Source organism: Phocoena sinus, chromosome 11 (assembly GCF_008692025.1).
Source record: "Phocoena sinus isolate mPhoSin1 chromosome 11, mPhoSin1.pri, whole genome shotgun sequence".
Classification (NCBI taxonomy): Eukaryota; Metazoa; Chordata; class Mammalia; order Artiodactyla; family Phocoenidae; genus Phocoena; species Phocoena sinus.
Genome location: NC_045773.1, coordinates 38,453,229 through 38,575,124, shown reverse-complemented (window position 1 = coordinate 38,575,124; position 121,896 = coordinate 38,453,229). Strand labels below are relative to the sequence as shown.

The window sequence follows — 121,896 nt, the reverse complement described above, 5'->3', positions numbered from 1 at the left end:
GGACCTGCAAAAACAAACCCAAAACAACTAAGAAAATGGTAATAGGAACATACATATTGATAATTACCTTAAACGTGAATGGATTAAATGCTCCAACCAAAAGACACAGGCTTCCTGAATGGATACAAAAACAAGACCCATATATATGCTGTCTGCAAGAGACCCACTTCAGACCTAGGGACAGATACAGACTGAAAGTGAGGGGATAGAAAAAGATATTCCATGCAAATGGAAATCAAAAGAGAGCTGGAGTAGCAGTACTCATATCAGATAAAATAGACTATAAAATAAAGAGTGTTTCGGGCTTTATAATTTCGGTGAAATTATGAAGATCAGAGCAGAAATAAATGAAATAGGAACAAAGAAAACAATAGCAAAGATCAATAAAACTAAAAGCTGGTTGTTTGAGAAGATAAACAAAATTGATAAACCTTTAGCCAGACTCATCAAGAAAAAGAGGGAGAGGACTCAAATCAATAAAATTAAAAATGAAAAAAGAGGGGCTTCCGTGGTGGCACAGTGGTTGAGAGTCCGCCTGCTGATGCAGGGGACACGGGTTCGTGACCCAGTCTGGGAAGATCTCACATGCCGCGGAGTGGCTGGGCCCGTGAGCCATGGCCGCTGAGCCTGCGCATCTGGAGCCTGTGCTCCGCAACGGGAGAGGCCGCAACAGTGAGAGGCCCACGTACCACAAAAAAAAAAAAAAAAAAAAGCAAAAATGAAAAAGGAGAAGTCACAACTGACACTACAGAAATACAAAGCATCCTAAGAGACTACTACAAGCACCTCTATGCCAATAAAATGGACAACCTGGAAGAAATGGACAAATTCTTAGAAAGGTATAACCTTCCAAGACTGAACCAGGAAGAAATAGAAAATATGAACAGACAAATCACAAGTAATGAAATTGAAACTGTGATTAAAAATCTTCCAACAGACAAAAGTCCAGGACCAGATGGCTTCACAGGTGAATTCTATCAAACATTTAAAGAGCCAACACCCATCCTTCTCAAACTCTTCCCAAAAATTGCAGAGGAAGGAACACTCCCAAACTCATTCTACAAGGCCACCATCACCCTGATACCCAAACCAGACAAAGCTACTACAAAAAAAGAAAATTATAGACCAACATCACTGATGAATATAGATGCAAAAATCCTCAACAAAATACTAGCAAACAGAATCCAACAACACATTAAAAGGATCATACACCATGATCAAGTGGGATTTATCCCAGGGATGCAAGCGTTCTTCAATATATGCAAATCAATCAATGTGATACACCATATTAACAAACTGAAGGAGAAAAACCATATGATCATTCAATAGATGCAGAAAAACCTTTTGACAAAATTCAACACCCATTTATGATAAAAACTCTCCAGAAAGTGGGCATAGAGGGAATGTACCTCAACATAATAAAGGCCGTATACGACAGACCCACAGCAAACATCATTCTCAATGGTGAAAAACTGAAAGCATTTCCTCAAGATCAGGAACAAGACAAGGATGTCCACTCACACCACTATTATTCAACATAGTTTTGGAAGTCCTAGCCATGGCAATCAGAGAAGAAAAAGAAATAAAAGGAATACAAATTGGAAAAGAAGAAGTAAAACTGTCACTGTTTGCAGATGACATGATACTATACATAGAGAATCCTAAAGATGCCACCAGAAAACTGATCGGTGAATCAGCTGATCAACGAATTTGGTAAAGTTGCAGGATACAAAATTAATGCACAGGGATCTCTTGCATTCCTATACACTAACAATGAAAGATCAGAAAGAGAAATTAAGGAAACAATCCCATTCACCACTGCAACAAAAAGAATAAAATACCTAGGAATAAACCTACCTAAGGAGGTAAAATCCTGTACTCAGAAAACTATAAGACACTGATGAAAGAAATCAAAGATGACACAAACAGATGGGGAGATATACCATGTTCTTGGATTGGAAGAATCAATGTTGTGAAAATGACTATACTACTCAAAGCAATCTACAGATTCAATGCAATCCCTATCAAATTACCAGTGGCATTTTTTACAGAACTAGAACAAAAAAATCTTAAAATTTGTATGAGACACAAAAGACCCTGAATAGCCAAAGCAGTCTTGAGGGAAAAAAACGGAGCTGGAGGAATCAGACTCCCTGACTTCAGACTACACTACAAACCTACTCAAGTAATCAAGACAATGTGGTACTGGCACAAAAACAGAAATATAGATCAATGGAACAGGATAGAAAGCCCAGACATAAACCGATGCACCTATGGTCAACTAATCTATGACAAAGGAGGCAAGGGTATACAATGGAGAAAAGACAATCACTTTAATAAGTGATGCTGGGCAAACTGGACAGCTACACGTAAAAGAATGAAATTAGAACACTCCCTAACACCATACACAAAAATAAACTCAAAATGAATTAGAGACATAAATATAAGACTGGACACTATAAAACTCTTAGAGGAAAACATAGGAAGAACACTCTTTGACATAAATCACAGCAAGATCTTTTTTGATCCACCTCCTAGAGTAATGGAAATACAAACAAAAATAAACAAATGGGACCTAATGAAACTTCAAAGCTTTTGGAAAGCAAAGGAAACCACAAACAAGACGAAAAGACAACCCTCAGAATGGGAGAAAATACTTGCAAACGAATCAATGGACAAAGGATTAATCTCCAAAATGTATAAACAGCTCATGCAGCTCAATATTAAAAAAAACAAACAACCCAATCAAAATATGGGCAGAAGACCTAAATAGACATTTCTCCAAAGAAGACATACAGATGGCCAAGAAGCACATGAAAAGCTGCTCAACATCACTAATTATTAGAGAAATGCAAATCAAAACTACAATGAGGTATCAGCTCACACCAGTTAGAATGGGCATCATCAGAAAATCTACAAACAACAAATGCTGGAGAGGGTGTGGAGAAAAGGGAACCCTCTTGCACTGTTGGTGGGAATGTAAATTGATTCAGCCACTATGGAGAACAGTATGGAGGTTCCTTAAAAAACTCGAAATAGAATTACCATATGACCCAGCAATCCCACTACTGGGCATATACCCAGAGAAAACCATAATTCAAAAAGACACATGCACCCCAATGTTCATTGCAGCACCATTTACAATAGCCAGGTCATGGAAGCAACCTAAATGCCCATCGACAGATGAATGGATAAAGATGACGTGATACATACATACAATGGAATACTACTCAGCCATAAAAAGAAATGAATTTGGGTCATTTGTAGAGACATGGATGGATCTAGAGACTCTCATACGGAGTGAAGTAAGTCAGAAAGAGAAAAACAAATATCGTATATTAACACATATATGGGGAACCTAGAAAAATGGTACAGATGAACCAGTTTGCGGGGCAGAAATGGAGACACAGAGGTAAAGAACAAGCATATGGACACCAAGGGGGGAAAGTGGTGGGGTGGGGGTGGGGGGATGGGATGAATTGGGAAATTGGAATTGATATATATACACTAATATGTATAAAGTAGATAACTAATAAGAACCTGCTGTATAAAAAAATAAATAAAATTCAAAAATTCAAAAAATATATAAGTGAAAATAAAAATAAAAGCATTGCTTACTTAATGACTTCTCTTTTGGAAAAAAAAAAAAAATACCATCCACTCACTTTGCCTCCCAGATCCAAAGCTTCAGTCCTGATCTCTCTCCCAGGCAGCAGAGTCACACACCCAGTGGCTGACCCCGCATCTCCTCTTGGATGCCTAACAGGCATCTTAAGGGTCACATGTCCACAAATGATAATTTGATTTTCGTCTCCAAGCCCACTCTTCTCCAGTCTTGCTTGGATTGATTCATGGCCATTCCATCCAATCAGTTGTTCAGGCCAGAAATCTAGGAGTCATGCTTCATGCTTCTCTTTCTCTTCCCATGCTCATGCATCAGCAAGGCTTGATTTTTAACTCCAAAACATTCCCCCAAGGGACCCCTTTCTTTGCAGCCCAGGTGATGCTCAAAAGCCCCCATTGCTCCCCATCACACCAAGAACAAAACCCCTTATTCCTTTCTAAGACTGCTAGGAGCCTGGTTTTGCTGACCTCTTCACTCCCCCAACTACCACCATCAGAGATATCTAGGTCTTCTTTATGTTATGTCCTGTCTAGCTCCTGTCCTCTCAGGGCCTGTAACTGGCTGATCCCACCACCTAGAATGCCCCTCTTCTTGATCTCCCCTTGATGGCTCATCCAGCTCCCATACAGAATGCCACCTCCTCTGAGAGTCCCCTCTCCCAACCTGGCCCGTCGCCCTCATTCCCTGGTATTTTTCTGTCTACAGACTTGTCCAGTTTGTCTCCAGTTAGTCTGTGTCCTTGAACCTAGCCTCCGACTATGGAGCGGGCTCAGGTAAGGTGGGTCAGAGAGCCCCGCCGTAACCCCCTATACTCAGCCCGCCTGTGGTCTGGGGCAGAGGAGATGGGAGTGTCGCCGCGGGAATCGCAGCTAACCAGGCGCTGCCCACTAGAGGGCAGCCCTGCTTAGCTAGGCCGAGACGAGGGGCAGATAGGGCGGGGTCTGGGCCTTGGCCGAGGCTCCTCCCCGGTGCTGCAAAGAGGTTCGGCGTTCCCGGAGTCCTCTGAGGGGCCGGACCCCTCCCATGACTTCCAGGGACTGTCAAGGCCGGCTACAGGAGCGGATCCAGTGGGTCGAACCGCGAGTGGGCCACATCAGTGCCGAATCCGACGATTGGGGGCGCTCTGCCCGCTCAAGGGCGCAGCCAGGGAACCCGCGCGGGAGGGACCACAACTCTATCCTGGGAAAAATGGGGAAGCTGAGGCTACCGCAAGGCAGCGACTTCTCCTGGGTAATGCAACGAACCCGGAGTCAGCTCAACGGCCCGGGTAGTCAGGGGCCGGACGCGGCCCAGCTTCCAGCTATAGTCCTGCCCCTCCCCCCAGAGATGCTGTGGAGTTGGTAGTGGGTGTCCGGCTCACCCACCCGGCAGAGTCCGGGGGGCGGGGCCACATCAGCCCCGCCCCAGCCCCACTGGCTGCGGCGCTAGGGGCGGGGCCGGGGCTGCCAGATGTTGGGGCGGCAGCGACGGCGGGAGCTAGGGAGAGGGAGGAGCCGCGGAGCCAGGCGGAGGGTAAGGGCGCCGCTGGACGGCCCGCGGGGCCCTCTCCGCATCCCTCTGGCTGGAGTTCGAAGAGGAACTGGCAGGCCTGGCGGGGGCTCCGGAACGGGCATGCACAGTGCTCGGCTTGACAGTTTCCTGGGCCAGCTCCGCTGGGAACTGGTGAGGCTTGGGAGCGGGTGTGGCTTGTGAGGACGTGTGTGGGGTGCTCGGCTGCCTTCCTGCCCGAACGGCACTCGGGTGGGGGGCTCTCCCGAGTGCCCATCCAAGACAGGATGGGGGCGGGGCGACGCAGATGGCCCAGATGGCCCGCGTCGGGTTTCGGACGGTTGGAAGCTGTGCTGGGCATCAAGTAACAGCCGCCCAGCTGGCCGTGCTGCCGGCGCGGCGGAGGAAGTTGGTGGAGGAAACTTCTTGTGGGGCGGAGCAGGGGGCTGTGAGGGACTAAAGAGGTGTGGCGCTGCTATGGATGCCCCCTATTCCAGGCTGGCCTGTACCTCTGTCCTCTATACCCCACCTGGCAGGTGCTCTATTCTTCTCTGAAAGACGCTAAGGGCTTTGGGGAGCTGAATCCCTCAAGAGTCACAGGATGCCCCCCCCAGCCCTGAGCAGGACTTATTTCCCAATGCAGGCCCGCAACCCTGCCTCCCGCCCTGGTGGCGGGTACCGACTTGCCCGGCGCTGCGTGCTGCAGCCTGCCGGACTGCCACCAGGTCGGCCGATGGGAGCCACACGAGCTTCGTGTGCCAGCGCCCCATGCCGGCCCTGTGCCCACTAGAGGCTTTGCTGCCTAGGCCTGCAGGCCAATCCAGCCCTCCTGGGCCTTCTGTTTTGGAATTGGCCTGACCAGGCAGACAGGGGTGACAAGCACTGCTCCTTCGACTTCTGCCCTCTCTTCTTCCACAGCTGTGTGGCCGGGACACAGACTCACCCCCAATGCCTGGCCCCCTTCCAGAACCCCCCAAACCTGGCCCAGGCATGCGGCTCAAGCACCGGCTCAGGGCCTCAGATGCCTTGGAAGAGGACTCAGCCTGTGGTGTGGAGGAAGAGGAGGAAGAAGCTGTGGTGACAGGAGACAGGGGTGCAGCCTTGGGAGGCCCCAGGGAGCATGCCCTAGACTGGGACTCTGGCTTCTCAGAGGTGTCAGGCAGCACATGGAGAGAGGAAGAGCTGCCTGTACTCCAGCATCCAGCACCCTCAGCATGGCCCCCCCGTAGACAGCGCCTCTCGGCCAGTGGCATCCCCCTGCCTGGCAGAGCTCCTGCGGCCAGTGTGCCACCTGCCCACCGACCACGGCCCAAGTCCACCCCAGACGCCTGCCTGGAGCACTGGCAGGGGCTGGAAGCTGAGGACTGGACAGCAGCCCTACTTAGCAGAGGTCGTAGTCGCCAGCCCCTGGTGCTGGGAGACAACTGTTTTGCTGACTTGGTGCACAACTGGATGGAACTGCCCGAGGCAGCAGGTGAGGGGGACAGTGGGGGTGGGCCCCGTGCCCGTGCTCGGCCCCCCCAGTTCCTGCTTGGCCTCTCTGAGCAGCTGCGGCGCCAGCTGGCCAGGGCACGCCGGGCAGCAGTGGCAGGAAAGCGACTGTCATGCCCACCTCGCCCGGAACCCGAACTGCCTGCAGATGTCTCACGCTTTGCAGCCCTCATGAGTTGCCGCAGTCGCCAGCCCATCATCTGCAATGATGTTGTCAGCTACCTCTGACCCTGCCCTCCAGCCTGGGACAATAAAGGCCTTTCTCTGCACTGTCCTGGTTCCATACCCCTGAGGCTCCAGGAGGCAGCCTCAGTCCTGCAAGGCACAACTCAGGCAGGCGAATCTAAAGAGCCTTTTCCCTCCCTGCAGGGGTCCCTGTCATGTCCATGTCACACCCCATGTGTCTGCCCCGTGTTCCATCATCCATCCTGTCCACTTACACCTTCCTTCAACAAGCATTTATTAAGCGCCTACTGTGGGCTTGGGATGCATGGCTCAACAGAACTGGGTGATGGGGCTGCTGCCTTGTCACAGCTTGTAGTGCAAGGGTGGGAAGGTAACGTCCTCCTTCTCACCCTCATAGCTGAGCTCCAATACCAGCACCCGCTGCTCAGGCTTAGGCACCTGGCGTGTCACCTCCAGCACCAGATCCGTCACCCTGGTGGCATGGGGGGGAGAGGGGTGGGGAGATTGGGTAGGTGAGCAGTGGCAGGCAGAGAGTGTCCTGGCATGGACTATAGGGTGTTGGCGGGCCATAAGGAGCCCAAGCCAGCAGCAGGAGCAGCCCAAGACAGGAAACATCTGAAACTATTTTAGGAGCGGCTGGCGGGGTGGGCAGGAGGCAGGAAGCTGTGAGTCCTCTGGGAGTGGGCCGTGAAAGGGGAGCTGAGCAGGGCGTGAGCTGGTGGGGCTGGCCAAGCAGGCAGCTCCTAGAGGCCCCTCCTCAGGCTCTTGGCCCTCACCCCGCCCCCAGCCCATTTGCTGGCTCCATTTGGCAAAAGAAAACTTCAGGAAGGTGTGAGGGGCCCAAATGGGATTGGGAAGAGGAAAGGCTGCTTGTCCCCCACCTCCATCCTCCAGGGACAGAATGAGGTTAAAGCCAGGTGTGGGCTCACCTGCGGGACAGGTGCTGGTCCTGCTTTTCAGGAGACCATCCTGCTGAGTAGAGTAGGGCCTTCCCGTGCAGCAGCATCCTCACCCTCAGCCCATTTAGTTTCTAGAGAGAGACAGGTTAGGTGCCAGCTGGGCCAGGCTGGGCCAGGCCTGGGGGAAGGGCAGGAATGGGGCACACCTGGACATGGGCCAGCAGTGACTCCAGGGTCCTCTCGGGCTGCCCAGCAGGCACTTCCAGGCGGTCCCAACAGGTCCACTTCCAGTGATGGAACTGGGGGGTGGTAGTGGGGAGGAGTGAGAAGCTTCTTACACACACACCCTCCCCCTACCTCAGTTACCAATAGCTTATGGCCCCTTTCCTAGGGGAGGAGCTGGACTAGAGGCAGGAAGGAGAAGCCAGGGGGTGGGGGTGGAAGGTGGGATCTGGGCCCAGAATCTCAACACCCTCCCCGCCCATGCTGGGGCCAGCACAGGAAATGGGGCTACGGGGCCCCCACAGAGGGAAACAGGCGATCCATCACACCGTCGTGTGTGTGTGTGTGTGTGTGTGTGTGTGTGTGTGTGTGTGTGTGTGTGTTGTTGGGGGGAGCAATGCTTCCTGAGGAAGCTGGAGCAGGGCTGCTGCAGTCTCTGATAAAACTGCTTGTTCCTCAAATGCAAGGCTGGATGCTGAGGGTGGGGTAAATCCTGTCCCCTAATCCTTTACCACCAGGGCCTTGGACTACTCATGGGCACATGGCAAGAGGCACAGTGACTCTAGCAGGAACACAGTCCACAGAGGACTCCTCTTCCTGTCCCTTTGTTCCTTCCTTATTTCTGGAGTCTTGGGGTTCTGGTACCCAGAGCTGAGGGCATAAGGGTGGCAGGCAGCCAGGCACCAAGACAGGAGGAGTTCTGCCAGCTCCCCAGAAAACACAGTGGGGTCAAGCTGAGACGAGGCCAGAGGTGAGATGGGGGACCCTTCCCCTCCCCCTCCTCCACGGACAAAGGCAGCTTGTGTTCTAGCTAGAGGAGGGGCCCCTCACAAAGGGGCTCTGTGTGCTGTGCCCTGAAGGACCCCAGGGCTGCTCAGCAAAAGCCCAGTGCTGGCCCATGACCTCTCCCCTCTCCCCTGGTGAGGGAATTCTCTCTGTACCCTCTCCTCTGCCCTAAGGAAATGCCAACTATTGCAGAGCCTGGGCACACAGCCAGGGGCATTCATAGCCCTACACTTGAAGGAACACACATGTACACAAGCCCACATGTGTACTCACATGCACACACACGCAAGCCCACATTGTGAAAGAGCCCTGCAGTCCCATCTGGCACACAGATGTGCAAGCATGCTCCCTCCATGCCCACACACCACAGGGCCAAGGATGCCCAGACCTGTGTGCACTCACACCTGTGACATGAATGCACACATCCCCACAGGGCTGCACACCCCACACCCATGGTGGTGAGCTCAGTGCCCTTTAACTCAGGTTGAGGGGGAGGGCCAGGATCCCCATGCTTTGCAGGCTGATATTAGGCTCTGTTTGGGGCTAGGGCCCTAGTCCCCCCTCCCCCTCAGGGGCATTTCTGGGAAGGAGGGAACTGTGGGGGATGTCTGGCTCCACTAATGAGTTAAAGCTGCAGCTCCCCCAGACCCTGACTGTTGGGGGGTGGGGGTGGCTGACGGCTGCTTCCTGTGTCTGACAGGTCCCAGCCTGGCTTTGCAGCAGGGAGGCGACTGGAGGGAGTCTTGATGACTCCCCCAGAGTCTGGGTCCTGATGAGAGCCTGAAGCTAAAGTAGGGCCTGTTTGGGTAGGTGCAGGGAAAACTCAGGTCTGGTATGGGTGGGGTGTCAAGGGCTCACCTTCTGGATGGCTGGGGCGTGAGGTACCCAGCGGCTAAAGTAGTTTTCAGCCAGGTTCAGGTAGCTGTGGCGAAAGGCACTGCGGGGCCGTGGGCTGCCCACCACCTTATACAGCTCCAGGCCCACCAGGCCAGCCACAGCTGCCGTAGTAGTGGCAATGGCTGGGGTAATCCGGCCCACAATTCGCTTGGTCTGCCAAGGACAGGAGATTTGGTCTGGGCCCAAGGCATAAGGCTAGGGTTTGACCCCCACCTCCAGGCCTGAGCCCCACGGGGCAGGGTACCTTGCTGCGGTCGGCTGGTGGGATCCCATAATTCTGAGCTCGCAGGCTCGCCGCTGCCGCCACAAAATCCACATGGAAATCATTGTCCTGTGAGGCCCAAGGCACAGTAGTATTAGCATTGTCCCAGTGCCCCTCACCTCGGCCGAGCCTGTGCCACTGCACAGCTCTTCACACAATTCAGTGGGGTGGATGCTCACATCTCCCCACTTAACAGATAAGGAGGCTGAGGCTCGGGGAAGCTGAGCTGCTTCTGGGGTCCTTCTGGGAGGAAAACTCAGGCCAAGGGGCTTCAAAGCTACCTTCTTAGCTCTTGACCTTCCCCAACAACCTCTCTAGCCCGGCCCTTCACCCCCGCTTGGGCTCCCACCTTCTCAAATGTCAAGGGTTCCAGGGGAGGGCCCACAGTCCAGATTTCCAGGGCTTCATGCAGTTGCTTCGACTGCTCAGGGCCTGTCAGGGGAAGTGGGTGTTGGGGCAGTCCTTAGTCCCCATGTCCTGCGCTCCTCTGGAGCCTGCTGCCTATCCTTGGTCCCTGCCAAGTCTATCACTTACCACTTTCAAGGAGACCCCTTGATGGATGGTGCAGTCTCCTGTCCAGCAGCCCCAGCCCTCACTTGTGTGTGTGTGTGTGTGTGTGTGTGTGTGTGTGTGTGGGTGTGTGTGGGTGTGCACCCATGCACACCTATGTGACTCTGTTCTCATCTGGGGGCCACAGATAGTTGCTCCCTAGGGCCCAGTGGTTTGTGCTTTTTTGTTTGTTTTTTGTTTTTGTTTTCTTTGGCTGAGAGTCTGCCAAAGGAATGGGGGTGGGGGAGTGGGGTGGGGGTGGGGTAGGCAGCAGGGAGAGGACCTACTGAGGGGCCAGAGGATGAACCCAAGGCTACAGAGAAGCAAGGTCAGAGGGCCTGAGAGGTATTGAGTTGGCTTCAGGGCCCCCAGACCCTGTCTTCTTTCTGCAGCACAGGCTGAGGAGGGTCAGGCCTTTGGGTGACAGCACGGGGGGCCAGGGTCAGGGACCTCACCAAACTCAGCATAAGCCGAAGCCAGCTCCAGGTCACTAGCAAAAATGGGGGCTAAGTCCTGGGGGTCAGGCAATGGCAGCAACTTCAGCAGTTGCCTGAGCGCAGTCTGGTCCCGTGAGCCAGGCAGCCCATGCATCTGGGCATACAGGTTGGCAGCCGCCAGCACGTAGAGGAGATGCGTGTCCTGCAATGAGACCAAGAGCATGGGTGGCTGCATGGGCTTGAGCGAGCTTGTGTGGGTGCATGGGGCGGGGGTCACCGCCCATTTGTGGATCTGTTTGAATGCCTGCTTCTGCCTCCCATTTGGACACCCACATGGGCACAAACATGGCTCTCTCCCTCTCAGCATCTGTGCATCTCTACAAAATATAGAGGTGCCCACCTCCGTTCTGAGGGGCCATATTCCCATCTCAGGGCCACCAAGGGACTCCACTCACTTGGCTGGCGTCAAACTCCAAGGGCCGGGGACACTGTTTGGGACCCGACCAGAAAAGAGTTCCATTCTCTAGCACCTAGGGAAATGGAGGCTGCTGGGCTCAGTCGGGTCACCCTGAGCCCTCAGCCTCCTGACCCCTAGCCACCCACTTTGTCGGGTGGGAAGCGGCTCAGCAGCTGTGTGATGCCATAATGGAAGCAGAGTTGCCACTGGCCAAGGGCCCAAAGCACGCAGTCTTGCCAGGTCTGTGGACGCTCTCTCAGGACACCCAGCACCACCTGCTGCACGGTCAGCACCTGTGACTCATCCAAGTGTGCCAGAGACGTGAGTGCCCTGCGGACAGAGGAGAAAGTCTGAGGCTAAGCCCTAAGCCTCTTGGTGTTAGGGAGCCTGGACTCCCATTCACCCTTGTTGGCGGTCTTACTGTTGGTGGCAGTTGACGGTCTCGGCAGACAGATGGAAAAGTCCTTCAAACTCATCCCGGGCCCACTGTGAGGGGAGGGAGGAACCATGAGGTGCCGGTTGGCAAAGGGGTCTGCAGCTGAGGACTGAGCCAGGTGGGTAGGAGTCTCTGGGGTTCTTCTCACCTGCAAGGTGTGCTCGGTTGTGCTGGGGAAGTGCCGCACGGTGCAGACAGGGTAGGAGGCATCCTCAGAAGCTGCAGCGGAGGCGGGGGCTCTGTAGTCCTCAGTCACGTGTGGTATGAACACACAAGCACTGCCCAAGGTGCCCTTTGTGCCCGCCTCCAGTAGTGGCTTCAGATAGTGGGTACAGCGAGCAGCCACATAGCGCCCTGGCGAGGGGGGCAGAGGGTCAGAAGTGGGGCTGGCACAGCCTCAGACAAAGGGTGAGTTCTAGGCTTGAGCACTCACGGGCCTGGAAACTGTCCAGGGCAGCAGCCACGCCATCCACACTGGAGAAGAAGTTGTCCCCATAGATGTGCTCTGTAGTAAGATCCAGCTGGTAGGTGAGCGGGGTCACCTTCAAGTCTGAGTTCAGGCGGTGAGCGGCCTCTGCAGCCACCTCCGCCTTTGGCCTCTGAGAAGAAAGCAGGAAGACGTTGGGTGGGGGAAGGGGCGCATTGTGGGAGGACAGTCCAGGACACGGGTGTGGGGACAGGTCAGCACTCACACCAACGTCCTGGGGCCTGAAGAGAAACTGGCGACTGAGGTTGGAGCGCTCCACATGGTCCATGTCAGCAACAGTCACGCCCCCGCTGCCGCCAGCACCCAGGCCCACTAGGGCAAAGCCTTTGAGCAGCTCACAGCCGATAGCGCCAGCACCCACCTGCCAGCAGGAGCAACCTTAGCCAGAGGGCCAGGACTTGCCCTTCCACATACTCCCAACCTCACGACATAGCTCACCAGGAGGTAGTGCTGGTGGCTCAGCTTCTCCTGAAAACCGGCCCCAAACACTGCAATTTGCCCGTCATAGCGGCAGTCTCTCTAGGGGACACAGACAGGGGTCAGTGATGGCCACTGGCCTGTGCTGCATCTCCCTCCTGCACCCAGTTTTCCAGGTCAGGATCTCGGGACCGTTCTTCCTCTTTCCCCCCAGTCCTGAGTTTGGATAAGGCTTGCACCCCTACCCCAGGTTCTCACCGGTGCATAGTCCTCAGGATTGGGAAAGGGCTCCTCATCTTCTGGAAGGCAATCAAGGGCATCAAAGTACAGCCACTGGTCCAGGGGCATAAACTTCTTGGAGACTGCCTAGAAGTCAGCACTTCAGTCTGGGGACTCTTCCCACCTCCTAATCCCCTCAGATCCTGGCTGAGGGCTGCACCCAGGTTGGTGAGGCCCCCAGGGTCACTATCTGGTGTTGGGCACCCTGTGGCACCCACACCGACCTCTGCACCCCTCCCAGCCCTGCCCTGCCTCTACCTGTACCCACCTTCAGCACTTCCTGAGCAGCCACTGCACCCAGCACAGCTGCCATGGGACTCAAGCCACCAGCACTGCTCAGGGCAACTGTCCGCACCAGAGCCTTATCCAGCTGCTCTTCCAAAGGCTCTCCTTCTGTCCCCTTCAGTGATTCCAGGGCCTGGGCTAGGTCCACCACCATCTCTGCATCAACCTATCGGGTAGAACTCCGTTGGTAAAGCAGCCCCAGCTTGAGCTCCACTCCCCATTTGAAACCTTCAGGCAGCCATCCACCCTGTTCCACAGAACAGGAAGCAGAAGCCTGAGTGGGAGGGTCCCACTAGCGGATGCCCGGTGCCAGACAATGGCCCTGGAGGCTTCCCCAACCTGGAGGCACCTTCCAGGCCAGATCTTAGGGGTTAGGAGTAGCATGGGTCCCCAGGCTTTGTGCTTGGCCCTTTCATGGACCCAGCCTCTGGTCTATAGATACTGTGTATCATCTCCTTTATATGAGTGGGAAACTGCTTCTGGATTCAGTCTTGGATCTGTAAGACAGTCATTGTCACCTCCTGGTAGGTGAGGCCCTGTTAAGACAGAGGCTGGAGGGAGGGGCATCAGGGACACTCACAGGATCCCAGGGCTTAGGAGGGCGGCCATGGAGCTGCTGAAACTTGTGCAGTGCATGGAAGGCCTGATGCAGGCAGTGGGCACGGTGAACTTCCTGGGGACTCTGGGCCACAATACAGGGCTGAAACAGGGCTGTGTCCAGGGGCTCCTGCAGGGGGCACTCGGTTCACATTCATGTCCAGAACACTGTGGGTCCCTCGAGGTGCCCAAGCTCCCCAACCTCAGATGCACTTGAACTCACATGGCTCACAGTCTTGGGTCTCTTGACCTCAGTGACAGCCCCACCACGCAAATAATGAGAGAAAGTTGTTGTGTCCCCAATCTCCAAGGTCCCATCTCCTGGGGGAGATTGAGCCTGGTCAGTATACCCTCTGAACCTGAGTAGTTCCCCACACCCCATCCTGTCTTGCATCTACATTCTTGATGTTGCTCCACCCTGAGGAAGGGGGAGGGAGAACTTATCTCCAAGGACCAGGCTGTGTCCACCCCCAGTGGGGACCCGGGCACTGAGCCTGGAGTTGGAGTGGGGTTGACTTAACTCTGCACGTGGAGAGGCCGAGGAGCACAGCCGTTGAGCTCCACCATGCCCTCAATGCCTGAGAAAGTCACCAAATCCCCATTGTTGAAGCGGTGGGCATCAGCCTCTTCTCTCAGAGCGAGAATGCCAGGGGAGCCCTGGATAAGAGGTGGCTTGCTCAGGGCTGCCTGTCCCTGCTTTCCACAGGCTCTGGCAGCCCCTCCTTAGTAGGTGAGCACCCCCCACATTAGCACCCACCTGGGAGATGTGCTGGATGGCAGCCACCAAGGGTTCTGCCTCTGTAGGGTCCTGCACAGTGAAGTCCTCACCAAAGTCACAGAACAACTGCCTGTGGTGGGGTGGGAGGGGTCACTGAGATGGCTCAGTGGTTAACTGCCACAGTTGTGGTGAAGGGTGACGTACACTAGGGCAAGCCCAGAGGAATCGGGAAAAGAATGCTGGGAGAGGCTTGAAGGATTTACTGGATCAAGTCTGGAGGCTGGGGTAGAGGAAGCACACAAGTGGGACTGGGGACTGTATAATCAAGAGGGGATGCTGGGACAGGCCTGAGGTTGGGTGGAGGGGATCTGGAGCAAGCCTGGAGCTGGGGACAGCACTGGGACCAGTTGCTGCCTGTGATGTGGTAGGCTAGGTAAGCCATCTCACCCCACGAGGCCTCGGGTGTCAGCCACCAAAAAGCAGACTCCGTGTTTATGGCAGATGGTGCCCACCTTCAGCTGCTCCTGTAGCTCCGAGGCAGTCAGCACCACCACCTGGGTGGACCTCATGATCAGCAGGGCCAGAACCACTTCAAGCCCACCCTGCTGCTAAAGGCTGGAGGCGGACACTGGGCTGGCCTGGAGAGTAGGGCTGGGAGGGCACCTGAAAGTCCAGCAGCAGGTCCTCGGTGATGTCACCTGTGTGGATGCACACCTGAACAGCTCGATTGAGCTTAGCCAGAAGTTCTTGAGATGCCTCAGCCCTGCTCCTTCCCAAGTCCTGCTCTGAGAGGAAAAACTAAAGAGACCCAGTCTGGCTTTAGCAAGGAGTTTTCTCTTGGGCCCTCTCCCCAAGGGCTATAGTCTGGAAACCCATAGCCCCCCAGGACCCTCACCTGGGCAGACAGGTCAGACCAACAGGTAGGGTGGGGATCATGAAGAGTGAGGCTGCCCACGCCCATCAGGACCAGGTTTTTGGCCACCTCAGCCCCCACGCCCTGCAGGCCTGACAGTAGCACCTTGGCTTCCTGAATCCTCTGCATGGCTGGCAAGCCCAGCACATACCTGTGGGTGGGAAGTAAGAGGGCAGGCGATTGGAGATCAGAAGTCAGAAGGCCACCCCGCTCTCCTCCCCACCTCGGGCCTCACAGCTGCCGCGAGTACAGCTCTTCATCCAGCGACTTGGAGGTCTCCAAGACATCCATCCTGAGGCCTGGGGCCGGAAAACAGGCTGCAGCGCTTACAGATAGGGTCTCTGCGTGGCAGGTAGTGCCAGCAGGAGCCAGTGCAAATAGGCACTAAGGCTAAGGAGTGAAGCACACTGCTGGTCACAGCTTTCTTCCTGGCTCCTCTGTCATTTCGGGGGAAAGCAAAAGTGAAAGTGAAACTAGACTGAGCAGGCTCCTGGTCCTGCCTCCAGCCTGTCCAGCACAGCCTAGCCTGGCAAAGAAGAGTTCTGGCAGCCCTAGGGCACTGGCAAGGTAGGACAGAATTCCTGGATCTGTTCCCCCTCTGGGAGAGCAGGTATTTCTCTTGAGGGAGGGGGCAGGGCCATAGGAGGGATCCATGCGGTCTCCTGTAGCTCCCTAGATGTCCTGAACCTCAGGCCCCTATCCCCCTCAGGGCCCCTGCCTAGATGGGCTTCCTGCCCACAGAGTACCTGTGGGAACTCCCTTGTCCTGAGGACTCGCCTGGTCTCCTAACCACACACAGAGACTTAGAGACCCTAGAGGGCAGAGCCAGTCCCATCCCAGAGGCTGTGAGAGCTTATGGATTATGTTGTCCCACATCCAGGGTTTAAACTACAGACTTGGGGTGGAGCCTAACATCTTTGAGAGCGCCTGTGTGCCCCTGAGCCATCTCCTCAGGGATCAGGGATTCCCCTCTGCCCACAGCTGCCTGGTCAGGACAGTCGGCAGCTCTAGGCGGCCTGTCAGGATCTCTCACTGATGAGTGCCAGGACTCAAAGAGGGTTCTCAGTCTCTGAGTGCCAGCCCTGAGAGTGGAAGGCATGGGGCAGCCATGATCACGTGTCCTTATTTGTCATTTAAACTTATTTTGAAATAATTATAGACTCCGAGGAAGCTGCAAAAATAGAAAGGAGAGATCCTGTGTACCCTTCACCCACAGATGTCCCCTTCTGCCTTCTTAGGAACTGGGGGCCAGTTCTTTAGAGGATGGACCACAGCTCCCCACAAAAGTCCACAATAGCTAAACCAGGTGCTATCATAAATTCTTTTTTTAAAATTGAGGTAAAAAAGAAAATTGAGGTAAAACCCATACAACATTAAAATAACCATTTTAAAGTACACAATGTAGTGGCATTTAGTGTATTAACTATGTTGTGCAACCACAATCTCTCTCTAGTTTCAAGACTTCATCACCCACTGAAAAACACCACAACCATGTTAAATAATTGCTACCCATCCCACATCCCACATCTCACCCCCTGGCAAACACTTATATGCTTTCTGTCGCTAGGCATTTGCCCATTCTGGATATTTTATATAAAAGGAATCATACAAAATGTGACCTTTGGTATCTGTTTTCCTTCACTTAATCTTTTTGAGGTTAATCCAAATTGTAGCATGTATCGGTACATCATTCCTTTTTATGGCTGAATAATATTCCATCAGAGGCATGTATCACAATTTGTTATCCAGGCACGGGTTGACATTTGAGTTGTTTATACCTTTTGGATATTATGAATTGTGCTACTACGATTGTTCTTGAACAAGTATTTGAGTACTTGTTTTCAATTCTTTTGGGTATATGTCTAGAAGTAGAATTGCTGGGTCACATGGTAATTCTATGTTTAATTTTTTGACAGACCAAAAAGCTATTTTCCACAAGCAATGTACAGAAGTGATCTCCACATCATGGCCAAACTGGTTTTCCTTTTTTTTTTTTTTCAAATTATATCCATCCTAGAGGGTGTAAAGTAGTAGGTAATTGTGTTTGTTTGTTTTTTTCATTCAGTGAACATTTATTGGCTGTGTTATACTTACTAGGTACAGAAACCAGGGCCAGATTCTGAAGTAAGTGGTATCTTCAAATAGATACCAAAAGGCATTTGATGAAATTCAACATCCATTCCTGATTTTTTTTAACTCTTATTAAAATAGAAGTAGATAGGGGGCTTCCCTGGTGGCGCAGTGGTTGAGAGTCCGCCTGCCGATGCAGGGGACACGGGTTCGTGCCCCAGTCCGGGAAGATCCCACATGCCGCGGAGCGGCTGGGCCCGTGAGCCATGGCTGCTGAGCCTGCGCGTCCGGAGCCTGTGCTCTGCAACGGGAGAGGCCACAACAGTGAGAGGCCCCGCGTATCGCAAAAAAAAAAAAAAAAAAAAAAAAAAATAGAAGTAGATAGATTTTTTTAAATTGTGGTTTTAACCATTTTTAAATGTACAATTCGGTGGCATTAAGTACATTCACAATATTGTGTAACCATCACCACTATTTCCAGAACTTTTTCTTTATCCCAAAGAGAAATACTGTATCCATTGAACAGTAACTCTTCAACAATCTTAGATCCCCTGTTTCCCTGGAGCTTCTATTCTATTTTGTCTCTATGACTTTGCCTATTCTAGGTACCTAATGTAGGTGGAATTATAAAGTATTTGCCCTTTTGTGTCTCATTTATTTCACTTAGCATACCTTTTCAACATTCATCTAGGTTGTAGCATGTATCAGAATTTCGGTCCTTTTTCTTATTGTGATAAAATATGCATAAAATGAAATTTACCATTTTAACATCTTTAAATGTACGGTTCAGTAGCATTAAAAGACATTCACATTGTTGTGCCACCATCACCACCATTCATCTCCAGAACTTCATCCTCCTAAACTGAAACTCTCAACCCATTAAATAATAACTTCCCATTCCTTCCTTCCCCACCCGTGGCAACAGCCATTCTACTTTCTGTCTCTATGAATTTGACTACTCTAGGTATCTCATATAAATGGAATTATACAGTATTTGTCCTCTGTGCCTGGATTATTTCACTTAGCTTAATGTCTTCAAGGTTCATCTATGTTATAGCATGTTTCAGAATTTTTTAAAAGGCTGAGTAATATTCCACTGTATGTATAGACCCAGAGTCTTGTAGTTTTCCCTCACAGAGATCTTGTACATATTTTGTTAGATTTATACCTAAATATTTGTTTTCTTTTTTCTTCTTCTTTTTTGGTGCTGAAGTAAATGGTATTGGGTTTTTAATTTTAGTTGTTGGGACTTTCCTGGTGGTCCAGTGGCTAAGACTCCATGTTCCCAATGCAAGGGGCCCAGTTTCAATCCCTGGTCAGGGAACTACATCCCACGTGCCACAACTAAGAGTTTGCATGCCACAACGAAGATCCCATGTGTTGCAACTAAGACCTGATGCAGCCAAATAAACATTTTAAAAAAATTTAAAATAATTTGAATTGTTCATTACTGATCTATAAGAAAGCTATTAGCCAGCCACTGCACCCTTAACTTGATGCTACACTTCCCCTCACTAACTGTCCCCATCTCAAGGCAGCACCAGAGGGGTCCAACTCCCATAACCAAGAGCGTCACTTCCTCCCCAAGAAGCCCAAGGCTCCTCCACACCTGCTGGAGAGCAGCTGGGCACTCTCAGCCTGAAGCATTCTCCCCTGTGCCAGGTCCATGCTGGGATCTGCAGAAACAGGTGAACTCCCATCCAGTAGTGAGAGAGGAAAGTTTAGGGGTCCTCATCCAAGCTAGAAGTTCAAAGGGAAGTCTTCTGGGAGAAAGTGCTTTTGAAGCTAAGATGCAGAGGCTAGCAATTTGTCTGACAGAGTTGAAAGGTGAAGAGGGGGGTGTCACTGGTCATTTGTTGTGCTTGCTGTGAGTTCCCTGTGTGTCTAAACCCTAGTTCACCCATTTGCTTTCCTGCTTATGGCCTTTGCACTGTGCCCAGGTTAGAGACTGTGGACAAAGCTGAGGTGATGTCACTCTTGCTACAGTCTCCCTGTGCCCTATGAGAGGGCAAATGCCTAAGGGTGAAGCTGCTGGGTCTGGGTCTAGGTGAAGGTCCCGCTTTAGAAAATCATGCCAGACAGTTCTCCAAAGTGAGGGCAAATTTACACTCCCAGAGTCAGGAAGAAAAGACTCTATCTTTTTTATTTCACAAAGAAATCTGGCCCCCCTCCTCTCCCTACCACCATCCCCCATTCCCCGCCCTGCTTGGTCCAGGCCAACAGCAAGTCAGAGACAGGCAGAAGCTTGGGCAGGCTGAGGCTGCCTGAGAAGCCTCAAGCACTTTGGTCCTTACAGTCAACAAAAAACCCTGGTCTGGAGGACCAGGAGCAGAAGCAGCCCAGCCACATCCGATCATGGCTATAAATGGGAGCCTGGAATAAGGAGCAAACCCTGCTGGCAGGAACAGTGAGCTGATCACATCAGCTCTCACAGGGAGACCCAGTATGATGGGGGGTGGGGCAGGGTGTGTGCGCAGGAAAAGCACAGTTTCTGGGCCTCACCTTCACCCCCATCTTCTTGTTTATCCTTGTCCTCAGGGCTGGTCCTAGAAGAGGGGCCACGCCCCGCAAACCATCTGCCGAGCCAGTCCGCAGTCCTCGGCCTATAAGTCAGAGGCATGTATCTGGCCACTGATCAGACTCACTGTTCTCACTACCACAGGAAGGTGTCCAGCTTGGCCTGGGAGGGAGGGAGCACTGTCCTGGCCCCCAGTCTCTGCTTAGCCCTGGCCTTGGGCTTGGATTTAACGGGCAGTGAGCGGATCATAGTCGTGTCAGTCTGAAGGAAATGTCAAGGAAGAGGCCTAAAGAGGGGACTAGAATGGAATGCAGGGCAGGAAAGGCTCAGACTTGGTGGTGGGCAGCCCTGCTATACTGAGTAAGGTCTGGCTCTGCACACCTGGGGCTGCAGCCACTGGTGGGCTGGGGTCTGGGGGTACAGGTGAGGGATGCTGTGGGTGCCACAGCTCAGCTCAGCCCAATGCTACAGAACAAGGATACAGGCTGGATGAATTTTGTCCGGCCTCCAAGTCCATCGAAGCCAGTCCTTACCTAAAGCAGAAGGAAGAGGTGAGTGGGCCAGGCTAATGGGCTAGGGGGCTGGCCACCCAGCCCCACCCCCAAGGAGGCTGGCACTTGCCACTTTTAGGAAACCACACTCACTGCATCTGTGCTGCGACAGGGCTCTGCCCTGGTCCTCTTGGTCTGTTTCTGGCCCAGGACAGCATTCCGGATGAAGACAGGGAAGGCACCAGCCAGCTCCTCATCAGGCTCTCCCAGACAGCGCTGGCCACCCAGCAAGAGCTGGGACTCCTGCAGAGGAGACCCCAGAGCCAGGCTTGATAAGCCGGATGGCAGCAAACAAGGAGGGTAGGAGGTGCGTTGGAATAGGATCAGGATCTCTGATGCTTCATCAGGAGGAAGGACAGTGAGTAGGGTTCCCAGGGTGGCTCCAAAGTGCTTCAGTCCTCCAGGGGTGAGAGGACTCTGGCAAGACCCTGACCTCTCAGAAAACCAGATTCATACTCAGTCCCGGCCAGAGTTGGAGGGTGATTGCCTAAGCTTCTTCTGGGAAGCCTTACCTGCTTGGGGCCTTTGGGCATCTTCTTGAGAACGTCCTGAACGGGAGAACTGCAAGAGCAAAACGTGAAGACAAGAGGCAGGTGAGCAAGACATAAGGGGTAGGTGAGGGACTTCCCTGTTGGCAGAGTGGTTAAGCCTGCCAATACAGGGGACACGGGTTCGAGCCCTGGTGTGGAAAGATCCCACATGCTGCGGAGGAACTAAGCCTGTGCGCCACAACTACTGAGCCTGTGCTCTAGAGCCCGTGAGCCACAACTACTGAGGCCCACATGCCTAGAGCCTGTGCTCTGCAACAAGAGAAGCCACCACAAGGAGAAGCCCGCGCACCGCAAGGAAGAGTAGCCCCCGCTCGCCGCAACTAGAGAAAGACCCCCATGCAGCAAAGACGCAACGCAGCCATAAACAAACAAGCAAACAAATAAATATATTTTTTAAAGTGGGGGGCAGGCAAACCAGGCTCAGCACATTCCCCTTGGGGAGCCACCGCGTGGCATGGCTGCTGGCATGGCTGCGTGCTGGGCAAGGCACCTCAGTAATCCCCACCCCAAGAGCAGGTCTGTGAACAGCTGGATATCCACAGCCACCAGAGTGGTGGAGGCAGGGGAGGTTGGGCCATATTCTAATCTTGTGGCTTCTACTCAGGGACAAACCAATTCCACTCACCATTCTGGATTTTAATGGGCTCTCAGTCACCTCACCACATCCTGGGCTGTATGTGGGGCTGGAGAGCCCAACAAATTCACTACCCTCAGAAGGAAGGCCACTCATGCCCTGAAAATGAGCTCAGGCCTAGCCCCATCTGCCCAGAGAGGGGTCACCACCTCCAGAGGACCCTCAGTAAGTTAGAGAGCCCGTAAAGTACTCTCAGAACACAGGGTTAGGCCATCTCTCTAGATAAATCTGTGCAGGTAGGGTCTGGGGCAGAACAGATCATGGCCCCAGGCCCTAGTCTGCCACTCCTAGTTCCAGAGCTGGACCCAGTGTTTCCATCCAACTCCTGGGGACCCTAGCAGGTGGATACCCTCTTCTCATATCTTCCCAGAAGAGTGGGAGAATGGTGACCTAAGGCTGACCCTGTGGATTCTCAAAGCCATAAGGACAGGGGCAGGATCAGGGCCTGCAAATATTGAACCCCTCTGCTCCTGCCCCCATAGCCTGTGGTGATGCCACATGATGACCATGGGAAGAATCTCCTCTTGCTCCACTTGCAAGTCTGGTTCTGGGGAGGCTGGGCTCCCTCACCCCCCTCACAGGCACTGAAGATGATAGAAATGTCTCTAAAAGGTATGGTAGCCTGCAGGCCCCAGGTGCCCACTTTCAAGCTTTATAGCTAAAGAGGCAACAAGAGGAAGCCAGAGTACCGAGCAGGCACTGATAGGCCCCCTGACTGTAGCCCACATGCTCTAGGTTTGTTTCTCACTGCTACCAGGCCTGGCCCTATACAGCACTGGTGCCTCTGCCCCTGAGTCTGAGGAGGGGTGGAAAATCCAGCTGGCTTTCCCTTTTGTCCTCTCCCTGGCCTCCTCTACCTCCACTGCCTAACATCTCAATTTCTTTCTCTCATGTCCAAAGTCTTTGATTGAGAAAAAACTTGCTCAGCCTGACTCCCTTACCTGAGCAGCGTACACCTACATGGATGTACAGGAGTAGCTCTTGTCTCCATGATGAACTAGTGGCTTGCCTGGCCAAGGAGACAGCCTCCCTACTCCCAGTCCCACTGTACCAATAGTGCAGGTCCCACCCATACCACTGCAGCTCCTCATAGCTTTTCATGCCTGCCCCTGTGGGCTACCTCCTTAAGTGGTAGGGCTCTGGTTCCATGGTCTGATATGGTCCTGCCTCAAGCATGAGCCTGTGGGGCACACAATGGAAGAGGAAGTTCAGAGTCCCTGACTTAAGACTCCAGCGAGCCCATTCAAGGTACTGGGAGCACCCTGCCTCCCAACAGCATCAGCCCAGACCTGCCCCTGCTGGGACCCCCATGTTCTCTCTAATTCACATCCCCAACTTTGCTTGAAGGGTGATTGTGAAGATTAATGAGACAAGCAACAGAAGGGCTTTGTACAGATTAAGTACTCAGGAGAGGGCAGAAATGTAGCTGTGCTTGCCATGGCCAAGCCCAGGTGACCCTCACTGCCCTGTCAGCCACTCAGAGCTATTAGGGTAGGACCTGCAGAGATCTCTTAGCCATCCTCCCTCCAGGCTGTGGAAGGGCCAGGGGCTACCACTTACTGTGCCTTCTCTGGGAAGAGCCTCTTGGCATGGCCATGCTGGGTGCTGGAGGGCTGGGCTGGGGGAGTATCCACATTAAAGGTGGCATTGAGGTCAATATCATCGCCGAAGGCTGGCCGGTGAAGCTTCAGGTTCAGCATCTCCACAGGAGCTGGGCTATAGGCAGAGATGGCCTGGTTAATTAAGACCACAGTGGCAGCCCAGAAGGACAAAAGCCCCTCAAGCATCAGAGATGGCTCAGCTCCAGGGGCCTGGAGCCCACACCTGGTTTAGAGCCATCCTGCAAGGAAGCCCAAATCTCTACAGAAAAAACCACTTGGCTTAGTCCTTCACACAGTGGAAGTCTGGAAGACATGAAAGGAAGCAAGCAAAAACTCACACAAAACCCAAATGTACAACTAAAAGGTCTTTTGTTCACGTAGCCTCATTTCTCAGAATGCAAGGCAAGGATCCTATCAGAGAGGTGACCACAGACTGAAGTAAAGGGATGTCCCTTCCAGTGCTACTTATTATGACAAATGGCACAATCTTAGAAACTGTCAAAATGACTCCCCTAGGGGGCTGGTACTTTCATAGCTTGAATATGATATACACATTAAAGTAGTGTTTCTAGAGAGTAAACTTAATAACACGGGAAAGTGCTCACATGTTAAATTTAAAAAGCAATACAAAACTCTATAGTCAACAAAAGAAAAAACAGAAAAATTAGACTTCGCAGAAATTTTAAATTTCGCGCATCAAAAGATACTATCAATAGAGTAAAAGGGCAATCCACAGAATGGGAGAAAATATTTGCAAATCATATATCTATTAACAGATTAAAATCCAGAATATATAGAGAACTTCTAGAACCCAACAACAAAAAAGCAAATAACCCAATCGAAAATGGGCAAAGGACTTGAACAGACATTCCTCCTAAGATGATTTATAAATGGCCAATAAAGGGGAGTTCTCTGATGGCCTAATGTTTAGGATTCTGGGCTTTCACTTTTGTGGCCCGGGTTTAATCCCTGGTCTGGGAACTGAGATCCCCACAAGCCTCAGCATGGCCAAAAGAAACCACCCCCCACAAAAAACGGCCAATGAAGACATGAAAAGACCCCCAATACCACTAATCATTAGGGAAATGCAAATCAAAACTACAATGAGACACCCCTCACACTCATTAGGATGGCTACCATAAAAAAAAAAACAGAAAATAACAACTATTGGTGAGAATGTTCTTAAATTGGAACGCTGTGCACTATTGGTGGGAATGTAAAGTGATTAAATCACTGTGGAAAACAGAAAGACAGTTCCTCAAACAATTAAAACTAGAATTATCAAGTGATATAGCCATTCCATTTCCAGGTGTATGTGCAAAAGAACTGGAAACAGGATCTCAAAGAGATATTTGTATATCCGTGTTCACAGTAGCATTATCCACAATAGCCAAAAGGTGGAAGCAACCCAAGAGTCCATCTACAAAAGAATGCATGAGCAAAATGTGGTATATACATACAATGGAATATTATTCAGTTTCAACAAAGAAATTCTACAACATGAATGAACACTGAGGACATTATGCCAACTGAAAGAAGCCAGTCACAAAAAGACTGTATGATTCTACTTACATGAGGTATTTGGAGTAGTCAAGACCATAGAGACAGAAAGGAGAATGGTGGTTGCCAGGGGCTGAGGGGGAGGGGGAGGAAATGGGGAGTTACTGTTTAATGAGTATAGCATTTTTTTACAAGACAAAAATTCGGGGGATAGATGTTGGTGATGGTTGCACAACCTTATGAACATCTTTAATACCACTGAACTGTACACTTAAAAATGCTGGTAAGGGACTTCCCCAGTGGTCCAGGGGTAAAGAATCCGCCTTCCAATGCAGGGGACGCGGGTTCGATCCCTGGTCGGGGAATTAAGATCTCACATGCCGCGGGGCAACTAAGCCCATGCGCCACAACTACTGAGCCTGCGTGCCTCAACTAGAGAGAGAAAACCCGCACGCCACAACTAGAGAGAAGCCCGCGCGCCACAGTGAAAGATTCCACATGCCACAAAGAAGATCCCGCATGCCGCAACTAAACCGGATGCAGCCAAAAAAAAAAAAAAAAGTTGGCAAATTTTATGTTATGTATATTTTACCACAATAAAATTGGGGGAAAAAACCCAAAGAAAACTCTATGTATAGTACAATCACATGACTTGTGCACACACATCCCCCACTCTACCACATACAGAAAAAGGACTTGAAGGGATTTTCCACTGGTCAATGGTGACTACCTCTGGGATAAGTCCATATTTTCCAAATTCTCAACAATGAATGTGTTTTTACTTTTTTTTAATGGGGGAAGGGTATAATTCTATTAGAAAATTTAAGCCAACAGGATTTTTTCTAGCCCATCCAGACCTGGCGGGGCTCCCCAGCTCCTGTGATCAGAGAACTCCAGGGAGTGGCAGGGGAAGCCCCAAGACCACTCTTTCCCTCAGGAGCCTTTCAGAGCTGCCCACAGTCCTACTGTCACTACTCAGGGACAGAGGGATGAGCTGTGCCGTATTAGTCTCTGGCCAGGAGCCAGATGGGGTGTGCAAATCAGAGGAAAGGAACTACCTGCACTGACTTGGGTAGGTAAGCAATCTGGGAAGCTTGGACTCTCTTTCTTTCCCTGACCAGACCCCTGGAAGCTCTACCCTTTCCTTGCCTGTAGGTGGAAGCAAAGGCTGCATAGACCCACCTCAGACCAACTTCACGCATTGCTTTGCTTCCCACTCTGGGAACCACAGCATAAAGCAGCAGTCAGGACCACTCATGCCAATCTTTTTTTTTTAAATAATTTTATTTTATTTATTTATTTTTATTTTTGGCTGCATTGGGTCTTCGTTGTTGCTCGTGGGCTTTCTTTAGTTGTGGTGAGCAGAGGCTACTCTTCATTGCGGTGCTCGGGCTTCTCACTGCGGTGGCTTCTCTTGTGGAACACAGGCTCTAGGCGCGTGGGCTTCAGTAGTTGTGGCTCAGGGGCTCTAGAGCATAGGCTCAATAGTTGTGGCATGCGAGCTTTAGTAGTTGTGGCTCGCAGGCTCTAGAGTGCAGGCTCAGTAGTTGTGGCGCACGGCTTAGCTGCTCCGCGGCATGTGGGATCTTCCTAGACCAGGGCTTGAACCCGTGTCCCCTGCATTGGCAGGAGGATTCTTAACCACTGTGCCACCAGGGAAGCCCCATGCCAATCTTCTGTAAGATCTGTTACTCTGCCACTTTTTACCAACCTCAGCAAGTCCAGGTCCAGGTTAAGAGAGGTGCACTCAGGAGGCAGGCAGGGTCTGGCTATGAGAGCCATTTTGCCCTCCAGGTGGCTCAGGGTAGGACTTCCTGCTGCCATTGCCTCAGACCCTGCCCAGTGGTGTTCATGGCATGTGCCCAGTCTTGGCTCAAGCCAAGCCAGTCTTTTTCACTCACACCTCCTGGCCATCCCCAACACTAAATTCAAGACTCAGGAGGTTCTCTCAGTGCCTCCCTCACTCCCCCACACCATCTGGCTCATATGAACACATTTCTTGTTCCCTCAGACACTTCCTGGTAAATCCCTCTTCTTTTATAAGCTCGAACCCTGTTTTTCTTCCTGCCAATGGTCTTTCTTTCCTTCCCACCTTCTGTCTGTCTGACAAGGTGGAAGAGTCTAGAGCTTAGTGGCCATATACACCCCCCAACTGGTTGAGGGCCTGGCTTTAGGTCCTCCTGGGTGATACCATCATCTTTGGGATAGTCACCCATGGCCAACATACAGGGCTTCATGCCAGAGGACTCAGGAATTGGGGCAAGACACCCCTCTTTCCAAAACTCAACCAAGGCCCTGGGCAGACCTATTACCTGTGTGGCACGGGAGTTAGTCAGTGTGTCCTCCATGAACTCATGGCAACCGGCAGGCCTACCCTAAGCAAAGGCCTCCCCAACTCCCTTCAGCTTGGAGGTCAGGGGCTCTTGGGGTCCATGAGAGAGGTCTTCCAAACACCTCCTCTGTGGTTGGGGGTGATAGCTACCTCCTGAGGTCTCCCTAAAATGACAGGAGTGAAGGATAACCCTACTGCAACAAATGGAATGGGCAGCCATCATCAGTACCCATAGATTTCCACAAAAATCTGGGAGAGAGCATGGCCAGGGGATAGGAGACTTACACAATAGCCAGAACCCACCAGGAGAGGGCTACGGATGCAAGGGAGGAGCGGGGAAGACCTGGATTTACAGATGCATTAAACAAGCCTGAAAATGGGGGTACTGATGGAAGGTGCGATCTTGGTGCCACCCCTCCCTACATCAGGGAGTGAGCACCAGGAAGTGAGCCTGCTACCTGGGGCCAAGAATGAGAAGGGCCTTTCCTAAAGTCACCTGCAAACCATCCACGGGATCTTACGGCAGCCAGTACTGGACCTGACAGCAAATCCCTCTGCACCTAGGTTCAACATGATACCAGATGACTGTACATTCCCCCAATCCCTGCCCATAAAGGTTGGGTTCCCAGGACACCTTTCTGTTACTCCTCCTCAGAGGGCCACAGGCAGCCAAGGACCCCCAAGCATGAGAGGGAAGTCCAAGAGAAAGGCCATGATGTGCAAACACTGGCCCTGACAGAAATGAAAATGCTAGACCATAAAACAAGGGATAGCATATTTTGCCAAGGACGTATTCAGCGAGCAAGAAAGAATGTGTGCAAATTTAAAATGCGATTGCTGATTCAGCCTTAAAAAGGAAGGAAATTGGGACTTCCCTGGTGGCGCAGTGGATAAGACTCCAAGCTCCCAATGCAGGGGGCCCAGGTTCGATCCCTGGTCTGGGAACTAGATCCTACATGCGTGCTGCAACTAAGAGTTCGCATGCCACAACGATGGAGCTCACCTGCCGCAACTAAGAGTTCGCATGCCACAATGATGGAGCTCACCTGCCGCAACTAAGGAGCCCACGTGCTGCAACTAAGGAGCATGCAAGCTGCAACTAAGGGGCCTGCCTGCTGCAACTAAGACCCAGTGCAATCAACTAACCAACCAAACAAATAAATAAAAAGAAAGTAAGCAAAAGCAGGAATGGAAAGTCCCTGGGCACCTAGAGGAAGCCTCTGTGCTTGTGCTCCCCCTTACTGTAGACGCCAGACACAGATGACAAGTGCATGGAAACACCAAGGCCCATGGAATAGAAAGTGGAGGGAGCACGATGGGGAGCTTGCAGACAGCAGCCTTGAGTGATATCCTAAAAAAAAGGATTTTTACTTTCTGCCTTGACTCAGGTTGGGTTCTAAAGGTCTATCTACATGAGATGGTCACTGAGACTAACAGCTCCCTGAGGGTGGGTACTATACCTGCCAAGCTCCTGACAGAGCCTTCATGTTACCTGGGGCTTCCAAGGTGGCTGGGCCGATGGACTCTGAGTGTAGAGTAGGTAGGAGAGACCAGAAACAGAGCTCAGTTTGTCAAAATCAGCCACAGGCTGGACCTCACAGAGTCATGTGCCCATCACACTCCCACAGCCCTCAGACCTAAACTGGGGCAGGCAGGCAGCCCTGGCTCTGTAAAGAGACACTGGAAGGGGCTTCCCTTGTGGCACAGTGGTCAAGAATCTGCCTGCCAATGCAGGGGACACGGGTTCAAGCCCTGGTCCAGAAAGATCCCACATGCTGCAGAGCAACTAAGCCCGTGCACCACAACTACTGAGCCCACGTGCCACAACTACTGAAGCCAGCACGCCTGGAGCCCATGCTCCACAACAAGAGAGGCCACCGCAACGAGAAGCCAGCGTACCACAACAAGGAGTAGCCCCCGCTCACCGCAACTAGAGAAAGCCCGTGTGCAGCAACGAACACCCAACGCATCCAAAAATAAATAAATTAAATAATTAAAAAAAAAAAAAAGAAACACTGGAGGACCTGAGGTATGAAAGGAAAGAGAAAGATTGAGGAATGAAAGGTAGGAGAATGAGAGGAAACTGGCTTGCATGCATTCACTGCCCCCCTCAGATGCTGACCGGGTACTATGGTGTGGGGGAAGGAGCGTGTGTGTGAGAAAGCTGATGGTGGGGACACAGATCAGGAGGCAGCTCCCGGTCTACTCACAGCCGGGTGTGTACACAGGGGGTAGACCAGGCTCCAGAAAGCCTCTAGAGCACCTCTGTGGACCCTAGCAGCTGACAGCATCTGAATAAGAAGTGCTACCTGTGCAGAGGACGGTGAGCTTATTTCTGTTGAGGAGACTAGGGAAGGCTCCGCAGGGCAGCTGACACTTCAGTGTGGAGAAGAGCAGAAACACAGGAGGACATAGGAGCAGGAAGGCAAGGGGTGTTCTGCTGCATTGGGCAGTGTGATTTGGCTGAAGCCTGAATATCCACCGCAGCCCACAAGGCCAGCTCCATGAGGGCCTGAGGCCAGTGCCGAGGGTCCTGGGAGATGTTTGGCAAGGGAGTGGCATGATGCCCTGGGGCTGCTATACAGGACAGGGGGGAGGAGTGGGGTGATGGGTCACAAGTCTCACACGGAGGTGGGAGCAAGGAAAAGGGTCAGGAAGGCACCACAGAAGTTAGATGGGCAGGCTCTAGCAACTGAGCGGATGTGGGGAAGAGGGAGCATAATGAGTTTCCAACGTTGAAACGTGGCTCAAAGGGACTTCCCTGATGGTCTAGTGGGTAAGATGCCACACTCCCAATGCAGGGGGCCCGGGTTCGATCCCTGGTCGGGGAACTAGATCCCACAGGCATGCTGCAACTAAGAAGTCCACACACTGCAACTAACAGCCCACATGCTGCAACTAAGAAGACTGCATGCCACAAGTAAAGATCCCTCACGCTGCAACTAAGACCCTGCTCAGCCTAAATAAATAAATAGTTAAATAAAAAAAAAGTGGCTCAAATAAAAGTGGCTGGGGGGCTTCCCTGGTGGTACAGTGGTTAAGAATCCGCCTACCAATGCAGGGGACACGGGTTCGAGCCCTGGTCCGGGAAGATCCCACATGCCGCGGAGCAACTCAGCCTGTGCGCCACAACTACTGAGCCTGTGCTCTAGAGCCCGTGAGCCACAACTACTGAGCCTGCGTGCCATAACTACTGAAGCCCACGTGCCTAGAGACCATGGTCTGCAACAATAGAAGCCACCACAATGAGAGGCCCATGCACTGCAACAAAGACCCAACACAGCCAAAAAAAAAAAAGTGGCTGGGGACTATGCTGGTGGTCCAGTGGTTAAGGATCTGCGCTACCAATGCAGGGGGCATGGGTTCAATCCCTGATTGGGGAACTAAGATCCTGCATGCCGCGTGGCTCGGGGAAAAAAAAAAAAGTGGCTGGGCTGCTGGGTTGTGTTTTCTGTCTGGACCATCAGGAGGGCTGCTAGGCAGGAGATTGCCCTGAGGACCCTCTCAGCCCATTGGCTTCTGTGGAACACTGGGGAGGAGGACACCCATCCCTCTGCCTCTGGCTCCCTCTGCTGGCAGCTTTAATGTGCATATTCCTGGAACCAGAAGAGAGTTACAGTATTTCCGTGGTTGTTTCAGAACCTGGGGCAGACGGATACATTAGGTGAGTCATTCCATAAACAGGATGCCCTGAGCTGGTGCTCCTGCCCTTTCTCTGACCAGCCCTAGGTACTTTCTGGCCTCCCCTGGCCTCTCCTTGTCAGAGCCCAGAATCTACCTCAAAGCTGCTTTCCAGCTAAATCTTGGCTATCTCCCAGGGCAGGGGGTCCACAGCCTTCAGGCCCACATGGGCCACCCACTCCCACAAAGCCAGGAAGAGTGAGGACACCCTTACCAGGGAGCTCCTCCAGCCTATAGCCCTTGCACCACCCCAGAGGGTCAACAAACCTCTCTAAAACCAGGCGGTTGACAGCCTCACTGTCCACTGGTGGCAGGTTCAGGGTTTCCTGCAGCATCATTAGCTTTTTTCTCAGGCTCTTGGGGAAGGAAAGAGAAGAGAGTGAAAGAGCCGCTGAGGCACCAAGTCCAGAGGGACTGCCAAGGACTGAGCACCACACACGAAAGGCAAGCCCACTGGGAACAGAACAAGGCCTGAAACCCAAATATCAGGCTCAGGAGGCCAGGACCACCCAACCTCAGAACCCCTCTCTGGTGGAGCCCCTACTCTGGTGGTCTCAAGGATGTAGGCACAGGACAGACTGTGAGGAAGACCCAGGTGCTCTCTGTCCTCTGCTGAGGAGGCCCCGGCTCCAGACCAAGGGCCAAGGCACATGTCCTGACCCACCCTGACCCAGGAGGATGCAGGGATCCCAGAGCCACCACCACTGACTGGTGCAAGGTTTCGCGGGCAGAACTGGCCAGCCCTGTTCTTGGAGGGCACATAAGCCACCCCTCGTTCCCGCCTGGCCAGAGATGTCCCTCACTGCGATTTCCTTGTCAGCACTCTGTAAGTCCTTCTGGGCCGACCTCAGCTCCAACTTGGCCTGGTCCAGTTCAGAGTAGACTGTCTGCAACTACAAGAAAGTGTAAGGAGAAAAGGATGAACCAAGGGGTGCCCATGTGCCCTGCCTGCACCTGCTGCTACACCAGCTCATGGTAGCCCAGGGTCCAGAAGAGCTGGGAACATGGGAGGGAGACCCTAGCTCCATGGGGCTGGACCTTAGTCCGGCAATGTCCATCTGGAGCTGCCCAGGAGCAAGGGCTACTTCCTACACACTTGCCCATGGATGCACCATGCCCAGAAATAAAAACTGCTGTGCTGACTGAATCAGGTTCCAAGATGCCTTCTACCGGGTGTCCCCTGGTGGCCTAGTGGTTAGGATTCCAGGCTTTCACTGCCATGGCCCAGGTTCAGACTCTGGCTGGGGAACTGAGATCCCATAAGCCGAGCGGCATGGCCAAAAAACACAAACAAACAAAATAAAACAAAACAAAAAATACCCCCAAACAAGAGGCCTCATACTCTGGGCCTGGAACAAAAAACAGGCCCCTGAAGCTGTCACATTTGGGACCTGTGTGCTCCAGCCAGCTGAGAGGTACCCAGAAGAACAGAGAGGAACAGAAGTGTGCAGAGGCTGGGGGAATACCTGCCTGATCTGCCACCCTAACTGGACAAGCCACGTAGCCAGAGTCAATGCCCAGTAAGGATCAGAAACCAGCCTCTGTGAGCCATCCAACAGCCCCATGGCCTTGCTTAGGAGACACACATGAGCATGACAAAAGGACAGCCACCTCTCCCCTCACTGTCAGCTCCCCACTGAATTACCTTGCTTCTGGAAGAAAACAAATCCTTCTTCAGTTTGTCGGCTAGCTCCCCTGAGGCCTTCCGTGCCTCTTTTAGATTCTCGTACTCTCTACAAAGGGGCCATGGAAAGGCATGTCAGCACCAGACACCTGCTGGTCAGACTGAGCCACAGCACCAACCAAACACAAAGCCCAGCCCAAGCCCTCAGCCCTTCTGATTCCTACTCTGACACCTGAGCCCAGAGGGGACCAGGTGGTGCAGTGGAGGGTCTGGCACCCAATGCAAGGAGAGCTGGTGAGTCTCTGTTCCCTGCCTGCCTGCAGGCACTGGTGATTTGAGAGCGTGTGCAGGAAGCCCCGGCCCCACTACGAGGCCCCCTACACCACCTGACCCCTACACGAGGCATCTGGGATCCTCCATGCCTGTCAGCCAAGTGGTCCCTTTTCTCCCACCTCACACCCATTGTAGTAAACATCTGAGCTGAGTTTCTGATGCAAGCCAGGCAGGATCAGTAACAGTGCTAATAGGAAACAGGCTCCAGATATCATGATGGGGCTCATGGCTCAGAAAGCTGTGCCAACGTCTTTAGAAATAACACTTATAATTCACAGTCAATTCTCTCAATAATCCTGTGAGGCAAGGTATTATTATCTCCATTCAGGAAGCTGAGGATCAGAGAGGTTAAGAAATTGGCTCCTGGCCACATGGTGAAAGGGGTGAGGGTTCAAACTGAGGCAGCATGGCTCCAGAGCCTGCCCCTTAACTCCACCTGCTGTGCTTTACATGAGATGGGCAACAGACGGAGAGGCATGGCTGGGGTGCCATGGCTTAGCTCCTGGGCTTGGATAGAGAGGCCAGAGTACACACTTCTTGAGGGACACGCAGTACACAGCCAACTGTTCCACCGCTGACTGTCCCACACCCATGTCACGGATCATCTCCTCCACCTCGGGCCGCTGACTCTGGAGTAGGAGCTCAATTCTGAAAAACACCCAGCCCACGGCATTTAAAATCTGGAGGCTGATGGGTAGATACCCAGTGCAGCTCTGCTTCCCTTTGCTGCCGTTGCTATGGTGACAGCCTGAGCTGCTAGGATGCTTCAGCAGGCAGGTCTGTCCAAAGAAAGGCCCCACAGCAGAGCTAAGCACAGCTGCAGCGATGCTGCTGAGGAAGAAGGGGTGTTGACAGAGAGCCTCAGGTCAGGGATCCCCAGAGAGAGGTTCTTGGAACAGAACCCCTGCCAGGTCATTTGGCCACAGGCAACAGGGACAGGGAGGAGTGTGGCAAGAGCCCCCATAGAAAGTAGAGGAGCCCATAGAGGTTGAGTAAGACCTGTGCCCATACTCAGCTAGCCTGAGCCCCCCATGGCCTATGGAGAGTTGAGCTACAGAGGTGAGCCAGCCCCTGCTGAAGTCCTGAGAGCTGTGCCCCAGAGGGCCCTAGGTGCAAGGGCACAGGGCAGGCCCCAGATCCAAGCTCACCGCTCCATGGTCTTCATCTTGTTCCGGAGCCGGCGGGCCTCCTCCCGTGCTTGTTTGGTCTCATCCTGCTGCTGTTCCAAGTACTTCATCTGCTTCTGAAGAGCAAACGTACCCCTACATATCTGTTGCTTGGAGGCTCCCAGGGGCCAAGGCTAAAGTCACTGGGAGAACACTACCCTAGAACTGTATGCCTTTGAAAATGCTGATAAGCGTATGCTCCAACCCCCAGGAGGTAAGGCTCCTGGGCCCCACGCTGGCTTGTGCTTTTTCTGCTAAGAGGCCCTAGGCCAGCTGCTTCCTCACCTCCCTGTTTGCTTCCTCCTGAGATACATCTTACCATAGGCACAGCCCACTCCCAGGATCTATAGGCCTGCTGGGGACTGCCAGGGTCCTGTGGCCTGCTGTGTAGGAAGCTGAAGAAGCCTGGAGCACAAATCCAGGCTGCGCTATCCACCATCTAGACCTATGGACAGTTGCTGGGGTAGGAGAGCTGAGCCAGAGGCAGCTGGCCAGGCTGCCCTCAGTACCTGGCCACTTCATCTCTGACCTGGGACTGCCAGCAGACTCCTGCTCTACAGCCAGGTGCTAGTTCACTCCTTCCTTCCCACTGGCCAGGCCACGTGATCCAGGCCAGCCACGAAGCAGAGACAGAAACAATGAACACCCTGGGGCCCTATCTGTTCACAAGGATGGCTCCCTTTCCCTTTCAAACGACATCCAGCAAGGACTGCTCCTTCCTACGAGGCCAGAATATCAATTGTGGATTCAAGTCAATCACCTCATGCCCCTCGGAAAGCAAGAGGCTCACCAACCCAGGCTGATACAATATTCATTTGGGTCTAGAGCCACTTTCTCTGCAGGCTTTGATCTGCCCGGTCAGCTCAGCACAGCCGACTTCAAAGGCCCCCCGCTCCTCCCTGGGATGCTGTTTGATCTGGCTCCAGAGAGCAGCCCAGCAAAGGACTAGAGTGCTAATGGAAGGTTCTTCAGGCTGGCTTTGTCAGTGGAGTACAAACCACTTTTGGAAACACGGCCCAGCCTCACTGAGGTCTTGGCTGAGCAGCCCCTCCATGAAGCACTGGGCAGGCCTCACCTCTCGAAACTACCTAGTACAAAATCCATAAGTGCTGGCAATACGACCTTTTTCTCATGGGCTGGATGGGTACAGCATGGGAAGCCTGGGGAAGATGGGATTTGCCTCCATTTTACAATTGCACAAACCAAGGTATTGACCAAGGCAGAACCAAAAGACAAGCCCAGAGTGATGAGTCCAGGACTAAAACTATATCTCCCCAGCAATCTGTGTCCACAAGGCCTGGGGACCCACCTTGAGGGTGGAGCACAGCATCTCAGCCTTGTCTAAGGCCTCCTGCAGGGATTCAACAGTGGCGTTGCGTTCTTCCAGCGTGTCCCGCAGAGTGTCAATGATAAGCTGGCCGTCTCGTTTTTCCTTCTCTGGAGCAAGGGTGGGGGATAGAGGGAGAGGAGAGGCCCATCCACACTGCAGTATGAGAACATGGGCCCTTGGGCTCCAGCACACCACCCCAGAGCCAGGTGAGGAACAAGTCTCAGGCCAGAAAGTTGGGTGGCCCGCTTCTCTCTCTGGCAGACACCAAACCAGGTACACCCAGCCAGAGTCTCTTCCTTCAGGGGATGAGACCCTCTTTCTGATGCTTGGAACTACCTGAGTAAAGATTTCACTGCTCTGTGCTCCTGTGGGTCTAGTTAATTCATCATCCCAGAACTCAAACAAGTTCCTGCCAAATTTGGCAGTGGAACCCTCGCCTACAAATACTTTGTTCTATCAGATAGCCCCCTCCCAGCCCGGGTCCTAGGCAAGCAGCCTCAGACAAAGAGAAGAGGCTCACCTGATCTAGGTGGACAGCTTCGGTCACCTCCCTTTCCTTTCCTTTTCTGCCAATCACAAGAGCTGATAGGACTCTTGGACATATGAAGCAGGGAGAGCCCCTGGCTCTGCCAGAAGGTTGGAGGCCTTCCTCCCAGGGCCTCTCCCTCCACTACCCAAGTCAGGGGCTTCCCAGGGCCCCTTGGGAACTCACCTTTCTGGGAAAGCAGAGCTCTGGTATTATCCAGTTCATTCTGCAAGGCAATACCCACAATAAGCAGCAAGAAGGCATCAGAGCTGGCCTCCACTCAGCCTCCCATAAGGCTTGTGGGGAGCCCCAGGAGGGGACAAGGAGGCCTATGGGCCCAGGGCAGCATGAACCCTGCACACCTCAAGGCCAAGCTAAGTCAACAATGGAGAGAGAAACCTTGCTTTATCTCTGTGTGCCTTTTTAAAAAGTAGGTAAAATGGACGAAAATAATCTCAGGTACAAGACCCTAGGACAGGAAAAGAGGCATAAAACGGGCAAAAGAAGTGGAGCTGCGCCTGTGCAGTCAGTCTCATGGCAGAGGCTTCCATCGCTTCCTTGGGCCTGTGCTGGCCTTGACCCTTTCTGGCATTAGCTGCACTCACTGGGGACACAGAATTGGGATGTCCAAGCACCTTGGGCCACCACTGCTTCCCTCCACCCTGGGTCCTGCCTGCTTCATGGTCTTCCCCTCTCCAAGCTCCAAGCTGGCTCTGTGCACCATGAATCTTCCAGCCCCAGAATCCAACAGGTAGGTGAACCAGGACAACTTTGCACCCCTGGATGAAACCTCACCTGCGCTAGGCTCTAACCAGACTGTTGTGAGGGTCAAATGGGCCTCTCAAAGTGCGTGCATATGTTCCGAAGCCACTGCCACAGAACCACTGAGAGGCTGAAGCAGAACTGAGCCCAGCTCCCATTCAGGAGTCCCATGTACTCAACACCCCTGTGGACAAGAGACATGCCTACTCCATAAGCAGGAAAACCAGGTTCGGCAGACCTGAAAGGCTTGGCCTAGGGTTCATGGTGGTAGCTAGATGCAATCCAGAAAAATCCTCCTCCAGATTACCCTTCCCAGGTCAACGCAAGACTCAGAATATCGGGCTTCCCTGGTGGCGCAGTGGCTAAGAATCTGCCTGTCAATGCAGGGGACACAGGTTCGAGCCCTGGTCCGGGATGATTCCACATGCTGTGGAGCAACTAAGCCCTTTGCGCCACGACTACTGAGCCTGCGCTCTAGAGCCCGCAAGCCACAACTACTGATGCCCATGCGCCTAGAGCCTGTGCTCCGCAACAAGAGAAGCCACCGCAATGAGAAGCCCGTGCACCGCAACGAAGAGTAGCCCCCGCTCAATGCAACTAGAGAAAAGCCCTCACGCAGCAACAAAGACCCAACGCAGCCAAAAATAAAAAATAAATAAAATAAAATAAGTTTAGAAAAAAAAAAAGGCTCAGAATATCACATGTGACCAATACTAAGGCCTAGCCCCAGTGCGTGGATAAGTCCCTGTTGTCAAACTCTCTACCCAGGACTCTGGGGCAGGAGCTGTTGGTGGCCAAGCTGGTCAAATAGGCCGGACATCTGGGGTGGAAGCGGTGGGTAGAGAAGGGCACACACGGGCTACCTGAGGATGGCTGCCAGCCCAAAGCTACCGCTAGTCCCCTGGCTCCTTCCACACCCAAGCAGGGTACCTTCCAAGCCCTTGCTCCAAACTACTCAAGATTTTGCCTCCCTGTCTCCTAGATCTGGCTCAGAAGGCCAGAAAGAAATGAAGCTGCCTTTGTTGCCTTTATCACAGGGAGGACACGGCTTAAAACTGGGAGCAGTTACCATGACGATGAACATGTTAGCTTTAGGCATAAAAGTTCCACGTTCTTGAAGCAGTGAGGTTCCAAGGACATCACAGCACCCTGGAACCAGGGCCAAATGAATCCTGATCTGACAGATGCCCAGCAAATTAACCCTCAGAGTCCAGGTTCACTTGCAAACCCCAATCCCACTTATTTGAGAGGTTTCTGCCAAACCAATCCCTTTGTACACAAAGAAAGCTAAACTTTACACTTGGAGGGGAAGCAGTATAAGTGTAGGAGGGAATCCACCCATCCTCTCCTGCAGTGTGGGTTTCTATCCTGGCTGCATATCTTGATTCCAGGGGCTCTGCCCTCCATTCCTGCTCTGAGAAAGACTCAGGCACCTGGATATATACCAAGTTCCCCAGGCAGTTTTGAAGCACAGGCAGGTTTGTGAACAGTAGGTTCACACATATTCCCTGGCTGAAGACTGAAAAGATGGTTGTAGACCCTTTGCGAGGGGGGGGAACTTCAGGAGAGGCACTCTGAACTATGGTCAGAATTGCTCTGAAATCCCCAGGGGAGGGCTCACAGTCAAGTGGCTCTCCTCCCCGCTAACAGCGTATTTCTCCAATGACTGTAGCATCATCACTTGTCCTCTGCTCTCTCAGCCTCTGCCTTGAAATCGCTACCAAGTCTTCCCTCCAGAACTCCATCTCCATACTCGAGGTGCTCTCCCTGGGTAGGAGCAGAAAGTGAACTCTCAGAGGGCTTGGGGTTCAGTAGAATGAGATAAATTCTGGGTACCTTTAAGAATTCTGCATCTAAGACACTCTCCTCTTCCTGGGCAAGGTCAAAGAAGAGCTTATTGATAATGGTTCTTTTACCGACCTGAATGAAAGAACAAGATACAGTATGACTGCACAGCTGGGTCATGGGCAAGGATAAGGGTGTACATTTAGCCTAACCCATCTCAGGCCTAACCTTTCACAGCACATCCCTTGGAGTGAGAGGACCTCTGTAACCCTGTACGTGGCCCAAGCTGGTGCCACTAGCTTGGCGGTTACTGAAGTCATGTCACTGCAGACCCATGTGGTAACTGCTCAAAAGAAACCCCAACTCTAGGTGCTGGGCATTGCAGGGGAAAGGCAGGGAAGGAGACCAAATCTACCCAGGTGAAGATTGGCCCAGGCAATGAGTCCATCCGCCTGCTATCTCTGGACACAAGCAGGCCTCCCGAGCCGCTCAAAAGCACAAGTGAGGCTCGACCAGCCTCAAACCACGAGGGTCCAAATAGGTCAAAGACATTGCTTAGCCTCAGAGTTCTTTCCTCATTCCTGCTCCCTGGCAAGGAGCTGTCTTTAGCTGAGGTGTTTTCATCCTACCACCCTCACCTGGATTCGGCACTGCGGGCAGGTCCGACTTGGTGCCGTCTCGAACCACTGAATTAGGCTGGAATGAGAAACAGAAAAACAGACTTGTGAGCCATGGCTTGGAGCGAGACATACAGACCAGGTAGCCACCCCGACCAGAAGAGCGCCTGTCCTGCTCCTCCTCGACCCAATGCCTGCCTACCCAGGAGGGCAGCACCACAGGCCATGACGGTATATCCCACAAGGCCTGACTGGTACAAGCACTCCAACCAACTGGCCCTTTTTTGGGCCCTGTTGGCTTAGATTTCCCTACCCCTGAGCTGCCATTTTGTCAACTTTCTAGGCTTGGAGCAGGGCATGGGGGAGCAACAGTCAAAGCCAGACTCCCTCAGAGATGGGGGTTGTAATAATACCCCCATGTAAGCTAGGGCTCCAAAGGGGTACACTTTCAAAGTAAGGATAAACTAGAGGTAAAAGCAAGTAGCAGTAAAAGCAAAACACAGCCCAGCTATGCACCATCTGCTTTAAATTTTAATTAAAATAGTCTCCTGCTAGGGAATTCCCTGGCAGTCCAGGGGTTAGGACTCCGTGCTTTTGCCAAGGGCCCAGGTTCAATCCCTGGTGGGGGAACTAAGATCCCACAAGCTGTGCAGCGTAGTCAAAAAAAACCAAAAACAAAACGTAGTCTCCTACTGGTAAACAATCCCACCCCCAGGAACCAGGGAGAAACAGAATCTTTTCAGGAAGATGATACCATAATCCTAGGCCTCAATTTTTTTCTATAAATAATTTTTCAAATACATATAATACAAAGCTAACAATGCACAATGGAATACTACACAGCAATGAGAACAAATGAGTCTACAACTAAGAACAAATTATGGATGAATTACATAAATATAACATTGAGGAAGAGAAGCCAGATACAAAAAAGGTATATTGTGTATAACTCCATTTACGTAAAGTAAAAAAGTAGGCAAAACATCTATGTTGCTGGAAGTCAAGACAGTGGCTATCCTTATGTGTGGCGGAAAGGCGGGCAGGTGGGAGTAACTGAAAGAGTGCACCGACCTGGGTCGTTGGACTCTTTAAATCAATAGAAACTGAGGCCAGAGGAGAAATTCAGGCAAGGCTTTATTGGGACTTTTGCTGCACCTGAGGGAGCAAAAACAAGCAACAGGTGCCCTTGCTTGCTCACTGTGGGTGGGGGGGGGCGGAGCTGGTTCCTTAAATGGGGTGAGTGTAGGGGGTGGGTCGGCAGATTGAGCCACAGGGGTGGCTTAGGTAGTCTGCCCACCCCTTTGGTGGTGCTATGTGCAGGGGTCATGCACAGTACCCTGCTTTTGCTCCAGGCACTTCAGAAGCGACAGCTGGGTTTTGGCCTCTTTGTATTTTTTGTTTGTAATTTGCCCCAGCTGCTGCACACATGTAGTTATTTTTAGTCCCCTATAGTTTCTCTGTATTCTGTTGCTTGAGGAGAGGTTTGTCTAGGTGCAAGTGCAAGCACTCTGGCAGTGTCCCAGGTCCCAGCCTGTCTCAGGAGGAGGTTTCTGGAGTGCTGATGTCTAGTTTCTTGTTCTGAATTCTGGTTGCAAGGGCGTGTTCAGTTTGTGAAAATTCTGCAAGCTACACACTTATTATATTTGTACTTTTAAAGGTTTTATTTATTTATTTTATTGATTTATTTTTGGCTGTGTTGTGTCTTTGTTGCTATGCGTGGGCTTCTCATTGCGGTGGCTCCTCTTGTTGAAGAGCATGGGCTCTAGACGCCCGGGCTTCAGGAGTTGTGGCTCACGGGCTCTGGAGCGCAGGCTCAGTAGTTGTGGCGCACAGGCTTAGGTGCTCCGCGGCATGTGGGATCTTCCTGGACCAGGGCTCGAACCCGTGTCCCCTGAATTGGCAGGCGGATTCTTAACCACTGTGCCACCAGGGAAGCCCCTATATTTGTACTTTTTTTTTCTTTTTTTCTTTTTTTTTTGCTGTACGCAGGCCTCTCACCGCTGTGGCCTCTCCCGTTGCAGAGCACAGGCTCCGGACGCGCAGGCCCAGTGGCCATGGCTCACGGGCCCAGCCACTCCGTGGCATGTGGGATCTTCCCGGACCGGGGCACGAACCCGTGTCCCCTGCATCGGCAGGCGGACTCTCAACCACTGCGCCACCAGGGAAGCCCTATATTTGTAATTTTATGTAACATTTCTTTTTTTTTAAATTTATTTATTTATTTATTTTTGGCTGCATTGGGTCTTTGTTGCTGCACATGGGCTTTCTCTAGTTGCAGCGAGCGGGGGCTACTCTTCTTTGCAGTGTGCGGGCTTCTCATTGTGGTGGCTTCTCTTGTTGCGGAGCACGGGCTCTAGACGCATGTGGGCTTCAGTAGTTGTGGCACGTGGGCTCAGTAGTTGTGGCTTATGGGCTCCAGAGTGCAGTTTCAGTAGTTGTGGTGCACAGGCTTAGTGGCTGCGGCACGGCACGTGGGATCTTCCCTGACCAGGGATGGAACCCATGTCCCCTGCATTGGCAGGCGGATTCTTAACCACTGCACCACCAGGGAAGTCCCTGTAATGTATTTCAATATTTTTTTTTTTTAAGTAAATAGTTATACATGGAAAAAAGCACTACATAGTGCAAACCAGAACATATCCACAAAGACTTAAGATATTCGGATTTTCACAGACCATAATAAACACATTATGCTGAATAAATAAAAATTAAGATTGAAAATATCAGCAGAGGGCTTCCCTGGTGGTGCAGTGGATGAGAATCCGCCTGCCAATGCAGGGGACACGGGTTCGATCCCTGGTCCGGGAACATCCCACATGCCGCGGAGCAACTAAGCTCGTGCACCACAACCACTGAGCCTGTGCTCTAGAGCCCGCGAGCCACAACTACTGAGGCCCGTGTGCCTAGAACCAGTGCTCCACAACAAGAGAAGCCACTGCAATGAGAAGCCCGCGCACTGCAACAAAGAGTAGCCCCCTGCTCGCCACAACTAGAGATAGCCCACACGCATCAACGAAGACCCAGCGCAGCCATAAATAAATAAAAACTTTTTTAAAATTAAAGAAAAAAAGAGGGCTTCCCTGGTGGTGCAGTGGTTGAGAGTCCGCCTGCCAATGCAGGGGACACGGGTTCGTGCCCCGGTCCGGGAAGATCCGACATGCCGCGGAGCGTTTGGGCCTGTAAGCCATGGCCGCTGAGCCTGCACATCCGGAGCCTGTGCTCCATAACGGGAGAGGCCACGACAGTGAGAAGCTCGTGTACCGCAAAAAAAAAAAAAAAAAAAAAAAAAAAATTAAAGAAAGAAAATATCAGCAGAGAATTCGAAAATAAAAGGTGACATATCAGAATTTAATAAGGACCGGGGCTTCCCTGGTGGCGCAGTGGTTGAGAGTCCGCCTGCCGATGCAGGGGACACGGGTTCGTGACCCGGTCTGGGAAGATTCCACATGCCGCGGAGCGACTGGGTCCGTGAGCCATGGCCGCTGAGCCTGCGCGTCTGGAGCCTGTTGCTCCGCAACGGGAGAGACCACAACAGTGAGAGGCCCGCATACCGCAAAAAAAAAAAAAAAAAAAAAAAAAAAAAGAATTTAATAAGGACCAAACAGAAATTCTAAAACTGAAAAAAATGGCCAAAATTAAGAATTCAATGGATGAGTTTCATAGCAGTTTAGACACAGTTGAAGAACTGGTATATTGATAGATAGGTCAGAGGAAACACCGAGAATTAGAAAGATGGAAAATATATGAGAAATGATAAGAGATATAAAAGATACTGTGATAAGGTATAGCATACATATAACTAGGAATTCCAGAAAGAAAGTGTTAGGTAGAATAATGTCCTCCCCTCAAGAAGTGTACGTCCTAATTTCTGAAACCTGTGAATATGTTCCCTTATATGACAAGAGTAATTTTGCAGATGTGATTAAGTTAAGGAGATGGAGAGATTATCCAGGTGTGTCCCATGTAACCACAAGGGTCCCTGTAAGTGCAACAGGAGTATTGGAGTCATACAGAGAGAGCTGAAGATGTAACACTGCTGACTTTGAAGATGGAGAAATGGGCCATGAGCCAAAGAAGGCACAGCCCCACTTCCATCTTGATTTTAACCAAGCAAGACTCATTTTGGACTTCTGACCTCCAGAATTATAAAATAATAAATCTGTGTTTCCTTAAGCCACTAAGTTATTGTAATTTGTTATAGCAGAAATGAAAAACTAACATAGAAAGAAAAGAGATAATGGAATAGAGGCAATACATGAAGAGATAATGGCTGATAATTTCCCAGAACTGATTAAAGAAATTGTTCCACAAGTTAAAGAAACCTATGATTCTCAGGCAGAATAAAAATAGTAACAAAAAGAGAATTGAGGTAACTACATTATTGTCAGACAAAATAGACTTTAAGTCAAAAATGTTTACAAGAGACAAAGAACGACTTTACATATGGATAAAAGGTTCAATCCAACAAGACATAACAATTATAAACATATATGCACCTAACAAAATATATATGAAATATATACATGGAAGAAAATTGTACAGAATTGAAGGGAGAAACAAAAAGTTCTCCAATAAAAGTTGGAGGTGTTGGGACTTCCCTGGTGGCTCAATGGTTAAGAATCCGCCTTCCAGTGCAGGGGACAAGGGTTCAATCCCTGGTCCGGGAAGATCCCACATGCTGCGGAGCAACTAAGCCCGTGTGCCACAACTACTGAGCCTGCACTCTAGAGCCCACAAGCCACAACTACTGAAGCCCGTACACCGCACCGCAAAGAAGAGTAGCCCCCCGCTCATCACAACTAGAGAAAGCCCGAATGCAGCAACGAAGACCCAATGCAGCCAAAAACATAAAGTTAAAAAAAAATTATTTCAAAAGTTGGACATGTCAGTACCCCACAATTTCAATAATGGATAGAACAATCATACAGATAATTAATATGGAAATAGAGGACTTGAACAACTCTTTAAACCAAACAGACCTAACAGACATATACTCCCCCCAACAACAGCAGAACACACATTTTTCTCAAGTGCACATGGAACATTCTCTAGGAAGGTCATATGTTGGGCCACAAAACAAGTCTTAAATTTTAAAAGGCTGAAATCACACGAAGTATCTTTTCTGATCAAAATAGAATGAAACTAAAAATCAATAACAGAAGAAAAATGAACAAATGTGTGGAAATTAAACAACACACTCTTAGACAACCAATGGGTCAAAGAAGAAATCACAAGAGAAATTAGAAAATACCATGAGATTAATGAAAATGAAAACATACCAAAACTGTGTAATACAGCAAAAGCAGTGCTAAGAGGGAATCTGATAGCTTTAAACACACAGAATAAAAGAGAAGACACCCATTAGGATGGCTATTATGGGAAAAAAACAAAACAGAAAATAAGTTTTGGCAAGGATGTGGAGGAACTGCAACCCTTGTGCATTGTTGCTGGGGATGTAAAATGGTGCAGCTGATGTGGAAAACAGTAAGGCAGCTTCCCAAAAAATTAAATATAGAATTACTGTATGATCCAGCTATTCCACCTCTGGGGATAACCCAAAAGAAATGAAAGCAGGAACGTGAACAGATACTTGTACACCAATGTTCATAGTAACATTACTCACAGTAGCTGAAACATGGAAACAACCCAATGTCTATTAACAGATAAAGGGATAAACAAAATGAGGTATTTTCATACAATGAATACTACTTAGTCATAAAAATGAAATTCTGAAACATGCTACAACATGGATGAACCTTGAAAACGTTACGCTTAGTGAAATAAGCCAGACTCGAAAGAACCAAATGTGCAATTCCACTTATATGAGGTAGCTAGAATAGAAAAATTCAAGGAGACAAAGTAAAATAGAGGTTTCCATGGGCTGTGGGAAGGGGAGAATGGAAAGTTATTGTTTAATGGATACAGTGCTCTGTTTGGAATGATGGAAATGTTTTGGAAATAGATAGTGGTGATGCTTACACAACGTTGTGAATGTACTTAATGCCACTGAATTGTACACTTAAAAATGGTTAAAGGGCTTCCCTGGTGGCGCCAGTGGTTGAGAGTCCGCCTGCCGATGCAGGGGACGCGGGTTCGTGCCCCGGTCCGGGAGGATCCCACATGCCGCGAAGCGGCTGGGCTCGTGAGCCATGGCCGCTGAGCCTGCGCGTCCGGAGCCTGTGCTCCGCGGCGGGAGAGGCCACAGTAGTAAGAGGCCCGCGTACCGAAAAAAAAAAAAAAAAAAAGGTTAAAATGCAAGGCATCTTTGAGCTCACTGAGTAAACACCCTTCTGATAAATTTTAAAATTTTATGAAGAAGTTATCATTGAAATTAAATGGTGGCAGACATGTCCAAGGAATATTACAGGAATTTGATCCCTTTATGAATCTTGTGATAGGTTAATGTGTGGAGATGGCAACTACTGGGCAACAGAACAATACTGAAATGGTGGTAATATGAAGAAATAGTAGCATGTTAAAAGTTTTGGAACAAGTATAAACAATGGCTGTGTTCACCAAAGAAATCAATTGTTTCCACGTGTTCCCTTTCCAAAGGGCCTGTTTTACGATGATATAAAAATCAGGTTGTGTACATTTTCATACTAAACTTTTTTTTAAGTAAACTTTTGCAAAAGTTTTTAAAAGGTTAAAATGTTATATATTTTTTACTATAATAAAATAGTGTATAGTAAAAAAAATGGGAAAATGGTTAATTTTATGTTACACATATTTCACCACAATTAAAAAAGGAGCTCGGAGTCAGCCTGTTCACAGCTGCTAGAGGAATCTCCCCACTAGCTGCACACTCAACAGAACGGCTTGATTAGAAAGCACCTCCTTACCCTTCGATGTTAACTTGGGTTTGCTGAGGTCAGTGAATACACTGAAGTGTCTGACCAACGAGATGACTCTGGACAGAATCATTCCAAACCATCAAACCAACCACAAGAAATCGGGTAGCCAGTAGTCTACTAGGTCTCGAAGAAACAAAAGGGCTCGCTAATGTGGTGAAAGTTCATTTCTGCCCGGGGTGCTAATTTTGAAATCACATCTCTTTGCAAGTCGATCAAAGAAACCCCTACTCTGTCTTCATTAAACCAATCCTGTACCCCCGACCTCAGCTCAGCTGTCACCTCCTCCGGGAAGCCTGCCCAGGTCAGGAACTCTCGTGGGGCTCCGTCTAACGCCGTCCTCATCACCAGTCTGGGCTCCGGGGTCGGGTCGCCCGGAGGCCCGACACCCCACAGTCCTGTAGCCGTACGGGGGCGAGCGCCCAGCTCCAACAGAGCAGTCACTCACCACTGCAAGTGGAAGGTGTGGCCGCAGTGAATGGCGGCCACGTCGCGGGAGTGATCGAAGAAGTCGGAGCAAATGGTACACAGAGCACGGATAGGCATGATGACTGGTCTCAAGTGGCCAAGGTAGCCAAGGAAAACGCGACGGGTTCAGCTTCTTGGCCGTGCCTCCGCGTCTCAGCTTGCTTCAAATTTGGCTCCCCAGCGCAACTTCCGGGAGCGGATCGGAAGTGGCAACAAGGAACGTGAAAGCGCGGACTGAAGGTTGGGTCCGGATTGGACGAACCCTCAGGGGCGGGGCTTAAGGGCCACCGGCCGTAAAGAATCCTGGGGCCGAGCGCGGGCCTGAAACTGTTAGCGGTAATTCTCAGGCGGCTGGCGGGAAGACAGCCGGTACCGCAGGAGCGCAGCGTTGGATTGGCACGAAGAGCAGCTGCGCCGCCGGCCGAGCCCCTTTCTGGGGCAAGACTGGTCCCAAGCCAGAGCTGGTGCCAGGTGCGCTGGGCACGGGCTTCTCAGCCTTGTTCTCTCGGCGTAGCCTCCTCTGCACTTCGGGGGAGTCGAGAAGACCGCGGCCATAGGGGAATGGGACGACGGTCCCGATGGAGAGCGGGTCCCCTGGCCTCTGGACAGTGCTCGACCATATGGTGGAAGCCCATAGTTCCCAGACCAAAAGAACGCTCCACCCTCTCAGCCTTCCGCTCTGAGTGGTCCTAGAAAGATGGACACAGGTCCAGACACCTCAAGCTCACCCTGGCTCTATACAAGCAAAGCTTGATGATCCCTAAGTTTAGAGGTGGCAGGGTCAGTATCCTGACTTTAGTTCCTAGCTCTCAGGAGGATCAAGTTTTTCCTCGGGACTGCAGTAGGGTTGGAATTTTGGAGGCCCAGATGCTTCATAGATGAGTGGCTAACAAACCTTTTTCTTATTCCCACATCAGAGAAGTTATCTTTGGGGTCCTCTCTGAGAAAGAGCAGCATACCTGGTGAGTTCACCTGGGCTGATCTGGGCTGGAACAAGTATTCCTAGTTTTCATGATTAATTATTTTTAGCAGTGTTACTCCCGTCTCCCCAGAAAAAAACCTTGTACAGAGCACCCCATAATATAAAGCTGATCTGTTCCACCTGAAGTAGACCCACAGTAAAGTCCTTGGGGCCTATGTGGAAAGCAAAGGTGTTGTTTACAGGAAAGAGGAAGCAACACAAAGGGCAGGCTAGAATCTTTGTGTAATGCCCACCCTGCATCCACTCCCCAACCCAGGGAAGCCCAAAGGTCTCTCCCTATGGTGGATGGCACTTGGTGGGTTCCAGGTCTACGCCTAAGTTAAGATAAGGGCTCCTTGTTCAACAGGACTTGTCAGAACATAGACCAGAGGTTATTCCTCGGCACACGCCCAGCACAGTACCCACCACCCACATGGATTTCTGGAGTCCAGAGGACCTTGCCACACCATCAAGGAACACCCTGTGGCAGGGATGAACTGTACTCTCAGCCCAAGCAATCCGCATGGCACTGAGCACAGACCACTCACTACCTGTGAACCTAACTCCCGGCCTCTCCCCTCCCCATTGCCTTCCAGGGGCCCTTCCCCAGTAATATAGAGGAAGCAAAGGCGAGAGGGTGGCCAGAGGCTTTGGCAGAGTGACATTTATTTGCCAGGTTCAGCAGGTACACAGCCCACCGACCTTCATACACCAGAGCAGACCCACAGGCATGCAGGGAGAAGGGCAGGACTACCCCCAAGTGCCAAGCGAGGGCCAGGACCAGTGCAGCTGCCTGCCCAGGCTGTAGTGGGGTCTGACAAAGGGCACCTGCCAGGAGCCTCCGTTAGGAAACTGGGGAGCTTTGTTCCACTCCCTCATTCCAGCAAAAGCAACTCAGCATGGCTCAGAGGCACCTGGGCCTCTCTCCAAGCCTTGATAGAAGGGAAAGTGGGTCATAGACATAGAGGGGGTTCCTCTCTATTTTGTTGTTGAATTGAGAGAGCAGAAAATCTGCCCCTGTGAAGGGCAAACCCCGAATCAGACTATGGGACACTGCCATACAGCAGGCCCCCAGGTATGGAGAGGACTGTGGACTGAGCCTGAGGGAGCCCATGTGGGAAGAGCCAGGGGCAGCACTCCTTGTTTGGCCCAGGGTAAGGACCCAGCTAGGCTGATACACTAGGTGCTGGGCCTGCACTCTGCCCTCCCAGATCTCATTGCCACATCCTCATTGCTCCTCCTTCCCCTTAGAGGCTCAGGCAGTTCAGGGCACAGGGCAACCCACTGCAGGACCCAGGAGGGCAGGAAATAGAACAAGAATCTTGGTAGAGACTTCCCAGGGACAAAGATGGAGGCTTCTAGCCTCCAACTCATTCTCTTTCACTTCTGAGGACCCCCATGGCTACCAAGCAGTGCCCCCAGCCATGTGACCAGTCTTGTCTTAAAGCATACTGCCTGAGATTATAGCATTCTCTATACCAACCTGTTTCCACTCCTAGAGCAGCCCACACACCACAGGCACATACCTTCATGTGCAGGAGCCTAAGACCGCTGACAGGGCCTCGCTGGAGGACCAGCTCTCAGGGCAAGGCCACCCAATTTAGGGCCTGGGAGAGGATGGGACCTGCAGGGCCTGCCTGGGGGAATTGTGAGGCAAAAAGGGAAGGGGGAGGGGTGCAGGGACCTCCTGAGTATCCCTAGAGCAGCATCCCACAAGAAACAGAAACTGATGAAGCTAGCAAGACAGAAAAGCCACAAGGAATCCATGCAGGGGCTGGGGCTGGTCCTGCCTCTGGCCTGCCCACCACTCACACACATACACACAGGAGACGAAACTGCTCTCCTGTGGCCCCCAGACATGCCCCATGCTGGGAGGCAGGGGCAGGGGAGAGCGAGGGCATCATGCCAGTGACTCTCTGTACAGTGAGAAGCCCCTCATCCACTCTCCCACCCTCCTGCCCATCCCCCGCCCCCCCCACAGCCTGCCCACTCAGCTGGTCTCCTCCCTCCGAGACTCCTGGGCAGAGCCAGCAGCCTCTTCCCCTTTACTAGAGGGTGGAGCCTGGCCTGTTGCGCCCCCTGGGGCTGTGCTGTCCGGCTGGGCCAAAGCCGGCTCAGGGGTGGCAGCAGCCTTGGTGGCCAGTGTGGCACTGCTTTGGGTAGTGGGCATGGTGCTCTCTTCCACGGCTGGTGTGGCTCTCCCATCAGTGGCTGGAGTAACACTTCTGTCAGTGGCTGGGGTGACACTCCCATCAGTGGCTGGGGTGATGCTCCCATCAGTGGCTGGGGTGATGCTCCCATCAGTGGCTGGAGTGGCACTGCCATCTGTGGCTGGGGTGGCACTACGGTCTACAGGGGCTACATTATCACTCTTCGTAACACCACCCGCTGTGGCTGGGGTGGCACTGCCCCCAAGGGCTGGGGCAGCTCCACTTGCAGCTGTGGCCCCGCCTGCAGCCCCAGAGGTGGCAGTGTCTGTGGCTGGGGCAGACTGGGCTGCAGCCGTGCTGGACTGCTCCGGTGCCCTGAGCCGTTTCATGAGGGTGGTCACTCGGACAGCCTTCTGAAAGAAGGACAGTGGAGAGAGGCTCAGAGCGAGGCTTACAGAAGCTGGATCCATTCCTTTGCGAAGGCCAAACCCAGACCATTCCATCGTGCCCTGGCTGCCTCTGACCAACCTAGGGCCGGGGACCCAGCTGCTCAGCACACCTGCCTAAGGTAGTAGCAGTGGCTACAGCTACAGCTGACGGTTGAAGAAAAGCCTGTGTGTGGCTGCAGGGGTGTGATGCAGGCAAGAAACTGTGGTGCCAGAAGGAGCACTTGGGATCAAGCCAGGAAAGGGAGCCATCCAAGCCTTACCTTCCACTTAGCCCTGGCAAAGTTCTTTTCAATCTGGGCACAGACACCATCCTTGATGTTCTTATCAGAAGCAGCATTGCCAGAAATCCTGGAAAGGGTGCAAGTGCGTCTGGATCTGAGGGGGTATGGCCTTCATGGAGACTGTGCCCAGCCCTTTCCTTGTAAGACCCAAGGATTACCAGGCAGACCCTCTGGGTTGGCCTGAGCTCTGGGTGCCCCCTGAACCCCAATTTGAGGCCTCAAGGATAGAGGCTGCTAGGTGTGAGGAGGACAGAGGCCAAGGGACCCCTGGCCTCTCCTCCCATCCTCCCTGGGCCCTGCTCACCACTCATGGGAAATGGCCTCTTCTGCAGTGATCCGCTGGTCTTGCTCCACCTCCATCAGCCTTGTGACCAGGTCTTTGGCTGGGGACAAAGCCAGGGAGAGGCTAGGCTTGGGCACCCCATTTCACTGTCTAGAGGTGATGAATGGGCTCGGGGATAGGATCAGAGTCCAACAGAGAAGGCTGAGAGCAGTCCCCCATGCCAACCCTTCACTCTGCCCTCATGCTGGGCACCTCCTCACCCGCCTGCGAAATGTCATCCCAGTATGGAGAGTCAAACTCATAGTCGCCAGCCAGGATCTTGCGAAAGAGGTTCTTGTCGTGGTTCTCATAGTCATCTTCCTCCACCTCCTCATAGAAAGGTGGATTCCCTGAAAGCCTGCACAGGGGCCCAAGGACAGGGTCACTCAGGAAGGCCATGGACACAGACCCCCACCCCACCTGGCTGCCAGGCTGTTTGCCGGCTTATCCACTCACAGGATGTACATGATGACTCCAATGGCCCAGCAGTCCACAGGGCGTCCATACCGCTGCCGGCCTACCACCTCTGGGGCTGCAAACAGTGTCCACCTGCTGGTCAATATCAGGCCTGGCCAGGCCTTGTACCACTCACACCCATTTGCTGGGATAGGGACTTCCTTCCCCCCCCCCCGACCCCACCCAGAGCCACTCCTTGAAGGCTGTGTCCCACCCTGCCCCGCCCCACTCCCTGCTTGCCCAGGTACTCGGGGGTCCCACAGGGCTCCTTGATGAGGCCATTCTCTAGCTTAGCCAGATGAAAGTCGCTGATGACAATCTTTGAGTTCTTCAACCGGTTGTAGTAAACCAGGTTCTCCAGCTGCTCCAGCCAGGAATGTCATGTGGGTGGGCAGAGGAAGAGACCATGGAACCCTCAGAGGCTGGACCACGGCCCTGAGGTGCTGCCCACCCCAGCCCCAGGCCGGCTGCCAGCTGACCCTTTGACCTGATTGCTGGCCTCACCTTGAGGTTCCTGTGCACAATCTTGAGTGAGTGCAGGTAGGCCACCGCCTCCAGGACCTGCCGCACCACGTTGCTCGTGTCTCGCTCCGAGTAGTAGCCCTGGTCCAGGATCCAGTCAAACACCTCCCTCCCCGTGGCCCTGAGGGACACCAGCCCCTGAGCCCGGCGTGGGCAGGATCGGGGGTGGGGCAGGAGCACGTGGGCAGGCTGCCTACACCAGGCAGCTGGCTGGGCAAGGCACAGGGACCTGGGACCCCAAGGGTCCAGAAGGGGGGCCTTCCCTGGCTGCAGAGAGCAGGGCAGGTAAAGACCTGGGGGACTGAGGAATCCTGGAACCCCAGACCCACACTCACAGCTCCAGGAAGATAAAGTACTCCTTGCGGGTCACAAACACATCCACCAGTTGCAGGATGTTGGGATGCTTCACCCTGGCAACAGAGAGAAGAGCCAATAGATAGGGCTGGGTGAACCCCTAAGAGAGGCTCTGGTTGCCACTGTGAGCCACAGCAGACTAACTGGCCAGAGGCTGGTACTGCTTGAGACCTCCGGACCTCGAAGCCCTTCCCGGCTACCTCCCCTACCCCACCCCACCCCTGGGCCTCATACTCACATCTTGAGGATGCCTATCTCGTTCTTGGCTGCCTTCCGCACCTTGCGGCCATCCCGCTTCTGGAATTTCTTGCAGGTGTGCAGCTTGCCTGTTGTCTTGTCCTTGGCCCGGAAGATCTCACAGAACTCCTCACTGCAGCCAGCAGGCACTCCACTCAGCCCTGGCTTCAGCGTGGGCTGTACTCCGCTCCCCTTTCCCCAGCACTTGCCCACCCACCCTTGCCCAACAGACCCAGCACTCACGTCTTGATGACCTGTCCCAAATCATATCTGTCAGTCACCTCCGATGGCTGGTTATAGTTCTTCTTGTCACCCAGAGTCACACACCCAAACGGCATTGCCGGGCTCTGAGCTGTGGGCAGGATGCGGTCTGGTTCAGTTGTACCACAGCCCACTTCTCCCCACAATGTAAAGGTTGCGTTTGGGATACCCCAACCTGTCTCACACCAAGTCAGAGGCAGAGTCTATACCAGGAAGGGCTAGAGGGTGATCAGGCTCAGATCCAGTGCCTGCTTTTCTGGCTGTACCTCCAACCACTCAGCTTGGCTGCCCGAACTACAACAAGCCCCTGCGCTTATGAAAAATATAGTAAACTGACATATCTGTGAATCACTTTGCATTATATACAATCTAAAGAAGATTTATCAAATGATTTATTTAAATTTCAGTAATTCCACAGATGAAAGGGGCTGTATCTACCCACCCATCAGAGAATCATCTCCACAAGTCTGAAGATGCCAGTGTTGGCAAAGATGTGGAGAACACGAGCACTGCTGGTGGAGGGCGAGTCTCCCCTTTGCTAAACAGTTTGGTAAAACTACTGAAGTCGAACATATCCTGTGCACCAACAATTGCACTGCTAACTATGTACATTTGTGCAGCAGGACACTGGTACAAGAGTGCTCATGGCTGCAATATTCAGAATTGCCCCAAACTGGAAACAGCCCACATATCCAGCAAGAGCAAGATGTACTGTGGTAGAGTCAGTCACACAATGGAATATTGTTACAAAACAATGGAAATGAGGAGTTACAGCTCTACGCAAGCACATGGTCAATCTCACCAATACAGTGTTGAGTGAAAAAAATACCAAATACATATAGTGTGATTCTACTGATACAGAGTTCAAAACAGGCAGAACTAACCTATACTGTTTAAGGATACAGACATACTGGTAAAATTATAAAGAAACACTAAGAAATAAACACCATGAGTCTTTCTAAGAGAAACAAAGAGGTTGTGATTGGGGGCGGGGGGATTCTGGAGGACCTATTTCTGAACCTGAGAACCACCTGAGTCGTGGTTTAACAGGTGTTCAACTTTATAATAATTTGTAAAAATGTATATACACATATTGGGCACATTCCTAGATCTTATATTTCACAATAAAAAATGTTAATAAAAATTATGGCTATCCATACTGAAGAATACTTGATAGCTATTAAAAAGCATAAAATAGATCAAAATGTGCTACTGTAGGACAGTCTCTGAAAAAAAGCAGGGGACAGAATGGTGGGTAAAGCGTGCTACACTGGGAAAAATTTTTTAAAGTTTATATACCTGTGTACACTCACAGAATCTTTTCTGGGCGAAAATAAGAGTTCTCTTTGGGGGAAAGAATTGGGTGTCAGAGGGGCAGATTTATACCTATTGTTTATTAATTTTCTGTTAGGATTTGTACTGTGATTACTTTTACTGATTTAATAAATACTGCAGGACTTCCCTGGTGGCGCAGTGGATAAGACTCCACGCCTCCAGTGCAGGCGGCCAGGGTTTGATCCCTGGTCAGGGAACTAGATCCCACATGCATGCCGCAACGAAGAGTTCGCATGCCACAACTAAGGAGCCCGCCTGCTGCAACAAAGACCCGATGCAAATAAATAAATAAATAAATAAATAAATATTGCTTGGGGATTCCTCAGAGGGAGAACCCCCATCTGGGTGGAGAAATGAGGAAAGGCTTTGAGGAAGAAGCAGCATTAGGGCTGGGCCTTAGAGGGAAAGGATTTGCCAGGAGGCATGAAGGGGTAATGGTCCAGAAAAGCAAGACAAGCCTGCCTAGTGCCTCACTGCCAGGGCCCACAGGAGACCTGGACCATCAGGTCCAGGGGAGAGGCCCCTGGCCAGGTGTGGCTATTCCAGGCACAAGGATGACCACACGCAGCTGACTCCAGTAGGTTCCAGGCACTCTGGCACGCGGAGCATGGCACCCCCCGGGTCTGCAACCCTGCCAGCCCAATCCTCACCTGCGGTGCTGAGTGAACTGGCTCCAGCACCCACAGGAAAAGGCACTCACGGCCCTTGCTCAGAGGTAAACTTCAGGAGGGGAATTGGTGACAGTGTCTGGACCTTTCCAGACCTGACCCGGAGTCAGCCTCCTTAATGCCTGGTTGGTGTGACACTGGGATGATAATACACTTCACACTGAGGCTGCATTGAAACTGCTCTGCCTCTGCTGACTGGGCAGTCTCCCTCCACCCCGATTAGCACTTGCTATGCTAAGGGGCTTGGCTGGGGCCTTGGCTACCTAGATGCCCCCCTACCTGAAGTGACTCATAGCCACAGGGTAGTGAAGGAGGGAGGAAGCCACCACCAGAGGAAGCAGCTTGGTCAGAGGGACTCTGCCAGCCAGGGTCAAAGGCCAGGACCCACACAAGCCCCGTGGTCAGCGCTGGCTGCTGCTTGTTTCCTCCCGGGCGGAGGCTACCCACTTCCTAGGGCACCCAGTCCTGAAAGTTCTCCCTCAAATTTGCCCTCCGCTTTAGGGAACAAATTCCATCCAGGTTCTTTGGACTCAGGGAACACAAACGCATTTCATCAGTGTGATTCAAGCTAGGGCTTAAGCCATCTTGTGAGGCACTGCAGAGGCAAACAAGAGAAGCTTTGAAGATCGTCCCTGACTGCGCATCTTTGCCGCCATGGTCACAGCCCTGCTCCTGCATCTGCCGGGAAGGAGCCTGTGGCTAGAATCCCACTCTCACAGCTGAGAGCAGAGGCATGGCCACCCACCACTGCCAGCCACCCATCTCTATGCCCAAACAATCCGGGGGAGGGGGCTTGCATCTGTCCCCTCATTGGTCTTATGTGCAGCGATTCCCTTCCCAGGCTGCAATCCAAGGGCCCTGTACTGGGTGGGAGGGTTGTACCTCAGCCTACAGGTCCCCCAGGAGGGCTGGGAGGGACCTGTGTCCCAGCTCTGCTGCTCTGCTTACACCATTCCCTCTGGCAGGAATGCCCTTCCCCCAAAGCCTCCCATCAGTATCCTATTTGTCACGGCAGAGTTATTTTTAACATTAAAAAAATCAGCAACTACCTAAACAACCAACAACAGGTGACTCGCCAGCTCAACTGTGTCCATCCAATGGCAGGAATTGTGGGCACTGGCAAGGGCACTGCCCATCCTGGCCTCTCTGTGGAGCAGCCTCCACATGAGCTAGGTGCTGAGACCAGGGCTAAATCTCTTCTTTCATTGTGGTTTCTGACATTATAAGGCTATTTGTGCCACAGATTGGCTGCAACGATCCTGAAGCTCCAGGCTCAAAACCACCCTTCGCTGAGGTAACTTCCACAAACTCCACCTCCACCCACCCCACACCAAGAGCTCCCTGCTCAGCCGCATGGCGTGGGAGGTTTTGTACGTGCCTGTCCCTGATTTTGGCCGTGCACAGGCACTCGTACCCGCAGGGACCCAGGGCTGGTCACGGGGGTCTGTCTCCACCACGGAAATCCAGACCTCTGCTCAGTCACATCAGCCTGGAGCCATGTCCTGAAGCCTCATGGCAGGGGCAGGGACAGATCTGTCTCCTCCCTCCCACAGCGGCCCTGATCTCAGCCAGTCACTGCCTCTCCTCACCAACCTAACTGCACTCACTTGCCTTCACCCCCAACCTGGCCCCAGGGCAAAGAGTGGAGAAAAGGGGGCCCTGCTTCAGATTAGCATCTTGGTCTCCTCCACCCCCACCCACTCTACCATCTGCTACCCACTGCTGCTGCCTAGGAGGCTGCCGGTGTGCTTACCAAGCCCCTGGCACCTGCTTGCAACAAGGGGGCCCTGGCCCCAAAGCAGGGAGGAGAAACTGAGGGACGGCTTCAAGAACAGTAGAAGGCCAGGCAGAAAGAGGGCGTGCATTCCTAACCCCCATGGCCTGGACAGCCCAGACTCAACAGCCAACAATAGAGGGCTTCCCCCGCAATGACAAGGGACCTGGGCTCGGCCCTAAGTCCACACTGGGACATGGGAGGGCACAGAGGCCCCATAGCTGCCGTTTCCCGAAAGACGTGGTTCCTTCCATTCTCTGCAGAGAAACTGACTGGTGTGCACAGGGGGCGGTCCAAAGGGAGCTTGGGGGAAGTGCAGAGCCTGGGGGAGCCTCTAAGGGAGCCTGAGGGCCAAGCATTCCCTAGCTACTGCCTGCTCCTCAGGTCTGGCCCCTCAGGCAATGCTGATGGAGCCTCTGCCTTGGTAATAAAGGGTCCCCTAGGGACCCTACTGTAGCCTAAGACAAGTCTGGCCCAGGGGAGGCCCGAATAGGACAGAGGCCAGCTCCAGAGGCCCAGGGGTCCCACAGAGAGTCCTGGCCCCTCCTCTACTGGGGTCAGCCTGATTCAAGCCCCACATTTCGTAGCCATAAACAGGAGTTACCTGCCACCCTGGTCCTCTGCCATGTGGGGCTTCAGACCTTGCAGTAAACCTAGGGAGGCCAGGGGGGGCCGGAGGAGGCCTCCAGCTGCCTCCCAACAACTGTGGGCAACACCTCCCAATTTAGTGGCAGCTGTGAACACCAGCCTGCAGGCAACCCCTCCCCTTCCCTGCTCTCCTCTCTCACGGACTGGAGCTGGGTTTCCTGCTGTAATAGACATGCCTAGGCCCAAGCTCTGCCCAGCCTGCCGCAGAGACCTCACCCACAGGATGCAGGACCAGCAGAAATAGAGACCTCACTCTCAGGTCTGTGTCAGGAGGCAGAGTCAAGTTTCTCACCCACTATCCAACTGCTTTAGGTAACTGGGCAGGGGGCTGCCCTGGCTGGGCCTCAGGCTCTAGCTAAATCATGGTCCGTAGTTCCTGCTGCTGACTCTCTCCCATCTAATGAGGGCGCAGGCAGAGGGCGGGGGTGCTCTCCAGTTTCAGGGGTGGGCATAGGATCAGGTGCTGCCTCCAGAAAGTTCAGCCTTCAATAAGCAGGCAGAGCCGAGAGCCAGCTGGCCCCTTCCAGGCACCCGGGGTCCCAGTCTTTGAGCCCCTGAAGGAAAATTCACTGGGGGCCCTGCTTCCCTGTGAGCGGAGGAGGGGAAATTCAGGGAAGGCCCCAGAGTAAAGGGTTGCTATGGTGATGGAAGTTTTTTAAAAAGGAGAGGGGAGGGGAGGGGAGAGGAGAGGTGTTATTCAAATTCTCCAAGAATTCCCTGAGACTTTGGCCTGATTCCTTCCCCATGGGTTCTGTGACCCTGGTCCCCATCAAGGAAGGGGAGGTGGGGAACTGAGAGACTTTAGAAAAGAGAGGGGCAGGGACACAGAGAGACAAAGGCAGAACCTGTGATGGAAGGGGAGTAAAGAATTGACACAGTAAAAAGGATGCAGGCACAAGGACACAGGAGGGAAGGTGGGCAGGGGGTTTCAAAGGGGCCTGTGGATGCCCAGCAGAGCCCTAAGGCCTCCATGACCATGTGCTCTGCACACCTGGACCAGGAGCTGCCCCTGATGCCTGGACCTCTGAGACTGACCCCTCTTGTATTCCCCTAGACATGCACTGAACTTGGTGTGGGACAGCCGTAGCTCTGGGAAAGAGGCCAGCTGTTGCGGTCCCCTCAGAACAGTTCCTCAGCCTCTCTCCCTGTCATCACAGCAGCTTAGGTGAGGAAGGTCCAACATGTCGAAGGCACAGGCTTGGGGGATGGAAATGAAGCTTGGAGACCTGGCTGCTTCCCTTTACAGCCCCTCCTCTCAGCTGACCCAGCTCTGCCTAGACTCCCCAGCCACCCCCACCCCCATCTGCTGTCCTCTAGAGGCCTTGGGTCCCCAGGGCCTCTCTTGCAGCTCAGCCTAATTCCCTGCCACCACCGTCCCCTTCCCTGATAGTGGATCCTGTCTGAGGGCCAGAAACAGCACCCCAAGCAACCTAGAAACAGGATAACAACTGCACAGCATCCCTCCACTATGCCTCAGTTTCCCTGGATGGATATCACTGACTCTGTAGTCTTCTCCCAGGGCAAGGACTGCCCACCTGCCAGGACAAGGGCTGGAGAGGAGGGCCAAAAGCTGATATGGGAAAGGCAGTCTATGGCACCTGGGGGCCCACACCAAATGCTGTAAAAGAAAGGGAGAGAGACCTCTTCTCCACCACAGGGCCCAGCGCCTGACACCGAGGGGAGTAGAGTCACCAATTGCCCAGCTGAGGAAACTGGGGCCCAGCAGGTGCCTAAAGCTGGCAGGAATCAACTGGGAGTTGGGGGGGGGGCAGGAAGGGCACCAGGTCTCCACGCGTGGTCCTGGGCGGGGGTGGGGGGGTGTTGCTCAAAGCCTGGGCCTTGGAGGAGGGTGGCAGGACAGGCGCTGGACTGCTGCAGACTGAGCTTTTGGTGAGGGACAGAGAGCCCTGCTCCCTGGGAGGGAACCTGGTGAAGCAGGCTCTGCCTAGCGGTGCGGACAAAAGCAGTTTGGCAGAGCTATGGGGGGCTGGGAGAGCCTAGGGTCTCTACCAGACACTACAGGCTGGGGAAAGCAGAAACTCACTCGCTCATTGTTCACCCTGCCAGCCGGGGGCCCTGCTCCCCACCGTGCTGCCACCCTGACCCCCTTCCCCAGTGCTGCTGACTCGCCCCCGCTGGCACAGCAACACACATGCGGGAGGCACACGTGTGAGCACCCAGCCCCGCACCTCCCAGCAGAAACATGTGCGTCCCCCAGCCCCACCGCGCAGCGCTGGGTCGGTGTCCTGGACCCCCGGCGGGCCCTCGAGTTCAGGCTTGGAAGATGGATCTTGGCTAGGGGGCTGCTGGTCCCCAAGGGCTTGAGCCTCCTCCCCCACCCCGCGGCAGCCCCGCCCAGCCCCCTTCAGGTTGTCGCCCATAAAGAACTCTCGTTGTCATGGAAATTAGTGACTGCTTAGCGGGAGGGAGGGGGCCCGGGGGCAGTTGGGAGGGGCCGGAGGCAGCTCTGCGAGTCCAGAGGTACAGCTGAGCCCTCGGCCCCTACCCCCACGGGGCACCACGAATGTTGGAGGGTTAATGTTCCCACAATTAGGAGCCCAGCGAGACGGAGGTGGGATGGGGGACAAGGAGGGGAGATTAGCCTGGACTTGAGTCTCAGAGGCTTCCCTTGGGACCCCCGACCCGTCTGAGGCGATGGGGAACTTTAGCCCAACCCCTCACGCCGAGCCCTGGATCTGCAGAGCTCGCGTGCTCTGCCCCCGCCGGGACCCCAAGCCCTTGCAGCGCCCCGGCGCACTCGGCTACCCGAACCTCGAGCCAGAGACTCAATCCCCTAAGACCCCACAACGTACGTTCCCGGGGCGCCACCCCCTCCCGGGTCACCCCGCACCTGCAGCGCTGGTCGGTCACAGGGAGGAAGCGATCGCGGGTTCAGTGGGGCGCCGAGGGCTCCGGGGGCGGCGGGCAGAATCCGCTCCGGGCACGCGGGGCAGACGCGGCGCCAGCTGCAGCCACTTCGGCTCGCGAACCTCCAGCATCTCCCGCCGCTCGCCGCCTCGGATTCGCACCCCGGGCCGGGGGCGGGCTGGGGGCGGGGCCTCCCTCAGCCGGCTCCGCCCCGACCCTGGAGGAGCCTGAGCCCGGAATCTCACTCGAAGGAGGGCTGAGGATGGGTTGGCAGCAGAGAAGGTGAGCACTGGCCTTCCCGGCCCCGGCCAGGCTTTCAAAGGCTCCCTTAGGCCCTTGGACTGACCGGGCAACAAGGACCGGAGGGGCCTTCCTATACCCATTGTAGAGGGTGCGGAGTAGAAGGTGTGGGGAAAGCCTGAGTCCTGGAGCTGCACAGGAATGTCTTGGCAGGTAGTAGTCCCCAGGGGACTGGCGTTCTGCCCAGCTCCCAAAACCTGACCCAAAGAGCGGAACTCACTTAGAACCAAGTGGGCAGTTGCTAGGGCAAGCTGTGCTACAGACAGGCCTCCCCTAGCTAGTAAACACACCGGGGTGTGTGTGTGCAAGTGAGGGCTCCAGACCTTGGTGGCAGAGTCTTCTACCCATCCTCCCCTCCCCTCCTGCAAGGTCCCATCCAGGGTGGCTGGCTCAGCCTGCCCCCTCCTGTGTGGCACTGAATTTCTCAAGCTCTAAAAGTTACCTATGACATGGCATAGACTCTGCTTTCTTGACAGTTTAATCACCCTCGAACCCTTCCTGAACAGCATCACTACTGGTGGCCTGGGCTGGGATATGGGGATACAGGTGAACTACAGCACCATGGTGCCCCACCAGACATGGCCCCTGACTGGAGGAGGCTGAGAACTGCCAGGAAGAGCCTCTGAAGGAAGTCCTTGGCCATGTCTCTGTCCCTTGTCACAGAGGCACATGGACCAAATGCTTGCTCCGCCCCACCACAAGCCTTGAGGCCAGTATCTGAAGGCCAGACTTACGCTTCTCTGTGCCTGAAACTGGGCTCCACCCAACCAGAACCCTCTCAGTGAGCCTTCTGACCCCATCCTGGGTGGGGTCATCTCCAAACCCCTGGCCGTGTTGAGTGAGTCTCTCCTGGATGGTTCCCCACAGCTGCTGACAGGAGTGACTGCCCAAGTGAGGAAGTTGGAGCTCATGCTGGGGCTGGAAGTCTAGCCTGGGAAATGACTGCTCGAACAGGACCCCTCAATATCTTTCTCCAGAGGGGGTGTCGAGGAGCCCTTCACATCCTTCCCTGGTTTGGTCATTGCTTCCAGGCCAGGTGGGTGTCACCTCTGGGGTCCCTGGGCTCTGGGTGGTCTCATTCATGGCACCAACTCCACCACTGGGTAGGAATCTCCTGGCAAGCTGGGCATCTGCAGGGCAGAGCTCTGAGTCTCATCTCAGTATGCTAAGTTCATGTCTGCAGAATTAATGAATGGCCTGGCACTCAGTCTTTCCTGCTGTCTGCCCACTGTCATTGAAACAATGGTTCCCTGTGTTGTATGGTGCATCTGATCCTTGGCTTGCTGACCCCACACGTGGTACACACATTTTCTGCCTTTCCTGAAGATCATGGCTATCCAGGCACAGAAAAGCTGGGCCAAGGAGAAGCTGGAATGTGGGGGATTTAGAGGCAGGGGAAGAGGTGGCTCGCTAGAGCCCTGCCTGCTGCTGGCAGTGCTCCACGTCTTCTTGGTCCCGTGCACACTCCATGTGCCTGTGGGTGAGCACGTGGCAGGGTGTATGTGCACACATGTGATTATGTCTGTGTGTGTGTGCTCTTATGCCAAAGGAGATGGCAACAGCACAGTGTGTGCAGCGGTGCCCGGGGCACATGTGTTTGCATTCTGTGTGCACCCAGGCATGCTTGCTTGCATGTGCACATGGACGCTGTAGCTAGCTAGTCCCTAGAGCCACTGGTCCTCTTCCTACCTGGCACAGGCCTCAGGATCGTGGGGGCGGACTTACAGTGTGAAAGCTGGACATGGGAAGAGGGTGGACCATGGACCATGCCCAGGGGTGGGTGGGGGCTGTGATGACCTTATATCATTGGCCATTTATAGTCTCTCCACGAAGGGCAGCCCCTCACTCTCAGGTGTGTGTGGAGATAGCCAGGTCTTTGCCCTTTGTGGAGAGACCTAAGACGAGAACCCAGGGTTGGGACAGGGGCATGGCTTGTCCCTCAGCTCCCAGCCAGAGGGGCACCAGCAGGGTAGGGCTTCAGTGTCTTTTTTTTTAAAGAATTTATTTATTTATTTTGGCTGCGTTGGGTCTTCATTGCTGCAGGTGGGCTTTCTCTAGTTGCAGCGAGCAGGGGCTACTCTTTGTTGCGGTGCATGTGCTTCTTGTTGCGGTGGCTTCTCTTGTTGCAGAGCACGGACTCTAGAGCGCAGGCTCAGTAGTTGTGGCACATGGGCTTATTGGCTCCGCGGCATGTGGGATCTTCCCAGACCAGGTATCGAATCCATGTCCCCTGCATTGGCAGGCGGATTTTAACCACTGCACCACCAGGGAAGTCCTGGCTTCAGTGTCTTGGCTTCAACCTCCAGTTGCCCTCCAGGCAGGAAGTAGCAACACCAGGTGAATTCTTCTTCTCAGCTCTTCCAGGCCATGGAAGACATGGACCTTTATTCCTACCCCCACTATTCAGAGCCAGACAAGGTCAGGGGCCGTGGCTTCTAGCCACTCCCCTGGCCAGAGGGACAGCGGGAGGCCCTTTAAAACAGAGTGGAGTTTGGGACAAGAGCAGGGCAGTTGGCACTGGCATTGCCCCATAGCCTCTATGAAGATCTCCTGACGAGGCCTTTACCCTGGCCACCCTGTGGGCAGAGGCTGCCCATTTTGGGAGGCACAGGAGGCGAAGGGAGCCCAAAGTTGACAGGTCTGGCTCCCACCAAAACTAGATAGTCAGAGAGGCAGGATAAGGTGTGAGTCTCCATGTCCTCAGAGACTACAAAGCAGGCCAGAGCCTCATCCCCCAGCTCAGGATGTATCTCCCACCCAGGATTCAGGATTTATCAGCCCCCCACCCTGATTTCCTGCCCCAGGGAACCAAAGGCCAGCACTCCTATACCTTCATATTCTGACTGGCTGACAGAAACACCTGCCAAACCAGCATAGAGCTCCAGCCGCCAAGGTTCTGACTTTAGGAGGTATCTGCATTATCGGGCCAGCTCCCCCAGGAAGCCCAGACTCTGACAGGGACCCTCCTTGGGGGTAACAAGTGCTCCAGGGCCCCAGCCATCTGTAGAATTGTTTGGCTGTTGTCAATGTTGCTGGCCTCAGCGCCCCGTAGAGGGCCCAACATGGGGGAAGGCAAGCAGTCTTTTCCTCTGGAGCTAGGGGAGGGGGCTGCCCGCCCCCATGACTCACTCCAGGCTGTGTGGGTTATTACATTATGTTTGAAATTGCCATGGCAACGAGCTGGCAATCAAGGGTAATTGAGCTTGTCGCCAGGGCAACAGGGCAAAACCCACAGCCGCCACTCTCTGTGGTTGCCCTTGGGGTGCAATAAAGGTCAGGCTAGACCAGGGCCAATGTCAGCTGTGGGGCTGTGAGGCTCTCTGGAAAGGATAGGATTGCCAAGGCCCATGGAATTCCAGTGTGTAGAGGCAGGGTATGCCTTGGCAGTGCCAAGGGCCCCATCCCTGACCACATGCCTGGATCCCTGCCCTTCCCTCCACCACCCTGTGCCTAAAATATGCCACAGTGGTCAAAAGAAGCAGAACCAGAAAGAACTTTTATGTGCTCACAGATGGTACTTATAGATGGCCCATGGGCCCTCCTCCTCGTACTCACAGTGGCTGAGCTACAGGCTCTGGAAGGAGTCCCGGGACGCCATGATGGAGCCTCCAAGCCAAGCAGCAGCAGCACGGTGCAGAGAGCCCAGCACAGTGGCACCGGGGCCCAGCTCCTGTCTCAGGCACTCAGGAAAGCCACTCAACAGGGTGCCGCCACCGTCCAGCACCACACTGGCCAGCAGCTGTTCCTGCTGCTTGGCCTCCAGCCGGCTGATACTTAGGATGGCTAGTTGTGGAAGGCCTGGCTGATTGAGGCCTAGCATACTGGGCTGGAAGAGGGCCTCGGGGCAGCAGAAGCGCTCAGAGCCCAGTGTGATAACCTGCTTGTCTGGAAGCAAAAAGTCCACCCGGGCCAGGGCCTGGGCACGGGCCATCTCAGCTGTCATGTCCATGGGCGCATAGCAGCAGGCCTCTTCAATCTGGTTGACCAGCCATGCCTTGAACAGTGACTGGCCACCTGCCGGCAACAGCTGAGCCAGGTATTCAGTGAGGTCAGCACCCGCCACATCCAGCCGGTAGGTGTCAAGTGGGGCCAGATCCCCGGTGATGATGGGTGCCACAGAGGAGGTGCCATGGCCACTGCCCAGCACCAGCCCAGTGGTCCGCCCATAAGCATAGAGTGCCAGCAGGGCCTGATGCACTGTCTGCATGGCTGGCACATGGAAATGCTCAAAGAGTATTTCAGCCACCTTTTCTCGGTTGGTGCATGGTGAGGTGGGTGAGTCTGCCACAAGCACAGCCAGCTCCTTGGGCTGCACACCCAGCCTGCAATAGAACAGGTGCTGCCACAGCACCTCCAGTGCATCCCAGTCAGAGACCACTCCTCGATTCAGCACCGAGTAGGAACCCTCTCGGTTCTCAGGCACTGCGTACCTGGGCTGGCCGTGGACTGGATGCTGGAGCAGCTGGATGCATGAGGGCAGCACACTGAGGACGTGGTCCTCTCCAGCCAGTTCACATTTGGTGAAGCCTGTGCCTGTGTCGATCACCACAGACGCCATGTCCTGGTAGGGGTCCCGTGAATGGCGGCAGAGCACTGGGGACCGTACTGGCAGAACATCCATGGTGGGCACCAGCTCATAGCAGGCCCCTCGGAGAAGGCCAAGCTGCACGACCACTGGCGAGTGTGTAATGTCCTCAGCTGTCAGCTTGAACCAGGGACCGTGGGCCTCAGTGCCCACCGTGGCCGTGGGCAAGACCTCGCAGCCAGGACCAGGTGTGGTGAATGTGAGCAGGGAAGGCTGCTCCTCCCGCTCCCTGGGGCAGCTGCCAGCTTGCCAGGATGAGAGCCGATGTGAGCTGAAGCTTTGACCAGCACTGCCACCAACATTTTCTCTGTTTACATAGACACAGGTCTCCTCAGGGGCCGGGGTCACCCGAAGTACCCCCACATGGGTAGGCGGGCCCAATGGCTCACCTTCCTGGCACAGGGTGGAGGCCTGACCAGGGTCCCTAGTGGTGGGGGGACATCTTGAGAGAGTGGGCTTTTTGGAGATGGGGGGTTCTTGGGAAAAGGGAGGCTGCCTAGTGAGAGAAAGCTGCCTGGCAATAGGGGCTCCAGTGAGGGGGCCCGACCAGGAAGTGGGGGCTGCTTGGTGGAGGGGGCCTGCTCAGCTAGGGGTGGCTATCCAGAAAGGTGGGTCTGTCTGGGAAGGGGACGCTGCTCTGCAGAGGGAGGCTGACCGGCCGAAGGGGGCTGCCGGGAAAGGGGATGCTGCTCAGCTAGTGGGGGCTGACCACAGAGTGGGGCGTGCCCAGCACCTTTGACCTGAGGGCTGTCAGGGTGAGCAATAACGACCTCTTTCTGATTGTGGTTGCCTATATCCTCCTGGAGCAGGGGTCTGGGCACCTGCTGGTTTTTGGCTGGTGGTACAGGCTCTGGGGTCTGCTCTGAGTTCATCCACTGCAGTTTCTTGGCCTGGACCATAGAGGTGTCCTGCATCCCGGAGGCATCCTGCATCCAGATGGTGTGACTAGTTTTGGTTTTTTCAGTGTCAGGTTTGGACCAGCCAGGATCATGGGCATGGCTCAGTATCCTCTCTCCAAATTGGAGGGGCATTCCCAGTGGAACATGCCCAGTGAGCATCCCCATCCTGATGGGTGTCTCAGTACCAGGGGAGCCTTGTGACTCCAGGTTGAGCCTGGCCTCTTTGGGAACCAGGGACACCTCTTGGTAGCTTCCAGATGAAAGGCTGGAGGGCACAGGGCTGGACACCATGGGTGTGGTGGACCAGAAGCTGGAGCCATCACTGTCAGGGGAAAAGATAGGCATGGCCAATGGCCGGGTGGACAGCGTATTTTCAGAGGCATAGATGGATGGGTGGCTGGGCATGAGGCCCACCAGCACTGCCCTTGAGCCCATGGGGTCATGGCACAGCAGCCCCATCCTGGTGTTGCCCATGGCCATATCAAACACCAGCACACGGTCTTCCACAGCATCCCGGAGCTGGCAGGTAGGGGCACTGGAGGGGGGTATCTGCATGGCTTCCCTGGGGGGCTGTACTGTGGGGGAGTTGTGGCAGGTTACTTGGTAGGCAGACGGCGCCACATTGGAGCAGGTGTTGCTGCAAGCACTGAGGGGCTGCTGACCTGGCTGAGAGCTGCAGATCTCCTGGTTACCCCGCTTGGACTTGGGGGTTTCTGGGGGCCCTGAGCCCGGTTTGGGACTGCCTGGCCTGGAGGTACAGACCATGGGTTTCTCCACTTGGTTCTCAGGCTGCCTTGGTAACACCGGCCTTTGGGCAACCTCGAGCTCCTGGGCCTGGTCTGGGGACTCTTTTGGAGTGCGTGCTGGGGTGGCAGGCTCATCCTGAGAATGGAAATTCACTTTGTCCTGGCAGGATGTGACCCCTTTGGGAGACTCCAACTGGATAGACCATTGGTTGCCACATTTCCTGGGCAAGAGGTCTTGGGACAGGCCCTTGGTGATGGCATTGGTATCCATCAGGTGGTCAAGGTTGCAGGTGTAAGATTCAACTGCTGCTGACACTGAGATTGTATCCAGAGCTGGAGTATTTGCCTGAGTTGGAGCTGGAGTTGGAGGAGCCTGAGCCGAACATGGGCACTGGTCCTGGCCCTGAGCTTGGGCCGGAGCCAGAAGAGGAACTTGAGCTGCAGCTGAGCCATCCTCCCCTGAAAGAAAATACGGTAGCCACCGGCTCTTCCTAATGCCCAATGGGGCTATCTGTTTGGGGCTGCAGGGGCCTTTGCCTCAGCCTACTAGGACTTTAGCTGGAGCCTGCCCTCCCCCGCCATCTGCACCTGAAGCCGGGAACAGCAGAGTCCGAGCTGGGTCACGTCACTGGTGCCGTCACCGTGCCTGCACACCGGTAGGGCCAGGGTCCTGTTCTCTGTGACGAGATGTGTTTGGGCTCCCACGATAGAGCCTGGAAACGAGCTAGTGGAGGAGAGTCTCAGGGAATCCTCAGAGGCCAGTTCACAGCCACATTGGGAGCTAACCTCAGCAGGGTCCCAGAGTTGCTGGTGACTGGGCTCGTGGGTATGGGCCTGGGAGGCTGAGCCATAGGACCCATCAAGGATGGCCTCGGTGGACAGTGACAACCCCTGCCTCAAGTATACAGATCCTGAGCTTACCCATGGTCCCTGGGACCCTCTAGGGCCACCGCCCAGCTGCTGGCTGCCAGCTGAGGGGTGGCCCTGGGAGCCCGATGGATCAGGGGCCCCCACTTTCTTGGTGACTTCCATAGTCCTGCTCCATGCTCTAGGTGCCCTGCCCCCACTTCATTGCCATGTGTGGCAACCCCACACATCACAGCCCCCAGTGACCTGGGGGAGGGTGAGAGAGTGTAGGAAACCAGGGCCCCCACCCCCCTGAGGAATGGGGGCCTGCCCAGGGAATCTTGAGAGGTAGAAAGGCCAAGGGACCCCAGTGAATTCTGCCAACCCTAGACTGGCCTCCTCTCTCCTTGCCAGCCAGGTGGCCACTCTGCCCAGGCCAGCCCTAGAGGGAGAGCAGTGCTCCTAGAGGCGAGAGCGTGTATAAGGCCAAGGGAAAAAGGTAGGCAGGGGAGATACTGAGGAAGCCCCTGGGTTCCCAGTTTACCTCAGATGCCAGACTTGGCTCTTTCTCCCCATTTCCCACGTGGCAACTTGAGACTTAAGCCCTGACCCAGGGATGCAGTTCCAAGCGTGTGACCCGAGGCCCCTGTGGGGGGCAAAGCCCCTTCACCACTCAGTCCGGAGAGGCAGAAGTGGGTGAGGGGCCAAGGCTCAGGCTCTAACTGCCCTCCCCCATGTTCCCCAGCTCCCGCTCCAGGGACATCAGCTCCTTGGCAGTCTCTCTGCTCCAGATGGCTTTCCCCTGCCTGTGCCTCACAGAGCCCCCTCCCCAGAATCACATGTCCTTGAGGCCCAGGACCAGTATCCCACAGAGGTGGGGATGGGGACGACACGGGTGGGAGTGGGGCCTCTGCTCAGAACCTTCAAGTCAGAATGTTCTAGCTCTTGTCATATTGTGTCAACTTCACCTTGGCCAGAAGGGGGGCAAGAACACTGGGCATAGGGCTAGGCCACAAGTGGAAATTACAGGATGGGGCACAGTGGGGACACAGTGGTTAGGGGGCTGTCCACACAGTGGGCACAGGGCTGGCTACACAGTGCGGGTATGGTGGGTGCAGAACTGGGTACACATTGGGCACAACTGCATACGCAGTGAGGACAAGTTGGACAAAGGACTGGACTTGGGCAGCACACAGAAAAGAAAGCTATTAGACGAAGTGGGCAGTCTTACCCTCCATTTTGTAGATGGGCAGAGGGTCAGGGAGGAGTGGGACCTGCCTGGACAACCAGCCGAGGCCCAGATGTGCCCTGCAGCCACAGAGGACAGGCCTAGTTTGGGGAACTGACCAGTGCTACAGGCCTGAGTCTGGAGGTTCTGACTGGGGCGGGGTCAGACCTTCCTCCTTCCCCCAGCTATGAGCTCTGGGCCTCCTTCCTCTGTCCTCCAGGGCTATCCTTTCAGGCCTCAGTCTTTCTACGCAGGAAACAGGTTTGTGGAGAACGAAGCTGTAGTCTCGTCCTCTGAAGCGGTGTGTTTTCACAGAAGCTAAAAATAGTGCTTACGGTTGGCCGTGGGGTGTGAAGCGATGTGACCAGGGACCAAGGCTAGCTCTGTGCTTCGTCTGCACCTTCCTGACTCGGCACTGGGCAAAGCCTGACTCAGCCATGTCTCAGGCCCCCAGACCCCCTCCCCCTTCCCCAGATGCTGCCTTCAGTTAAGAGTGGGGATAGATGTGGCTGGACACTGCTGCTCACCACACACTATGGCCCAGGAAGGTGACAGAGCCCAAGGGTCTGTGGTCTGCACATGTGTGCTTTCACACACACATACTTGCTGAACACTGTTAACTTCATTAATCTCTGGCCCCAAGCAAACTGTTTTTTGTTTTGTTTTTCCCCATGACAGAGATGCTAGTAGCAGCCTCCTGTGTTTGTGGGAGGGCTGGAGAAGCATGGTAGGAGGCCCTGAAAGTCCCTGCCTGTCCGACCACTGAGCCATCCCCCCACTCCTGCGAAAGTGAGGCATAATTCTCCCTTTCAGGGCTGGAGTCCTCATGAACAACTGATCTGAGAAGGGTGTGCCCCACTAAGGAAAGACCAAAGAAGGCAGCCCGGAGAGAGGAGAAAGCTTTTCCCACCTGGGAAGCAAACACCCCTTATAGCAATAAGAACAGTGACTGCTATTGACTGGGCCCTTCCTCTGTGCCAGGCAGTGCTGAGCACTGTAACCCAGCCTCACAGCAATTCAACAAGAGCCGGGTGCTGTCACCCTTATTTTATAAATGATGAAATCAAGGCACAGGGAAGAGAGAGAATTCACAGAGGTTGCAGCTAGTGAGTTGTAGAGCCAGAATCCGAAGCCAGGCCACCAGGCTCTGGACCCACACTTCAGGAAACTACAATGCCATCACAGGTGTCATGCACAGGGCCACGTTGGCATGGACCCTGCTGGAGAGGAGCCAACATGCCTCCCTTCCGAGTGCTGCAGCCCCAAGCCCCCACCCAAGCTGTAACCCACATGGCCCTGTTCCTCCTCCCAATAGCTTAGCAGGTGGCTCAGGCATGGGAGGGGGCATTTTCCTGGGGGGCACTAAGCCAGTGCCTCCCAGGAAGCTGTCAGTACTGAGTAGGGGCTAGTTACATACCCTGTGGGACCTGGCTGAGTCTCTTGTACTCAGAATTCTTGGCTGGCTGAAGCCCCTCTGCTTTATCCAGCTGAGGGGAGGGGCACCAGGCAGTTAGAGAGGATCCCAGGCTGGGCCCCTTCTACCCAGCCCCCTCCTGCACCCACCCCTCATCCCCCCCATCCCCTCCTCCCTCATCAGGCAGGGACATTGCCCCTGTACCCCTCCCCCAAACATGTTTTTAAATAGTCTCTCACCAGGAAGAAGGGCATCCAATTCTATTTCTGATTCTGGAAAGTGAGGAGGGCCAACATGTTACCATGGCAACCTAGAGAGCCCCTCCCCCAGGCTGAGCCCATTCCCCAGGCTGAGGGCTGTCTGGGATGCAGGGGCCAGGAAGCAACAGGAAGGAGCTCAGTCTGAGGGCGAGGCCATACAGAGGCTCCTCTATGAGGGCGGGTTCCAGCACTGCCTCCCTTCACACTTCACCTGACCCGCTCCCGGCAGGCTTGGGGGAAGGCCCCAAACCCTGTGGAGAGGGTCAGACTTCAGAAGATGGGGACAGTCACCTCACTCTGAGAAACCCTCCTTCCCAGTGGATCAGGCTGGAATCCTCCTACCTAGGAGACCTTGAGGGTGGTGGGCAAGAAGGGCATCAAGAGGAGAGGCACAGAAGGCCCCATTCTACCTCATGACCAGCCAAGTCTCCCAGACTTGCTTCTCCAACACAGACATATTTTGGGCTCTGTTGTGCTCTCAGGTGTCAGCTCTGTCAAGTCCCTGGCCCTGCACTCTTCCAGTCTACCTGCCTTCCCCTCCCTGTACTCTGGGAAGACTCGACATCTCCAAAAATCTAGGATCAAAAGGAGCCTTAGGGACTTCCCTGGTGGCGCAGTGGTTAAGGAATCCGCCTGCCAATGCAGGGGATATGGGTTCGAGCCCTGGTCCAGGAAGGTCCCACGTGCTGCAGAGCAACTAAGCCCGTGCACCACAACTACTGAGCCTGCACTCTAGAGCCCGCGAGCCACAACTACTGAAGCCTGCGCGCCTAGAGCCTGTGCTCCGCAACAAAGAGTAGCCCCCGCCCGTCGCAACTAGAGAAAGCCCACGTGCAGCAACGAAGACCCAATGCAGCCAAAAATAAATAAATAAATAATTAATTAAAAAGGAGCCTTAAAGGGCTCCCAGTGCAGCTAACCACTTGATAATGGAGTGAAAAGCAATGCCTGTTTCCCCAGAGGTTCATCTCTGCCTACTGTCCAAGGGCTCAGACACCAGCCCTCTGTCCCAGAGGCTGCACGTGGGTAGCACTTAGGTCTGTGGAGGGAGGGCACTGCAGGTAGGAGCACAACCCAAGCAGAGGCAGGCTTCTGAAGAGACCCACAAGGACCTTGTGATCAACACTCTCTGTCCTGATGGGAAACCAAAGCCCCCCCAGGAGGAAGGCTGTACCCTCTGTCTGTCTCTCAGCTCTATACCCAGCACTCTGTCTGTGTTTTCCTCTCCACCCTGTGAACTCTAACTTCCTGCTTCCCTGGAAGTCTCTCCTGTTCAGGGTGCACCCATTCCATGGAGGCAGCACCATGTTTGAAGGAGCTGGCAGCTTCTCCCTGCCCCGCTGCTTCACCCCAAAGAAAGGCAGTCGCGGTGCAGAAAACCCCGGTCCTAGAGGAAACTATGGCAGGGTGAGGGGTGATAATCCACTCCTCATCTGGGATGTGAAATGCAGAACCTGAGAGTGCAGGAGGACATGGCTTTTGAGCTTTAAGGCACAGGGAAATTTAAATAACAGATGTTTAAACAACCTTCCCTGCAAGCCATGGTGCAGTGACCCCTCTGCTGTGATGTGTTACAGCTTAAAAATAGCCCACAATGAACTGCTCTGAGCTCCAATTGACTCAAGCTTACGTAACTCTGCGTGAAAGATGGCCAGCCGCACCAGCCAGGAGGGAGGACAACAGCACTGGCACCCCCCTGACTGCTGTCCACAGCTGGCTTAGGGGCTGCAGCCAGCTCCTCACCCTCCCTGGGAGCAGCCTCCCATCCAGGAGCCAGCAGCGGGGAGTGGGGGGAGGAGGCAGGACTTCATGCCCGGCAAGAAAAGACCTCCAACCACACCTGTGAAGGGGATGTAAGGAAAGCTGCCCTCCCTCAGGGTCCCTGAGGAACCCGGGCCCAGTGGAGGGTGGGGGTGACTTTACGAACAGATGGCTGGGGCTTCCCTGGTGGCACAGTGGTTGAGAGTCCGCCTGCAGATACAGGGGACACGGGTTCGTGCCCCAGTTCGGGAGGATTCCCACATGCCATGGAGTGGCTGGGTCCATGAGCCATGGCCGCTGAGCCTGCGCGTCCAGAGCCTGTGCTCCGCAACGGGAGAGGCCACAACAGTGAGAGGCCCGCGTACCGCAAAAAAAAAAGAACAGATGGCTGGACTTCCCTCTTCCTTGGTGGTGCAGTGGTTAAGAATCCGCCTGCCAATGCATGGGACACGGGTTCTATCCCTGGTCCGGGAAGATCCCACATGCTACGGAGCAACTAAGTCCGTGCGCCACAACTACTAAGCCTGAACTCTAGGGCCCTCATGCCGCAACTGCTGAGCCCGTGTGCTGCAACTACTGAAGCCCGTACACCTAGAGCCCGTGCTCCGCAACAATAGAAGCCACTGTGACGAGAAGCACGCGCACGCGCACCACAATGAAGAGTAGCCCTCCCTCGCCGCAACTAGAGAAAGCCCACGCGCTTTACCCAACGCAGCCAAATATAAATAAATTAAATAAATAAATTAAAAAAAAAAAAAAAAGGAACAGACGGTTGGGTCAGAGAGACCAGGGCAGGAGCCCACGTAGGCAAAGTGACTGGGGCAGCCCAAACAATTCCTTTCACCCTTTGAAGAGGGGCCTCCCCAGCTTGGAGAGACATGTCAGCAGGACCGATGCCTGGCTGAAGCTGTCACTACGGTGGAGCCCAGGGGTGGAGCTGACTCTTTGGGGGTCTCTAAGTTTCCATGGTCCAGGCCGCATGGAGCCGGTCAGGGGTGTGGACTTGTAGCATGAGAGAGGGAGCTCTGGCTTCAAAGCTGATCAAATCCTGTGATCTTGGCCACCAGCTGCTGCTTTTGAGTCCCCTGCCTTCCCTGATGCATTCCCAGATCCCAACTGCCCAGTCCAAGACTGACCACAAGTGTGCAAGTGGCTAAACCAACAAGAAAGGCAACAGACTGGAGAGAAGGCAAGGATGCCCCTGGCTCTCACGCTCCCTCTGCCTCTGCCCATGCTGAGCCCCAGGGATTCAGCAACTTCCCTCAGCTCCTACCACCTGAGCTCAGAATAGGAACCATCATGGGCCTGGCCCTCAAGCTCCCACAGAGCAACAGTGAAACAGGCGAGGGCCAAATACAAGGGCCCTCCTGCCACCTGCCCAGCAAAGGCTGGCTCTCAGGACCACTAGTGCGTCTGCTTCCCTTCCAAGGTTCGGGCTGCAGGATGCGTGGAGCAGAAATTGTGGGGGAATGGGTAGCTGTGGAGGGACAGGAGCTGGTCCTGGGCTCTCTTGGCATCTAGGCTTATTGGGTTAAAAAATCAACTGGAACAAACCCCAAAAGAATGGAGGGAGAGACTGAGGCTCAACTGGCCCCCCTGTGCCGGATGGGGAATGCTGGGGGTGGTTCATCAAGTCATCCCCGCTCCTCCAGGCCGGAGTAGCTCCACCTCCAAGCTGGTTGGACCCTCACACGGGCAGAACAGAGGCTCTGAGTGAAGAGATGCTTGGTTCCTGGGGTCTTCATGGAGGAGAGTTCTCCAGCCCAGCATGGAGTAAACGGTGTTTTTCATCAGGGCCTGGCAGATATTGGATCAGTGCTCAACTACCAATTCCTGGGGCTGCTTCTCTCTGGGCAGAGGCAATAAGTGTGAGAGGTGCATCCCAGGCTTTCCTGAGTCTCAGACACTCCCAGCAGTGCCCACGTCCCCCAACCCCACCCGGCACTGGAGGGTCCTGCTCTCTCCTACAGGTGCAGCGAGTTAGTTCATGAAATGGCACCAGAGGTGGACCTGGGATCTCATGGGCTGCACCAAGGGAGTGACGGATGAAGCCACTGTCCCAGAAAGTTCTCAGGATTTGAAATGGGGCTGTGTCTAGAGCCTTCAGGTGTGACCCCCTAGAGAGCCTTTGGATCCCTGAGGAAATTCTCTGATAGGCTGGGGCTTTGGCATAAGGGGAATCTCAGACCGGACTCATGGTTCCCTATCAAAGCAGGTCGGTCTACCCCATGCTTGCCCTCCAGGTGCCAGACAACAGCGACACCAGTGGGCAATCAGGAGGATGTGAGTCATCTGCTGCTTCCTCAGCCCCAGCTTCCATCCTGGCCTTCCTCCAGCCTTTATTGGCACCTGCTGGGCCCCAGCCCCACTGGAGATGAGGAGAGGAACTGACACCCGCTCTCCACAGCTCATGATGGCAATGCTGGACTCCCAAAGCCCTGGGAGAAACCCGTGCTTACGCCATCCCACCCTAGTGGCAGGCCCAGGCCCACCAGGGCCACCAGCAACCTTCTCCTTGAACCAACCATTATTCAGGCCTCCCCCAAGGCAAAGGCAGTCCAGCCTTCATTAGCCCTGGAAACCACTCAGAAAACTCCTGGTCCCCCAGCCCACCACAGGACCTAGAACCTATCCTCCCTTCCTCTCCTTCCTGGCGGCCCAGTCAGGAATTGGAACCCTGAAGTAGTTCCAGCTCCCGACACTCCAGATGGACTTAGGACTATCAAGTGGCTCTGAGAAAAGAGTTCAGAGCTTGGGGGCTGCAGCATCAGGGAGAGGGGGTGCAGCTGTGGCAAGCACCTGCTTAACTGTGTCCCCTCCCTGGAGAATCCTGGCCCTGGAGGCCCTTGGCCCAGAAACAGGCCCAAAGCCCCACATTCTGGCTACACAGGAAACCTGACATCCCCTGAGCTTCTTCCATCTCTATTCTCCAGGACTCCTCTCCTTGCTAAGCTTCCCTCCCATCCAGAGACCCCCTTCTCTCTGAGTCCCTCTCTTATGAACAGAGAAGCCCATGGTCCATAAGCTGCAGAGGCCCAGTGGGGAAGGAGCCTCAGTTCAGCTTCAGTGAAGCCTCTGAGCCTTCTTCTCACTCCCCACCCAGCTCCAAGCCCCGGGTGACCCTTAGATCCCCAAGATGAGGTTAGGGCACAAGGACTACTAGTTGGAGGGATGGAGACAGTCCTTTCCAACTGGTACGGGGACCACAGCTGTGGGAGTGCTCCAGGACATTCCACTCACCTCTCTCCCAGCCTCAGGGATGACACAATGGGGGAGAGAGAGCCCAAGGGTCCCTGGCAGAGCATGCAAGGCTACAACCTCCTCTGTGCCTGCACTCACTGGCATCAGAGGTGTAGGGGTAAACAGGCAGATGGAGTCCATCTCTTCCCCTCTCCAGCTCATAGGGCCCTGATCTTCAGACCCTTGCACTTGAGCGTGAGAGTCTCCTTTTAAGCTTTACCCCTGTCCTCAGAGTCCTTTGGGTCCCCATATTTGGGCCTCCCTCTGGCCTGAGGTGACAGAGTAGGCAACAGATGGGTAGAAAACAGCTAGGCAGCTCCAGTCCCAAGGAGACCCCCACTCTGCTTACCAGGGAGCTCTTGCCTAAACCCAGGGTTCCATGCATGGCAGGGCAAAGAGCTGGGGACTCAAAGGGAAGGGAGCCTACGCCCTTTAGCGTGAGCCAGGGTCTCCCAACTAATGAGATAGAGGCCATGGGGGACCCGAGCAAGAGAGAGGAACCAGGACTTCCCTGGTAGCACAGTGGTTAAGACTCCATGCTCCCAATGCAGCGGGCCCGGGTTCGATCCCTGGTCAGGGAACTAGATCCCATGTGCATGCCACAACTAAGAGTTTGCATGCCACAACTAATGAGCCTGCGTGCCGCAACTAAGGAGCCTGCCTGCTGCAACTAAGACCCGGCACAACCAAACAAATAAATAAATAAATATTTTTTTAAAAAAGAGAGAGAGAGGGCTTCCCTGGTGGCGCAGTGGTTGGGGGTCTGCCTGCCGATGCAGGGGACGCGGGTTCGTGCCCCGGTCCGGGAGGGTCCCGCGTGCCGTGGAGCGGCTGGGCCCGTGAGCCGTGGCCGCTGGGCCTGCGCGTCTGGAGCCTGTGCTCCGCAACGGGAGAGGCCGCAGCGGTGGGAGGCCCGCGTACCGCAAAAAAAAAAAAAAAAAAGAGAGAGAGAGAGGAACCGCCATAGTGCATGTCCCGGGCTCAGTCACCCTGATACTCCAGTTATCCACATGAGCAGAGGCCAGCGACCCCCTCAGCATTGAGGGCACGGGGGAGGGATAGTACAAGGAGGAAGCTGTTCTCCTTCTCTGGTGGAGCCTGCCCCTCTAGTGGGTATTGTACAGTGGCCTTGACGAGTATAAATAGCCTAAGCAGTCTGCACCTTGAAGCTGGTGCCTTGAAAGTGTGGAGCTGAGTCCTTGCTGCTGGCTCATCTCTTTCAAGGCTGCAAGAGCAATGCTGGCAGGATTGGGGGGAAGGGGAGCAAGTCTCCATGACTTATCAGTGGCGGGGGGGTGTCGGGGGGAGTTGGGGGAAGGCCGCAGGTAGAGCAGGGAGCCCTGGAGTGGGGTTAGGGCCTGGGGAATGGGGCAGGCAGACTGGGCAATAGGAGAAGCCAACCTGGCTGCTGCTTATCTGGGTATTCAACCCACCCCTCTCGGTTCCATCCAAAAGCCCCCAGGACCCTGTAACCTGGATTTGGGCCTGGCCTCCCCTTCCTGTTCTCTGGAGCCTTCTTGCTGACTCAACCCCTTTCCAGCCTCAGGGTATTTGCATGTGCTGTTCACTCTGCCAAAAACTCTCTTCCCCCCCACCCCCACCCCCCCCCCCCACCCCCCCCGACCGCTTCTGGCACAGTTCCCACCTGACAAAGTCTCAGCAAAAATGCCACCTCCTGGGGTGGTTTCCCTTACCTCTCTATTCATCTATCTAAGGCTGTCCTCCATTCCCTCAAAGCCGCCTGTCTTTTTCTTCCATAGCACTTACCACAATTTGTAATTAAATATTTATTTGTTCATTTACTGATCTAAGGGCCAGTGGTCACCACTGAGTCCCCTGTGCCCAGCAGCCAGTTACACAGCAGACACTCCATAAACACTCACTGCATCAAGGATCCTGTCACTGGCCCCCAATGGGGAGTGAGAGACCAATGTGCCTTGTAGCCCTCCTGTGCCCCTGAAGGTTAAGGGGCAGGGACAGGGCAGAGGCCAGCCCAGAGGCAGCTTGGGGTTAACTCCCACCGCTATGCAGGTTCAACCCCCCAATGCCTGCCTGGGGCTGAGGTCACGTGGACTTTGGTGGCTCTGAGAGGGGCCGGGCCACCTATACTCCTGTGCACTGGTGGGGATGGTGACTATTCCGAGGGCATTTCTGCCTTGTCCGGGGCACCAGGGCCCACGTTCACGTAGGCCACAGGCAGCTGCACGTAGTGGTCCCCTTGCAACGCGGCCACCAAGCGTTCCACGTCCCCTGCCAGTGCTCCAAAGGTGGGTCGTGCTGCAGGGTCTGCAGCCCAGCAGTGCTGCATTACTGCGTACCTAGCAGGTAGAGGAAAACATGAGGGGCACCGTGCACCCCTACCCAGAGATTCTGTGTTATCCACCTGCTGTTAGCCCCCTGGCAGGCCACATGGGATGGAGAGCGGGTGACAGGGCCCGGTGCCTTGCATCAGCCAATTAGGGGCAGCTCTTCTCGACTGCCTTCCCACCCTGGCAGAGGTCAAATTGCCTCAGGGCTGAGAGGCTGGATTCCTGTGTCCTGTGACCTGGGTTATGTGATCTTGAGCAAGTTCCTTAACCTGTGTGTGCCTCTGGAGTCTTCTCTGATCACAGAGCTATTGGGGCATAAAGTGAGAGGATTCCTGTGAAGTTCTTAGCTTAGGGCCCGGCTCACAAGCTATCATGGTTATCATCACGTCTTCCAGGAAGGAAGCCCAGGTCCAGTGAAATGGGGATTAAAAGCCCTGAGATGTGTGGGGCAGCTCATGGCACCATGGATTCCAAGCAGAGTTTCTCTAGGTTTGTCTGTTGGGTCCTAACACATGACCCTTTATCTTGGAAATGTCATCCCTGCCTTAAATGATACTAAAAGTGACCTACACACAATAATCTCATATAATTCTCAGACCTCTGAGGGTGGTACTGTTATCATTCCAACTTTGCAGATGAGGAAACTGAAGCCCAGAGAGAAGGGACTTCCCCTGGTATGGAGGATGCTATGGTATGCCACCCAGTTTCCCCCCTTCATTCTCCCTGTGACTTCTGATGGCTCTTGGCTGAGGCCCCCTCTAGGAACTGGCCTAGGCAGAAAAGAAATGCCTCCTCCAAGCTCACACTCCTTCCTCAGGGACATCTGTAAGCAGGGACTAATGGATGTCTGGAGCAAAGACCTGGGCCCCTTGGTCTCAATTTCAGAAAACTCTGAAGGGCCATCCCAATTCCAGAGGTCCCCAGGGGATGGACTGCAGCCTTTGCTGCATCTGCATCACAGCCCAGCTTCTCCCCCTACCTAGTCCTGCTTCCCTCACCCCTAACCTACCAATAAACCCCCTGCATGTAAACCTCCATCTCAGAGTCTGTTTCAGGGAGCCTGACCTGGAGGCAGATAGGCAGTGAAGTTAATTTCCCTTACTTTGAACCGGGTTCATTAGTGAAATCAATAATAAAAAGCAAAATCAAGGCAGGCAGGGCTGTGAGGAAGGGTGACTCATACCCTTCTGGAGCACAAGCTGAGTGAGACAGTAATCATCAACCACCTTTACCTATGACCTGGCTTTTCCTGTTCTAACCTCAAAGACCTCAGCACAGCTAAGGCATGCATGCTGCTTATGAAGCTGAACCACGTGACAGGCACTGATGAAACACAGCTGCTGCCATGCCTCTGGGAACAGGGAATCTGAAACTATATCCAATGAAGAAAACATTCTGATCTGGAGACGTGGAGGGGGCTAGTGTGAGAGCTAATGGAACCTTTCCTTGAGGTTAAGTAAGTAGAATAAATGGAAAACAGCCCCTCTTGGCGTGGTGAGGGGAGAAGAGTGCTGGGAAATCAAATCACTGGCCTCAACCCAGACTCTGAGTTGGGAATGGTGTTACCATGGCAACCATGATATCCCTCCAGCACCAAGCCTCGAACGGTGGTGGAACCACAGATGAGGAAACTGAGGTCCAGAGAGGGTCCCTTTCTAGGTCAACCAGAGAATCAGAGAGCCAGGCAAGAACTCTGTCTCTGGCCCCCTCCTCCCCTCCTTGTCTCTGGGGCCCAGCTCCCTCCCCATCGCCATTTCCACATACTCACAGAGAATCAGGGCAGTACTCAGGCTGGGGCAGGCGCCGACCCTGGGCCAGGAAATGCATGAGGTCAAAAGGGTCGATGTGGGGGTACGGTGGGGCACCCCGTGTCAGCAGTTCCCATAAGAGGACACCAAACGACCACTGTGGGAGGGGACAGGTGAAGGGACTCAGCTCTCGCCCTGGGGGGGACAGGTGGGCCCCCCCCAGGTCCTCTACCTCCCAGAGCCCTCTAGCTGGAAATGAGGGGCTCAACCCCCCCAGTCAGAGCCCATTCCTCAATACCTCAAAAGCATTTCCCTCTGTCCCCGCCCACCACCAGAGCCGTCCAGAGCTGGGGCTGGGCAGGGCCTGGATTGTCTGTGAGAAGCCAATGAGTTCCCAGCCTCCTCTTGCCCTGACACCTGCCCAGAGGTGGGCGAATGGGCTGTGGGGCTGCCCAGCGTGGGGATTCCCCGGGCTCATCACCATCCGGAGATCAATGGGCAAGGCCAAGTGTTCTCTGAGGCCGTGTGGACTCTGGGGCAGGTGGGGCCTAACCACGTCGGACTTGGTGGTGAATCTGTAGGTCTGCAGGCTCTCTAGTGCCATCCATTTGACAGGTAGGCGAGCATGGCGGCGCTGTTGGACACTGTAGTACTCCTTGTCCAGGACATCGCGGGCCAGACCAAAGTCAGCCACCTTGACTGTGAATGACTCATCCAGCCTGGGAGGGGAGAATCACACTCAGGACGGGCCCCCACCAGGCCCTGAACCCACCTGTTTCAGGCCCTTACAAGGTTTCTGAGCCACAGTGTCCGACTCAAGCCTGCATTGGACAGACAGGAAAACTGAAGCCCAGAGAGGGAAGGACATGCCCAGGGCTGCACAGCAAGGACTGGAGCATGGGCCTTCCCTGAGGCACCTTTAGCTGCACGTCCTGATGCTCTGCCCCTTAGCTTCACCCCAACTTCACTCTGGCTGCTCACATGCAGTTCCGAGCAGCCAGGTCCCGGTGCACAAACTTCTGCTCTGCCAGGTATGCCATGCCACGGGCCACCTGCAGGCCGAAGCTGATGAGGTCCTTCACTGTGGGGTTCTGGGGGCACAGGTGGGTCAGTAGGTGAGGACGGAGCAGCTCCATCCCCAGCTGTTGCCCAAGCCCCCCAATCCAGGGCCAGCTGAGCACTGACCCGCTGGGGTGAGCGGATGAATTGGAGCAGGTCTCCGTGGTGCATATAGGGCAGCAGCACGCGGGGCAGCCCTTCAGGCGGCAGCACGATACCAATAAGAGCCATCACATTTGGGTGGTGCAGACTGCGCATGAGCAGCCCCTCACGCAGGAAGGCCTCCACCTCCTGCACCTCCGTGATGCCTGCAGAGAGGCTGGAGTCAGGCCCAGGGCAGGGAGGCCCTTTACAAGGGTCAGATGGGGAAACAGAGAAGAAAGGTCTCCTGCTCAAGGTCACTCAGCGCAGTGGTAGCACAGCAGGGACGAGTATCCTCCCAGCCTCTGCTCCACTTACGACTCAGCGACTTGATGGCACAGTGGATTTGATTCTGGGCCTCATCTGTGTATTCTCCATGGTAAACAACTCCAAAGTGACCTGATGAGGGAGAGACAGTGAGAGGGGGCCCAGTGCCCAGGGCTCACACCACACCCTCCCACTGGCAACCAGACCTCAGAGCCCCAACTGGCCAACCTGACATTAAAGACAAGCAGCAGCTTCATGATGGCAGAGCCTGCAGCCCTCCCACACCCACTTAATCTGCACCAGAACTCACGGAAGACAGAATTCCTATTTCACAGATGAGCAAATGGAGGCTCAGAGTCCTGCCCAACTATCCCTTGAGCCCCAACCCCACCTGGCCTGGCCCCCATACCTTTGCCAATGACTCGGTCAGTGTGGGTGACTACCCGCTCGTGGGGAATCAGTACATCCTTGACCTCGGCCAGGAGTGCAGAGTTCAGGTCCCCAAGCTGGATGGACTCTTTCCGCAGCAGTGGGACATGGGACCCATCCCCGTTGCCTGAGAAGGATGCTCTGTGGACCTGAGTGGTGGAATCCCGGCCATCAATGGCAGGGGCTGCTGAGGAAGAGAGGGAATGAGGGGCTGGTGGACCAGAGAGTATGGTCCCAGCTTCTAGCACCTCCACCATCTCACCAAGGCCATTTCTATAGTCAGAGCTTGAGCGGAGCAGAGGCAGAGGCATGGCTCCAGTGGTCCGGTCCAGGGATGCCAAGTCATCCAGGTTCGGAGAAAGGACTGTGGAAAAATGGCTCCTGGTAGCCAGCCACTCCAAGCTCCTAGAGGCTGACCCCTACCCAGAAGGTGTGGGCAGACCCCTAAGGCCTGGGCAGAGAGAGGATATAGGGACTTGGAGATGTCAGAGTTTGGGGGTGGGGTTGGGTCAGGATGGGAGTGAAGAGCTCACCTAGCTGTTTTCTCTGGTGGTAACTGAAGACCAGTATGGTGGCCAGTACAGCCACAAGCAGGAGCAGGGCCAGTAGGACACCGAGGAGTGTGCTCTGTGGGACCCCTTCCAGACCTGGCCGCACTACCTTGCCCAGGATGTGACACCCACCATCCACGCAGACCTGGAGGCAGGTGGCAGCTCAGGCCCAGCCTGTAGGTCCTCAACCCATGTTTCCCATAGAGGGCCAGCTGAGCTGCCTACCTGCAGTGGAGCACCGTCCTTGCCAAGTTGCAGGGAGGGGGGAAGGGGGCAGACAATCACATCCCCCCGCAGCTCATGCTGGCAGCTCTCACCACCCACGGTCACGTTCACATCCACACAATCAGCCACAGCGCCCAGCCCAATGTACTGCAGAGACAGTCATGAGGGCTGGCCATTGCCCCCATCTCTTTCGGGCAGGCTGCAGCCTTAACGCTCCAGTCTCCACCCCCTATCCTCCCCACTTACCTCAAACTTAACGGCATACTCCTCAGGCTTCAGTGCGACCAGGTCCATGCTGGGTGGGTGGGGTGGGGGCAGGAAGCGAAAGCCAGGCAGTGTGAAGCCAGCAGCTCCATCCCCCTGGGCACTCAGGTTCCCCGTCACCCACCCCTGTGGTCCTCGGACCACGTATTCGGGCAGGCGGCACCAGTGCTGCTCCGGGAGCTGCCCCTCACACTGCTGGGTCCATGCGAGAGTGGTTAGCCCGGTACACCACCTACAGCCACCCCAGACCCCTCAGCCCAGCATGGGCTGGGGCTGGAACTCAGGGGACTGGTGTGGCCTTCCTCCCTCCTGGCCAGTGCCCACTCGGCAGCTACCAGTGCCCACTCACCTTGTTCTCCACTGCCCTGCGCCCATCATGGAATGACAGCACGAGGTGCCACACTGAAGTCAGATGCTGGCCATGGATGGTGACGTGGGAACCACTGTGGAGGAGAGCAGGGTGGTGGACTTGGGGTGCTCTCCGAGGCTGGATCCCTCATTCTTAGGAGACCAGAGTGGGCAAGGAGGTGGCACTTACGTGTAGCCACAGTTGGGGCTGATACCCAGCATGATGGGGTCTTCCTGATAGTGGAAGTTCCAGGAGCCAGGCACTTCGGCGCCCCCCACCTGCAGGCGAATGGGAACGCGGGCGGTAGCAGCCCCGGGGGGTGTGGTACATAAAAGTTGCCCCTCGCTGACCCTGCAGAACAGGGGGATTAGGCTCAGGGGCACCCTCCATGTGATGGCTAGGCCCGACTCCTCCAGGAGCCTGCTGACCCCTCCCAATTCCTCTGTTGGTCATCTCCTCAACTTGCCCATACTCCATGGGTCTGTCTGAAGATAGGGTGGTCCCAGAAAGGCCTCCAAGAAGTCAGGGAGGGAACAGGTTCCCCCCACAGCCTTGGCTGCAGCCAGTGGACTCTGTAATGGGCTCTCTTGCCATCCCAAACCACCTCTGGGCTGGAGGGAGCAGAAGACACTTCTTCCTGGACCTGTTCCCTACACTGAGTGACTGAGCCCTCCTCCCCCTGCCCTGTCGGGGATTCAAGCCCCACCTGGTGAGAGCTCCCCTATGTGGGACCCTGTGGCCTCCCATCCCCTTTCCCACTGGCACTTACCGTTTCAGCAGGCACTCAGTCCCATTGACCAGCACAGCCCGGCTGGTGCCAACAGACAGGCCTTGGCCTTCAAGGGTGAGGCAGGTACCCCCTGCCCGTGGACCAAAGAGGGGTTGTACTGCTGTCAGCACAGGTTCCTAAGAGGGCATGGAGGTGGCTTAGCTTGGAGCAGGAGGCACTCCACTCTAGACTCTTCCCTGCCCGAACTGCGCAGTTGGCCAAGGGCACAAACAAGGAAAAGTGGCCTCACCATGAAAGAGAAACCTCGCAGCATGGAGGTGCCATCTACCCGGAAGTGCTTGCCCAGTGGCATGTTGGTCACAGTGAGGCTGACGTTGGCAGGCCCGGCTTCCTGCGTGCCCAAGGGCTCCAGTTCACACTCAAGCTCCTCTACAAAGTCCTTCCGGGGTACTTGGCTGGGACATCAGGGGAACTCAAGGTCAGCCAGGGGTCACACAGGCCTGGTTGCATGCCCACCACAAATCACAGGCCTCATCTGAGCTTGAAGATAGCATCTCTCTAGCCATGGCTTCATCTAGGGTCGGCAGGATCTGACGGGGAAGGGACTAGCTTTGCCATGACTCAACAGACAGGTAGGGCATATGTAGGCTCAAGAAGGGACAGAGATGTCCCCCCAGACAGAAAGCAACCAGAGCTACTACAGCTTGCCTCATACCTCCTTGCCCCATACAAGCAGAGGACAGGGTTTCACAGGGAAGGGGCTGCTTGGTTATCCCCATCAGGGATAGAAAGGGCAGGGACCAAGTCGTACCTGAGGTTTGAGTTGCCTTTGAGCAGCAGTCGGCAGGGACTTTGACCCACAGTGACCTGATGGGTGCCCTCAGGCACCAGACCAGGAGGATGCAGGTAGAAGTTGGAGCCACACAGGGTCAGTCTTGTGCTGCCCCTTAGGGGTCCACTGTGGGGGCTGAACTGAGAGGGGAGGAGAAGATAGCCTGAGTCCCTTTATGGGTCAGGACTCTCAGCCCTGTTTGCTTTTTCCCTAAGTTTTCTGCCACACTCCTTGCCTGCCCCACACTCCAGTCACTCTAGGTCACTTGCTTGTCCTCACCCAATACTTTTCTGCCTCTAAGTCTTTGCATGTGCCATCCCCTCTGCCAAGAATACCCTCCTTGGGACTTCCCTGGTGGCACAGTGGTTAAGAATCCGTCTGCCAATTCAGGAGACACGGGTTCAATCCCTGGTCCGGGAAGATCCCACACGCCGCGGAGCAACTAAGCCCGTGCGCCACAACTCCTGAGCCTGCGCTCTAGAGCCCGTGAGCCACAACTACTGAAGCCCGCGCGCCTCGAGCCCATGCTCCGCGACAAGAGAAACTACCGCAATGAGAAGCACATGCACCGAAATGAAGAGTAGCCCCCGCTCACCGCAACTAGAGAAAGCCCATGCGCAGCAACGAAGACCCAAGCCAATGCAGCCAAAATAAATAAATAAATAAATTTATTAAAAATTAAAAGAAAAGAATGTTCTCCTTGTAAACACTGAAGACATCCCAGGCCTGAGGAAGATCATGGTTAAGACCTGCTGACCTCCACCCCAGGCCCGGTTTGTCCCACACTTACCTGTGCCCTGCCAGGCAAGCCATACCTTAGTAAGCTCGGGTGGGCAATGGTCCTGTTGCCAGGAGCCAGGACACTCCTTCTGCCGGCCACACATGCCCCCACACCATCCACAGCCCATGAAACGCTGTGCCCGCAGGCAACGCCCACAGGTGAGGAAGTGGTGGCAGCCAGGGCCCTGGATAGGTACCTGGAAGACCTTGGACAAACAGGTGGCTTAGGGGTGGCTGAAGTGGGGAGACTAAGCCCCTTAGAACCCCGGTCCTACTGTAGATCAGGGTGGGGGGACCTGTGTGTCAATGCCTCCTTGGATCTGATGGAGAAGCTGTGCTCCCAACAGCCCAGCCCCAGGCCCTACCCTGCCCACCTTACCTGGTCCCCAGAGGCAAAGAGCAGGTGGTCCCCAAGGCGACTGACATCCCGATGCACAGGCTGCCCATTGCTGCCCAGTGAGAAGTTGGACACGTACAGCAAGTAGTTGAGAGACCTGGCCAGCTCCACCTGGGACAGGTCGGCTGTGAGCAAAATGGGGACAGGGATCCCAGGACAAGGGGCCGTGGAGATGAGGGACCTACCTGCAGGATGCGCCCATCGGCTGTGCCCATGTGGGCCACTGTGACATTGTCGAGACGTGTCACGTGCAATGCAGTGACCTGCGCTGGTCCTAACAGCCCGTTGAATAGGTCCACCCGTAAGAGGCTGCTGCTGACCAGCAGAGGGAAGTGGCGGCAGCTGGTTTTGGGGCTGGGAACCACCAGGCCAGGCTGGGGAGGGTCAGGGAAGGAGTCAGGGCTCATCTCCATGAACTGACCCCTTGGGGCTTCTGTCAGTGACCACAGCAGCCTAAACTCCCACCCCTCACCTGGCCTGGCTGGAGAAGGCCCCAGTCCTGCCAGTTACCCCACTGCCTCCATGGGGCTCTCAGATGTAGCAAGGCCAGGGAAGAAGGCCAAGGCTGGAATGCTGGCTCCCCCTACGCCTTGCCCTACCCTGCCATGGCCATTCTGATAATGAGCTACTGAGTTTTACAGAGCCAACCCCATTCTGTCCTCACAGCCACGCTGTAGAGTGGGTTCTCTCATCACCCCCATTTTATAGATAAGGAAACTGGCTCAGAGAGGTTTGCTCACATGTCAAAGGCCTTATCGCCTCTCAGAAGACAACCAGGTCGGAAGTCTGAGTTCCTGACCAGAGTCCTCTCCTGCCCCCTCCTGGTCCTGCCCTGCACCTCAACAAACCCTGTCCCCTCTTCAGCCTTCAGTCTCTCCACCTGCTTAAGGGGCTGAACTCTGAGGTTAACTGGCCAGCACAGGGTTGGTGACGTCGTCCTTCCCCCTGAGACGCCAAAGGTCTTTCTGTACCTCCAGCTGCTACCTGTACTTCCTTCAGGGTACAGGAGGGATAAACCAAGGCCTGAAGGCCCGGGTAAGAGAAGACACTAATTTCTCCCCTGCTCTTAGCAGGTGGGTGTTTGGGGGACACTCAGTGCCCCAGTGCAGAGCTGTGGAAGCTTCTGAGAAACGAGGCAGTGAGGGGATGGATGCAGGGTATTGGAGCTGGGTGCAAGGTGGAGGCAGGGCTCTGTAGCCCGGTAGCTTGGGACCCTCCCTTGCCAGCCCTAAGGGTACTCCTCAAGGCTGATAGAAGGCCCCTATCAGACTAAGTATGCTTAACTCAGTCCTGAGACCTCAGTGCTGATTATAAGTCTTGGGAACAAGACCTCAGCATAGAGCTGGGCTCTGAAACTCCACACACTGGGTCTATAGGGTGGGTGGGTGGGGACTGGGACTCTGTCCTCACTGGAGGTGAGTAAAAGTCCTGGCCCTAGCAGGAAGCCAGCCAGGTGTTTTCAGTATGACTCAGGGACAGGTGGGGCTGTGGGGTGGAATAGAGGCCCTACGCTGGTCAGAGCTGCACCGCTGCCTGTTTGCCCCTGGGCTCCAGGGCTTGAGATTAGTCCTTTTGGAGCCTTGCACTGCCAAGTCGTACTGGGTGTCTTCTGATCCCCTGACCACTAGCCAAGTCAGGGAGAGGTTCTGACTCCCCAGAGAGAAGGAGAGGAGGGCAGTCAGGGCTGCCCAGACCCAGACTAGGGATCTCAACCCCTAGGGCCTCCTCAACCCAGAGGGAGTCAGTTGAAGGAGGGAGGCAGAAGATCCCCCCACCCCTCATTGTGTGTAAATTCTCTCCCACCACTGGGGCATCAATCAGAGCGAAAGGAGTCAGTGAAGAATGTCACAGCAGGGCCAGAGCGCCAGGGCAGCCAAAGACTCAGAGAGCAGTGACTGTGGGTTAGCTCCCTGAAAGGCCACTTGTCCAATGCCACTTGTTTGTTCGTTCACCCCATTTCCTTGGCTTAATCTCTTGTAATGTAGGGTGGGACTGTTTCAATGGCTTCAAGGGATAAGTTTTGGGTTTGTCATCAGGCAAGCATTTTAAGGAATGTCCTCTTACTCTCTGCTCTAGCTCCCTGACACCATGGCTGAAGAGAACCTGGGTAGGGTCTGCAGGAAGGAGCACCTAGTTCAGCATAGGCTGGGAGACCTCCTGCCTGGGGTGAGAAGGGCCCCAACTATGGTGAAAGTCTGGGACTCCTACATGGTGAACCAAATCCAACCAGCCCCTCCTAGGCCTTTACTCATCCCCAGATATTTAGTTGCTTGCACAAGTCCGGGGTGAGCCTCCTGGAATTTACTAGAGCCAAGCCACCTTCTCACTATGTCCTGAATCCTCCCCCAGTCACCCCACGGAGAACAATGAGGGGTGAGTGGGTCCGGAAAGCCCAAGGCATGCAGGCTCCCTGACAAGCCCCCATCTTCCAAGGCCCGGAAGGCTCTCTGGAACAGGGGTGGAGGGGAGCATTCTCTGACAACTCCTGCCCCACCCTCTTGAGAAAGCAGAGCAAAACAAGTATTCCCGCAGGGAAAGCGAAAACGTGTTGGTGAGTAGATGTGAGTCTGGGCGAATTTGTGAGTATCTGCCTGTGGGGGGGAGGGTGCTGTTGTTTTGTGTGTCCCTAAGGGTATATGTGGTGGGCAGGTAGGAAGGGACAACCATCATTGTACCCAGAGTTTGGAAGTGTGCCTGGTAGAGAGACAGTTATGATGTAATCCAATTTTCGCATAACAAGAGAGATTACCTAAAAAAGCAAGGGGCCACGGAAAGTGAGAGGGTGAAAGAGCAAAATGGTGTAGCAACAGGGTCTAGCCTGGCTGGGAGATAAGCTTCCAGTGTGGTCTTTGTTTGGCTGATTCCCTCACACCACCCCCTAAGAAACTGGGTGGAAGAGAAAACTTCTCCCTGCCTGCCCTCCCCGTCCCAGATCCTCTCAGTGCTGGAAGAGAAGCATGTGCACACTGCTCACAAGCGAGGGCCCTTTCTTTCTGCTCACCGGGTCAGGGCAAAAACTGGGCAACTGGAAGAAGTCGAGGCCTCGCCGGAGGCCAGGGTGGACAGGAGGCTCACAACAGCGCTCCACACCCTGCTCGATGAGAGTGTCCAGCAAGTCTACAGGGAACGCACAGACGACAGAGTTGGGATCCACACCTGGGCCGCTGTCTCTGCTAGCCGAGAAGACCCCGAATAGCACTTCCTGGCCCTCAGCGATGCTCAGCTCAGTGGCCAGTCGCCCGCCCACTGGAGCAGCGTGGGCCGCCTGCAACACCGGGTAGGGCTGCGCGCCCTCATGGGCCGCACGTCGCCGGCGTTTAGGTGCAAAACGGCAGTCGAGGACCAGCTCGCGGTAGTCACCCAGGTCAGTCTCGACAGCGCTGAGCCGTACCAGGCGCGTGTGTAAGGCGCCAGGAGCATCTACCACGTTGGCTGGCTGCACAGTCAGGAAATAGACGAAGGCTCCTGCACGGAAACTGTACACGTATTCGATGCGGTAGGAAGCCAGGTGCTCAGGCACCACTGACAGTGCTGCAAAGCCTGGTGCAAATCCTGAGGCGTCGGCCTTGAGGCGCCGGATGGACACTGATCGTGGGCTGAAGCTGGCGGCCACCGCCGAGTCCAGTGAGGATGCCACGTAGAAGTAGGAGGCATGGCCCTGCTCAACCACGGTCACGAGGGTGCCCAGCGGGCTGGCTACACAGTCGGGACAGTCCTCCGGATGATTGTGGTGCGCCGAGAAAAGGCAGACTGGTGGCGCCAGGTGCAGGGCTGTCCCGCGGGGCTCTAGCTCATGCAGGAAGCAGCGTCCCCAAAGGCTGGAGCCACAACTGATCAGTGCAGGCAGCACCGGCTCCAGCACCAGAACCTGCGCATCTGTGTCTCCCGGTGGGCCGTGGGGGCCTGGGCCACAGGCCGCACACGTCTGGCAGCCAGGGGCCCCAGCAGGGCCGGTGGCCAGGCTCTCAACTGGCTGCAGATCAGGCCCAAGCACGTGCAGGCGATTGCGTGTGGCCACGAACACGGCACTCCCTTCCCTGCCGCCCTCGTAGGTTGCCACAGCCTGTACCGGCCGGCCGGCCGAGAAGCTGGGCACCAAGTACTCCACGTCAAAGTCGCAGGAGGCAGCATAGGGGATGCGCGGGCACTGCCAGGACCCTCCCGTCTCGGGCACCGCCGGCAGAAGCAGCAGCAGCAGTAGCAGCAGTAGTAACAGGAAGGGCTGCAATGGCGGCGGGTGGAGCTCCATCGAGGCCCAGATGGCGACCCGCGGAGGTTCCTGCAGGCCCGGGCCTGGCTGGGAGCCAACGAGAAGTCTGGGTTTGGACAAGCGTCGAGCGCCGGTCCTGGGAGCCCTGGGGCACCGACCCCACCGGGACTCCTGAGATGCCCGCCGCCTTCTCCTGCCCTCGGGTCTGAGCACCTGGCGCGGGCGTACACACACGCAGAGAGGCCGCCGCACCTGTTGCCCTAGCTGCCGGTCCCAGCCGGTGCTTGGAGCAAAGTCTGAGTGCCAGGGGCGGGGCGGACGGGGCCAGGGTGTGGGGGCGGGGCTGTGGGCGGGGCCTGCTCTATGCCTGGCCTAGCCCAGCCCTTCTGCCTGTTCGACTTTCCTGGCCCTCGGAAGCCTGGGTCCTACACCTACACTTGGTCCCCTTTTTCTCAGTGGCCTGTGGGTGGGTGTGCGTGGAGTGGCCTGGAGAGAGGTTAAGTAGATCTGAGCTGTCCCGTCCCACCCCCCACGACCGACTGGGCGAAGTGAGGGGGCGTGTTGCCTCAGCGCATTTGAGGACCACCTGGCCTATTTCTTCTCTTGGCGCCAGGATACAGCAACATCCTCAGACACCCGTTCCAGGCAGGGCCTGGGGGACCCACAGTGTAGGGAACAGAGGCCAGGAATGTGTGGAGAACCAGAGGGGAGGTGTGGAGAGACCTCAGGCGTGGCACTAGCCTCTGTGGGCAGAGACTATCCCTCTGTGGGCCTGCCCTGGGTTGACAGCGACAGGATGGTGTCAGCATGGTGCATTGCATCCCGCCTGCCCAGGGCAGGTGGGATTTATAAGATGGGGCCAGCCCTGTTGGCTGGACATTAGAGTCAGAGGAGAAGCAACTTATGTGGAGGCCCAACCCTAGCTCTGGTCTGTCCACTGCTGCCTCAGTAGGTGGAAGCTGTAGGATGGGGACAATAAAACACAAAATGTTGGCCTTCATTCCTGGCTCTGCTCCAGGGCCTCCCTGATATGAGGGAAACATGGGCTTTGGCTCTCAGGGCACCTCTAACCTGCTCTGTAAGCCATGCTGGGCCTCAGCCTCTCAGTCTCTGAAATGAGGGTGTAGTTCTCGCTAGGTGGTAACCCAGAGTTCTCTCTCCAGGCTGTGATATATGCGGGGCAGGGATAGGGGAGTCAACTCAGGTCTGCTCTTACCATCTCTCAGCATCTGCTCCTTGGTAACTTGGCTCCCCGCAACACTGGAGGGGGGCCCTGGGGTACATCCTTAGCCTGACATCCCCTTCAGCCAGGTGGGCCTGGACCCTGGAGGGAGGGAAAGCATCACAGGGTGGCCCAAGGCTGAGGTCTGAGGGACCTGTGAACTGTGAGTCCCAGAGCTTTGGAGGGTAACGGGTGGGGGTGGGGAGAGGAGCCCTCAGCCCAACAGGATTCAGCCTGACCCTACAAGTGTCTCCTCTACTCACCATCCAGCCCATACTCCTTGTTCTTCCTTCCAGGAGCACCCTTTTCCCTTCCTTCTCTTGTAACTTAGGTGGCATCTCCTCCGGGAAGCCTACCTGATCCAGGCGGTGACAAGTCCATCTTGTGGGTCCCACAGACCCTGTGCTACACCTACCCCAGCACAGTTTACTCTGGATACCTGACTCCCCCCATCCCCCATTCCTAATGCAGGACTCCCCTACCCCTCCAGGCTGGAGCTTAATGAGCATCTGGTGACAGGGTGGAAACAGCACGGGGGCGGCCACACCCAGTGCTGGGAGGATACTGTGCCTGAGGCAACATAAAAGGCACTCCCTTCGCTAACCAGAATTGGCCCGGAAATGAATAAACACACATCAGAAATTATGGCACCATTCCTGTGTTCCACAGTCAACATGTCTAAAGATAGTCATGCAGGGCAAAACTAATATGAAACATTCCCTGCCCGGTGCTGAGACATGGGTTCTTGTGACCCCTATTCTGCCTCAGGACATTGGGAGAGACTTATAGGGGTTGGGAGGAAACCTGAGGGGTCCTCCCCGTTCACCTGTTTTGGGGGTGGATGTGCAGCAGTCAACAGTTGGTTCTCTGCTGCCATCATGTGGCCAAGTTGTTGGCTGCCCCCAGGCTGGCATCTCCTCTGAGGTAGCCTTGGTCTTTGACAGCAGGCATCCACAGAGTGCCCCTTCCTCCCTCCTCATCCACTTGGTCTGTGGGAGGGGGGCAGGCAAGCCATGTGGGGGAAGTCAGCTAATGGAGCCTTGCAGTGCCGAATACAATCACTTTCTCAAGGTGAGTTCACAAGTCCTGGCCCACGTTCAGCTAAGGACCTACCCCACTGCCCTTGCATTTGTCACCTTGAAGGAGTGCTAGCCACTTTGCCCTCTTTGGGCTCTCACTCCCCTCTGAACACTACTCCAGAGAACTAGTGCCAGCCTCTTTCTCCAACGCAAAGAGATCATCCTAATGACAGCAGGGGGACCTCTGTAACCACAATATGACCATGTCACTCTGCAGCTTTAAAACATTCTGTGGCTCCCCACTGCCAGACTTTTACCTGGAGTTTGAGAACCCTAGGCTTTAAAGACTCCTCCAGCTTCACTGTTACCCAGTCGGACAAGGTTCTTTACCATACCAGGTTTCATACCAGGTTCATCCCTTTGCACATGCTCGTTGCTCCACTAGGAACACCTTTCCTGTTTGCCTGTTGTCCCTTCCTTGCTCCCCAAACAGGTAAACCCCGCACTCTTAGGTGCCTACTGTCCTAGGTATACACACTTATCTAATTGTGACTATCTCTTCCCACCCCCACCCAGAATAGGTGCTGAACGGCAAGAAGCTGGAAGCCCTACAAGGATCAGGGTAGCCAGCAGGGACACCTGGAGGCTGACCGCTGACCAGAAGAACACCGGTAGCAGTCAGAGACAGCTAGCCTGGCATCACCCTGGCCCCAGAGGCAGTGGTTTGGTGCCCTTTCCAGGATTCAGGGAAGGAACAGAAACAGCAAGCAGACAGAAAAGAGACCCAGGGCATGTGGGCAGTGTGAGCAGCACCCACCAAGCCTGTGGCTGCTCCAGAGGGGCTTTGGGGTCTGGGCAGGTGGCCTGCTGCCATACCCATTCTAATGTGATCTGGGGTGGGGCCAAGGGCAGGGGCTGTGCTGCCATTTCCTGGGACAGTAAGTGACTCATTCCAGTGTATCCTTGGCCTATGCCACCTACAGACACATTTTCCAGCATGGGTTGGTTTTAGTGGCACAGTATCTTGGTCCAGCACTCAGAGACTGCATGAAGGTGATTCACTCTATAGTCTGAAGACCATATTCCATGGACACTATTCTCCCAAACACTTCCTAGGTCTTCTGTTTCCCTGGCCAGTGAGATGGTTCAGTTGTGGCATAACTGGGAGAGTCCCCAGCAGGGAGGTAGAACCTTTCTGCACTGTGCCTTGGGCTCTGTCCTAAGAAGGTCTCATGGTAGAGTGAATGGGGCTGGGCCTTCACTGCTGAGCCTCCTGGGATGTTCCTGGTGACCCACGTAGGCTGGGCCATGCCGGGGAACAGGGTGACTGAAAAGGGCATCAGCCCTTCTTAGGGCAGGGTCCACTCCTGCCCCAGAGGTCAGCTGGGTCTTCTTTCAGGTCCTCTGGCTCACTCCTGGGGGCCATCCTGAGGAATGTGCTGGCTGGAGGTAGGGGAGCTGAGGTGGACAGCCTTCATGAGGAACCCTAAGCTGGAGTAGTTTCCCCAGAGGCCTACAGCTATAGTGAGGCTGGACTCTGAACTTGTGCTGAACACTGGGCCACCTCACCAAGGGCTCCCACCCATGCCCGGGCTCAGACTCTCTCCACTTGACTGTCCCTGTCTTACTCAGCTCAACCCCTGCTGAACTACAGCAGTCCATTAAGCAGAGCCACAGTCAGGGATCCCAGGTGGTTGGGTGGTCCTTCAGGCCATGCAGCTGGGAATCCCACCTAGGAGTAACAGGGGAGGCACCAGGGGCTCAGACTGAGCGTGGGGTGGGGCATTGCGGGAGGTTGGTCGTGGTGGGGAAGGCCAGTGGGGTCCTAGAGAACACTTTACACGTGGCAGGACTTCAGCTGAATGAAAACAGCCCCAGCCCAGGGGCCAACTCTGAGCACATGTGATGCTGTGCATGGGGAAGCATGGGCAGGGCCTAGGGAGGAGGATCCAGTGTCTGTGTGTGAGTGAGAGTGAAGGAACCAGTGACAAGGCCCACAAGTGTCTTCCCCAAAGCACTTTAATGCACACACCAACCCAGAGTCCCTGCCTGCTGCCTGGGCCAGAGAGGCCAGCCCCACCTGGAAGCTCCCATGGCTTCCACAGCCTGGTGTGCCTAGGAGGGCCGAGCCCACACACATTCTCATCAGTACGTGAGGGGCGTGAGGATGAAGAGGCGGTCTTCTTCTTTGCGGATCCAGCGCATCAGTTTATGGATGGCACTGACGGCCGACGCCTTGGTTCCCAGGGGGCTGTAGCACATGTAGAGCTCAAAGGCGCCTGTCACCTGGAGGAAGGGGGCACAGGGTGGTCATCCAGATTAGACAACCCTCGTGGCCCTTGCCCAGGACCCCAATGAAGCCCAGCCCATCCCAGGGCTGCCTTACCCAAGCCAGGAGGTTCTCGTTGGGGCCCGTGTAGTAGATAGTCTTGAGTGGGCGGGAGGCATTGTGGGCGCGGCTGTGCAGGTACTGGTAGAGGCCCAGCAGCCGCTCCTGCTCCTCTTCACTGGTGTACGGGGCCTCGATCTCAGGGCTGGAGATGGGGGAGTAGGTTCGCAAAGGAATGACTTCCACTGGCTTCTCTGGAGATCCAGAAACACCTGTTCCTAGCCAGGGAGACTCCACCATGGGTCCTACCCTCCAAATGCCCCGCCAACCCCAGGACAAGGCATTGTCTCCTCACCACTGAAGACTCCCCAGGACAAAGCTGGGCCCACCCAGACTGGAGCCCTGTTCTCCCCTCTCCCCCAAGTTCATGGCATCTTTGGTGACCCTCCCTTGGAAAAACCAATCTGGGTTTAGGTGTCCTAGACAGAGTGACAGGTCTGAGATGAAGGAAAAGTGAGCCAGGAACCTTCTGGACCAAAAAGGGGTAAAAGGAGGATAGAAGATGCCTCATCTGGCCCCAGCCCCTCTGCTGGAGGAGGAAGTGGAGGAGTTGTGCATCCTGGGCTGAACCAAACTGACCAAACAGAGGAGACCTCTGTTCCAGCTTCCTTCCCTGGGTGTATTGGGTATTTCAAGGCCTTATGGGAAATGACTGAAGTAGAGAGGTGTATGCTGATGGGGAGTAGGGTGATAGGGGGTTTGGGCCCCTGGTATCAGAGTCAAACAGACACAGAAGGTCGGTCCATTCCCAGAGGGGTCATCAGCTTCAGGACTGCAACAGAGCTCAGGCCCAACCGGCCGGCCGCCCCACCCCCCCACGCCCTTGTCTCCCTCAAGCAGTCTCCCCAAGGCCCTCCCTCACCTGGTGAAGAGTCCCGAGCTCTTTGACTTATAGAGGAAGTGGCGCAGGTCAGGGATGCCCACTTGGGAAACACTGTAGTAAGGTGTGCGCAGTGCCTCCCGCAGCACCAGGTGCGCTCCGCGCTTCCGCAGGCGCTCCTGAAAGCGGCGGCGGCAGTCAGACACTGCAAAGAAGTCCTCACGGTCGGTGGAGACGAGCAGCAGGCAGAGATCCGTGTCAGGCTCCAGGTAAGAGATGTGTGCGTGGAAGAAGCCGGCTGCATTGAATTTGGGCAGGCACACGGGCGTCCAGGCCTCGCCCTCGCGGAAGGACGAGGAGGAACTTATGAGGTTGAAGAGCAGGTGCAGGTCGATGGGGTGCAGAAATTGGTCCTTGCGGCGCACAAGCGCCACAAGCTGATTGCGCGCCAGCAGGATGGAGAAGACGAGGCTGCGGGCGCGCGCCTGCTGCAGGCTGGCACTCACGATGTCGCGCACGGCCGCCGCCAAGGGCAGGCAGCGCGCCGCCCCCATCAGGAAACTGGGGTCTCGCGCCATCAGCTGCAGCAGGTTGTCCGTGATGCGCTCAGAGCCCGAGAGCAGGCGCCGCAGGTCATAGTTCTGCTTCTGCTGGAAGATGTGGCTCAGCTGCGCGCCCGTAAGAAGGCTCAGGATCTGGTAGTAGATGTAGAGCAACTCTTGCGCCAGTTCCTGTGCCGACTGCCGCGTGCGGGCCACCGCCACCAGCACCAGTGGGCTCCGGCGCACGAATACTACCTTGTAGCCATCTGATGGGACCGATGGATAGGGGTGGTGTCAGCTTCAGCCCTTCTCCGGAAAGCCCTCCCTGAATGGCCTGCCCTAGCACCCTCAGAGCCCTGCTTTTCCCGTGCAGCTTTCCACAATCTCTCCACCTCCCCTCAGAACTGTGCACACAGAGGGGGCTTCAGGATGAAAGAAAAACAGATGCCCATGGGCCCCCCTTTCCCCTTTCCTGCCACTTGTTTCACAGACTGGGACCAGCTAAAATGCAGGAAGCACTTCAGAAAGACACACATTCTTGGGCTAAGTGGCAAGAGCTGGGTGGGGCTCAAGACCTGGGATTTTTTTGGCCACCTCTCCTGGCTTCTCACCTTCTCCAAGGGCAAAGCCCATGTGCGAGCCACCTTTGGCCCCCACAACAGCCCTATGAGGCAGTCAGTGTTGTTTTCCCGTGTTCAGATGAGGACCTGGGGCTCGGTGAGGTGGAGGGACTACCCTTGGTCACATAGCACATCCCAGCCCTCTAGTCCCTGGGAGTCCGAAACCTGGTATGGTCTCTCCTGGCCAGGGAGACCTCCTGGCACCCTCCTCCTGGTGGCTCACCTGCATGGATGGAACGGATGGCATTCTTGTCAGCCTCCAGGAAGGATACCAGGGCCACCATGACACCCATGGTGCTGGAAAGTGCCTCCTCTGACCCATAGCGGGAGTACACAGGCTTCCCCGCCTCGCTCAGCACGAAGACATGCTTCTGGTGCAGGCGCCATGCCTCAGCAGTCTCCTCCTCATCCCCTTCACCAGTGCCCTCTCTTGAGGGCTCTGTGGCTGGTCGCCCAGCTGCCCCTGGGGACTCTGGCCAGTCCTCAGAGCTTCCTGGAAGCATCTCCTCCTGCAGGTCTCGGGCGACACCTGTCAGCTGGGTGCTCAGCTCACTGAAGTCCTGGCTGATCTGGCGCATGTCTGTAGGCAGAGGTGGAGGACCACCAGCACCCTCCTTGGGGCTCTCCCCAGAAGCCACCCCATTCTCTGATTCAGTCAGGTCCTCATAGGAACGGGCATGGACGAACATGGCACCCTCCTGTCCGGCACCTGCCAGCCAAAAGCCCTGGTGTTTAGAGCAGTAGCTTCTGGCAGACCACCTCACCAGCAAGGTGCCCAATACAGTACTCTGCCTGTCCTGATGAGGTAAGCCACTGTTCCTTCTGGCTACAAGTCATGCTTTGCTGTGACTTACAGCCCACCAGCCTCCTCCCCTCACCCTGGGAATAAGACCCCAACCCCTCAAGGCTGTGGTGGTAGCCAGTATCTGCCTGCCCCTCTCACTCTCACCTCACAGCCCTTCGTGCATCTGCTCTTTGGATATCCCCACCTACCTCAGGGCCTCTGCATCTCCTGTTCCCTCTGCATGGAAGGCACTCCCACCTCCTTGCATGCCAGCTCCCTGTCACACTTCAGCTCACAGCAAAGATGTTAGTTGTCCCTGTCACCTGACCCCCAAACCCAGGCACTCTATCATATCCCCCTCCTTGACGTCTCTTGGGGCACTTATCAGTTATTGCCCTTCTCCCCAACTGCAGTGGGGTTCCCCCTCATGGGCAGGAACCTGGCTTTTCGCTGCTGTGTTCCCAGCACCTCGCCCTGTGCCTGGAATACCTCCTGTGCTCAGCAAATCTCTCTCCCTGGGAGAAGGCTCCCTGACCCTGCACAGGGACCCATGGTTCCTAGCCCCCTCCACTGGAATGCTCTCACTAGCCTGTGGCTCCCCCAAGGCAGGGACCATGTCAGTTTTCCTTTACTGATTTTTTTTTTGGACAGAAGAGTTCAAGAGATATGTTTTGAGTCTCTATTATGTTTTGAGTCTCTATTATGAGTTCAACACTGTACCAGGCATTGGGGATACAACAGCTCTGTGCTCAAAGAGCTCACAATCTTGTGGACAAGAAAGATGGGCAATACATACACACACAAATAAGACTACAAATTAACTAGTGTTCTGTGCAGAGCATGGTCAGAGCAGGCCTCTCTTGTGAGGAGGTGACATTTAAGTTGAGAGCTGAGAGAGAGAGAAGGAGCCAGGGAGGTACCTGTAGACACAGGAAATAGGAGAAGAGCCCACACTGGTGGCAAGACAGCACAGAGCAAGTGGCACAAAATGAAGTGGAGAGGAAGGCCAGATGCACACTGAGCCTGGATCCTTGCAGTATCCCCAGCACATGACAAATAGCTAACAAGTGAGTGAACACATGCATGAATGAGTGACAGTGAAAGAGTGGTTGGGAATCCCGATTGCCCTGGAGGCTGCTCTAGCTGTAAGCTGGCTGGGGCTGCGCACCCTGCCCATACCTGGCTCCATTCCCTGGGCCAGTCCTGGTGTGGGGCTCTCAGCTCTCTCCACACTCTGCCCATCAGAAGGAGCCAACGTGCCATCAGGGCCTTCGCTGCTTCTCTTCCTCTGCATGTCAGCAGCCATCCCTTGGGCTCTCCTGTGGGGCAAACAAAGGCATCATTGAGGGTAAGGGGGAAGGTGCTAGTGGCAGGATTCACTGGCATAATTAAGAGTGGTTAAGTACAGGAAAGTATCCCTCACCAGGACCCAGCTAACTCAAACCTCTGGGGAATGGGTTCTGAATATTCCCTTCTGAAGAAGCATGCTGTTCTCTTTCTGATTATAAAAGAATGCATGGGGGACTTGCCTGGTGGTCCAGTGGTTAAGACTCTGTGCTCCCAATACAGGGGGCTCGGCTCAATCCCTGGTCAGGGAACTAGTTCCCGCATGCTGAAACTAAGAGCAGCATGCTGCAACTAAAAGATCCCTCATGCCACAACTAAAGATCCTGCATGCTGCAACTAAGACCCGGTGCAGCCAAAATAAATAAATAAATATACTTTTTTTTTTTTTTTTTTTGGCTGTTAGGTCTTCGTCGCTGCTTGTGGGCTTTCTCTAGTTGCGGTGAGCAGGGGTTAAGCTTCGTTGTGGTGCGCGGGCTTCTCATTGCGGTGGCTTCTCGTTGCGGAGCACGGGCTCTAGAGCGCAGGCTCAGTAGTTGTGGCGCACGGGCTTAGTTGCTCTGCGATCTTCAGGATCTTCCTGGACCAGGGATCAAACCCGTGCCCCTGCATTGGCAGGCGGATGCTTAACCACTGCGCCACCAGGGAAGTCCCTGTGTCGGGTCTTGGTTGCGGCACTCAAGCTTCTCTCTAGTTGTGGTGTGCAGGGTTTCTTTCTCTCTCTCGTTATGGCACGCGGGCTTAGTTGCCCTGCGGCATGTGTGATCTTAGTTCCCTGACCAGGGATCGAACCTGCATCCCCTGCATTGGAAGGTGGATTCTTTACCCCTAGAAGTTCCAGGGAAGTCCCAGTCCCTATGTGGATTTTTATGTAATCCTGATCACTCTTCTCTGAGGCAGGCACTCTTGTCAGACAAGCTTTACATATGAAGAAACTGAAGCTGAGAGAGTGTAAGTACATTTTCCAATGTCACGATAGGAAAGAAGCGCTGGAGCTGGGAATTGAAACCATTCTGTATCCTGATATCTTCCACTGTACATCCTACCATGAACATTTCTCCATTCAAAACTGAGTTGACAAATCAGTTCTTTTTGATATTTAGACATTTACTATGAACAAAGTGAGTCAGAGTAAACAGGCCCAAGCCTTGCTTTTCTCCTTGCCATCTGTACCTTTTGAATTTGGCACCAGGGCTCACCTCTCCAGTTAAAAACAACTATGGACATGTCAGTTCTCAGTGCCCATTTGATGGACACTAAGGACAAACTCAGCCTGATCTCCCAGTCCTTCTGCAGCCTCAGGGCCAGGTGGAGGTGGCCAAGAGTGGATGTCAGGGATAACGAAGTTGGGTGGCTCTCTTGGGATCAGCCTCTAAGGTCCCTTAATGTCAGGCTGAAGGGTCTTCATTTGGCAGGCAACAAACAATCCATAGGAGAGGGGTTCCATCTGAGGCACTAACCCTTTAGGGAATAGAAATTTGGCTGGATGGGCTAGAAGGGCAGCAAAGACTAGTCAGAGACTCATGAGGAAGGCACTGCAGGCAGGCCAGGGGCCTGGGGGGGACTGGTGTTAGTGTGAGCAAAGCAGACTCTGTCCCTGCCCTCCTGGAGCAGAGTCCATAGGGAATAATTGAGGCTTGTCCCTTACTAGCTCTGTAACCTTGGGCAAATGACTCCACCCTGAGCCTGGCATGAAGTCGGTGCTCAAAAACATTCACGAGAAGAGTGATTTCAAAACAGTGTCACCAGCACTAGCATTTGTGTGGCCCCCGCTTACCTGTGTCTAAGAACCCTCTCCGACCACAAGTTCCTAGCAGGCAGCTCCTGCAAGTGTACCCAAAGAATTGATTTTCAAGCTCTTCTGTCATCTTTGTTGTAAGCTATGGAATCCTTTCTTCAAATTAATCTTGTAAAGCAGTTCAATGTGCAAAACAGACAGAGAGGGAGGCAGGGCCAGAGACTGGCCTGATGGCCACGCCCCCACTGGTCCCGGAGCACCACAGAGTTAAGTGGGGGTTGGGTACCACTGGTCAACAGCATCACCCCACACAGAGTGCGCTTTGAATAATCTTCAAAGGAAGATTATTTGGGAGAACATCTACCTTTTGGGATTTTCTAGGCCACCAATCCTGTCCATCAGGACAATCAAGAGTGATGGTTCCCAGCGAGGGTCAGAGCCCAGAAGACCAAGGTGTGGTCCACCTTTTCTGATGAAGAGTAATTAAGAAGCTGCATGCCCTCAACAGGAACCTGGGGAGGCATCCAGAAAGGCCTCCTCTGAGACTGAGACCAAGAGGAGCAATCCAAAACAGGCCAAAACAGCCACCGCAACACCACGGAGCCCAGAGCAGTGGGTGCTAAGGAAACTAGGGCATGTCCAGATCTTGAGCAAGAAGACACAGGCCACACGAGAACCTTGAAGACCATTATTTTACAAGCTAACCTAAAAGCCCGGTTGGGGTCTGCATTGCTGTGTAAAGAGAGAGCGACCCCAGAGAGATGAGTCTGTCCATATACAGGCAGAGGGCAAGCTGCTACTGCCAGTCCTGGGGTTGTGGCCAGGGCTTCTGGACCTGGCTCCTTGGATGGAGGCCTGGATTGGTATGTGCTTTTTTCTGAGGAGAGGGTCCAGAACAATTACTTTAAATGGGAATGCCCTACATTTCTATGTGTACTCACTTCCCCACTCCCCTAGTGGAGAGCTTCACATCTTCTCTCTTCTCAAGCTTCCATCATCTTCTCCAATGCTCACCCTCAGCACTATCAGTGATAACCTTACCTTCTATTTCACTGAGGACATGGAAGTCAGCAAAAGAGAACTTCCAAGATTCCCACTACCACCTCACCTCACCTGCCAGACTCTGCCTTCCTCCTCCTTACTAAAGATGAGCTGTCTGGGCTCCACTAACGCCTCCACTCCAGCCCCTCTCACCCATCCAAGCAGATGGCTTCAGCAGCTGTCCCTCTCTCTCTCGGATCATCAGTGTCTCCTTCTCCCCTGTTCAACACCAATATACTGATGTTTCTTCCATTTTCCAAACACCTTCCCTTAGATGTGTTTACTCTGTTATAATTCATTGAGCTGTACTTACGATTTGTGAACTTTATGTTTGTTTTATTTCAATTAAAACCTTAAAACAAACCTCCCCTTAACTCTACATTCCCCTCTAGGTACCACCCTATTTTTTTTTTTTTTTTGCTGTCCTTTATAAAACAAACAAACAAACCTCAAAACAGTAAACAGTACTTGGAGTTTAATTAGTCACGTAAGCTAGGCTATGCTGTGTAACAAATGAGTGCCAAAATGGTAGAGGCTTTACACATAAAGGCTTTTTTTGTTTGTTTTGGCCATATCACATGGCTTGTGGGATTGAATTTGGGCTGCAGGCAATGGAAGTGCAGAGTCCTAACCACTGGACTGCCAGGGAATTCCCTAAAGGCTTTTTCTTTTTTTTTTTTAATTGCAAGCATTTTTTTATTGAGAAATAATCTATGTATAACATTATATTAGTTTCAGGTCTACAACATAATGATTCAATATTTGTATATATTGCAAAATGGTCACCACCATGTCCGTTAACATCCATCACCACACATAGTTACAAAATTTTTTTCTTGTGATGAGAACTTTTAATACCTACTCTCGTAGCAACTTTCAAATATACAAGCATTATTAATTATAGTCACTATGCTGTACATTACATCCTCAGGATTTATTTATTTTATAAGTGGAAGTTTGTACCTTTTGACCACCTTCACAGATTTTGCAAGCATTTTTTAATAATCTCTAAAGGATAATATGTATTAAAATATTTACAAGTTCCTAATTTGACAGGCTGACTCCATTATATACAGCAGGGGTCCCCAACTCCCAGGCTACGGACCTCTATCTGGGACATGGGCTGTTAGGAAGTGGGCCACACAGCAGGAGGTGAGCAGCGGGAGAGCGAACCTTCATCTGCCACCCTGTGCCGCTCCCCATCACTCGCATTACCGCCTGAACCAAAAAATATGGAACGCTTCAGGAATTTGCATGTCATCCTTGCACAGGGGCCATGCTAATCTTCTCTGTATCGTTCCAATTTTAGTATATGTGCTGCCGAAGCGAGCACTAAAGGCTTATTTTTTGCTCACGTACTGTGGGTTTGGTAGCAATTCAGAGCAGCTCCCTCCGGGCAGTGATTCAGGAATCCAGGCTACTAGCATCTTATAGCTCTGCCGTCACCTGGCAATGGAAGACAGGGCTGGAGGGTCATGTCAGAACTCTTAAATACTTCAAAGTCCAGATTGGCCAGAACTAGTCATGTGGCCAGAGGGACTGGGGAATGTGGAGCGCTCAGGTGTCTCTCCACTTTTCCCATTCACACTTGAATCCATTCCAACTATTACTCCAGTAACACTGCTCCCTCAAGGTCTCCAGTGACCTCCAGGATCATCTCACTTCACTCAGCAGCCACAATGATTATTTCCTCTCTCTCAAAACACTTTCTTCTCTTGGCTTCTGGCACATCACTCTCCTTTCATGGTTCTCCTACCTCATGGACCACTCCTTCTAAGTTCTCTTTACAGTTCTTACTGTGGAGGGACCAAGATTTCAGGTCTTGGATCTCTTTTCTGTCTTCATTCGATCCCTTGGTGACCTTATTCAGTCTCATGGTTTTAAATTTCACTGATAAATTAATGATTCCAAATTTTATTCACAGTCCTAATCTCTCTTCTGACTTCCAGAGGCACACACATTTAACTGTTTACTTGATGTCTGCCCTTGGATATTTTATAGTATCTCAAAGTTCTATGTCCAAAACTGAGTTCCTGATCATCCCCTTAAAAAGTTGTTCCTCTCAGAGTTTTCTCCATCTCAGTGAAAGACAATTTGATACTTCCAGTTATTTAGCAAAAAATCTTGGAGGCATCCCTTATGCCTCTCTTTTTCCCGTACCTCATATACCAAACCACCAGCAAATCTTCAGAATACAGGTACACCCAGCAAAATGTCTCTCATTAACCTTTGCCACATAGAATGCCTCTTGGTTTTTAATACACAGCTGTGGTAGCCAGCCTTCCAAATGGTCCCCAGTGATTCTCAACTCCCAGCATTCAAGTCTATATACTCCCATCCCACACTGAGCAGAACTAATCTATGTCACCAACAGGATAATGTGAAAATGACAATGTGTGACTTCTGAGGCTAGGTCATAAAAGACATTGTGGCTTCTGCTTTGTTCTCTTGGATCACTCTCTCTAGGTGCAGCCATCAGCCATCAGTTGTGAGGACACTCAAGCAGCCCTAAAGAGAGGAGCTCGTGGTAAGAAACTGAAACCTGAGAACAGCCAGTACCAATGTGCTAGTCATGTGAGCAAGCAGTCTTGGAAGCAAATCATCTAGCCCCAGTCATGCCTTTGAATGACTGCAACCTCATGAGAGACACTGGGCCTGAATCATCCACCTAAGATGCTCCCAAATTCCTGACCCTCAGGAACTGTATGAGATAATAAATATTTATTATTGGTTTGAGCTGCTAAGTTTTGGGATAACTTGTTACACAGCAATAGATAACTAATACAACAAACTTGTACTGATTGAGCTTATGTTTACATAGAAAAAAACTATTATCAACACTTGATCTATATTTTTAAATAAAGGAATGTGCATTTAAAGCCTCAAATTACATTTCAAATAGAACTGATAGATCATTGAGTACCAACAAAAGGGGTTTACTTACATCATGGCTATTTGCAGGTACTGCAAGAGGCCATGATGCTGTATCAAAGCAACACTGTTTGATCAGGAGGAAGTGTTTTAAGCATTTTGTATCCTAACATTATAATTTATTTGGCATGTATTAGGTATGTCTTTTCCTTGTGTTTTAGTGCCATTTTAGAAAATTGGGGATTTGGGGTTGATGAAGGAAGAATTATACTTTTTCCCATTTGAAATAATGGGGAAACACATAAATCAACTATACTTCAATAAAATGTTAAAAAAAAAAGTGGGAAACAGATACTAAGTTAGTGATTCCAGACAGAATGTCCAACTTTCATGGAACAGATTACTGATGTTCCATGGGGAAATGCCCATATTCAGAATCTGACCACTTCTCATCACCTCCACCACTATCACATTGGTCCCAGTCAACATTACCTCTCTAGCAGATTGTTGCAAGACTTTTTTTTTTTTAACATCTTTATTGGAGTATAATTGCTTTTCAATGTCGTGTTAGCTTCTGCTGCGTAACAAAGTGAATCAGCTATACATATACAAATATCCCCATATCCCCTCCTTCTTGCGTCTCCCTCCCACCCTCCCTATCCCACCCCTCTAGGTGGTCACAAAGCAGCAAGCTGATCTCCCTGTGCCATGTGGCTGCTTCCCACTAGCTATCTATTTTACATTTGGTAGTGTATATATGTCAATGCCACTCTCTCACTTCATCCTAGCTTACCCTTCCCCATCCCTGTGTCCTCAAGTCCATTCTCTACGTCTGTGTCTTTATTCCTGTCCTGCCCCTAGGTTCATCAGAACCATTTTTTTTTTTTTAGATTCCATATATATGTGTTAGCATATGGTATCTGTTTTTCTCTTTCTGACTTACTTCACTCTGTTTGACAGACTCTAGGTCCATCCACCTCACTACAAATAACTCAATTTTATTTCTTTTTATGACTGAGTAATATTCCATTGTATATATGTGCCACATCTTTATCCATTCATCAGTCGATGAACACTTAGGTCCTGGCTATTGTAAATGTCCTGGCTATTGTAAACAGTGCTGCAATGAACACTGTGGTACATGACTCTTTTTGAATTATGGTTTTCTCAGGGTATATGCCCAGTAGTGGGATTGCTGGGTCGTATGGTAGTTCTACTTTTTGGTTTTTTAAGGAACCTCCATACTGTTCTCCATAGTGGCTGTATCAATTTACATTCCCACCAACAGTATAAGAGGGTTCCCTTTCCTCCACACCCTCTCCAGCATTGCAACAGTCTTTTAACCAGTCTCCCCACTTCTGTCCTTGTCCCTGTACAGTCTATCCTTCTCACAGCACTCAAAGTGATCTGCTTGAGACAGAAGTCAAGTCACGTAGCTCCTTTGCTCACTAGTCTGTAATGGTCACACCTAACCCAGTGAGAAAGCCAATTTCCTCACAGTGGTGCACAAGAACCTCTCTATCTACACGCACTGCACCCCACCCCCCAAATTACTTCTTCAACCTCATCTCCTATTCTTTCCCCTACTTGCTTTGCTTCAACCCAGCCACACTGACATCATGGCTTTCCTTGAGTATACTGTAAATGTAAATCCTGAGTATTCCTTCACTTCAGAACTTTGCTCTTGCTGAATTTTCTGCCTGGACCACACCTCCCTACTTTTCCCCCTGCCCCCCACCTCACCTATTCCACTACTTGGCCAAATATCTACATGACTCACTCTGTCACTTCCTTCAGGTTGCTGCTCAAGTGTTACCTTATCAGAGAGGCCTTCCTGGAATATCCTGGATTCTTATCTCCCTTGCCCTGCTTTATTTTTCTACATTGAAGGTAACCCTGTGAGCTGTCGCAAATTTCAGAATGTCAGCTCCATAAGCAGGACTTTAATTAACATTTGTCAGATAAATGACTTTGGAAGGGAGAAGATGAAAGATCCTCAGAGAACACCCAGCTCCAATGTAGCCTAGGGAGACTCCTGCCTGTAGGGAAGACTTAGTCCTTGGTAGTATAGTTAAGTGTTCAGTAACAATGGCTCTGGAGTCAGAGGGGCGTGTATTAACCTGGCTTGGTTTTATAAATCTCAGCTTTCTCACCTATGAAATGAGGATGATGACAGCACTGATTCATTGGGTTGTGGAAGGATTAAATGAGATAATCCATGTAATTTGGTTACCCTAGCACAGAGTAGGCACATATACACTCAGCTGTCTTTAGCACATCATGATTATTCTTATTCAGACCATGTGTACCTGCACTTATACACAGATCCAGTAATCTCTGCCATGTAAATCAGTCCTTTGCGAGTTTGCTCATCCTGAGCCAGGCCCTTAGTGAGCAGGACGTGCTTCTGACCTCATGAAGCCAGGTGGGCTCTGGCCTGAAATGACCCATCTGTGATGCTGGGACAAAGAGATGCCTTTGGGCCTAGGGCTGGGAGTTCCTCCAGGCTAACTGGCTATTCTTCCTGAAGTTTCAGGACAGACCTGTAACTTCCCTGCTGCTCCCAGAAGTCTCTCCCAAGCTGAACTCCTTTCTACCACACGTCCCTGCTCTGTGGCCTTGCGCCTCTGGCTCAAAGACCAAAACAAGGTCTACAGCAGCTTATCCCTGAGGGCCCACTACCCACTGATCCCAGTGGGATTTAGGTAACTGCGCCCAGCATGGCTGAGTACTACCCAACATGGTACCTGCATGTTGTGAGGGCAGGGTCAGCTGGCTGGGGCTAGTGGACATCTCCTTCCGAACAGTTCTCCAACCACCTGAAATCATGTAGTACCTCAATATCTCCAAGGCAAGTATCGGGGTCCAGCCAAAAGCCCTGGTGAAGCAAACAGTTCTCTGGACATTTACACTGGAAACTAGGCAGGGAGGGTGAATGACTCATAGCAAAACCCACCCCAAACCCCATTGGAGCCATAACCTGTGTGGCTGAAGCTCTTGGGTGGCTGGGCCTGAAGCAGTTAAGCAAGAGAGGTCTCTTGGAACCAGTCCCAGATACTCCCTTGGGGCCCCTTCTCAGGCAGCCTCTCTAGAAGCCCCCAGGGCTTGCTATTTTCCCTAGAAGTGCTCTGCTGTGCCTTTGAGCAATGTCACCAAACAAGTTAGCTCAATCAGCCCTTCTGGTATGCCTCCCTCCTCTAGGTGCCTGGCCTGGAGAGAGGAAGGGCCTTGCAAGAACCCCTCCCTACTGGGTCCCTACCACTCTTGCTCCCTCTTCCTGCTTAGATAGTGCCCTATCCTGCCTTGACCCTTTGGGGAGTGGGCTATCTGGGAGGATGGTGCCAGGATGCATGGATGTGTGGCAGACAGAGTCCAGGTGAGGCTGTGCTGTAACTGCTTCAGCAGGATGCCTACTCCACGCTGAGAGTATAGCTTGGTACTTGTCACTGCTACTGGTCACTCCCCTTTCTGACAAAGGCTGCTCACCCTCCCCAGCAAACTCGAGCCCAGAAAGTATGGCTCAACAGGTGCAAGAGGCAGCTTGGTTATCTGAGCCAGGGCACCCTTGAAGGCAAAGTCCCAAGCCTCAAGACACTTTCAGGAGCTTCCTGCTCACCCCACAGTCAACCTCTGCCAGTCTCTGAAAGCACTCTGCTGGGCCGAATGTGTGTGCGTTGGGGCTACAGGACTTTGCCCTTCCAACCGAAGAAAGAGTTCCAGGCCTCGCCTTTTGTATTCCCCAGCTGGGAACCGGCGAAGGGACCCCAGAGAGACCCAGTCCTTCTACCGCAAGTGGCGGCGTAGACTGCAGGGGCCCCCAGTCTTCAAGCCCCTCCCTTCAAAGATGACAGCTCTCCAGTCTCTTGGCGCCCCCAAGCCACGTGGGTTGGCAGTCGGACTCACCTGTTTCTCGGGGAGGGGGAAGGGGTCAGGAAGCACAGAGATTGCTGGTCACTGCCCTCTGCCGGACCCCCGGGAGGTCACGGGTGTCCGGCCGGGCCCGGACTGATGGTTCAGGTTCGCGGGACCACGGCCCCCTGCAGACACAGACATGGCCACAGCGCAGGCCACCGCTCCCTCCCACGGCCCCTTGCCCGGCTGCCGGCTCAGGAAGACAGCACTCGTCGGCCTCTGGCGGCGGAGGCCCGGCTCCAGTCGCTGGGCCTGGCCCTGCCCGCCCTGGTGTGCATTATGGGAAATGTAGTTCGCAGTGCACGGCCGCCGCGAGGTGGGGCGGGGCGCCAGGTCCCGGCAGAGACCTGGGCGGGGCCTGACCGGGTCAGCGGTGGCATCATCCCGCACCGCCTTTTACAGGGTCCCGGCCAAACTCAGGCACCTCCCCAAACCCAAAGCCTGGGGTGGACCGCAGGCCCAGACTCCCTAGCTCCTCCGCCCGACCCAACAAGAGGTTTATTTAAAGCGAAAGAAAGAGACTATGGCATTGTTTCCTCCACTAATTGTGGAAGGACAGTGCAAGTTCGGGGGCTGGATAAATGTCATTAGTGGACCGGGCCACACTGACTGTAAAGGATGTAGGCACACCAACTGCTGCTAAAGGAACACCCTTTTATTTTTTTTACATTTTTTTTAAAATAAATTTATTTATTTTTGGCTGCATTGGGTCTTCGTTGCTGTGCGCGGGCTTTCTCTAGTTGCGGTGAGTGGGCTTCTCGTTGCAGTGGCTTCTCTTGTTGCGGAGCACAGGCTCTAGGCACACGGATTTCAGGGGTTGTGGCTCACTGGCTCTAGAGCACAGGCTCAGGAGTTGTGGTGCACAGGCTTAATTGCTCCACGGCATGTGGGATCTTCCCGGACCAGGGCTCGAACCCGTGTCCCCTGCATTGGCAGGTGGATTCTTAACCACTGTGCCACCAGGGAAGTCCCAGAACATCCTTTTAGGCACGTTTTCGTATAACAGTATGAATCTCTAGAATGTAGCTCTCAACTCTGCACATAGAATGACCTGGGGAACTTTTAAAAAAAGATGAATGCCTGGATACCACCTCTAGAAAAAAACAGGAAAACATAAAATCAACAAGTTTACTTTTGGAGAGTAGTTTAAAGAAATAAAATTAGGGATTAACAACAATACTGCTCATGTTTTCTCTGAAGCAATTAAATCACTTAATAGCCTCATGGTTAGTTCACCCAACAGTTCAGGGATGAAGGAAAAAGTATGAAGTCACTCCTTTGATTCTCTCTGCTGCTCCAAATACCCCAATGCAGTGTTCTGTCTCCATCTCAGTCCTACACTGGAATTGAGGGAGAGCTCTGCCCCTGGGCTTTTCTCATAGTCTCAGACAGTTGCCACTTGGAGCCTACCTCCACAACACTGGACTGTGACTGACATTGTGACAAAGCTGTGGCCTTTTACCGGAGATGGCTTTGCACAGGACTTAGACCTTTGCACATAGTTTAACGGGAGCTTTCTCCTCCCTTTTATTGATAGTTAAGAACATGTGAGAAAATGCCCAATTCCTTAACTATCTTTTCCCCTGGGAAGGAGAGAGGAGTCTCTCCCAGTCTCCACAGGTCACTCAGTATTTTCTCTCCTTACTAGCTCAGCAGGACAGGCTCCCACCCTTAGAGTAAATAGCATTTATATAGTTTTACTCTCATTAATCCTGCCATATTACATTATGAGAGTTCAAGCCAAGAAGGTCTCATATTCTCTGGTTGATACAGAAATATCCTGGCTACATTCCATTAACCAGAAGCTGCAGCCCATAGAATTGATCCCTATAGAAGACAAATTTAAAGTTTTTTTTAACATACCTAACCAATCTCCTCAACAGTCTCCACGTGACCTCAGGGCTTATCTGAGTCCCACTCTTGCTTTCAAGCACATCAGCTCAAACAGATAGCACCACTGTCATTTGGAAGTATTGCATCTCCTTAGCCAAGCAAGTGGCCATTTACCCCATGGGCTTCTGGCTAACTCTTGAGCCTAGGACACTCAGAGCAAACCGTTGTGGCTACTTACGAAACGTTTTAAGGTTGTGATTTGAAACTCTGTTTAAATCAACCTATTGACCTATATTTGAATATTGGGACAACCCTTCCTAAACGTCACTTTTGTTTTTTGTGGTGCGCGGGCCTCTCACTGTTGTGGCCTCTCCCATTGCGGAGCACAGGCTCCGGACACGCAGGCTCAGTGGCCGTGGCTCACGGGCCTAGCCGCTCCGCGGCATGTGGGATCCTCCCGGACCGGGGCACGAACCCGTGTCCCCTGCATCGGCAGGCGGACTCTCAACCACTGTGCCACCAGGGAAGCCCTAAAGGTCACTTTTTACTGATAGAATTACCAGGAAATAAATCTAGGTCTTTTGGAATAATAATACATGTCAATTCTGTGATGGCTCTGCTGCCCTGTATGATGCTGCTTCAAGCCTTGGGCTTTGAGTGAGGATTAGCCTTGGGCAGTGGTGAGGACTAGCTGGAACTGGAGCAAAGGTAATAAGACCTCTGTTCTTCCCCAGATGTCTTTTCTTTCATAGCTTGAGTGGACATTTCAGAACCTGAGGTGCTGTGAAAATGTTGTAGCTGAAGTGAAAAGACCCGATTGTATCCTGAGGCTGGGATCTGTTACCAGCCCTGTTGCTATCTTGCTGGTGTGACTCAGGTCAAATTTTTAAATGACTCTTTCAGCATCTTCAGCAGTTTCTTCCTCCTACAAATACAAGATTATATAATATGAAGTATTCTGAGCTAATAATAAGAATAGTCGGGCTTCCCTGGTGGTGCAGGGGTTAAGAATCCGCCTGCCAATGCAGGGGACACGGATTCGAGCCCGGTCCGGGAAGATCCCACATGCCGCGGAGCAACTAAGCCCATGTGCCACAACTACTGAGCCTGAGCTCTAGAGCCCACAAGCCACAACTACTGAGCCCACGTGCCACAACTACTGAAGCCTGTGCGCCTAGAGCCCGTGCTCCACAACAAGAGAAGCCACGACAATGAGAAGCCCACGTGCTCCAATGAAGAGTAGCCCTCGTTCACCGCAACTAGAGAAAGCCCGCGCACAGCAACGAAGACCCAGCGCAGCCAAAAATAAATTAATAAAATAAATAAATAAATTAATTAAAAAGAATAGTCAGTTCTTCCCTGGAAATTTGGAAGAGGTTTTCCTTCCTGTTTTTATTACTTTGCAGTTCCTGGTAAGGCAGCTGGTTTTCCTGCTCTGCTGGAAAATTTCCTCTGTGGCCCTTGTATTATCTGTATCTCTCCTGGTTCCTGTCTCTCATTTTAACATTTGATCAAGTCCCTACTTTCGATGCTGAAGAGTCATGGTCCCAAGTGTGATCAAGGCAACAAAGAACAACAGGCAGCACAACAGTCTTCCTCTTTGCTGGGTTCTTCCATGTGAGAATTTAGGGGCTGAAAGTGAGTCAAGCTACCTCTGCAGCTGGACATTGTGCTCCCCATTCTGGGCGACGGTGCTGTTCTGGGTCAGCTATTCTAAATACTCATATTCCTGGTCTTAGGCAATATAAACAACCTTACAAGTACTATGGGCCAATGTAAGTTAAAAAAAAAATTCTAGATGCTTCCTCTGAAAACTCAATAATCACCATAAGGAAAAGGGGAAAGTAGGCAGGAGCATGAGCCTTGGAGTAGGACTGACCTGGGTTGGAATCCCCCCACCCTCTACTTTCCAGCTTCAGCAAGTTAATCTTTCTGGGCTTTGGTTTCCATAACTACAAAAGGGGATATCATACAGTTATTGTGAAGATTAAATGAGATAATGAAATGTCAGCACAAGGCCAGGCAAAGAGTTGTGACAAAGGGTAGCAATTATTATTGCCCAAGGAGCTTGGGCATAAGGCAAAAATAATTAGTTCTTTCATATGTTTACCTCCTTAGAGGACAAAGTACTATCCGATAAGGGAAAGAACCACCAACAATGGCCCAATTTGGGAAGCAAAGTCAAAGTACCCACAGCTCTGTGTAGGTGTTCCTCCTCTTCCCTGAAACCTCTTAGTGCTGGTGTGCCCCAGGCCTCAGGGCTGCAACTCTACTCTCCGGTTATTCTCACTCCTTCATTCCCTAGGTCATCTCATCCAGGCCCATGTCATTAAATACCAGCACCAGCGATATGTTGATACCTCCCAGATTTGCATCTCTAACCCTGACCTTTACCTTGAACTCCAGATTCATGTAGCCAACTGCCAACTCCACATCTTGTCTAGTAGGCATCAAAAACAACCTACCCAGGGCTTCTCCGGTGGCACAGTGGTTGAGAGTTCACCTGCCAATGCAGGGGACGCGGGTTCGTGCCCCAGTCCGGGAAGATCCCACATGCCGCGGAGCGGCTGGGCCCGTGGGCCATGGCCGCTGAGCCTGCGCGTCTGGAGCCTGTGCTCTGCAATGAGGGAGGCCACAATGGTGAGAGGCCCGCGTACCGCAAAACAAACAAACAAACAAACAAAAAACAACCTACCCAAAACTGAGCTCCTGCTCTTCCTACCAAAATTGCTCCTCTGACATTCTTCCCTCTTTCCCCTCATCCCAGTCCATGTTTCCTGTTTCCACTGTGGCCACATAGGTACAAGTATTATCCTTCTGTGGTTTTATTACTGCACCAGTCTTTTAATCAGCTGGCATGCTTCTGCCCTTCCCACCTTCAGTTTATTCTCTACACAGCAGCCAGAGGGATCCCGGTTACACGGAAGCCATGATATTATTCTTTTTAGAGCCCTCCGACAGCTTTCCATCTCCCTCCTTACAGAAACCAAACTCATTTCAGCAGAGATTGTATATCTTGTTTAGTTTGTTGTCTGTCTTCAGTAACCACCCCCACTCCCATCTCCACCAGAGCAGCAAAGTTTTGCTTTTGTTTTTTTTTTTAAGCATTTATTTTGCTGTGTCGGGTCTTAGTTGTGGCACGCGGGATCTTTGCTGTGGCAGGCGGGATCTTTTTAGTTGCGACACACAAACTCTTAGTTGCAGCATGCATGTGGGGTCTAGTTCCCCGACCAGGGCTCAAACCCGGGCCCTCTGCATTGCTAGGGCAGAGTCTTAGCCATTGGACCACCAGGTAAGTCCCCAGAGCAGCAAAGTTTATCAGCTTTGTTCAGGTTCCTGTGGCCCCAGCACGTGATACAGCGCCTGGCACACAGCAAGAGCTTCATGCAGTTCTTGAATGACTTCCAGACAAGATGTCTGAAAAGTGGGAAGGTAACTTTAAAGACTACTTAACTCAACAATCTCTTTTCTCTACAGATAAGTCTTGTTTTATTTTAGAATGATTTATAGGCTTTTCTTGCAGCAGATTTCTTCGATTCCATGATGCTGAATTCAGGCTATAAAATCAGGTTACCTTCCCTGAGGAGCCACTACCTGGCGATACCAGGTAGCTGGAACCAGCAAGCATTTCAACAATGTAGATGATCCACCTGGAAGCTTGGAGCTGGCCATTTGAAGAACATTAGCTGTAAGGAGATTCTGGACATGAGCTGCAAACTGAAAGTTGTGCTGCCCCGTTTTCCACTAGATTGCTGATTTGCAGATACTTTCCAGTTCCTCTGTGACCTCGCACAAGTCACTCTTGGCCAGGTGTATTGCCCGAGCTAGCAAGGCTCTGTGTAAACTGAGTAGATTTTCCTTCGTAGGTAGGGCTATTAAACCTTTAACACAGATGACACCCACCTGGTATTCCTGAGTCGGTAATACCTAACTTGGAAACCCATCAGAAGGAAAAGGAGACGAGCCTCTGTGACTACTGCTTCCCTATCCTATGGGAGGGTCGGAAAACAGGCTCTTGTGTGGGCCAGAAGCCCCTGCCTCGGAAGTCTTAGGCTGGAGACGCCTCCCTTCCATTTCCTTCATATTAACGGAAAATAAGTCGTTTTCAAGCTACGCAGGCCGGGGCCATATGTGCGCTCTGGCGGGGAGCAAAACTCGAGAAGGCCAAGCCACCAAGAAAATGCACGCTTCGCTCAACTCCAAAGACCGAAAAAGAACTAGAACCCGTGGGCCAGAGGCCAAACCACAACCCCCAGCAGCCCCGGCGGACGGAGTGGGGGGGGGGGGAGGGAAGGGCGACCTCCCATTGGACGCCGACGAGAGCGTGCCCTTACGTCCCGCCCGCGCAGGCAAGCACCCCCTCTCCCGCCCCGCCCTCCGCCCCCCGCGCGGGGTACGCCGGGAGTGGATTCGGTGCGACCGGTCGCGGTACTCCATCTCCCGGCGGGCAGAGCGCTAAAGGCGGCGGAGCCTTTGTGAAGGCAGCGGCTCGGCGCGGAGGAAGTTCCGGTCTCCACGGCGCTGGGTCGGTGGCAGCGGCCGAGGATTAGGAGGAGCGGGCCGCGGAGGCCGCGCTGCCTCGGTAAGGGCTTGGGGCCGTAGAGAGGGCGTGCCGGAGCCTGGGGGAAAAGAGCCGGCCTGCCAGGCCGCTCTGGACGTCGCGGGCCCGCGTGGGCTAGAAGCTGCAGCTTCGTTGTCGCGGGGCGGCCGCGGCCTCGCTCAGGAAGAGAGCCAAGTGGCGGTGTGGTGAGGGAGGCGCCGCCCACGGGAGGAACGCCCCAGAATGGTCGCGGGCCCGGGGCGGGGCCCGGCGCGGCGGTGGAATTACCGGTCCAGTCTCGGGGCGGCCGGCTGCGGTGTTTTGTAGCTGGCGCGTGGTTGCGGTTCGGTGCTCCTGGTCTGAGGAGCTCCAAGCAGGCGGCCCTTTCTTCCTCCTTTTTTCCTGCTTTTTAAAGATTCTGATACAGTTCTGAGGCATCGTTCAAGAGGGAGCTTTTTTTGTGCTTATCACGTAGCCTCACTCTCAGACCTGGACAGACCCGAGTGGGCTCAGCCGGACCACAGGGCGCGAGAGTTCGGAGCCCGGCACTCGGGGCTGTAGAATCTGGAGCCAGGGGAGTGGTCTGGTGGGTCCTGCACCCGTTGGGCGCATGTAGGAGGAGAGGGAAGTTTCCTCCTATTCGCTTTTTAGATTCCTTTTGGCGTTGTAAATCTGTGTTATTCTCTTAATTTTAGAATTGATGTTGTGCTTATGGGCTCAACTCTGGGCGTGCATTTTTAAATAAAACAAAGGACCTTGTTTTGTAGGGTACATAAACTGTAAGAGTATTTGTATTTTTTGCACATTTCCAGGTTTGCTTGTGAAGGTCAGAATTGCGGGGATCTAGGTGGAGTTCAGTAGACTTAGATGCGCCTGGTCACCTGATTCATTTCTGAACTCTGGATTGTGCCCTAGGTTTGTTAGTTTTCAACTTCCTGTTGAGTAGTGCCACCAATGTGAATGGTTTAATGTCAGCATCAGCAAACTTGTGAGGACTATAGGAGTGGTATCAAGAACTGACAAGTGAGGGTAGGACTGACAATGGTATGTTAGCATTCTGGTGAAACACACAAAAGTTGGACCTGAACCTTGCCTGGTTAACAGGCATCTAACTAGGTACCTAACCTATAGAATAAGTACTAGGTCTCTGTTTCTGGACATTTGTAGCACCCTTCTTTATAGAATTCTGTTACCAGAATTGGGTTTACTTTTGTTGCCTTTAGGAGCCTAGTTTTTTTGTAGCCTTTCAGAGGAGAATTGTCAATGGAGAGGTTACTAAGTGAACTCTCCAGTCTTATTGAAGATACATGGGCAAGGTTATACTCTTCTGCCGGTGTTTAAATGTATGAAATGGTGTGTTAATAATCTAACTCAGAGTTGTATTAACATTAAAGCTATTGGAAAATTCTTTTTTTGAAAAAAATTTTAAATTTTATTTATTTATTTATTTTAGGCCGCATTGGGTCTTCGTTGCTGCGTGCAGGCTTTCTTTAGTTGCGGTGAGTGGGGGCTACTCTGTTGTGGTGTGCGGGCTTCTCATTGCAGTCCCTTCTCTTGTTGCAGAGCACAGGCTCTGGGCGCGGGCTCAGTAGTTGCGGCGCACGGGCTTAGTTGCTCCGTGGCATGTAGGATCTTCCCAAACCAGGGCTTGAACCCGTGTTCCCTGCATTGGCAGGCGGATTCTTAACCACTGCACCACCAGGAAATTCCTGCTATTGGAAAGTTCTGAAATTTTAAAGATGATAAATGATGGACTCTTCTGGCTACATTCCAAGTGCTTAGAATTTATTTTCCTGCTAGAATTCCACAGTAGTTGTTCATCTCATTCACTTAGTTAACGGGGCATCTATTGGGTGCCTTTAATAACCTTCCTATCACACTGTGGGACTCAGTAGAGCAGAGTGGGTAACTGTAGGAGCTCTAAAATCTGGTAGGGTTTGAACCCCTGACTCTTCCACTACCTGAGTGACATTGGACAAATTACTTAACTTCAATTTCCTCATATGTGTAATGAGGTTAAGAAATGTAGCCACCTCGGTAGGTTGTTTTGAGGTTTATGTAATCCTTTTAGAACAGTGCCTGGTGTGTGGAAAGTGTTCACTAAATGTTAGCCATGGTTACCTTTTTAAGAAATAGCTTTGTTGAGATATAATTCACACACCATACAGTTCACCCATTTAAGGTGCTTAATTCAGTGTTTTTTCGTATATTACGTTACTTTTTTTTTTTTTTTTTTTGCGGTACATGGGCCTCTCACTGTCGTGGCCTCTCCCGTTGCGGAGCACAGGCCCCGGACGCGCAGGCTCAGCGGCCATGGCTCACAAGCCCAGCCGCTCCGTGGCATGTGGGATCTTCCCGGACCGGGGCACAAACCCGCGTCCCCTGCATCGGCAGGCGGACTCTCAACCACTGCGCCACCAGGGAAGCCCTACTTTTTTTTTTTTTTTTTTTTACAAAGTTGTGATGAATATATTTTGTTACATACATTGTAACAAAATTTGCCATTTAAGCCATTTTTATGTGTAAACTTCACATAAAATTCATTGCATGAATTACATTCACAATGTAATGAAACCATAACCATTATCTATTTCTAAAACTTTTTCATCACCTCAAACAGAAACCCTAACCATTAAGCAAGTAACTCTTATTGCCCCCTCCCTATAACCCCTAGTAACATCTAATCTGTATTCTGTCTCTGTTTATTTACCTGTTCTGGGTAACCCATATAAATGGAATCATACAATATTTGTCCTTTCATGTCTGACTTATTTCAGGTAAAAATGTTTTCGTGTCATAGCGTGTGTCCAAACTTCATTCTTCTTCTTTTTTTTTTTTTTAATTTATTTATTTTTGGCTGCATTGGGTCTTCGTTGCTGCGCGCAAGCTCTCTCTAGTTGTGGCGAGCGGGGGCAACTCTTCGTTGCGCTGCGCGGGCTTCTCATCATGATGGCCTCTCCTGCCGCAGAGCACGGGCTCTAGGCGCGCAGGCTCAGCAGCTGTGGCACGGTGGCTCAGTAGTTGTGGCTCACAGGCTCTAGAACACAGGCTCAGTAGTTGTGGTGCATGGGCTTGCTCCGCGGCATGTGGGATCTTCCTGGACCGGGGCTTGAACCCGTGTCCCCTGCTTTGGCAGGCAGATTCTCAACCACTGCGCCACCAGGGAAGTCCCCATTCTTTCCTTTTTAATTAAAGAGCTTTTAAAAAACTGAGATGTAATTGACATCTTCATTCCCTTTTAAGGCTGAACAAAACTCAGTTGGTATGTATAGACCACATTTTGTTTAATTGTTCACTTGCTAGACAGTTGGGTTTTCACCTTTTGGCTGTTGTGAATAATGCTGATGTGAACATGGGTATACAAATATCTCTTCATGTCCCTGTTTTCAGTATCTTTGGGTATATACCCAGAAGTGGATCATATGGTAATTCTGTGTTTAGCTTTTTGAGGAACCACCGTACTGTCTTCCACAGCAGTTGCATTGTTCCCACCAGTAATGCACAAGGGTTCCTATTTCTCCCCATCCCAACACTTATTTTCTGTTTTTTTGTTTTTGTTTTTTTTTCAGTAACCACCTAAATGGGTGTGAAGTAGTGTCTCTCTCTCTCTCTCCTCTCTCTCTCTCTCTCTCTCTCTCTATCTTTAACCATTTTAATGTGTACACTTCAGTGGTATTAAGTACCTTCCCACTGTTGTGCAACCATCATTACCATCCAGCTTCAGAACTTTTTTGTCTTCTCAAACTGAACCTCTGTACCCATTAAACAATAACTTCCTATTCTCCCCTCCCCCAACCCCTGGTACCCACCATTCTACTTTCCATCTCTATGAATTTGCTTGTCCTAGGTACCTTATATAAATAGAATCATAAATTATACAATATTTGTCCTTTCGTGACTGGCGTATTTTACGTAGCAGAATGTCTCCAAGATTCATCCATGTTATAGCATCTGTCGGAATTTCATTCCTTTTTGAGGCTGAATCGTATTCATTATATATATGCTATATTATGTTTATCTTTTCATCTATTGGTGGGCATTGGGTTGTTTCCACCTTTTGACTGTTGTGAGTAATGCAGGAATGAACATGGGGGCAGGTACACATATCTACTCGAGTTCCTGCTTTCATTTCTTTTGGGTTTATACCCAGAATTGGAATTGTTGGATCACATGATAATTTTGTTTTTAATTTTTTGAGGAACTGCCATATGTTTTACACAGTGGCTGCACCATTTTACATGCCCATCAGCAACACAGAGGGTTCTGATTTCTCCACATCCTCACCAGCCTCTGTTAGGTTTGTTTGTTTGTTCGTTTATTTTTGTTTTGTTTAATAACCATCTTAATGGGTGTGAAGGTGTATCTGGTGATTTTGAGTTGCATTTCCCTAATTGCTAATGATGTTGAGAGTCTTTCTTTGTGTTTATTGACCATTTGTATGTCTTCTTTGAAGAAATGTGTATTCAAGTCCTTTGCTCATTTTTGAGTCAGGTTGTCTTTTGTTGTTGACTTTTAGTTTGCTGTATATTCTGGATGTTAATCCCTTATCAGATATGTGTATTGCAGGTATTTTCTCCCATTCGTGAATTGCCTTTTTACTCTGTTGATAGTGTTCTTTGAAGCACAGAAGTTTCTAATGTTGATGAAGTCCAGTTTGTCTTTTATTTTGACTCTGCTTTTAATGTTATATCCAAGAGATCATTGCCAAATCCAATGCATGAAGCTTCCCCTCTGTTTTCTTCTTAGAGTTTTAGATCTTAAGTTTAGGTCTTGAATCCTTTTTTTTTTTTTTTTTTTTGCTGTACGCGGGCCTCTCACTGTTGTGGCCTCTCCTGTTGCGGAGCACAGGCTCCGGACGCGCAGGCTCAGCGGCCATAGCTCACGGACCCAGCCGCTCCGCGGCATGTGGGATCTTCCCGGATCGGGGCACGAACCCATGTCCCCTGCATCGGCAGGTGGACTCTCAACCACTACGCCACCAGGGAAGCCCTCTTCCCTCTTTTGAATCCTTTTTTTGAGGTAACTTTTGTATATGGTGTTGGGTAAGGGCCCCACTTGATTCTTTTGCATGTGGATATCCAGTTTCCCTATGACCATTTGTTGCAAAGACTGTCTTTTTCCCATTGAATGGTCTTGGCACCCTTGTTGAAAATAACTTGACCATGTATGTGAGGGTTTATTTCTGGGTTCTCTATTCCATTGTTCTGTATGTCTGTCCTTATACCAATACCACACTGTTTTGATTACTGTAACTTTATAGTAAGTTTTGAAATTGGGAAGTGAGAGTCCTCCAGCTATGTTCTTTTTCAGGGCTATTCAGAGACCTATGAAATTCTATACAAATTTTAGGATGGGCTTTGGAATCAGATGGTCTTGAGTTTGCATTTTGGCTTTTCCTCATATTAGTTATATTGTTTTGGGGCAAGTCTCTCAACCTATTTGAGCCTCAGTTTCATAGTCTGTAAAGTGGGGATTGTAACAGAACTTACCCCATGGAGGACCTGTGATGATTAAGTGAGAGAACCCATGTAAAATGCGCAACTGTCGCAGAGTCAGTACTCAGCTATGCCTGCCTTTATTACTCCTGTTTCAGAGAGTAGGAATAGACATACTCAGAAAGGTCCTTTCCAGCTTAATGTTATTGTCATTTTAAACACCTGACCATAGTAGCAGTAGTAATAATATTTAATACATTGTTGCTTTAAAATTTTTCAAAACTTTTTTTTGGAGGCATAATTTACATATCATAAAATTCACTTATTGTAACAGTTCAGTTTGATGCAGTCATCACCACTATTCAGATTTAGAATATTTCCAACACCTCAAAACATTCCCTAGTTCCTGTTTGTTGTTAATCTCCACTTCCCGCTCCTAACTGCAAGTCCTAGCATCCACTGATCTGCTTTCTGCCTCTGTAGTTTTATGTTTTCTAGAAATTTCATATAATTGGAATGTCTGGCTTCTTTCACTTGTAATCTCTTTTGAGATTTATCCATGTTGCATTCCTTTTTACGAGTATATCACATTTGTTTATCCATCTACCTGTGGATTGACATTTGGATTCTTTTCAGTTTTTGGCTATCATGAATAATGTTGCTATCAATGCAATTGCTTGTGATGCATGATCTCATTTACTCCTTACAGTAATCATACGAGGTAGGTACCATTATTATTCCCCTTGTGTAGGAGGAGAGCTTTGAGGCACATAGAAATTAAATATAACTTACCAAGGGTATATAGAAAGCTAAAGTTTTGGGCTTCCCTGGTGGCGCAGTGGTTAAGAATCCTCCTGCCAATGCAAGGGACATGGGTTCGAGCCCTGGTCTGGGAAGATCCCACATGCTGTGGAGCACCTAAGCCCATACACCACAACTACTGAGCCTGCGCTCTAGAGCCCTCAAGCCACAACTACTGAAGCTCGCGTGCCTAGAGCCTGCACTCTGCAACAAGAGAAGCCACCGCAATGAGAAACCTGCGCACTGCAACAAAGAGTAGCCCCCACACACCACAACTAGAGAAAGCCCGTGCGCAGCAATGAAGACCCAATGCAGCCAAAAATAAATTAAAAAAAAAAAAGAAAGCTGAAGTTTTGTCTTCCTTTTTTTTTTTTTTCTTTTCTCTTGGCCATGCTGCGTGGCATGCGGGATCTTAGTTCCCCAACCAGGGATGGAACCCATGCCCCGTGCAGTGGAAGCTTGGAGTCCTAACCACTGGACCACCAGGGAATTCCCAGAAGCTGGAGTTTTGATTCAAACCCAGGCAGTCTGACTCTAAAACATATTCACTAGGCCAATGGTCTTGAAACCCTTTTACTCTTGAACCACCTAAAAGGATTAAAAAAAATTTTAACCCCTAAAATTTCGAAAAAATTTTTTACCACCTTGTACATTTCTATGTTGGCATCTTAACACTTCTGTCATAAATGGCTGCAAAGGATGTATTTTCTGGTATAATATATATACTGCATATATGCTTTAAATATGTAGTTGACAAAACCTTGGAACTGCAGATTTAATTTATGGAAAATGTCTGCCATATAATTTAATTGGCAAATCAAACTTTAATGTCAATCATTTAGCCAAACCAGACTGCATCAATGGGAACATTCCAAATCCCAATGATTTTTGAAATAAACTCTTAAAAAAGAGTAATAACATTTACTGAGCATTTATTTATGAGGCACTGTTCTAGTGAATTTACATTGTCATTTTATCCTGATAACTGTGAAGTAGACATCTTTATCCTGATTTTTAGAGAGAAGTAAACTGAGGCATTAAGTTAAATAACTTGCTTAAGGATCTACGTTGTGCAGAGCCAAGATTTGCCTCCAAGCAATCTAACTGTGAACCCCAGCAGAGTATGTCCAGAGACTGCACTCTTGTCCCTTTACCACCACACTGTGCTTTTTTATAAAACTCACTTTTAAACTAGGAACCTGACTGTAATTTGCTGGTGTAAGGGACCAGGATATAATATTTAAAATCTGGGAAATTTCTATTCACAAGAAAAAGCAGCTCTAATGAAGTATTTAAATGTCTCCCTGTAGTAGTAAAGTCTCATTTGTACATGAGCTTGAGATTCCTATGGGATAGCTCAATGGCCATTTCTGGCAGGCATTTGGACTTCATAGGGAAGTCTAAGCTGGGGATGGAGATGTGGAAATTATCATCATAGAGGTGGTAGAGATAGTGGTTAAATTGGGAATGGGTAAGTTTGCCCATTGTCTTAGCTTGGGCTGCTCTAACAAAATACCCTAGACTGGGTGACTTAAACAATACAAATTTCTCATAGTTCTGGAGCCAGGGAAGTTTTTTGTTTTGTTTTGTTTTGTTTTTGTGGCTGCGTTGGGTCTTCATTGCTGTGCGCGAGCTTTCTCTAGTTGTGGCGAGTGAGGGTTACTCTTTGTTGAGGTGCATGGGCTTCTTATTTGTGGTGGCTTCTCTTGTTGTGGAGCGTGGGCTTTAGGCGCGAGGGCTTCAGTAGTCGTGGCTTGCGGACTCTAGATTGCAGACTCAGTAGTTGTGGCGTGTGGGC

General features: G+C 52.8%; 8 protein-coding genes, 1 non-coding gene and 1 pseudogene across 25 annotated transcripts in view; 3 read left to right on the top strand and 7 right to left on the bottom strand.

The window, feature by feature from the left end:
* Positions 1–4,592: 4,592 nt before the first annotated feature.
* Positions 4,593–6,871, top strand: INKA1 (inka box actin regulator 1). Its single transcript, XM_032647854.1, has 2 exons — positions 4,593–5,287; positions 6,032–6,871. Exons 1-2 carry the CDS (start codon positions 5,075–5,077, stop codon positions 6,830–6,832), a joined length of 1,014 nt encoding a protein of 337 aa, XP_032503745.1. The 5' UTR covers positions 4,593–5,074; the 3' UTR covers positions 6,833–6,871.
* Positions 6,872–7,047: 176 nt separating this feature from the next.
* UBA7 (ubiquitin like modifier activating enzyme 7) lies at positions 7,048–15,882 on the bottom strand. Of its 3 annotated transcripts, XM_032647829.1 has the most exons (24): positions 15,667–15,882; positions 15,414–15,582; positions 15,182–15,316; positions 14,966–15,072; positions 14,558–14,648; positions 14,322–14,457; positions 14,024–14,121; positions 13,784–13,930; positions 13,187–13,369; positions 12,898–13,005; positions 12,661–12,741; positions 12,428–12,583; positions 12,169–12,334; positions 11,884–12,089; positions 11,721–11,785; positions 11,446–11,629; positions 11,298–11,372; positions 10,861–11,044; positions 10,206–10,288; positions 9,839–9,925; positions 9,556–9,747; positions 7,896–7,988; positions 7,720–7,820; positions 7,048–7,262 (listed from the first exon to the last, which is right to left on the bottom strand). In XM_032647829.1, exons 1-24 carry the CDS (start codon positions 15,720–15,722, stop codon positions 7,133–7,135), a joined length of 3,033 nt encoding a protein of 1,010 aa, XP_032503720.1. In that variant the 5' UTR covers positions 15,723–15,882; the 3' UTR covers positions 7,048–7,132. The 3 variants fall into 3 exon arrangements, with proteins under 3 accessions (XP_032503720.1, XP_032503721.1, XP_032503722.1); XM_032647830.1 differs by lacking the exon at positions 15,414–15,582 and having other exon boundaries at positions 14,966–15,216; positions 15,583–15,875; XM_032647831.1 differs by lacking the exon at positions 15,667–15,882 and having other exon boundaries at positions 14,966–15,216; positions 15,414–15,524.
* A 3,744-nt stretch (positions 15,883–19,626) lies between these two features.
* On the bottom strand, positions 19,627–46,521 carry TRAIP (TRAF interacting protein). Of its 3 annotated transcripts, XM_032650556.1 has the most exons (15): positions 46,312–46,515; positions 39,034–39,091; positions 38,447–38,530; positions 36,035–36,074; positions 35,302–35,429; positions 33,975–34,069; positions 33,361–33,474; positions 32,515–32,602; positions 31,673–31,762; positions 31,137–31,225; positions 23,316–23,471; positions 21,083–21,131; positions 20,664–20,813; positions 20,502–20,552; positions 19,627–20,280 (listed from the first exon to the last, which is right to left on the bottom strand). In XM_032650556.1, the coding sequence occupies exons 1-15, from the start codon at positions 46,407–46,409 to the stop codon at positions 20,155–20,157; spliced, it is 1,416 nt and encodes a 471-aa protein (XP_032506447.1). In that variant the 5' UTR covers positions 46,410–46,515; the 3' UTR covers positions 19,627–20,154. The 3 variants fall into 3 exon arrangements, with proteins under 3 accessions (XP_032506447.1, XP_032506448.1, XP_032506449.1); XM_032650557.1 differs by lacking the exon at positions 38,447–38,530; XM_032650558.1 differs by lacking the exons at positions 31,137–31,225; positions 31,673–31,762; positions 32,515–32,602 and having other exon boundaries at positions 46,312–46,521.
* On the top strand, positions 45,323–45,511 carry LOC116762939 (annotated as a pseudogene).
* Positions 46,522–47,941: 1,420 nt separating the features above from the next.
* CAMKV (CaM kinase like vesicle associated) lies at positions 47,942–59,749 on the bottom strand. 2 transcript variants are annotated; one of them, XM_032648866.1, is made up of 11 exons: positions 59,601–59,749; positions 52,307–52,415; positions 52,065–52,196; positions 51,808–51,882; positions 51,455–51,593; positions 51,191–51,311; positions 50,951–51,026; positions 50,716–50,852; positions 50,477–50,555; positions 50,152–50,239; positions 47,942–49,855 (listed from the first exon to the last, which is right to left on the bottom strand). In XM_032648866.1, the coding sequence occupies exons 2-11, from the start codon at positions 52,399–52,401 to the stop codon at positions 49,283–49,285; spliced, it is 1,515 nt and encodes a 504-aa protein (XP_032504757.1). In that variant the 5' UTR covers positions 52,402–52,415; positions 59,601–59,749; the 3' UTR covers positions 47,942–49,282. The 2 variants fall into 2 exon arrangements, with proteins under 2 accessions (XP_032504757.1, XP_032504758.1); XM_032648867.1 differs by lacking the exon at positions 52,307–52,415 and having other exon boundaries at positions 48,014–49,855; positions 59,601–59,737.
* Positions 59,750–63,422: 3,673 nt separating this feature from the next.
* LOC116762120 lies at positions 63,423–67,179 on the bottom strand. The gene is given in 3 exon segments (XM_032648882.1): positions 63,423–65,016; positions 65,067–66,717; positions 66,720–67,179. Coding segments are annotated over 3 exon segments (3,705 nt in total).
* A 9,519-nt stretch (positions 67,180–76,698) lies between these two features.
* On the bottom strand, positions 76,699–90,812 carry MST1R (macrophage stimulating 1 receptor). The gene is made up of 22 exons (XM_032650530.1): positions 90,673–90,812; positions 90,404–90,511; positions 87,979–89,274; positions 85,163–85,351; positions 84,960–85,088; positions 84,616–84,786; positions 83,780–83,940; positions 83,258–83,423; positions 83,008–83,144; positions 82,428–82,589; positions 82,239–82,332; positions 81,872–82,081; positions 81,626–81,772; positions 81,383–81,545; positions 81,112–81,213; positions 80,830–81,036; positions 80,472–80,552; positions 80,139–80,320; positions 79,935–80,044; positions 79,507–79,672; positions 78,974–79,110; positions 76,699–77,214 (listed from the first exon to the last, which is right to left on the bottom strand). The coding sequence occupies exons 2-22, from the start codon at positions 90,404–90,406 to the stop codon at positions 77,031–77,033; spliced, it is 4,197 nt and encodes a 1,398-aa protein (XP_032506421.1). The 5' UTR covers positions 90,407–90,511; positions 90,673–90,812; the 3' UTR covers positions 76,699–77,030.
* Positions 90,813–93,427: 2,615 nt separating this feature from the next.
* MON1A (MON1 homolog A, secretory trafficking associated) lies at positions 93,428–107,882 on the bottom strand. Of its 8 annotated transcripts, none has more exons than XM_032650139.1 (8): positions 107,481–107,748; positions 106,325–106,455; positions 102,066–102,152; positions 97,763–97,902; positions 96,023–96,508; positions 94,680–95,445; positions 93,815–93,962; positions 93,430–93,714 (listed from the first exon to the last, which is right to left on the bottom strand). In XM_032650139.1, exons 3-8 carry the CDS (start codon positions 102,131–102,133, stop codon positions 93,574–93,576), a joined length of 1,749 nt encoding a protein of 582 aa, XP_032506030.1. In that variant the 5' UTR covers positions 102,134–102,152; positions 106,325–106,455; positions 107,481–107,748; the 3' UTR covers positions 93,430–93,573. The 8 variants fall into 8 exon arrangements, with proteins under 8 accessions (XP_032506033.1, XP_032506030.1, XP_032506036.1 ...); XM_032650145.1 differs by having other exon boundaries at positions 96,023–96,379; XM_032650143.1 differs by lacking the exon at positions 102,066–102,152.
* LOC116762991 lies at positions 101,933–102,039 on the bottom strand. Its single transcript, XR_004352408.1, has one exon. It is a non-coding gene; the product is annotated as a U6 spliceosomal RNA (small nuclear RNA).
* A 5,830-nt stretch (positions 107,883–113,712) lies between the features above and the next one.
* Positions 113,713–121,896, top strand: part of RBM6 (RNA binding motif protein 6) — a 108,450-nt gene continuing 100,266 nt past the window's right edge. For 2 of the 5 annotated variants that reach the window (XM_032648153.1, XM_032648152.1), the window contains exon 1: positions 113,728–113,904. The gene's annotated coding sequence lies outside the window, so the exon portion shown is untranslated. Of the gene's footprint in view, positions 113,905–115,315; positions 115,362–121,896 lie in introns of all 5 variants that reach the window. The other 3 variants (XM_032648149.1, XM_032648151.1, XM_032648148.1) reach the window with 3 other exon arrangements.

Coding starts and splice junctions, on each gene's coding strand:
- TRAIP (XM_032650556.1), bottom strand. CDS start 46,409: ATGCCTATCCGTGCTCTGTGTACCATTTGCTCCGACTTCTTCGATCAC. Junction 31,226..31,672: donor GTGCTGACAAGGAAATCGCA/GTGAGGGACATC, acceptor TCCTTCCCCAAG/AGCCTGAGAAAAAAGCTAAT. Junction 23,472..31,136: donor AACCGCCTGGTTTTAGAGAG/GTTTGTTGACCC, acceptor CTCTGCCTATAG/CCCAGCTCCTGTGGAGATGC.
- INKA1 (XM_032647854.1), top strand. CDS start 5,075: ATGTTGGGGCGGCAGCGACGGCGGGAGCTAGGGAGAGGGAGGAGCCGC. Junction 5,288..6,031: donor GCCAGCTCCGCTGGGAACTG/GTGAGGCTTGGG, acceptor CTTCTTCCACAG/CTGTGTGGCCGGGACACAGA.
- MST1R (XM_032650530.1), bottom strand. Junction 81,037..81,111: donor TGACTATAGAAATGGCCTTG/GTGAGATGGTGG, acceptor TCTCTTCCTCAG/CAGCCCCTGCCATTGATGGC. Junction 79,111..79,506: donor TCACCACCAAGTCCGACGTG/GTTAGGCCCCAC, acceptor CCCCTCCCACAG/TGGTCGTTTGGTGTCCTCTT.
- CAMKV (XM_032648866.1), bottom strand. CDS start 52,401: ATGCCGTTTGGGTGTGTGACTCTGGGTGACAAGAAGAACTATAACCAG. Junction 51,883..52,064: donor GAGATAGGCATCCTCAAGAT/GTGAGTATGAGG, acceptor CTCTGTTGCCAG/GGTGAAGCATCCCAACATCC. Junction 51,027..51,190: donor TGGGACCCCCGAGTACCTGG/GCAAGCAGGGAG, acceptor CACTGTTTGCAG/CCCCAGAGGTGGTAGGCCGG.
- MON1A (XM_032650139.1), bottom strand. CDS start 102,133: ATGCTAGTAGCCTGGATTCCTGAATCACTGCCCGGAGGGAGCTGCTCT. Junction 96,509..97,762: donor GGCCCAGGGAATGGAGCCAG/GTATGGGCAGGG, acceptor TTTGGCTGGCAG/GTGCCGGACAGGAGGGTGCC. Junction 93,715..93,814: donor ACGAGAACCTCCTGGCTTGG/GTAAGGCAGCCC, acceptor CCCTTCCTCCAG/GTGACAGGCGCCTTTGAGCT.
- UBA7 (XM_032647829.1), bottom strand. CDS start 15,722: ATGGATGTCTTGGAGACCTCCAAGTCGCTGGATGAAGAGCTGTACTCG. Junction 11,630..11,720: donor ACCGTCAACTGCCACCAACA/GTAAGACCGCCA, acceptor CTCTGTCCGCAG/GGCACTCACGTCTCTGGCAC. Junction 10,289..10,860: donor TTCGGCTTATGCTGAGTTTG/GTGAGGTCCCTG, acceptor TTCCCCTGACAG/GCCCTGAGCAGTCGAAGCAA.